We start from the raw sequence: 144,179 nt of genomic DNA on the forward strand, positions 1-144,179 counted from the left end.
TATTTTGAATTGAACAATTAATATTGAGACCACCACCTGCAGGTTCAGAAATTGTAGCCCCGGCCCTGTGAAAGAAGTGCAGGTGCTGAGCACCTGAAAGCACCTGCTCAAATTAAGCACTGCGGCATATACACTGGCAATCGGTAATGTAAATAAATATGCCGCGCAACAGCTAGGCCCCGGTCCCTGCACGCACAATCCTACCAAAACGCATGTATGCTGTACTGTACACACAGCACAACCATCTGGCACTCCACACAAGCAGGAGTACAGATTTCCACATTCAAGCACCTGAAAGCAAGGCAGCTCTGCAATGTACACAAGATAGAAATAATAAACGTTTACGGAACTACGTCAAACTCCTGCACACCATCCCAAAATGAAGCTGCTAAACATTGCTGCAAACTGCTCGCTGTCAATCATCTCTGTAAAACGGACACACACGGCTGTGAACTGTACCAGCAGGGGCAACTCTAAATTCCACTGTTGCTCTCCTGGGGCACCTCAAGCTCATCCACTTCACTGCAACATTGGGTCGTGGCATCAGCCTTCTTTAAAGATGATGTAAGAGAGGGTTGGCATAAGAGGCTGATGTCACAGCCGCGTGCATGACTATTACACAACTGTAGGGCTCGGAGGGCAGCCAAGGACTGCTGCAGCCAGATGTTCCAACTCTAACAAGTTTAAAGTAGGTTTTGGACATTGCTACAGCGCAAAGGAATGTGATGCAGCATTGGCTTGATATGGTGGGCCGGTACTGCAGCGCGCAAACCACGTTAGCTCAGTGGCCCTACGAGGCAGCGTTGTAAAGGAGTGTGATGCAATGACGTAAAGCGTCAACACCTGCGCATCACCCACACTAGCACTGCCGCAATATGAAGCCACTGCGTCACTTCTACAGAACGATTGCAATGGCAGTCTCCTTCCTTTTAGCGCTGCAGTATCAAGCCTCAGTGATAACGCCTTCTTAGCACCCGAAATCCCAGTGCGTTCACTAACAGCTTCCGGTTTGCCTAGTTCAGGTGCAAAAGGGCTTTGTGTGTCCTATAAATGCACACAGCTTGCTAATGAGCGCAATAGTCAGACCTCGTGATTGATACAATTATCAATCCCATGAGGCAGTGGTGGAGTTACGCGGGTCAAGCGAGAGAACTATTAACAAGGGCTAGACGTCCCTTGCCACCTCGACTATAGCAATGCACTTCTCACAACTTGTGACGAGCGGTCTGGCGGCTCTTACGCTTGCATTGGCAACAACCCACATTTCAAACTTCTGCAACTTAAGACCGTATCACACCAGACCTTTCCTCCTTAAAATGGCTCCCAACAGAGAGGTTTATTGAATTAATAAAACTGCCCGCTAAACATACATGTTGTTGCACAAATATCTTTGCAGAGACCGACCACCTCCGCGGGCTTCTGCATGGGGGACCTATATACAACTCAATTTGAGAATATATAATCCTTCTCCAAGAATGTACCCAAGATCAGCAAATCCGGACCACTAGCCATTAGATTGCTCCACCCCTTCGACCTCCGATCCCAATTGCTCCGGCAATGGTGCACCTGCAGACATCTCCCTCTCTCCAATGACCTTTTCTGAGTGACCACCTCGAAGACTAAGGTAGTTGGCCATCAGACAGACAGGTGGCCGAATGCATTCACCCAATCGACCGCTTGCTTCTAGGACTCCTCCATCTGCAGCACTGACCGCAGACAAGCAGGTTTGAAAAACATTTCCAACACACTGGCAGACTTTTCATTGTGGACGATGGTATTAAAATATGTAGTCAGATTAAAACGCGGCCTTAAAATGAGCCAAGGCCAACCAGACACGTGCGGGGCCTAACTATGAAACAAAACGCCATGAACCTGTTAAAGAATACATGGATTTTAAATAACCATGGAATCGTATTTTGTTCTAGACCAAGGTGCTCCCCTACAATGTAAACCAAATGTTACGGAAGTAGATGGGAATTTAGAAGGATACAAGCTCCTTGGCCATTTTGTTTCCCGATCAATCCATTAAAAACGAGACGCTCTGAACCAGCCGTGATCGCGCTTACTAAAAGCTCCCCAACCTGAAAAAGAAACGTTCCTATAAGGGCACGGGGGTAAATATTTCACCCCATGCAATTACTTCCGGTTTCTCAGCACCCCCACCAAATTATGGCCAATCGCAGAGGTAGGAGTACGGGCTGGCAGCTGTGCCAAAGGTCAGAACCGCATCAAGCCTGCTCTCTAATTAACGCCCAGTTTCAGAGGGAGGGCAGGTGTGGGGGCCGAGGTTGGCACCAAAGGTTGCTCTGGTGACGCGGACTGGCTCTGCTCGGGGCACCAGAGACAGCACTTGACCCTAACAAGATAAGGGTGCCTAGCAGTGGGGCTGGCTGAAGCCAAACAAGCTCCCCTGACCTCCAGCTCACACGAAAAGACGTCAAGATTTGTATACAAATGCAAGATGTATGCGACGGTCCAAGGGCGTGTCTGTAAAGACAGTACCCTCCTCCACCCGCGCCCGAGTCTCTTCTGGCAAGGGGGCACCTCGGGGTTACGATTCCTGGTCTATCTCACCACCCCAAGTAGCCATCACACCACAGGCAGCTTGCGGTCCTAGAGACAGGACCATATCCGCAAGTAAGGAAAACAAAACATTTTATCTTGGCGCAGGAGTAATCCATCGGCGACTGCAACCTTTAAACTCTATGGGTCTACGGCAGTGTTACTCAGCGGCCTCTCCCTAACCCTGCCAGAACCCCAATAAAAGCTACAAAGCAGACTTCCACCGGTCTGCCGATCCGACCCACAACTCTGAAAACGGTTGTACAATGAACGAATCCTAAAGTCGTCCACAGTTCCCCCACTGGGAAACGATTACATTAAAAATACTAAAGCCAAGCATAAGAATTACGGCAACAAAACTCCTGGCTAGCCCTTAAACTTGGCAGCGCACAGAGTCACATCTGCAAAGTCACAAACTCGTTCCAAAGGAATGTAAAACTGCTGCTTTAGTAGCACAAGGGGAACCTTTGGATGCACAAGAGCAAATTCAGAGACCAGACTTCTCTATCTCAGGAAACAGCTGGAAAGCAGAGATGCTTTTAACTAACCTAAACCAGCTCTCAATAACCAATATACCACCGATCCACAAACTACAGCACAGACGGAGAAAACAACTGGATTGTTTCCTATTGTGTCCAATGGCTAATTAATCAGAAATTAGCATAAAGCAGACTGTTTTCCACCATGGAACGAGAGAATGCTTCCTTAGCCATAACAGAGCCACATAAAAGATCCTAGTGCTTACCGGGCACACCTCAATGCAATCACATTTAGCCAACTTTTATTTCTGGCTCAGTTCAATGCATACGTGACAGATGATCATATGCCTTTCTGATAGCCACCTGAAATTTGCCCTAAAAAGGATAACTCAATTTAGTGACAAGTATATCAGCTCAAGATTTAAATAATTGGTAAATGAAATAGTTTGGCCCTGGAGAAGTGGCAACACTACAGTTATAGTCTTAAAACACGTGTTGGCTTCGTAGGTCTTGTTTTTAGATTGAAATAAAGCGATGTAATAACGAAAATTCTTATTTGAACTTCATTATTTGTCTTGTAAGTTTTTTTTGGGGGGGCATAAAGAAAAAACAGAATACTGAATCAATTTGATTTTGAACCTCCTTACCTTCTTTGGAAATTGATAAAAACCCGTTGATAGCCTTAATCACTGCTGGGGCCGGGGCAATATGCAAGTGTCCAAGCATCAAGAATGACCCCATTCCTTCCTATATCACACTGTATAGAGCTCAGGTGAAGTCTGGTGCTGGCTCAATGAGACTACAGCTGTCTCATCTATACAGGTTTCCCAAAAGAGGTACTCACGAGTCAAGAGACACCGGAAGCAAGCTGCCAATGAGCGTCTTCACATTAAGGAACAGGATCACATCAAGACGGTCCCTGGAGCCCTCCACTGGTTCAAAGTGTAGTTGTGCACAAGGCATATCAGAAAAAACAAGAGCAAAGGTACCAGTACCACACGGAGCAGCACCATTGACACACGAACCAAGAATCTCCATTCAGCATCTTCTCACCTGTTCCGGGAACAACCTTTCCATCAGCTAAGCGTGGTGGTCCTTATGGAGAACTACACGGCCTCAAACTCTATACCCACATAGGAGTAAAACCTTGCTGAATAAATGTCAAGAAGCTCCTAAATTCAGATCTCTTCAGAGAATCATTCTACTGAAGGACTGACTCTGAACAGCTTATGAAGAATGTCAGATGGGAGAAATCCCAGCATTTATGTTGATCCAACTAAATTTGCAAATGTACCACCATGCTACTGCCCTGAGTGCTAAGAGGTTTATAGTGGCGTACGTTTCTGTTGTAAGACTCCTACTTACCAAAAAGACCAAAACACGATTTAAATGCAGAAATACAGCTTTATATGTATATACAAAGACACACACACATAACGCTTTATTCTAGTCGAAAATATACAATATGCTAGAATATTTATATATACATGCCCATGTGAAATTTGCAGTATATAAATTAGACCAGGCCTTAAGTGGAGTTACCTCTAGCCAAATAGCATCTAGCAGGGGTTAAATATTGCCACCTGGTTGTGCTTTACTTTCCCTGACTGCGGTGCCTATTAAGCTGTTGGGAGTTACAGATAACATGTACCTATTGGGTGGTGCCGAGGTGGGTACCCTAACACTGAGCAATGGGGTGGGGGTTTTGATGCTGCATTGGATGTTTGCAGTGTTGGCTTTTTTTCGTTCTTTGTTTTTGGGTTCTCGGTTCGCATAATGCACCCTGGCATTAATCCAGTGAGCTCAAGACTTGTGTTTCCATGGGGGAATTGTACTGTCGTCTGTATTGTTTTATTGCCAATGTTGTATTGTTTTATGTGCTGAAAATGCAAGTAAAAATAAGGTGCGGTGGAAGAGAAGGGGCAAAAAAGTAGCGAGTCACCCTTCGACCTGTTAACTGAGGGCACTGATGGGAAAAATATGCACTTGCAGAGTTTGGGCCTTCAGAAAACATCTGCACGTCCCAAAGTTGCCTCGAAGGCCTTGTCACCCGATTCCAGAAGCATCACCAAAAGACAGGCGATAAAAACAGTAAGCAATGTCAAAACACAGAGAACGTAACGTCCCTTGTTACAAAGAGCATATTTCCACAGTCCACTACAAAGACCAGGAGCATATTTCCACAGTCCACTACAAAGACCAGGAGTATATTTCCACAGTCCCGCGCTCCTTCCACCAGCTGCGCTCGGAATAATCGTCTCCTCCTGCCGACAGGTGTCGGGGCTGCTGATTGGCCCACGGATTGCAGGTGCGACTAGGCTCCCAAACCGGACCGGGGACTTTGAAGCCGTGAAATGTCCCAGGCCCCCTCCAGAAGCGTTGTGCGTATGCCGTTTCACTGTACACTGGACAGCCAATAGGATTGGGGGATCGTTACCTTGTACTGCTAGAAAAATGCTGAGCTCCAGAAGCGCGCCCTCGCCTGGAGCACTGTGGGTCATTGCAACGGAGGAAGGACTAGCGCCAGCCTCAATTGCGAGAACTCGCTTTTTTTTTTTTTTTTTTAGATCAGTGCACCTAAACACTTACCAACATCACCGAACTATTCATCCGCTTCCTAAAATCGATTTTTACCACTGCGACTAAAGTAGGCCAAGGTGGTTCCTACAGGGTCTCCCTGGGTCTGTAGGGGCAGAAATGGTGTCCAGGGAAATTTCCACAAGACAGGAGCTCAGGGTAGGAAAGTTCTGTTCGGCAACTTCAGGCAACAGCCGAGCAGAGGCCTCTCCCCCACCCACAAAAAGCAAAAAAAGCCAAAGTTTCCACAAAACATATTTTTACATAATCTGTATATATTTCAAATGTATTTACCCACTGTATATTAACAATAATCATAGTTTGAGTGCATGGCATGCATACCAGCAGGGATCACCTTGTGTGCTCCCCAAAATATGTAAGAAAATAAAAGGAAAAAAACCTCTCGTTATTAACATAGTTATAAAAATATATAAAATATCTGGTGCATTCCACAGTCATTTTAGCTGATGTGACCAGGCTTCATATTCCATTTGGAAACACTGTCCATTCTCGAAAGAAGCAGCAACACATTTCTAGGTGCTCACTGGCTCATGTTGGTCATGGGGGGGGGGGGGGGGTGATTTTGGGAGGCACCATTTAAATCTTCAATATGGTGGAATATTCACAAGGCCTATTCAGGCTTTGCCCGAAAGTCCCAGGGCTCACATCACCCGCAAAAATAATCTCCTCCCCTGCGGAAATTAACTACCGTTCTCCCTCTAGGCCTTAACATGCTCTGAAGTTCAAATACCTCCTTTAGATTGGGGTGCATCCAATGGTGGGTGGAGGGGGGGCGGGGAGGGAAGATCTCTGAAGAGGACTCATGGAGGGCTAACTTTCTGGTGCTTTTCAAACTAGTTCTGCTGAGTTCAATTACAGCCCACCTCCCTTTACTACCCAGAACTGGTAATCGAAGGTGCAGTCTAGAACATCTTCTCGCATGCCATCCAAACAGAATCCAAACTTTCTTTATCCCCACAAAATAGTTATTTTAAATGTACATCTGTTTAAAGGAGTTCTTCGCACACACAGTTCAGCAGGTTTCGGACCCTTGCCTCCCTCCTGCTGACTGCCTCCCTCTCTCCATTATGATCCGACTGGGACGATGTGAGAGTGTGCTAAATGAGTAAAAAATAAAATTCACAGGAAGATGGCAGCATGGGAAGATGGCGATCTTCACAACCCTACAAGCCGATTTCATCATCAGAGTCATCATCAAATGTATAGCCTTGCCCAATCTCTTCATCATCATCTTCTCCATGGCCACTGCCACTCCCGACAACATGATCCCGCCCAGGGTCGTCTGTGATGCCCTCATACACAGAACGCTTCTCTTCCTCACTGTCCCCCTCGTAGAAGGAGGGGTTTTTCTCCAGAGTCCCAGATGTCGAGCTGGTTGGAGAATCCATGACTCTGTCAATAATCAGAGGGGGTGTCAGGCCATTCTGGACAGCTGGAGGTTCTGTGGTAGCACAAGGGGCAGGTGACAGCGTAGTGCCTTTTGAAAAATCAACCTCTTCATTGGTTAACTTGAAGCCAAAGTCATACTGGTTGTCAATGGCGCTCCAGCCTCCTACGGGGACACCCTTGTCCATCACTCCAAGTACATCGTCCATGATAGATGGGCCCAGATCCAGATGAAAGGACAAGATGGACTCTGCGTGCTTCATGCCAGAGTCACTGCTTGCTGACAGCCAGTCGATGTGCTCCACCTCTCCCCTACTCGTATTCATGCTCCAGGCCTCAGAGGTGTCCCCTTTGGGTGACCCACAGTTGACTGGGCTAGAGGTCCAGCTACCTGTCCCAGACTCAATCCCAGAGGACTGTGAGAGTTGGCTGAGAGAGCCTGCAGAGCCCACCTTAATGTTCTGGAAACTCCGATCCTCTGCAACCGGTCTTGGTGCCCCATTTTCCTTGGGTGAAGATGGAACCTCAGAATGTTGAGCAGGCCCGTGGTTGCTAAGGAAGGAGGTGTCACCAAACGCATCACCTCCCCTGCCAACATGCATGGTGTGTCTAAAGTCATTGAGAGGGGCACTGATCGTCGGGCGCTCAATGCGGGAACCCTTCTTTCCAGACTGCTTGAGGATCGGCATCTTGGCCCACAACCTGGAAGAGAAACATTCACATTAAGTACAATGAACTGGAACAATACTATCACATTCTGGTGCAGGGGAGCAATACGAATAAAAGCTAAGCAGTTCTGGCATGTCAGCTACTGGAGGCTTTATCTTGAAAGCCTTTACAGTCACATTCACAGATTCTTACCATAGTCTGTGCTAAATACCATTTATAGCTTTAAGGATTTTAGGCATACTTCTAATACCAAAGCTCTGACGTGCTTCAAGGCACATGAGTAATGCAATGATGGGGTACGAGTTGGGCAGACCGGGATAAAAGTGATGCAGATGTAAGACCACCACTTAAAATGACAAGCACAAGTTCACCATAACCTGCTCTCTAGTTGAGGTGGCACCTAGATAGAACAATCATGATCACCTCGCAGTGTGCCCCTGTACCTTCTCCCACACACTAAACACCCTGCCATCAATACTTTAAAAATCCTTCTTTTAATATAAAAGACTGGATGAGGGTAATTTGACAATCTCTTGCTCACAACTTCTTCCCGCCTGTGAACCGAAGTCTTCACCCACTCACCACACTAAGGACATTAAAAATGTCTTTAATTCAGGTTAGTAATAATTGGCTTGCTCAAGCGTCTTTCGAGGTGAACGTCTTCAGCAGTGAACATAAATGAAGAACTATTTAGAAAGGGGAAGGAAGCTGGGGGAATAAGGAAGAAACACGCAGCTACAGAAAATTGAAAGTCCACTTTGCCCGGAGTCCCAAATACGAGAGGTAAATGACTTTGTGTGTGCATCGAGGATCATTGACGGAAATGTGTGGTAAACAGATTACCTACAGTACTGTGGGCAAGCTGGTGGAGATAGATTTTTCACATTTAAGCCAAATAAGTTAGGCTACTTCATACTGCAATGACAATTACAACAGTGTGTCCGGAGCCAGATAAGTGAATGGTATTCGAGCTTGACATCGGTTCCTTCTGGTGGGTGATAGCTGCGTGGGAAACGTGGATGAGAGACTGAGGCACCATGAAAGGCATATAACCCACCCAAACAGAAAGAGCAAGTTAAGATCTTATAGGGAGAGCTCAGAGGTGAACAATGGAAGGCGGCAAGTCAACGAGTTCTCCTGATGCTATTAACCAGTAGTCTTCAAACTGTGGGTCGTGAAGGGGTGTCAGCGGGTGCAAGGCTCCGGCAAAGAAGAGCATTTAGTCTATCCCGGAAGAATGCACACAATCATCACACTGAAAGAAACAGCGAGGCTCTGCAATGGGCTCTCAGTAATATATTTGATCATTCATGTCCTGGCTGGGAGTAGATCAATGGAGGACCTTCAGATTACCACTGACGCTTCATTCCTTCAATTCCAAACAATCATTGGCATAGACAGCCAATGCAAGAGCTATTGGCTTAGCCTATGTATTAGCCATGTTGTACACCAACGTGGCTGTTATTCAGCACAGCTAAAAGTTAGTGGGGTAAAAGATAAAAGGTGTGGACTGTTATGGAGTGGGGTAGAGAGACATGGAGTGGTGTAGAGTTGAGTAGCCGTAGTGTGGAATGATGTATACTAAAGTGCAGTGGCATAGAGTGCGGTGGTGTAGAGTGGTACAGAGAGCAGTTGTGCAGAGTAGAATTGAGTGGTGTAGAGTGCAGTGGCATAGAGCGAAGAGGCATAGAGCGCAGTAGAGTGTCATAGTGTGCAATGACGGAATGTTGCGGAGTAGAGTTCAGTGGAGTAGAATGCATTGGTTTTGAGTAAAGTGGTGTTGAGTACCTTGTGGCAGAGTGTAGTGGTTTAGAGGAGAGTGGCGTAGAGAGTAGAGTTTAGAGGGAAGTCACAAAGAGCAGAATGGTGTACACTGGAGTGGTGTAGAGAGGATTGGATTTTAGTGAAGTGGTGCAGAGGGCATTGGCATAGAGTACAGTGATGCACAGTAAAATACAGTGGCGCGGAGTACAGAGGCAGAGTACATGGTTGTGGAGTTGTGCACAGTAGAGTACAGTGGTAAAGAGTGCAGAGTACATTAGAGTAGTGTAGAGTGGATTGGCATAGAGCACAGGCGTGGAGTGGTACAGAGTACAGTGCACTGGCACAGAGTGCAGTGTTGCAGAGTAGAGTGGCACAGAGTGGAGTGGTGCATAGTAAGGTAGTGTGGTGTAGAGTGCACTGGCAGAGTATAGAGGGATAGGGTAACAGTAGAGTGAAGTGGTGCAGTGCAGGGTAGTCCAGAGGGAGTGGGATAAAGTAAAGTATGCATGGTGTGGTAGACTACAGCCATTACAGACAAAACATATTTAATTGAAATGAAAATTACATTTGCCCAGCCATACAGTTTACTGATAAAAGTATACAGCGCACACACAATGTGCGGAAATGCCATCACTTAGAGTATCGATTTGTTTTCATCGCATTAAAATATTTGTTTCTACCACACTTCAGAATTACCAAAACATGTTTTATTGGTTTGAAAAACCTGCACAGTTCACTTCCAGACATTTAAAATGTGTTGTGTGCTAGAAAATAGTTAACAATGTACAGCCTTCCTCAAGCATACCAGCATTACCCTCGTGTAAAACCTTTCACTTTAAAGTCAGCGAAAGAAAAGCAAAAACCAACCCCCCTCCCTTACAAGACACAGCCTGATATTTGACCTCTGTCTTTTAATGCACAGCAAATATGACACAATTAGAACTAGATTTAAAGGCCAATTTACAGAAATCGAGCACTGGTGGAATACAGTAAAAAGGGTCCAACTCAAGCTGGATAGCCTAAAAAAAAGCATTTGCAATGCAACAGGCATTTTCGAAATTTGTACCTATTGGTATTGCAAAATGACAATGATTTTATGTATGTGCACTTTGTACTTATAGTGGTTGCTTGCAGGTTTTCAAAACACAGAAATACAAGCATTTGCAATGCAATAGGTCTCGCATTTGTTAAAGTTAGAGCAGTTGACTTTGAAAATTACAGTGTTTTTTACTTTTGTTTTTTATTTGCAGTGTCATAAATATATTTGCATAGCACAATTGCTATTGGTATGAAAAAGCAAAAGTAAAAAACATTGTCATTTTTAACGCCAACAGCTCTAACTTTAAGAAATGCGAGAACTATTGCATTGCAAATGCTTGTAGAAAGCTACTGATAGGAAGAAGAGAAACAGGAGTAGGCTTAATGTGTAAGGCAAAAACCGGGAGATGAGAGGGTTATAAGAGAATGAGAGAAAGGCGGCTAGGGAAAAGAACGACGGGTAAAGAAGATAGTGAGGAGTAGAGACAAGGGAAAAGAGGAGGGCTACAACCATAGGAGAGGCAGCGCAGTGTGTGATGTAGAGGCGGGGATGGAGTAAGGGAGGGTGGGAGTTGTCCCAATATAGAACCAGACCTAGAAAGAAACAAAATATGACCTACAGAAAGACAGAAGAACCACAACGTTCACTGAAGGAGCAGTGTGAGGCACTCTGGGACAGATCAAAGTACTGAAAGTTCCGATTGTACCACCCAAAGAGAAATCCAAAAAGACACACAAAAAGAGACAGATGAGGAACCACAAATAGAGAGAGTCACCACAACGTCCACTAAGGGAGCAGCAGGGGACATCTTGAGACTGACATTGTAAGACTAAGAGACCAACAAGAGACACTATGTGAGAGACACAGAGATAAACACAAAAAGAGACAGACTGTGATGTAAAGACAAAGCCACCGCAACATCCACTAAAGGAGTGGCACGCTCCCGCAAGTTAGTTCCCCACTGAAAGTAGGCTGCTTTCACGAGAGCACCCTGCAGGCCACCCCGGGGGTCCTAGCAGTGAGGGCCCGGGGCCCTGCTCCGTGATGTCAGACTCAGAGCCGTGCATTTAGTGCACTGCCTGTGTGCGGCCTGTGTCCACCATATGTCCACCTGGGAAAGCCGTGCGCACCACACACACTCTGAGGTGTGCTTTAGCATTGTCACACTGCAGCGCAAGCAGCGCCGGCCAGTGTCCCGACCTTCATATTGAATTGTGCTTTTGGTAGGCATGGCAACTTATAATTTGTAGAGGATGGGGTCGTGGCTGGCGGGATTTTTTTCAGTAAAAAAAGCTGACAACTTCGGCATTTGAGGCGAAAAACACGCACTTCTCTTATGGGTTAACTTGTGGGCGTGGGGATCCTGTATTTTGACAACTGCGTATTTTATATATCATTGTCTACAACTTGTGTTTGTAAAGTGCCCAACCAGCCATTCTTTGGCAACGTTGGCGCTACATCTAATGTCTACAAATAAAGTAGACACAAGGGCAATAAGGGCGGACTCTGTTCTGTAGAAACCGCCAGCTAATCGTGCCCTGCAAGAAACACCTCAGTGCCAACGAGGGTGTTATTGGTGTCCTCGTACAAGAGCTTGCTTTACTAGGCACGTCGGCCCCTCGCCTTGGGCGAAGAACAATCACTCAGAAAGGTGGGGTGAATACCCACGCTGTCCAAAGACCCCCCTACATTTACCCTTACATTCTGAAAGGCAATACCCTCCGATGTGTGCCCACACCTGACCCGTAAAGAACATATCCTGTCTCTCGGATGCACTTTGTGCACGTGGGCACTTTAAGGCCCCTCGCTGTCTATCTGCTTTGCCTGCATCTGAGGGCGAGTCGGCTCGCAAGCTCCGAGCCATGGACTTGACCGGCGAGCACGTGAGACCTTCACACGCGTACGCACGGTCACCCATAAATCAGGCTTGCCGCGTGCTCGGCTGTTTACCTAGCATTGCACTTGCACGGCGGACCGACCTGTGTTCATCATTATGCTTTGAATCTGTAGTACAGCATCTCAGCACGTGGTCAAGCATGCATCCGTGCCCACCTAGAAACGGCGTTAGAGATGCTGTAGAGAAACTACGCATAAACTTGTCTACTGGCAGTCTCATTAAACGGAAGTTTAAACCGCTCAATTTGGGAATAAAGTAAACCTCAAAGGTAGATCAAAGACTCCACATTTCATCTTCCATCGATGCCAAGCGTGCGTCCGTGCTGAGCGGTGCACGCAGCGCCCCTCGGTCAGTGATCAGAGGACACGTGTGAGGCGCTGAGGTGGTCCGTCTGTCCGCAGGCATCCTCCGGTGAACGCTCCCAAGTTTCAAAGCCCCTGCGGGCACGGCTCGGCGTGAAGTCTCTTCTGCCCGCTGCCAGCCTGGTGAACTCACCCCCGTCCACAAGCGAAGGTCACAAGACCGCTGACACTACAAACAGGCAGAGTCCACCCAGCCCGCACGGGACAGGAAAGACCCGCAGGAACTGGGGGCAAAGACACGTCCCGGCAGAAAAGAACTGAAAGGGAATAAAAGTAGCGGATCGAGAAAATGGCCATCCGGCTGCAGCAGCCCGGGAGGATGTGGAGTTATTCAGAGGCGAGAGTTGCAAAGTGTGCAGCGGCCAGAGTTAGGGAGTGAGGGGCAGCGGTACCTGCAGGGGGCTCCTTGGAGGGACCAGACTGTCACAAGCCCCCCGATCAATAACCCCCCATGTACTTACAAGAATCCTGGGCCGGGCAGCCCGTCCAGGAGCCCCCTCCTCTGCCTGGAAGAAGCGCTGGTCTCTCCTCGCAGCCTGCGGTGAGGCTCACCTGGCCCAAGCCTGCGCCCCCAGGAACAGCGCCCACAACAATCCCCGGCTCCAGAGAGGATGCGCTGAGCGGCCGCCGGTGCACAGGAGGGGAGCCGCGCCGTCTCTCTCCGCCGCCGCCAGTGCCCGAGTCAAAGTCAGCCCAGCGGTCCTGGAAGCATCCAGGAAGGAAGTGACAGAAGACGGATGGGAAGGGGGCGCTCAGAGCCCGGACAGCATGGCGTGCAGGGACGCTAGCTGGCTGCCTGCTGCTGCTGCTGAGAGATGCTGCTGGCTGGTGCTGCCTCCGCTTCCCCCTGCCTGCCTCCTCTCGTCTCCTCCTCGCTCCTGTCTCCCACACTCCCGGACTGCACAGCCTCGCCTCCTCTTCTTCCTCCTCCTCCACTGCCGGAGCAATCCTCGGCTCCACTCTTGAGAGGAAAGGGGGCGGGCCCGGCAGCCCCGAGGAGTTTAATAAAACAAACATATACCGCGCCTTCCTTACCTCCGCGGCCCCGGCGAGATTGATAAATTGCTCCACTCCACTCCTTTAATTATGGATATGGTATGCAGAATAAATCATGAGCATCAGCACCTCAATCAAGCCTTCTTAAATTATAATTGCGTCTGGGCGAATCAATCTTTTCATTTCTGACATTTGGCTAATTTTAGTTCTTTTTCGCTGGTAATGGCATGCCAGGCGCAGCCCTAATGACAATTCTCTTTCGGGCGGCTTGTGAATAACAGTTGAAAAGCGGTGCTCTGCAGGGCAGCACCTACTTCCGGTTTGGCCGGCAATGCTTCCGGGTCGCCGCAGGCAGCGCGGCGGCCCGCCCTGCACGGGGAAGGGAGGCAGCTTTCGAGGAGGACAGCACCTGGCTGCGAGCGCGTTCTCGTGCGCGTGGCCTTAACAAATCGGCGCGCGCGGCCAGTGCTGTCCTCCTGGGAAGCTGAGCCGTTAACAATAAGGTCTCTGGCGAGAGCGAGCTTCGCTCGCTTCTAGCCGAGACCTAAAAAAGCAGTCATTTACAATGCCAATAGCTCAAAATCTCTTAAATGACCTATTGCATTGCAAATGGTTATGTCTGCACGGTGTCTTGTGAAGCAAGACAGGAAGCAGGAATCGAGTGGAGGGAGGGGGTGGGGAGCAGGGAGGGCACGCTGTTCCTCTACACTGGCCTCTGCTTTCAAGACATGTGAGGAGAAGAGAACACCACAATGTTTTTTAGGCAGAGCCATGGCAGCGCATGCGCTGCTCTGCCAGGCATGCTGTATTGTATGGACTTGGAAGCCCCACCCACTCTCCAGCTATATTTGTCATTGGCTTGTGTCATTGTCCTTCGTAAAAGCTGGCTTCTGATTCATTAATAGGCTTATTAATCCCTCCTTAGTACCGCCTTGTCTTCATTTGCAACCTTCCACGAGGACAAGTCCTTGTACTTCGGTTGTTACACGGTACGTGTAAGCACTATTTTCTTTAATGAGTTTCTCCTACTGCAGGCAGAGCATGCTTTTCCTGCAACATTCAGTGCACCATGAGCCCTCAAATGCTTTTTTTGGTAAAAGCGCCCCATACCGCGCTGTCACTTTAATAGCAACCGTGGACCTTTCTTTAGAAACGCTTGTCTAAAGGAAGGGGTGTGGCCTCAACGTCAAATCGCAGCATAGGGCGTTTGGAAACAGCAAGCATTTGCAATGCAATAGGTCTTGCATTTTAGAAACTTTGACCTATTAGTATTGTAAATGATAATGCTTTTTAATATTGCAGGTTTTTTAAACACATAAATAAAAGGCATTGTCATTTACAATGTCATTTCGGTCAAAATCTCGCAATTGCTAGACCTATTGCACTGCAAATGCTTGTACTCTGAGAACAGAATCCGAGCACAGACAGCACTGGGGAGGGGCAAATGGAGCAAAGAGGCGTGGGAGGGATATACCTGTAGAAACAGAGGAGCAAGCATTGGCAAAGTCAGCAGGTCAAGCAGGCACATTCTAAAATGTTTATGCATGGCGCCCAACTTGCTGTTAATGCTCAAAGTTTAGTGTGGCACCAGGTGGAGGAGGCGATGAGGACCAGTCAGCAGAGTGGAAAAGCGGGTGCTGTGCTACAACCTAAAGCCCGTGTTGATAAAAAAAAAAAAAAAAAACACAACCAGACAAGCAGCTCTGTTTAAATAAAAGATGGGTCATTGTTTATTTAGTTTCCCGGTCAGCCATGATTACATGAGGCGTTGCAAACTGTAAATTTAAAAAACACCAATAGTAATGGACAACAGTACAAGTATAAAAGCGGGTGCCTGCTAAAATATTGAGCTTTGCACCACTGTTGTTGTCAATGATAAAAGTTTAGTGGGACGGCAATGAGGAGCAAGCGTGTTGCGCTGCCCCCAAAAAAAAAATACACAAAAGCAGCGCAGACGCAATAGGCATTTAACAAAATTATGTAGATGAAAAAGGTGCAAAGTGGCAGCTATTGGTAATAAAAATGTAAAAGCAGCGCCGTGCTGAAACCATGGCAGGAACCCTTGCTGGAAAGCAAGTTGCGACTACAAAGTGGAAAATCATTAAAGAAAATAGTGCTCACAGACTGTAGATAAAACAGACCGTGTACCACCAAAAGTAAAACGTCCAGTTCTCATGGGAGGTTAAAAATGTAGACAAGGCGGTACTAAGGAGAGACTTCTAAGCCTATTCATGAATCAAAAGCAACCATATACAATGGCCAGTAACAGGAGCCAATTGAAAAAATGGGCGGAGCTTCAAGTCCATACCTGAATGCAGAATGCCTCACAGAGCAGCGCATGCGCTGCCCAGGCTTGACTGAAAAATAGAGCCAGCAAATAGGAGTTACACACCACAAAACCAATGGTAAGCAATGGGTGGAATGCATCAACTGTGAAGCTTTCCGAATGTCCCCAAAATGTTGTTAGGCTTCGGCATAAAAAAAGGACTATTCTTTTAAAAAAGCACTTCTTCCAACTCGCAGCTTAAAGAGGCACTCTGGTGAAAAGAAAGACATTTAGCTCACTTCACCCAATCCTACATCACCAAACTATCATCACTAAAAGGGATTCAAGAAATACTCTTTGATAAAGTCGGATTGGATTTCAGGGCATATTCTGGAATCATTTACAGGAAGGCCCTTTCAAAGGCAGCCCCGCCATACATCAAAGAGGGACCATGAGGCAAAGAGAATGTATTGCTTAAACGAGCATCCAGTTTTACTCATTATTGCACCCCTTAGAAGAAAGTCCCTTCTCAGTAAAGGCGTCATTAGGGTTATCACGTTGGCATGCAGGCTGCTTCAGTGTGGCCAATTTCTAAGAGCTGCAGAATTAAAATTAGACAAGAAAAGATGGGATATACCCAAGGAAAGGGGCAGCATGTTACTTCCGCCGTTATCCAAGCAGCATCAATTTATGTTATCGGTATACTGTTACTCTTGTGGCACGGGATATGGGCTTGGTTTGATAGGCCTACCAAAGAACAAACTCCAACATAGGTTTCGGCAAATCCACAATAACTATGCTTGACAAAAAAAAAAATCTTTAAAATAATTTGAAGTAGATTTGCATTTAATGAACATTGTAAAAAAAAAAAAAAAAAAAAAAAAAAATTGACAAACCCAGCCCTTCCTGGAATGGTTTTCGTGCAAAGTACTGCCTTAAAGACCCTGCTTTCTCATGAATACAGCCTTCGATGGGCCTGTTTTCTGTTTGAGAGCCATGAGGACCTGTCTGGGATGCGCAACAATGGAAGCCAACATGTGCAGAACATAAATTGAGCACAGGCATGTGGTAAAAGGCTAGGTAGGGCTCTCACACACTGTGTCCCCTACAGGTAGCTTTTTCTCAAAGGCTAGGTAGCACTTACGTAGGACCAGTCATGCGTAAAGCTCAACGCTGGACGTGGAGTCGACCCTGACGGAAATACCAGTAACAAACAGATATTTTGGGAGATTAAGATTGAAAAAGCACAGCGGACACAGACTGGAAGTAGAACGTTCAGGTTTGATTTACCTTTCATGGAAAAAAATGTTAATTAAAACAATGGGGAATGACGAGGGCCACTTGCATTATGCAAGTTTTGGGCGGCACTGATTATCGAATAATTATGGAGTCACTGCATTTGCCACAAAATTTGACAGACAGGTGTCATATTTGTCAAAAAATGTGATTTGAGCCATGGATGAAAATACTTCCGCTTCAGAATTTCGATCGCTTTAATGCATAACTTAACCATTGCTGCTTAATCTTAGTAGCCATGGTAATCGCCGACAATGAAGTTTCTGAAGAGTTATTCGCGGGTTGTAGTCATGATGATGAAACCCAGGTTTGAGAGGGAACTATGGAATATTGACCATATTTCATAATTCCATGTGAAGTATCCGTTTTTTATGTCCGTATAATAAAAGCATCCAAACATGTCCAGTGTTCAAAAGAACGGCACGTTAGCAGGTTAATTAAAAATACCATTTTACATCCGAGTTGTTCGAAAGGACACCCACGATAACCATTTGTTACTGGTATTCTCGTTAGGGGTCATGGCTGGTCCATCCCGAGTGCTAACTAGCCTTTCTGAGAGGTTGGCTGTAGGGGGCACAGAGCGTGAAAGCTCTACCCGTCGAAAGGACCCCCAAGTGAACATATTGGCATCTCTGGGTTCAGGTGACATTCACAAACTAGAGAGCCTCTGGCCTCGTGGTTTATGACATCAGCACCCCTGAATGTCAAACTGGACCATATAATGCAGTTACCCATTGTGCATAGTCCAGCTCACATACAGTATTTACCAATACACGGTCGGCAAAGGCGGAGGTCTCACCTACATGGACACGCACAGCTGCGCCAGATAAAGATCACAACAACCATTACACCTACAACCAGCCAAGACTATTGGCTTTGTCAATGGTAGTAAATTTCCTAAGATAAATAGCAACAACTATGACTGTTTATAATATTGAAAATGGTTCCGTTCTTGTGGGGGAGGTTGTGGCTAAGGCTGCTTTGGAGCTGAGAAAGAAGGTTGGAGCCTCCCGTCGGCTCAATCAACATCCTGTGATTCAAATTCAAAACATTGTATAATGTAACTGTGCGGATGTTTGCATTATATAAAACTGAAAAAAATGCCCTTTGAAGTTACACCGAAAGCAGTGATGGGTAGTACTATTTTCCCACCCGAAGGTAAAAACAGAGAGCCCGGTAGGGACCCGTCTCGGCATCTGCACCTGCTTTTAGAAACTGCCGGTGCCAAGCAGTTAAAGCCCTGGTAGTACCGTTGCTCTTCCCTCAATCCTGCGGTCTGTCAGAAGCGGTCAAGCTTTGAATGTGACTACCTTCAGCAATTATTCGGTCTTTCAAGAAACCGCCTTATCCAGTCATCATGGGCCACGCGAATTGTGCGGCCTGATGCAAGCCGAACCAGGTCAGAACTATGTTCCCAGAGTTTGGAGACTGCTGAGCGCAGAGCGGAAAGTGGGAGGTAAAATTTTTTTCGGGATAATATATTTCTCCCATTGACTTATTGAAGACGAGGCAATTTCAGGATGGAGATTGCCGATGTTTGAAGCCAAAATGGTTAAATTGTGGCTGTCTCCAGTCTGAATAGTCTATTGGCATACACGAGTCGAGGAAATGCAAATCTGAGACACTGTGGCCCGGGCCCAGGCATATGCTGCACCTCCTTCAAGTGTTAGACCGCAACCTCCAACCCAAAATGAGGCAAGGCAGTGCGTGGGCTCGAAGGCTGCCTGTCCTGTCACGTCTTATCAACTGCTGAATACAGCCCGGGTGCATACCAAAGTCCGACTCCACAACCAGACCATCCCCGCCCCCCTCTCGGAACACGCCACTCGAGCTACAGTAGAGAAAGCAGCGGCCCTGTCTCAACATGCCAGTCGCAAAATCACGCTGCACGAATAAGGATACAGAATGTGCAAAACACAAGAGTATCTGAGAACGGGCAGGTGCCTATTACCCAAAGGCAGCCATACTGTTGACGAGTGGCCTGGCATTTATCCAGCATCCAGAAAGCCTCAGAGCGTTGTCTATGTAGCAAAGAACCAAAGTCCAGAACTGCGGCTCACCTGTTGTCGCAGTGCCAGATTCCCACTGAGGTGAATTAATGCACCTCAATCTTATTCGGACCAGTGCCCTGGTGAGGCCAAAATAAGCTTTATCGGCAAACGTAGGTCCTGACGCCTAGAACACAAAGATATTCTAGTACTGCTCTCTCATGTTAGCTCAATCCACTCCTGCAGCCCCTACTATTGCTGTATTATTATACACTGGGCTACCAATTTTATGGCATGTATATGGTTAATATTTCCGTCTGTATTTAAACATTTATTTTTTGGACATCTTATTGGTATTTAGCCATATTTATTTTGTGTTTTCTGAATCGAAAAATGGGTAATTTGTATATGTCCACATTTTACTAAAAAAAATGCACACAGCAACTCAACACACCTGGAGCAGAACCAGATACTTAGCACCTCCCAATCTTGTTTCCACAGCACCAAGACTGCCCTAATCATAGCCACCGACAACATCCGAACACTCTTCCGAGGAGAAACAGCAACTCTTATCCTCCTGGGCCTCTCAGCAGCCTTCAACACCACAGCCCACAACACGCAGATTGAAAGACTCCACCACATCGGTATCCAAGGGGGGGGGCGTGCTCAGATGAATCAACTCCTCCTTCATCGGAAGGGCATAGAGGGTCCGCCTACCGCCTTTCACCTCCGAACCCAAGGATGTCCTCTGCACAGTTGCCCAGTGCTCATCCCTCCTCTCTTCAATGCATACATGATCCCACTGGCCTGCATTGTCAGAGCACACAGACTCAACATAATATTGTATGCAGATGACACCCAATTCATCCTCTCCCTCACCAATGACCCTACCACCACAAGGACCAGCTTCCACAGATGTCTGACTAGCATTGCCAACTGGATGAAGAACAACTGACTGTAGTACTGATCTTCGACAACAGAAAGCAACCCCTGAAACGACTCCTGGTGGCCATCAGACCTGGGACCCGCACCCATACCCGCCGACCACCCCTGAAACCTCAGAATCATCACAAATAACAAGCTCACCATTAAATCACAGATAAACACAGTCTCCTTCCTCCACGCATTTCTTCACTCTACGCATGCTACGGGAGATCTTCAAGTGGCTACCCCTCTTCACGAGTAGCACTGTGACACAGGCCGACTGGATTATGGTAACACTCAATTGAGGAATCCCCGCACGCCTCCTACAGAGACTTTAAACCATACAGAACACAACAGCCACATTCATCCTCTACCTTCCTAGAACCCACATCACATCCCACACTAGGAAACTCTATTGGCTCCCTGTACAAAAGAGATGCCAATTCAAGATGCAGACCCAGGTAACCTGCATTAACCACTGTCTGAACTTCCACCAACCGTCGAAAATACTACGCTCCACCTCCTTATCACTTGCCCACATTCCCTACATCCACTAAAGCAGAAGAGGGCAACGCTCCTACAGCACAGAAAAGGCCTGGAACAGCCACCCACCTTCCTGAGCAGCTCCGGACCATGACCTCACTTCCAGAGTACCGAAGGACCCTCAAGACCTAGCTGTTAGAATGAACCATCTGGGACCTGCAGGCACCTGGGTACCCTACTGGGTGGTTAGCAGAGTTATAAAAATCCTGATTGATTGGTTTATACTTTGATGCGTGTCTGGTTTCCCATTAAATAGCCAGGTTTCTCATTAAATAGCCAAATATAATAAAACACACCTCTTTAAAATACTAGCATTATACAACAAATATAGCAAGATATGCATAGATTTAAGGAAATCTCAACCAGTTTTTTTTCTGTATAACTCCCTACGCTGGCAATCTGCGTAGAGGTTAGAGGGAATTCTTGAATGACAGCACCGAGAGATGCTCAAAAGACGACACTAAGAAATAATCACTAGGATCCCCGGGTATTCTTCAACCTAGCCTCTTTCCTTCAACAGGAATAGTACCTTCTTGATTTAGTGAATACATTTTAGGAACTTAGGGACTGGACCTTCATTAGCCCCCCCGCCCCCCTCACCTCCCCCAAACTCCCACCCCTTGTGAATATGAATAAATGATGCACCAACAAAAAGCAGATTATGCGACACAATGCAGTACATTCTGGGAACACATTTCTTTCATTTGTCGTTTTTATTTATTTAGTTATAAAGCGCATCAATTATCCCAAAGGATGTCACGGCGCTAAGGACTCTTTACGTGTTAAGACTACCTGGACAAAGATTTAAACTGATTAGTACCAGTTTAAAACCCTAACAGAGCAATAAGTAACTGAAAGGTGACCAGTCATCTTTTGCAAAGGGCCTTCCACTCACCCCATGTCAACATGTGTATGAGCGTTAGTTGCAGTTGACTCATTTGAGCCAGCAACATTTTTGGTCGTAAAATATACTAATTATACAGGAAACTGGTTGTGTGGAAAGTGAATAGTTATGTGGAAAACACCGCAGCATCTCACTATTCCACCGTCCCTGCTCTTAGTATTCTACTACTAAGACCCATGCACTACTATGCCAAGAAAGCTCAGTCTTGAATAGAGTGTCCAGTGTTATTGTACCTTGTTCCTTTGCTTTGTAAAGCTTTTCAACAGAACCCCCAGCAAACCATTATAGTATAAACTCGAATCAGAAGATTAGCAAGGGTGCCACAGGCATTAATGCAATATATGGGCCCAATCGCCCAGTTTGGAAGTGTTAAATAAAACGGCTATCGCTGTAGTGCAGAGATCCCCTGGCTCCCCAGCGTAGCTGCGTCTGCCGTGCCATTGACAGCGAAGCCCCTGGTGGCAAGTTTTTCCAGGAAAACCTTCGCAGCCCCTCACAGTAGGGTGTACGAGTACCAGGAATGGAGCTATGTCATCCCTTGCAGCGCTTCTATTGGTTCCCATCTAGGCTAACGACCTCCCCAGATCACTCCGGCTGGGAAGCTTCACGGACAAGGCAAGGAGGCACATTCCATGGGGTTCCTAACGCGCAGGTGACTGGTGCGTCCGGGCAGATACCTGATCCCTCACTATAGTCACGGACTGGGTTATTTTGAGGCGTGGTAATGGAAGTGTCTGCCACACGTCTCTAAAGGGCCAGTGGAATATGTCTGACGGTCATATGTAGACTCAACTAGCTTGGAAAAGCTGGTAGTACTGGGGAACAGTCAATTTCACTGGGACTGGCCCGTTTCTTTAAGAGTCTGGCAGGACTAGAGAAGTCAGTCACGTCGGGGTGACGGACATGCGACTGACCCATTCCAGTCTCAGAAGCATATTCAGGCGCGAGGACTGTCTGGAAATGTCTCCGTGTGGGGGCGCACTGGTGCCATCCACCTCTGCTACAAGAGGCGGGGCCTCCCGGGCCGACGTACCCCAAAGCTATAGGTGACTCAGCCAGTCAGCCTTTCGCTGCTGGAATGCTCTCCACATCGCGGTTTTTGTTCTCGTGCATGACTATCTCCGCGTGGAATCCGCCGGGGAGAAAACAGGCCAGGGCAGGCCACGTGGAACTCTGCGCAAGTCCAGAAAGTTCCAGCAGCATTAGGCTGAGTAGAGGCGGGTGTTTGCACCTTTCTTGCATTCAAGTGCTAAATACCGTGCCATCTTGAGCAAATCTCCACATCATAGCTACACATGGGGTGGTAAAAAGTTCTATTGGTGGGATTGTTTTCCCGTTACCCTCCACTTGTCTAGCGCCAAGCGACCCGTTTAATGCGTGTGCTGCACTTAAAATGCAATTTAAAATACACTGCCTAATTAAAGGCCACCTACACATGGCAAATCAGATGCAAATTCAGAATGCAAAAACAAACGCGAAGCAAGAACTTCCAGCTAGACACCACGCAAATAACCTGAAGAACGTGGTCCTTTGAAATACTCAATGTGCCTAGTAAACAACGTGACGCAGCAACAGACTAAACCTGTGCATTGTTTAGAACTAAGGAGCAGAAGTAAATCTGGAAACCCGCCCCTCCTCACCTGTCGTAACGAAAGTGATATTATGCGGCAAACTGAAGCATTCTTTATTTATAAAAATGACATGGCTCCTGTTTGTTGACGCACAGGCCAGGCCGTATCTAGTCAACAGTGTGGCCGGTACACTTGGAGTAACTAGCACATAAATTAAGTGGAAATCATTTCTTGCTGGCGACGTCAGCAGTGAAATAGCTCGGAATCTTGCCAGTCTCGGCTGAAGTGCCGCAGGGTGCTCCGTGGTGCCTGAGAGACTATCCTTAACACAGGCTGTGAAGCCAGGCATCCGTTTTACATTCGCAACAGGGTTTACGAACTAGTGTTTCCTGTATAGCGACTGCTCTCATAAGGGGGGGTGAGGGGAGTGGGTGCTACTGAATAGGAGTCCTAGTGTCCGATGGGAACTTCAGCAATAAGTGGCTTGAATCCATTCCCCCTTTTTGTTCTAAAGGACCGGGGAATGCACACAAATGATAAAGTGACTTACCGGTCTGTAGCCACTGATCATAGGATTACAGGTGCCCTGTGTGGGGGCGGGGGCAGGTATGTAACCCGCACTCGATGGGCCCGAGACCCACCAAAGTTATGCAAACCAATACCACACCAAGAGAACTCTGCTGTAGTGCAACACCATAATGTCCGTTTACCACCCCCTTCTCCTGCTCATACCTTGCATTAAATGCAATGAACACGGACTGCGGCGGATCCCCGTTAGGGCTTCAAGCTGCTAGGCCTGGGAACTAAGACCTAAGGTCAGGGGCCACCGGATTTATGCAGCAGGTTAGTACCCAAAAATACAGCTGGCTGACTAAATTCTGAGACAAGAAAAGACAAATTATACGTCATTTTTGATTATTTAAAAAAAAATCTTAAATTTTTATTGTAAATTATTCATAGTCAGTACACAATTCGGCATACACAGTAAAACAGAGTGCCAAACATGCAAACAATACCACATTAGTATATAATTGACCTGCTTTTCGCATAACCTTGCAAGTATATAATAGGGGTATCAATCAATCAATCATGCCATTTGTATAGCGCACTACTCACCCGGGAGGGTCTCAAGGCGCTTGGGGGGAGGGGTATGCTACTGCTCGAACAGCCAGGTCTTGAGTTGTTTCCTGAAGGCGAGATGGTCCTGGGTCAGCCGAAGGTGGATGGGGAGGGAGTTCCAAGTCTTGGCAGCCAGGTAAGAGAAGGATCTTCCTCCGGCGGTGGCTCTTCGGATGCGTGGTACGGCTGCGAGGGCGAGGCTGGTGGACCGTAGCTGGCGGGTGGGCGAGTAGAAGGTCAGGCGGTCGTTGAGGTACTTGAGGCCCAGGTCGTGGAGAGACTTGTGTGCGTGGGTGAGGAGCCGGAACGTTATCCTCTTGTCGACGGGGAGCCAGTGCAGGTTCCTCAGGTGGCTGGAGATGTGGCTGCGTCGGGGGACATCCAGGATGAGTCGGGCGGAGGCGTTCTGGATGCGCTGGAGTCTTTTCTGTAGCTTGGCTGTGGTTCCGGCGTAGAGGGCGTTTCCGTAGTCCAGTCGGCTGGTGAGGAGTGCCTGGGTGACAGTCTTCCTGGTCTCGGTCGGGATCCAGCGGAAGATCTTGCGAAGCATACGCAGGGTGTTGAAGCACGATGAGGAGACGGCGTTGACTTGTCTGGTCATCGAGAGGGAGGAGTCCAGAATGAAGCCCAGGTTGCGTGCGTGGTCGGTTGGCTTGGGTGCAGTGCCCAGGGCTGGGGGCCACCAGGAGTCGTCCCAGGCGGAGGGCGAAGATCCCAGGATGAGGACTTCCGCCTTCTCCGAGTTCAGTTTCAGGCGGCTGTCCTTCATCCACTCGGCGACGTCTTTCATCCCTTCGTGTAGGCAGGTTCTGGCGGTGTCGGGGTCTCTGGTGAGGGAGAGGATCAGCTGGGTGTCGTCGGCGTAAGAGATGATGTTGAGGTTGTGCTGGCGTGCGATGGCTGCGAGAGGTTTCATGTAGATGTTGAAGAGGGTGGGGCTGAGTGAAGATCCTTGCGGGACGCCGCAGATGACTTGGTGGCCTCGGAGCGAAACGGGGGGAGGCGGACTCTGTGTTCTTCCGGCGAGGAACGAGATGATCCACTCCAGTGCCTTCTCTTGGATACCGATGTTGCTGAGGCGCTGGACATGGGTGCGGTGGCAGACCGTGTCGAACGCAGCGGAGAGGTCCAGGAGGATGAGGGCCACTGTTTCCCCCTTGTCGAGCAGGGTCCGGATGTCGTCGGTGGCTGCGATGAGGGCGGTCTCGGTGCTGTGGTTGGCTCTGAAGCCAGACTGCGAGGGGTCGAGGGATCCGTTCGTCTCGAGGAAGGCGGTCAGCTGTCTGTTGACGATCTTCTCGATGACTTTAGCAGGAAAAGGGAGGAGCGAGATGGGGCGGAAGTTTTTGAGATCGGTGGGGTCCGCTGTAGGTTTCTTCAGGAGGGCGCTGATCTCGGCGTGCTTCCAGCTCTCCGGGAAGGTGGCGGTGTTGAAGGAGGCGTTGATGAGGTTCCGGAGTTGGGGTGCGATGGTGGAGTCGGCCTTGTTGAAGACGTGGTGTGGGCAGGGGTCGGTCGGAGATCCGGAGTGGATGGTGTTCATCGTGCGGGCTGTGTCTTCGGTGGTCACCGTGGTCCAGGTGCGAAGGGTGGCGGTGGGGGGCATTGGTTCGACGGTTGGGTGCATGGGTGGGGCGCCGAAGCCGTTGTGGATGTCGGCGATCTTGCGGTGGAAGAACGAGGCGAGGGAGTCGCAGAGGTCTTGTGACGGAGTGATGTCGTTGGTGCCGGTGCTGGGGTTGGAGAACTCCTTGACGATAGTGAAGAGCTCTTTGCTGTCGTGGGCGTTGTTGTCCAGTCGTTCCTTCAGGGATTTCTTCTTGGTGGTGCGGATGAGCTGGTGGTGCTTGCGGGTAGCGTGTTTGAGGGCGGTCATGTTGTCGGTGGTCCGGTCGAGGAGCCAGGCTTTCTCTAGGGTGCGGCAGGTCTTCTTGGAGTCCTTGAGGTCGTCGGTGAACCAGGATGCCTTCTTGCTTCTGGGTCTGCTGGGAGGGTTCTTTATTGGCGCGAGGTCGTCGGCGCAGGCGGTCAGCCACTGTGTGAAGTTGCGGGCTGCTTCGTTGGGGTCCGTTGTGTTGGCGGGTGGGCTCTGGCTGAGGGAGGTGGTGAGCTGGTCTGCGGTGATCTTGCTCCAATTCCTGTGAGGTACCTGTTGCGGGTGGTGGTGGGTCGTGGATGTTTTGAAGCTGAAGTGGACGCAGCTGTGGTCGGTCCAGTGGAGTCCGGTGGCATGGCTGAAGGTGATGTACTTGCTGGAAGAGAAGACGGGATCAAGCGTGTGGCCGGCGTAGTGGGTGGGGGTGTTGACCAGTTGCTTGAGTCCGAGGTTGGCGAGGTTTTCCAGCAGGGTGGTGGTGTTGCGGTCCTTGTTGTTCTCCAGGTGGAAGTTGAGGTCCCCGAGGAGGATGTAGTCAGTGGAGGGGAGGGCGTGCGGGCTGATGAAGTCTGTGATGTCTTCGCTGAATTGTGTGCGTGGTCCCGGGGGTCTGTAGACGAGGGTGCCTCTGAGGGTCGTCTTAGGGTCGGTGTAAATCTGGAAGTGGAGATGTTCGGCTGCGGCGAAGGAGTCGTTGGCGTCAGTCGTGATGCGGATGGTGTTCCTGTGGACGATGGCGATGCCACCTCCGGTCTGGTTGATGCGGTCCCTCCTGATGATCTTGTACCCGTCCGGGATGGCGATGTCGGGTGCAGAGGAGGCGTTCATCCAGGTTTCCGCGAGGAAGGCGGCGTCCGGTGATGTAGCGTCGAGGAGGTTCCAGAGTTCCACGGCGTGTCTGTGGACGGAGCGGGTGTTGATCAGGATGCACTTGAGGTGGTTGCTGCTAGTGTTTGTCTTGGCGGGTGCGAGGCAGGTTCGGAGGCAGGTGAACTTGCAGGTGCAGCAGGTGAAGGGTCCGTGAGTGCGTCTCGGGGTGGCTCGGCAGCAGGCGTGGGTCCGGCCGGCATTGAGTGCGTTGAGAGTGGCGGCGTCGTAGGTCAGTCGGGTCGTCTTGCCTCGGCGGGGAGGGCCAGGGGTCCTGGCGCTGGGCGCGGGCCAGGCGCAGACGGGCTTACCTTTGGCGCACCTTCGGCGCTCAATCAGTGCTCCCGCGGCGCGCGTCCGCTGAGCGGTCGCTCTGGGGGCGTCATAAGTATGGAGCAGGGAGGGAGGAGCAGCTGGGTGGCGGGAGCGGGGCGGCGAATGGAATCACAGGGGGGCGGGGCCGCAGGGAGGCAGCGGCGGGAAATTCCAAGAAGCAGCGGGCAGCGAGAAATTCCCAGGAGCAGCGAGCGAAGGAATCTGCAGGCAGGAGGCGGCAAAGGCAGGCAGGAGCGGCAGCAGTGAGTGGGGCGACCAAGCCCTGTGGAGGGCTGAGCGGTCACCTATCTGGTCCAGTTCCACTTCTGCGCTTCAGCGTGACTTCTCCAGACATGCCCCGGTTACTTACCGGTAATCTTCATTACTCCAAGTATAGTCTTCCTCGCCACATGACTAACAAAGTGAGCTTCAGCTCCACACCAGAACCCTCAAAAGTAAAAGTCAGCCTCCCATCCCTTCCCAATATGGCCGACCCATTACACCCCGGCCCAACCCATCAGCCTGAAACCACCAAGCAAAAAACATGAAGCCGATAGCCAGACAGGGAGGGAGGGATGGGAACTTATGTGGCGAGGAATACTATACTTGGAGTAATGAAGATTACCGGTAAGTAACCGGGGCATTACCTCCTTGTCAGTCTTCCTCGCCACATGACTAACAAAGTGATCACATACCAAAAAAGCCAAGCGGCTTCATGGAAACTCACAAGGAACCACCGGACGCCCACAAAAGAGGGCAAACCCAACAGACCAGACGAGCGGAAGGACCACCCAAGAGAGTCCACCATGAGAAGGAAGAACCAGCCCGGGACAGAAAGACACCGGGAGGGATGAAAACCCGGACCCCCGAGACACGAAGTGCAGCCAGAAAAATCTGCCCAAACCAAAGGCCGAAGAAGAACAGAGAAGGCCCCGGACCAGACCGCACTGAGCCAAAAGCAACCGCCAACAGGCCCCGGAACAAAAAGCGGTAAGTCGGTCCAAACACACCAAGACACCCCAACGGACAGCCCAAACGCACCAAGACACCCCAACGGACAGCCCAAAACGGAAGGGGAGCAGACGCCCAGAGGAACTGAGGAACAGAGGGCAACCCCACCACAGTGACCCAACAAAAAAGCCACAGCAGAAAGGAGACGCAGTCCGACAGAAACACAGCAACACCCCACGGGGGACCACCAACTGCGAGAGCCGAAACCACCAGAACGGGGAACGGGGCAGCGGAACCAGACGCCACCAGACAGACAGGCAGGAGCCGCAAGAACGGATAGGAGTGCAAAAAAGCAACTCAGCACGCCAACCGAACAAAACAACGAAGGCCACCACAACCCCACCCACAAGAAAAGAAAACAGGTGGGACATGGACCACAGTAATACAAAGAACCCCCGGAAGGGAGAACGACACCAAGGGGAGAAAGAGACCCAGGAAGGCGGCGGAAACTGTAGTGTGTTTATATAGGGACCTGTATCGATACTCCAATTTCTGACCCTTGTCCGGTTATAAATCACTAATATCCATACAACGGCACAGAAACCCGTTTCATAAATCAGTCATAGCGCATGCTGTCACATTAAGCAAGCACTATTCCTCCAGCCCCCTAGAAAGCACACCGAGTTCTCCAAACAAACCAAGCCTCCAGCACACCTGGGAAATCCCCGCTGCTATTGTTTGGATTTCGTTCGAGAACTCCTGCAAAGAATGTAAGAACGACCAGTTCTTAATTGACGTCTTATGTCCATCCTTACGTCAAACCCGGCACCTCTCAGGTATAAATATACCGACACTGCCCCAAGTAAGGACGCGGTGGTGATGAGCTTGGAGCAGCGACTACTTGCCGGAGAGCCCAGCTGATGCGAGAGCCCACGGACGCTGCCCCTCCCTTTTTGACGCGCTGAGGAAGACGCTGCCTTTCCTCTTGCCGAGAAATCCAGCCTCCAGCGTTTCCAGCCCACCTTCGCGGGTGACTGGGATACCGAGTCCTGAGAAAGAGATACCAGCCCTCTTGCCTTCTAAATCCCAGGTACTGAACTGACTAACCCCTTACAGAGAATTCTTGAGTCAGACTCTTGGCAAACCAAACTTAACTTAAACTGCTACTTACTCCTTCCCATGTATTAGGCTTAGGTCAGGTACACCGGGGTAGGCGTAGTTAGAAGCACCAGTTGAGTACGATTAGTCAATGTATATATGTATGTATATCTTTTATCCATTTTAAGTAACATATGGCTAAGAAACCATATCTATGCTTTTACAGTATTATTTTATACTCCTGCTTTTACTGTATGCATTTTACTTAACTATAAGTATTACAATTGTAGCGACTCATTTCTCTTGTATGAGAAAGGAGACTGATCAATAAATAACACCTTTCATTGAAAACGCCTGTCTCTCCTTTTCTCTGCAATCTGGTGAAACTAAGTATGCACGCATTGACTGAGTAAAATAGCTGTCTTGTTTTCACACGACTCGAGATATACTCTTGATCAGGGAGAGCAAAGTTGTCATGTTCTATGGTTGTCAGAAACTAAATCCCTTCTCGTCTATCCAGGGAGGTTAAACTCCTCCTCGCTTATTCGAGAAAGTTTCTAGTGAACTCTGAGCTAGCTGGCACACAAAACTTAAGTCTAATATCGTCAGTAAAAGACCTAGTTAACCTCAGTCCTACGTCTACACTACTGAAGATATTATTCCAATGAGCAGAGTCTATTGGGAATATAGGAACTACACTACAAAACGACACAGACGAAACCCGGCCACCAAGGGAAACCAACCGGCCAACAGGCAAAAACCGAAACTGACAACGTCTCCCATGGAACCCGAAGAGACAAGGACAAAGGCTAAGCCACCCGAAAGAAGCGAACGGCCACCAGAGGCCCCCCAAACAGGAGAAAGCACAGAGCGCCCAGCAGAGTGGGGGGACGCAGCACGGAGGAGCGAGACCGCCCCGCACAGGGTCCAAGCAAACCATCCCAGGAACATTCCACAAGAAGGAAGCGAGCCGCCGAAGCGAGAGGCAAAATCCACACCGGAGGAGCAAGGTCCTGTCTAGGAGAGGAAATCCGGGAAAACCAGCACCCCCGGACACCCAAAAGCACCGCTGGAAACAAAAACCAACAACGGTAAACCAGAAAGCAGGGACCGGACACAACCCGCGCCCATAGAGGCACACCACGGATCCCTGAGCAACAGCTCCAAAGTCCACCGAACGCAGCAGCAGATGCCAACGGAGAAGCCCCCTGGCGAGCACCACCCACAGGACAAATGCCCTGGCCAGGCCCAACCAAGATGGACCACACCCATCCAGGCACTAAAGAGGCCCGACCCGGAGGAACGGCCCAGATCAGACGAGACCACGTGCAGCCAGGGTGGTAGAGCAAAGACAGCACAAAGATGCAAAAAAAGACAACAGGGGCGAACCCCGCAAACCCCCCGGAGCACAAAGCAGGGGAGAATCCGACCAGGAGAGCAACGAGAAGCCCCCACAGGGGCGATGCAAAACCCAGAAAAGCCAAGGAAGGTTGACAGAAGGCAGATCAAGGGACTCAGCACTGAACGGGAACCCACGCACGCCCCAAAGAACGGCAAAGGCCGCCACCATCCTGGAAGGGGAACCCAGAACAGAAAGGCCACTGGCCCAATAAGGAAGAATCCGAAGTCAGGGAGACAAAACACACACAAAACATGGGCCCCACAGGAGAGCGAGCCCACCGCACCAGGGAGACCCAGGCAGGCACCCATTAAGGCTCGAATACTCAGAGTAAACAAGATCAGAAGCATACAGGGCAGTAAGGCCACAGCGCCCTGGCAGCCCAAGCACGGGAAGCAGGAGGCGACGCCCAAAGTCAAGGCATAGCACCCCAGCACATGTTGCAGCAAGCCACACAGAGGACAAAGAGACCCGAGAGGGCGTCACAGAGGAAGGAAGGGGACACCCAACAACCTCACCAGACCATCCGAGTGCAACCCAGCCAACAATGGGCGAACGACCCCCCCATCACAACCAAAATCCCCCACAATATCGAGAGGGGGACACTAGAAAAGGACGAGACCACAACGGGCCCCACAAGAGAACCAGAGGAAAAGGAATCCCAACGCTGAGGCCACAGTAACCCACGGATAGGAGAAGGCACAACCAGCGACCCGCATGAAAACGAGCTCAGCCAGGGTAGCACAAACAGATACAGGGAACTGGGTAGCACAACAGATACAGGGAACAAACACAGAGGCAGCACGCAAGAAGCCACCGCAACCGAGGCCCCAGAAACAGACCCATCAAATGCCGAAAAACATACTCGGCCATACCGTCAGACGGAAGCATCCTCCAGGACGAAGGAGACCCCCCCTGCCACGGGGCCAAGAAGGTCAAAAACAAGCTGCACAGTGGAGAGCCACACTCCTGCGACAACATGAGCAGAAGACGAGGAGGGCAGAAAAGAAATCACACTGTGCTTCCGCAGCGTCCCAAGCCCCAGTAGAGACTCGGAAAAAAGAAAGAAACAGACGAGGAAAGAAGGCAACAACACAGTCCATCCGCGTACCCACAAAAGCAGCCATGGGAAAGGACAGGCACCAAAAGCAGCCCGCCCCCATCAGAAACGCAGAAGCCAACAGCCCTTGCAAACGTTTCAAAGCAGAGTTTGAAAACATCGCCACCACAGGACACTGTGACAGCAACAGCAGGAGACGAACCCCCGCCCATTGAGATCCCGCTCCCACACAGGCACATGACTCACCAATGAGCTAAAGCTCCTGTTGCGCCAAAGACCTGAAAAATCTGCTCCCAACAGGACGAAAAATAACATCAAAATAACAGGCGCAAAACAGACGTTCATAGTTACCCAACTAAAAGGAACTCATCCTATCGACCTCAGGTGGATGAAAGGCCGAGTAGACCCATCGGGATAAGAAACCATGAGGACGAACACAGGCCCCTTCAGAGGCTGCCGTAGCCGACCGAGCCACCAGGCCCCGCAACTCAATGTCCACCCAATTTCTAATTTCTAATTTAAAACATTTGTAGAGCGCAGCGTATACCGTATGGTTTCTTGGCGCTAGTAGTTCGTTTGACTCCTGAAGAAAATAAGACCGGTCTTGAGTAGGGAGGGGCATTATACAGGGAAGGCTTGTTTGAAGAGAAAGGTTTTTAAATCCTTGCGGAACGAAGGATAATGGGTAGAATAACGGAGGTGATCAGGGAGGGAATTCCAAAAGGTGGGGGCAAGAGTGGCAAAGTTGGTTCCGCCCCATTTTTTACGTTTAAAACGTGGGGTTAGGAGGAGGGATTTGGAGGAAGAACGAAGCTCTCTAGAGGGAACGTATTCCTTTAGTAATGAGGCCATAAAGGCAGGGGCAGTGCCTTGTCGGGCCTGAAAGACCATACACCCGGTCTTAAACAGGGAACGTTCTTTAACCGGGAGCCAGTGAAGCTCTTTGAGGAGGGGTGTGGAGTGGTGGTACCGTGGGAGACCATAGACCAGACGGGCCGCCTGGTTCTGGACCAACTGGAGTCTCCGCAGGCTATATAATGGGATGCCGTTGTAGATGGCATTAGCGTAATCTAGCCTCGAGATGACCAGTGCAGCCATGATCACCTTAAGTGCCTGTGGGGAAAAAAAACGGGAAACAGAGCGGATAGTGCGAAGGGTGAGAAAGCAGGAAGATACAACGGTGCTGATTTGTGAGTGGAGGGTGAGCTGGTTGTTGATTTTAACCCCCAATGTTTTAACTGTGGGTGACGGAGAGGGGGGGGGGACCTAGAGAGAGTGGCCAGAAATGAGAATTCCACGGACTGGACGAACCACCGGTGAGAACCAGCTCGGTTTTGTCCGGGTTCAATTTCAGCTGGTTGTGGTTCATCCAGTCCCTGATGAAGGTCATAGTCGACTGAAAATTAGAGACAGAAGAAGGGGAAGTAGACAGATCGAAGATGAGCTGGAGGTCATCCGCGTAGTTGTACACGGTGATCTCCAGCTGCTGAAGAGCAAAGATAAGAGGAGAAATGTAAAGGTTAAACAACAAGGGGGAAAGAGAAGATCCCTGGGGGACACCACAAGTGACAGGGATAGGAGTGGACATGAAGTCACCCGACCGAACCGCCTGGGTGCGGTCCCTCAGGAATGAGGACAGCCAGAGCAGGGCTGAGCCCTCGATTCCCGCCGCCCTGACACGGGACAATAAGATGGTATGGTCAACCGTGTCAAAGGCGGCGGAGAGATCGAGAAGCACCAGCGCCTGGTGTTTATTGTTGTCCATGCCCGTCCTGAGGGTGTCCAGTACTGATACCACGACTGATTCGGTCGAGTGTCTGGGGCGGAAGCCGGCCTGGCGGGAAGCCAACCCACCGTTGGCCTCTACGTGGGCGCTGAGGACCGCGGTGGCATGGCGTTCCAGCACCTTGCCCAGGTAGGGCAGCAGGGAGATAGGGCGGTAGTTGGCTGAGATGGTAGGGTCAGTGCCGGGCTTTTTCAAATTGGGCACTATGAAGGCTGTTTTGAGTGCCGGGGTCACTACTCCCTGAGCGAGTGAGTTGTTGAGGAAAGTGATGGGGGCTTCAGGGCAAGAGGAGTAAATGTGTTGCAAGATACGAGCTGGACAAGTGTCTGCCGGGGAACCCGACTTGACTTTGGGAAGTATCTCGCGGAATGAGGCCTCAGTGAGGGGAAGAATAGAGGTGAGGCGATTGAGGACGGTGGGGGAAGAGGGGTCCACAAAAGTAGGTGAAAGGGAGGGGATCACCCAAGAAGAATCACAAAAAACGACCAGCAGATAATAAAACCGGAAGAATTCACGTACACAAAGCCGTAATGTGGATCACTGGCAGAACACGAACCCAGGACCCCGGGACAGCCGGGGTCACCAGTGGTGCAAGACCGACCACAGTGCCACAGCGCACTAGTCCATAGACATAATGCGACATGAAGCAGGAAAGCAACTAAAATCAACCAACAAAAAACAGCTAGGTAAACACATACCTACCGCCGCAACAGTGCGTCCGAAACCCCACAAGACCAAAAAAAAAAATAAATACACACACACACACACACACACACACCAGAGGCACAACAGAGCCACATTTTGGGGGTGTAAAGAAAAATCAAGGGGTTGGGGGAGCGAAACTGTAAGCGATAGGCAGAGTGGAGCTGTAGGGGCTCTCGAAGGGGTAAAACAACATCAAAGCCTCATCAACATGCACAAGGTCAATCAAAGACCCGTGAAGTGCTCGGGTGCGGCTGTGTGTGTGCCTGGGAGCCATCAGAACCTGAGCCGCCACACACGACGGGTGGGCTGAAGCCCCGTCAGCCCTACGGGCGTTGTGTGACCGGTCTGCTGAGTCAATCTCGGGTTGAATGCAGATTAGTGATTGCAGTTGGACGGTATCTACACACTGTTGGGACCGCCAAGCTGGACATACATGATTGAGGATGCACGCCTGACACACACACACCTAGAGCCCGTAGAACCATCACTACAGCACTAGGCAACCACGTCTCAAAAACATACCAGCGATACCGCGTAAGTGGGAAAAGCGAAAGATGCAGAAGCGAGAGCCCCCAACAGAATACTTACACAGACACTGTGCTAGTTTGAAACCAGGGAAACAGACTCGCTGCGTAGAACGCATGCCTGAGTGCAAGACACCCGACAAAAAATATAGCAAAGAAAGCTACACCATCAAGCAAACAAAACAAGGTGCGGCCAACAGAATAGATCACAACACTATCATAAGCATTAAAAAGGACCGGGGACACCCCAAAGGATACAATACCAGCCGCACATCGATCGGCCCGAGGAATGGGAGAGACTGCGGCTCCCAACGGGACAGGGAGTGAAACGGCCGTGCTGAAGCCGAACGAGCCCAGCCCCGCCCCACGTATGCCAGACCAGAAGAGCGGCCCCCTAAGGCAGCTCGCCCACTAGCGAGACTCCGGGAGAAGCCAACGCCAGGCCAGGGAACGGCATCCGTCCCGGCGGCAAACAGGTAAGCCCTTAGAGCGCCTTGGAGCTCGGACGCAACAAAAGACCCGGGGCCTCCGCCTGCAGCCCGCGTGGAACACCAACGCGGGACAGCGTCGCAGTGAGCAGGAGAACATTAGGAAAACGGGAGGCGCGGCCGGGGACCACAGGACGGCCCACCGGAATCACCCCCACCAAGATCAGTATGTGTCTGAGTTCCATAGCGCTTACTTGACCCGAATGAACCAGAGCGCATACATCAGGCACGGGGAGAACCCGAGGCTCGAACGCGGGTCTCACACAGACGGGAGGTAGAAGGAGCCGCATGGCATAGCCCCAGACCGCCCCCCTGTAAACCCTTGGCTCACTAAGGCAGAGCCTAACCGGCCCTGTAGGATACCGGGGGAAGGAAGAGAGGAGGGTCCCAGATCCCACAGGTCCGCTATGGCAGGACCATCAACCAGGGACCCACGTACCTGCTATAGCAGGAACCACTTTCCTGAACGCGCATCTGGAGAGTAATCTTGCGTAGAACAAAAAAAACAGGCTGATGGGTTGGGCCGGCCCGCCTCTTATAGAGGTCAGGGGTGTAATGGGTCGGCCATATTGAGAAGGGATGGGAGGCTGACTTTTGCTTTGGAGGGTTCTGGTGTGGAGCTGAAGCTCACTTTGTTAGTCATGTGGCGAGGAAGACTGACGAGGAGGTAATACCTCGTTTACGTAGCAAGAATCTAAACATCCGACTCTTCCGATCCGTCAATCAACCCACCCATCTGCTCTCGCCTAACATGCCCGGAGAAGGCCCCATCCATCCCTAGGCCTGGAGGTGAAGGCTTGCAGTTCCGCATATATCTCCGCCCGCTCTTTACAAGCGATCAGATTTCTGATCCAGTCGCCTTTCATGGGTATTTTTCACGTTAGTACCATGTGGGTGAGGGTTTTACCTCAAGTACCCCTTTACCTGGTCACAGTTGCTGAGGGTGTCAACTTTTGCAGGTGGCCTTCCACTGTGCAGCAACATGTCACCGCCCTTTTAATAACGTTTGATCCATTTGAACAAGAAACTTTTTTTGATGTTGAAATCGCCAGATTATGCATCAGATTTATTTATTTATTTTGAAAGTTTTATATAGCGCGAACAAGATCTTTGCAGATATCAGAGCGCTTTACAAAGCAGGGAATACCAAACAGGAGAATGAAAAACGTGAGGGAGCATAATAGTACAGGTACATCAATAATGCAAGTAAATAGTCAGGTAAGTGAAACAATAGAGGTACAGCACATATTCGAAGGATCTAGCAGAATAATACAGGAAAAACACATAGTAGTCGTGATCGAGCTGGGTAATATAGATCGGTGCAGATACTTTACAGATCCAAGTTGAAAGCTCAATTGTATTTGGCCATGAGAAGAGCTTTTACTTCTTTCTTAAAAAGTATGACTGAGGAGATGAGCCTTGTTTCAGGAGGGAGTGAGTTCCAGATCCTGGGTGCCATCCCTGAGAAAGAGCGCTTATACGTTTTTTCCTTCCTGAATCTTCGAGGTTTTAGCAGTAGATTGTTTGTGCCTCTAGTGTATCTAGAGCCGCCAGAGATTGACAGCTTCTGAGTGAGGTATCCGGGAGAGCTCAGGTGTACAGCCTTGTGTGTCATGCAGGCGATTTTCAAATGTATTCTGGCTTCAAAAGGCAGCCAGTTCAGGGCTTTCAAGTCAGGGGAGATATGCGAGTGTTGTTTTGACCCAGTGATGAGTCTCGCTGCAGCGTTTAGAGAGGCTCTTAGGGGTGCAGTAGTGGTTAACGGGAGACCGCAGAGGGCGATGCTCCTGTATTCAATTTGCGGGATTACTAGTGCTTGTACTGCAGTTTGGAAGTCTTTGGGTGGTAGGAAGGGTTTAAGTTTCCTCAGGGTATTGATTTGGAAGTTCGCACCCTTAGTAGCCTTGCTGATATGATGCTGCATGTTGAGATTGGAGTCGAGAGTTATGCCTAGAGATTTTGCTGAGTCCACGATGGTGGGTAGGACATTGAGTGCAGTTAGCTGTTTAAGCCACGTTTGAGTGGTAGAGATCTTCGCGGGAGGTGAGATCAAAAGGAACTCTGTTTTTTGAGCTTGTGGATTATGTCCAAATAAGGCACGTTCATAATTATATAGAGAGGGCTGAGGCCGCCTAAACGAATACAATTCCATTGACAGCATTCCTTATAAAAAAAAAAACTAAGCCTCGTCAGAGGTAGTAAGGGCTAGATTAGTACAATTGCTGCAGTTAGTCACACTAGGCACTGTAATTCTAATTGGCCCCAATGTTTTCATATAAAGTCGAGTTGTGTAACGCTCTGTTAATTATTTCACTAGCAGTCGCCTTTAGCCGTGAGAGGTGCAGCAGTCGCAGTGTGCTGGGCGGCGGCTCAGCGTAGCGCAGGCAGGCCAGGCCTGCGACGCTTGCATGGTCTGGAGGCCAGATGGGACAGGGGACTCTTGCCAGCTCAACAGGCGCTCTATGGTCACAAGCCACGAGCGGCTGTGGGGTCAGGTCTTCTCTAGGAGTGTCTGCTGTTCTAGAGGTTTATGTCAGAACAGGCGTAACAGGATTGACCAAAATCACCAACATTCTATTCTGACTGTGCCAGAAGATTACACCAGCAGGTCGGGCTGGACTCTTCCCATGAGGAACAGGGTCATGACTGATTTGCAAATGGCTAGGTCGAAACTGGGGTGGTGTGGAAAATAAAGATTGATTAAACCCCGATCCTTGTGACTGGGGGTGAATATTTCCATTGTTCAGCATTCTGTTCATTATTTGCTCCTTGCACAGAAGATTACACCAGACATCAGCTAATGAAGAGGGTCTGCTGTAACTGGTTGCTTTAAACAAGCATTTGCAATGCAATAGATCGCGCCTTTGGGACCTTATTAGTATTTAGCCAAGCAGCACATTATTCTGGGTGCTGCAATATCTGCTGTTCTTTAAAATTTAGGTTTTGGCACGTGAATAGGCACATTATTGCATTATATGATGTTTTTGATATTTACAAAACAGTTGCAGCGGCTCTGCTAGTAATGACAGCGACCCGTGTACACGGGGAAAGAAACAGCGCCTCGTTTACAAATCACTGTTTTGCCGGAGTTGACGGACAAATGTGGTGCCTTGGTAGCGATTGGGGTAATTGTGGAAGAAGACTAGCAGAGACACATCTAGCATGGGAGAGGGCAAGGGGGAAGGGTGAAAGCAGAGCAGCTACATGGAAGCCAGGATTTAAAGTAGGCCTGGGCTGCAAATTCAGTTCCGCTTGTGGAATTTGTAGAATTTGGGTAATTTCGCATTCTGCGGGGAACACGAAATTGCCCAAAATTCTGCGTTCCCCAACTCCGCAATTATTTTTGCATGTTAGCGTTCTCAAAATGCGTGTTCGCAAGATATTTCTCCCAGAGCACGCAAACAGCGATCGCGAACAGTAAAATAGCAACGCAAATAAGCAATTCCGCGTGTTTCCAGAGATTTATTAGTTTCGCGGAGATTTGCGTAACGTGATTACGCAAATTCCACCCCTATTTTAAAGGTGCAGGCACTTCCAAGAAGTGCTCAATGGCAATAATAATTAAAAGAACATAACACGAAGCGCAGCGTTTCATGTGCAACTGAAGACTGGTGGCAGCGCCAACGGAACAACGGTTTGAGGGGGGAAGGAGGGTGGAGGAGGATGAGAGGGGGGGGGGAATGGAAGAACATGATTGCACGGCAGAAGAGAGGCCGGGGAGGGCTTGGAACAACCGGAGCAGGAGGTGTATGGGTACGGATAGTGTAACATAAGCAGTGTGCACATACACTCAAACATAAAAAAACAAGCATTTGCAATGCAATAGGTCTCACAGAGTTTAACCTATTGGCATTGTAAATGATAATGCCTTTTATTTATCCGTTTTGCCAACTAACACATAAATAAAAGTCATTGTCATTTAGAATGTCAATAGCTCAAACTCTTGTAAATGCGAGACCTATTTAAAGAAGCAGCCGCCACTAACCCGAGCTGCACGGAAAATGTAAGCGCGCATGGAGCACTGACTCTTGCAGGAAAGCATGTTGTTAAAGAAAATAAAGAAAATAGTGCTTTCAGCCTTAAAAAGACATACCTTGTAACAACCGAAGTAAAAGGTCCAATCCTCATGGGAGGCTTACAAATGAAGAAAAGGCATTACTACGGGTGGACTAACAAGCCTATTAAGAAATCAGAAACCAGCATTTACGAAGGACAATGACACAAGCCAATGGCAAATATGGGCGGAGAGTGGGCGGGGCTTCTATTCCATACTCCAATACAGCATCCCGCAGATCAACTCATGCCCTGCCAAGGCTCGACCTAAAAAGAGTGTGTAAACCCAAAATGAAAAAAAACTCCAAGAAAGAATATCCGTAAAAGGGCAATACTCCAGGGGAGGAGTAAGACAGGAGAAGGTGGGACAGATAAGACCAATAAACCATACAGAAGAATGCTTTTCAGAACGACCCATTTCAACCAAATCGGTAGTAAGGGCGTGGTCAGCCAAAGCCCATAGAATAGATTACAGCATGCCTCGTAGAGCAGCGCCTGTGCGCTGCTAGGCTCGACCTAAAAACAGCTCTATAATTCGAAGAGCTGTGATAATCCTGCCTTGTATCCCTTATTAAAACTACAAGTAAATGTGTAAAATCACTTTATAACTCTCAGGGGTATAGGGTCTCTTGGAAAAGCAAAAGTTAAATGGTGCAAATATGTTTATTTCATTGCACACTTGCCAATATAAAGCCTGAAAGCACACAAGGCCATTACTTCTGCACAGCTGGAAATATATATTTGCGCCCCAATAAATGTGAATAGGAAGCGGTGATGGAAGCAGAACAGGTTTGTTTAAATGCAGTCTCGGGAGATCTGGTGGCCCCCACCATTCCTCCGTTGCGGAATACTTCCAGTGTAGGAAAATGGAAGATCAACATTTAATTATTCCAATGCCAAGGCGCTGCCAGTATTAATCACGGTGCAAATTAATACACCACAGTGCACCTGCTATGCAAGAGACTGTTGCACAAATAACACCGTGTCCTGGTAATAAAACCACAGAACTGCCAGAAAAGCCAGCGTGATGCTGGCAGGAGGGTACAGCATGGCAAGCCATGGTAATGTACCATGGGTGTTGCTAATGTGCCAGATTGCTAGCTAAGGAGCCAGCCTGCTGCCATAATTTAAACAAGGTGGTCGTCAACGTTGCACTAGGGGAATACTCCATATGCCTAACCCAAGTGATGTCAGAATGCCACGGTCACGCATAATAAGCCAGGGCAGCAGCTCAATGTGACACAGAGCTAAATAAACGCACGATATGCCAAATACAAGGGCAGATGTTCAATGTGAGGAGTAGATCGAAAAAAGATGGGGGAGCAGTGCAAAAAGGCAAGGTGGCAATCAATAGCCCGATGATGCGTGCCAATGATATCTAGGCACTGCTCAACATGACAGGGCTGCATATTGCTGTGCCACAGTGTCAGCAGTTATCCACTATGGCAACCTTCCTCGTAGCCCTAGCCCACTACTCCCACAGTAGGCAGTGTGAGGAAGGACTCGCACTTCTCTCCGCCGCGTTCTGCTCCACACACCAGGGGAGGAAGCGGCAGACCTAAAGCATCAAATACCTGTGCGTTCTGTTAGTCGTACTATATCTTATTGACATCTCGTTTCTCATTTCTCTTCACATAACTTCTATTGATGCGCTTTGTTCTCATATCAACTATTTTTCTATATTCTATTTAATACTCTTTTCTTGATATATTTCACAATTTTAGATTTTACAGATGAATTACTCAAGGACTGAGATTTGTCATGTTACTATTTCCTATATTTGTAGTTATATAAGGTTTAATTTATATACTTAATTGATATATCTATTGAGTTAACATATGATTCATTCTTTAAGATTTTTATATTTCTTATATATGCTGCTTGCATTATTTAAATATTTAATGTCTTTTACACCATATTTATTCAACTGTACACCTTACTATTTATCTTTATAGTTGTAAGTGTAAATTATTGGTGCATAGTAATGATCATATATGCATTTTTTATTTTCCATGTATTCAGTATATTTATTCATATCATTCAAATAGTAAGTTATTATTAACTTTATTGTACTTATGATGCAATTTTCTCAAAATGTCAATAAAAAATTATAACACAAACACTTTCCCCTGTGCGGGGAGCCCATGTTTACATTACACTGTGTGCCAAGGAGACTGTTGAAACGTACGCAATACAGTCAGTTTAAAATCTATGTAAAGGGCTGCACGTCCCATGAATTACGAATGGCTGAAGCCTACTGCATGTGCTTCCTGTGTACCTTTACCAGCTGAGGGGTACCCACACTGAAGGAAATATACTGTCTAGGGCCACAAACCCCCATCAACGTCAAGACCGACTGTTTCACCTACAAGACCTTAGTAACTTGCTCCTCTCAAAGATGCCAGAGAAAATAACACATTCAGATTACGAAATGAAAGGAAACGGCCCGTTGGCAGGCTGTCCCATCATGGCTCCGACATTTCTGCAACCCAGAAAGGGTTAGCTCCCTCTCTTGTAAAGGATATTGCATTGTACCTCTGGACTTGCACCCTCGATAACTCACCACACAGGACTTGGCAAAACCGACAGGACACACACACACCAGAGTAATACGGAACAATTATACACCATACTCCACAAATTCAATTATCCTTTGCCAATTAAATGATGGAAGGTATCTGGTTAATGGTGCTCGTTTTATCGGCCAATAAAGAATGAAAGGCTGAGTCAACACTGCTGAGATCAGAGCCCGTGGCCTTCACCTCACATCCATCTCTGCAGAGCACAACGATCTCACCTCTCCAGGACATATTTCAGTCCTTAGCATTAAAATATTCCTTTTCTATTACCCGGACGTCACATTCTGCGCGAGCTAGGCGTGAAGACGCCCTCCAGGCTCTCGTGCAAAATGCTCTATAACTCCATCCTTCTAATTGGCTGCCCGCTCTCAGCGTCTTTGGCGACCCATTTATGGACTACGTGCTTCCAGAGGTTCGCCCACCCCCGGCCCCACCAGTTTCCTTCCTCCTCGTGTACAATGGGACAGGGTCCGTGAATACTTCCGGCGCCGGGGATGTGGGTGACGTAAGGCACGTTAGCAACTTGGGTCTGCACTGCTGGCTTTTCAATTAGTCCTGCGCGTATCGTATGCCCACCGTCCTCTGAGCACCAAATCTGCTGCGATTTTATTTAAAAAGACAACGGAGGAGAGTTTATTATGTAGCCAAAGCACGACATCTGACACGGGGACGCGCAGAGGAAGCTGGATCGCAGAAAGTTCGAAAGTTTTGCGAAAGGCACTGTGTCCACTCTAACCCTAGTTCTGAAGAGCAGGCGCTACTACCATGTCTCCATACAGAAACCGAGGTCTTGTTCAAAATACACGAGAGGAATGAACAGGGAGAAAACTACTCAAAGAAGGGCACAAGAGCTTTAAAAGGTTGCAGGAGAACCAAGTCTTTATGAGGCCCTTTAGAAGCAGAAACAAGCACTGGTAATGCAAATAGGTCTGGCATTAAAAGGACTGTTGTAAAGTTTCACATGACCATACAAGTAAACATAAGAATAGATATGCGTTTGCTCAGAAGACTTGTAGAATAATGTGTTGCAGATAAATAACTAGATAATGTATGTTGTTTTTCTCGAAGACATGTGGGCGGAGCCAAAAACCCTCTTTAGTGCTGCTCGCATATTTGTCTGGCGACAGCTGTACGATCATGCCAGACCATAAAGACTACTTCCATCTGTGATGGAATGCTTAAAACCAGGTTATGACTGTACTTGAACTCCGACAGTGCTGTGAAGTCATAGTAATACAAACAGTGCTATATCGATCATCAGGTGTTTGTTAAAGCGCAACTACTCACTCGTGAGGGTCTCAAGGCGCTGGGGGTGGGGAGTAGGTTCCAGTCCATCAAGGAGGGGGTCTGCTATTCGAATCTATACAACAAAGTGAGAGGGGGTGCCCATTATATGTGGTGTTGCAGAAACTAAAGCAGCCATCAGCTGGTTCTGGCCTCTCATGGCAGCTACTCCGAAATAGGGGGCATAGAGTACTAAATAGGAAGGGGCAGTGATGGTGCCACATACGCACCATTGGTAAACCTATATTGTTACTACATACCTGGAAGATACTCAAATATATTTTAGAGTCGCAGCGTGCCCCACAGAATTTGGAATTCTAAGCAATGGCTTCAAACCCATTGTAGTATGGATGAATGGATAGGCGACAACACCACCAAATTAAACAAAAGTCTGACAGTCAGAAGTCCTGGGCAATGCAGCACACTTCAAAAAACAAACACCACCCACCCCCTGCACCTAAAAAAACAATCAACACCTCTGCCCATCAAAACTAAATCGGAGAATTTGGAAATGCCAAGGGATACTAGAACTCACAGCTGGGAGCAGTAGTAAAACAAGTATTTGCAATGCAATAGGTCTCGCAATTGCGAGATTTTGAGCTATTGGCGTTGTAAATGACAATACCTTTTATTTATGTGTTTAACACGTGCAATAATAAAAGGCCTTACCATTTACAATACAAATAGGTCAAAGTTTCTAAAATGCGAGATCTATTGCATTGCAAATGCTGGTTTAGGATTATAAATGTGATGGGTGGTCCGCCCTGTGGGAGGGGCTGATCGGTGTAAAAAAAAAAAAAAGTGTATATATACACACATATATACACACACACACACATATGCAGATACATGCTGGACTCAGTTCATCTATCTTATAGTTTGTCTTTTTATCTATGCAACGTTCTGTAAAATTAGTTTTGACTAACCGCACGTCAGGCAGCCGTATGGATGTGAAATCATTTGATATATCTGTATGTGAACTCCCACGAGCTCAAACGCCTGAGCTAAAAATATAGTCACCCCACAGCCAGACCCCAACATTGCAAGTCACCAGCCATTAAACAAACATGGGCTGTAGTGCCTGGGTGAAACGCATGGCCCTCAGTGGTGCGGAGTCATGCTTGCTGGCCCTGGACATAGCAAGCCATACGCAATTATACTGTGCCATTTAGAGAATCTTAGGATGAGTGGTCACGGCAACCCATGGCAGGCATCATTCAGCATCTGGCTGCGGTCTCTGTTCTCCCCCTGGACAGCCAACTGTGGAATGCCTGGAAAAGATAACCTTTGGAGGCATTGGGGCTTTTTAAAAAATATTTTAATTAATTTATTTCCAGGGAAACTTAAGCAACCTGACGAAGATCACAGTAGAAGCTGGGACTCGAACATTTTTATCCGGTTTCAGAGCAGACTGTTTTACCACTTCTGCCCTGGAACTGAAGGAGGTGCTCTGTGCCACATCAACCCTTGGCAATTATATAGCTCCAGGCATAAATAATCATTGGAATGCCCGGTTATACGATACATGGATCTGTGTAGTAATTGCAGTGGTAAATCTAAATGTGCTCTTTATCAGCAATGAAATAATTTTATATTCCTCATAGCACGGGAAACTTTTTAATTGATACAACATTGGAGCAACCAACGTGCATATCTTCCCCCCCCAAACAAACCCAGCCCCACCACTCACAAACCTCACCAGTCGCCACTGCATCTCCGCCCCCCAAATGTCGCCTGCCCCTCCCCAGTCTTTCTTCTAATCCACCCCCTTCTGCCACACTGTTATAGTGAACCCGGGAGAACGTTTATCGAAACATTGAAACCATTAATTAAAACTGTAAAAAGTCGGCAGCACGCGCGATGCTGTGCAATACACACCGTGCCAGGACTGACTGGAACCTTCTCAGAGGAAGACCAGAGAAGAAGTCATGAGGACCAGTTTCCTCCTGAATAGAAATATTTATTTATATAAATAGGTTTACAATAATAAAAAATAAAAAAAGCTCAAAAGCGGAATTCATGTTCTTAAATCGGAGTAGCAGGCAGAACTTTAGGAGGTTTTGACTGTTCTTCTTGACAAGAGAAATAAATAAACAAAACAGAAAAAAAAAAAACCAGTAAAATATAAGTTTCAAATGAGAGTGTTTCTCTGGAAAGACGAGACCTCTGGAAACCTGCCGCCTTTTGATAGCGCTGTAACTTTCACCCTAATCTTTCCATTTACAGTTTACGAACGAAAGCGATTAAAAATATAAAATTGGGTCTGAGTCTGGTTTTATGAAATGTCCTTTTTGAAGCACGATTTGTTGTGCGAATGAGCAGATGTGTTTAGAAAATTAAAAGGTAACCCATTGGTTTTTTATTTTTTGCAGAGTTCCAGCCGGAATGCTGCAGTAGTTAGAGACCCGCCGACACTCATGTAAGGGAGTAATCGCTCGTGAAAGGGTGGAACAGATTTCTGTTTTAGTTTTTCTTGCTTAAAGAACGTGTTTTTCCCACAACTAGAGTGGAATTTATTTTCAGCGGCGCTGCCTGAGTTACTGGCACCAATTTAATACGAGATGCAAGTCACAGAGACCTCAGTCGGTTGTGTGCCTGCTGCAAACATCTGCAAGTCCTCTGCAGCCCATAAGTCCAGACAGGATTGACTATGCTTCTCATCCATCTGCAGGAAATAAAATGAGTTCCATCGAGTGTGGTAATAGTAGCATGTTATTCAAGCGCCTAGAAGTAAATCAGTTTGTGATGTGTGCTAAAAAGCAACACAGTTGCTAAATATTTACATACCTACTTCTTTTGCCTGGCTTTCAAAGTGACCATCTCCTTACAAGTGAAAACGGTGCCAATATTTTAAATCGCATTACAGATATAATGATATTTTAGCATTTGTATAGCGCTTCGTACACTGTTCTGGGAAGCCGAAGAGAATTTTTGGGCAGGCAGCGTGCTGTACGCAGGGGGTTTGTGCGATTGCCAGAACGCTGTATTTGTTGTGATCATGTGTGCGATATTTTGGTGTGCTGCATGGCTGACCAGAAAGGCAATGTGCTGTTGTCTTTGGGTGATGGGAGGGAGAAGACACCAACAACGAGAGGGAGGGGGTGTAAACAAGGCACAACGGGAGGGAAGGGGGTGGTAAAGAAGGCACCAAAGCAGTCGTGCCTGCAATAAGAGAAACTGAAGAAAATAGTGCTCACAGACTAAAAACAATGAGGTACTGCATAACAACCGAAGTAAAAAGGTCCTGTCGCCATGGGAGTGTATAAATGGAGACAATGTGGTACGAAGGAGGGACTAACCAGCCTGTTTACAAATCAGACACCAGCATTTATGAAGGACATGGACACAAGCCAATGGCAAATATGGCCAGAGACTGGGCGGTGCTTCCATTACATACTCCACTACAAGTCTCCCCCAGAGCAGCGCATGCGCGCTGACTCTAGGCTAGACCTAAAAAGCCTCCTTCCACGCAATGGGGTGGTCAGGGCGCACGTTAATACAGAGGCCAATAAGGAGCTTGCACTGTCCCAGTTTCTTATAGGACTGCACTTCCAGTCCTATCAAGAACCTGGGAGTGAGCTTGGGGCAGGTCTTCCTCTTAATCCTGGCCCTACTGCTCTGTCTGGCTCCTTGTTGGGAATCATGGCTTGCTGGCTCCAACGTCTAGCGCCTGATTGATTCCTACTCTGCTAGCAACTCAAACACTCCTTGGCAGCCACAAAGGAAGAAGGCGATGCCAGTTTGCTGATCAAAAATCGGTTAAAAAAAATTATATATATATCCCAACTACAGGCATTGCTTTCCATTTGCAAATTATTCCTGTAAGACTAATAAAGCAGAACCAGAACCGCAATGGTTAAGAGAAATGCAGTTTACACAAACCAACGTTTTGGCCTTGCAGAGCACCCGGACAAATGGCCGGTATTTTTCCCCGAGAAAGGTGGCAACCCTAGCTAGTGGGCGGTGTAGAGTTTAGGGCGGTGTAGAGTTTAGGGTGGCGAGCAGAGGTGAGCAGCGCGCGAAGACCTACTACTGGAGCACTGCATCTCCAAAGCTCAAGCTAGCATCTTCCGCAAGCACCAAATCCACATTACAAATGATCCTCGAGCATACAATCTCGCTTGCAGCGTACATAGGAAAATACGGTGCTTTCCGCTCAGTCTCAGAGTCTGGTCGTCGCGGACAGACTACCACCGCCCCTCCCCCAGGCCCACCTGTGAATGAGTCCAGTGTGAACAGTTCAAACATTACAAAAGACTTCCTGTTGTCGGGAAGTGGATTCATCGTCACCCGATGGCAGTATCGCCAGCTCACCCCTTTGCTTTATGGAGGTTTTATCTAAGCTGCCTTGGCCCAGTTCTGGGGGAGGCGTTTCCGCGAGCCCAGGCGCCTCTCTCTCGCCGAAAACTATCAGGAGGCGTCAAATAGATCCGGAAGTACCTCTCCTGCATAAGCATCAGCTGCAGTCTCGTTCATCAAATTCAACACCATCCCCAGCCACATACTCTTAGACGTGACTTGGTTTTGACTCGTAACAATGAGTTCCATTCTTGTGGAACCGGACCGTATTGTTCCCTGCTTTGCCCTGCTGCAGTCAGGCCTCCTCTCAACAAAGTTAGACGTGGACGGGACGAGCCGAGCCAAAGGTCTGGCTCGGATGTCAAGAGTCTGGCCCTGAAAATGTTTGCTATGTAGATCATCAAAAGATGAAGTCTCTTCAAATTTTTGAAAAGTTTATTACTTTGGCACGTGGAAGCGTTGACATTAGTATCTCACAATATAGCACTGCATGGAGAAGTACTTAAAAAAAAACAACACACTTTTAATTTTAATTAACATGTACTTTAAGTGTACTAAAATGCAAGACAATGGTTATGTAAACCATGCAGTGGCCCAGATTATTACAGAGCAATATTGCTTTGTTTTTAATCTCTTTGTGCAACTTTCGGCAGTTTTTATATAGCGCGTTCTCGATCCGAAAGGTTTTAAAGCGCTTCCCACAGAAACCCATTACATTATACAAGATTGTCTGTCATTGTTTATAGGAATGGTGAGATGAATTGATTTGCCCAGAGTCCGAATATTGAGCCGGCGCGGAGACCCGAAACTGCTTCCCCAGGTCCAAAGGTGACAGTGCCGGTCCTAACGCCACATTCAAGGTGAGGCGGGGGTTGGGGGGGGGACAGGCAGATGCCACACGAAAGCTCGGCATGGGCTCGAGGTGAGTACAGAACCTAGCGGTGAGCCAGCGCAGGCTCAAAGTGGCTCGCCCACCTCTATTCAAAACATACCAAAGAACATCTATCTCCTCCCTCAGCCACATCTACGTCCTACCTCCTTCCTCCCTGCAACCCCACTAACAATCGCCTCCACCTCACTTTACCTCATTTCCCATATATCAAATTAAACAAGTTCGAGGTCTACTAAAAGATTGCAAATGTATTGCGTTTATACCCAGGTTTCTTGGACAACCAGTCCAACTTAACGAATCTGTTTCCATAGCCAACCCCACTTGTGAAACAATACCATTTTTTGGGTCTTGCCTATAGACGGTTTCAAACTCCTTGTTTACTAACGATGGCTTGTGGACCATACCACAAACTTACACTGGGCTTTGCACCAGCACACTGTAGTGGTCACTCGGCTAATTTTACCTTCAATGTGTATCCTTTTCCTACTCCCATCTGTCCCTCCCCCGGAGCATTGCTTCTGGACCATCCCATTCTCTTCACTGCGAGCAGTAGAAGATGCAAGTCATCTAGCCAAGGGACTACTTTTAAGGTCGACCTGCGCGAGCCAGGCGCTCTTGCTTGAGATACACTATTGTTTAAAATAATTTAAAAAAAGGGGGGGCTGGAGCCCGCACATCACTGACCATTTGTTTGCATCACTATCACTCTTAACTGCCAGTGTGTTGCAGATATGAGTTGAAGCATCACTTCCGTTCTTTGTGTGGCAAATAGACAAAGTACAAATTGATTTCTCTTAATGAGTGTCCTTTGGCTGCTGGTGCTGTGATTGAGGTACTATTTTTCTTTTTTCCAATTTTTTTTATAGCACCAACTCGACCAGACAGTATTGGAGCGCTTAGCATGCGCACAAGTTACATTACGCAAGTTCATATTCATTGATTTTAGTATGTCTTTTTGGGGGCAGAGTCCCGGGAGCTTTGTACTCGACAGCAATTGTGCAAGTAGCATTTATTTTGTCCTTCACTCCATGACACTCTGCTCTATACCACAACCCTCTGTGCCACAAAGCTACTCTTACTAGTCATGCTGAACATTAGCCACCCTGGTGTACCACATGGTTAAAACACATCGACAAAGCCAATGGGTCTTACTTGCATAGTGATACCAATTGGTTTTGCCGGACGCATCCACTAACCCAGGCAACAGTCCTACAATCACCCTGGCGAACCCACTGCACTGTATCCTAACACAGGCAACAGTCCTCAATCCCCCTGACACATTCAGTAACCCAGGCAACAGTCCTACAATCACCCCGACGCATCCACTGCACTGTATCCCAACCCAGGCAACAGTCCTACAATCACCCCAACGCATCCACTAACCTAGGCAACAGCCCTACAATCACCCTGTCGAACCCACTGCACAGTATCCCAATCCAGGCAACAGTCCTACAATCACCCCAACGCATCCACTAACCTAGGCAACAGCCCTACAATCACCCTGTCGAACCCACTGCACAGTATCCCAATCCAGGCAACAGTCCTACAATCACCCCAACGCATCCACTAACCTAGGCAACAGCCCTACAATCACCCTGTCGAACCCACTGCACAGTATCCCAATCCAGGCAACAGTCCTACAATCACCCCAACGCATCCACTGCACAGTATTCCAACCCAGGCAACAGTCCTACATTCACCCTAACGCATCAACTAACCTAGGCAACAGTCCTACAATCACCCTGGCGAACCCACTGCACTGTATCCCAACCCAGGCAACAGTCCTCCAATCACCCCAACGCATCCACTAACCTAGGCAACAGCCCTACAATCACCCTGTCGAACCCACTGCACAGTATCCCAATCCAGGCAACAGTCCTACAATCACCCCAACGCATCCACTGCACAGTATTCCAACCCAGGCAACAGTCCTACATTCACCCTAACGCATCCACTAACCTAGGCAACAGCCCTACAATCACCCTGTCGAACCCACTGCACAGTATCCCAATCCAGGCAACAGTCCTACAATCACCCCAACGCATCCACTAACCTAGGCAACAGCCCTACAATCACCCTGTCGAACCCACTGCACAGTATCCCAATCCAGGCAACAGTCCTACAATCACCCCAACGCATCCACTAACCTAGGCAACAGCCCTACAATCACCCTGTCGAACCCACTGCACAGTATCCCAATCCAGGCAACAGTCCTACAATCACCCCAACGCATCCACTGCACAGTATTCCAACCCAGGCAACAGTCCTACATTCACCCTAACGCATCCACTAACCTAGGCAACAGTCCTACAATCACCCTGGCGAACCCACTGCACTGTATCCCAACCCAGGCAACAGTCCTCAATCACCCCTGACGCATTCAGTAACCCAGGCAACAGTCCTACAATCGCCCTAACGCATCCATTAACCTAGGCAACAGTCCTACAATCACCCTGGCGAACCCACTGCACTGTATCCCAACCCAGGCAACAGTCCTCAATCACCCTGACACATTCAGTAACCCAGGCAACAGTCCTACAATCACCCTGGCGAACCCACTGCACTGTATCCCAACCCAGGCAACAGTCCTACAATCACCCTAACGCATCCACTAACCCAGGCAAGAGTCCTACAATCACCCCGACGCATCCACTGCACTGTATCCCAACCCAGGCAACAGTCCTACAATCACCCCAATGCATCCACTAACCTAGGCAACAGCCCTACAATCACCCCAACGCACCCACTGCACTGTATCCTAACACAGGCAACAGTCCTACAATCACTCTAACGCATCCACTAACCTAGGCAACAGTCCTACAATCACCCTGGCGAACCCACTGCACTGTATCCCAACCCAGGCAACAGTCCTACAATCACCCCGACGCATCCACTGCACAGTATCCCAACCCAGGCAACAGTCCTCAATCACCCTGACGCATTCAGTAACCCAGGCAACAGTCCTACAATCGCCCTAACGCATCCATTAACCTAGGCAACAGTCCTACAATCACCCTGGCGAACCCACTGCACTGTATCCTAACACAGGCAACAGTCCTACAATCGCCCTAATGCATCCACTAACCTAGGCAACAGCCCTACAATCACCCTGGCGAACCCACTGCACAGTATCCCAATCCAGGCAACAGTCCTACAATTACCCCAACGCATCCACTGCACAGTATTCCAACCCAGGCAACATTCCTACAATGACCCTGACGCATCCACTAACCTAGCAACAGTCCTACAATCACCCCGACACACCCACTGCACTGTATTCCAACCTAGGCACCCACAAACATGGGGTGAAATGGATCACTGTCTCAGAACAGGCCTCAAACAAGCATGCGTGCTAGGCCAGCCAGGTATCGCGCGTCTCACAACAGTAATGTGCACAAAGACATCACACCATTCTACAACATCATACATTAAGGCAGAACTCTAAACATCCACAACAGCACAGAATTAACATGCAATTTATTGTCTGTTAAAGCATTCAAAAATAAAACTTGCTACAGGCAAATACTTTCAACACAACTTCATTTGTCAGACAAATGCACTCCTACCAACTGAGGAAACGTAAGGAATTTGGCACAGCACTCTCGTCTGATGCACCAAAAACTGACACTCATCCTTCTGGCTTCCTGCTTCCACAAAACTGAATCCGACTCCGGCCTGTGATGAAAGTGTTAGCACAATTATACACCCTGAATAACTGAAAATCAGCTTTACAGCATGGGAAAGTGGTAGAAGGCGTACACACACATGCTTATGAGCACACACGGAGTTCTGCAGCACTCCTGAAAGGGAGTGTTGTTACACGTTATGTTCCATTGATGATAAGAACATCATGCTAATTTAGGTGGTAACAGCACATGCCCAAAATCATAACAGCATGATATTCCCATGATTTACAATGCCAGCCTCAAATGTGTGCTGATGATCATAGGGGGGGAAAGGGTGGAACTAGCTTAACCCACAACATTGTGCAGGACAGGATCTGCCAGCGTCCGACTCGGAGAAAGTGTCTCAATCCCTACTTCACCCTAGGCTGCCTCACGAACTAACGGTTTCCAGAAACGTATTCCAAACCCCTACATTAATTATGCAAAGCATAAGTCCTTGTGAAGAGTATATATCGCACCCACGCTAGGAGCCCCCTTGATGGAAACGGAGGGTCGCGCATCAAAATAAATTTAAGGTTATGCCCAAAAGAGGCATTGGGGCATTAACAGGATAGACGTATATTAGCCCGGAAACGGAAACGACCAGTGCTCAAGAGACAAAAATACTTGACATACTCACGTATGCAATTAGGCAGCGCTGTCCCTCTGCTCGCGGACCGTGCACTGCACGCTACAATACTGAGCCCTGGGGAGCAGAAGGGATGCAGGCTTTTGGAAGGGATGGCGGTGTACTTCCTGCCCTCCCCCAGCACCTCTAGAACCCGCACAGCTGGATGTGCTCTGCACATGGACCCAGCCCCTCTACACTCCCATTTCCTGCCAGAGAGCTAAAAACAACCCGGTTAGATTCCCCTCTGGAGTCTCGCAGGGCCAGATCTGCAAAGGCCCGGCCTGTACAGCGTGAACATGAAAGGCGCCGGCCACAGCCCCAACAAGCAGAGCGAATGCATTACCCGTCATGTGGCCTCTCCTCTGTACAGGGAAAGTGCCAGCTGCGAACTGGCAATCTGTTGATCGCCAGGGTTGTATACAGCAATTCAAATATATAGATTAACTGATCGCAGTTACCCAGCCTAGCATTCAAGTCCCACCAGTATGGGATCTCATAATTATTTAGTAACGTTCAACTCAGGCCTGAAATTGATAAAAAAAAAAAATGTGCTAGAGCCTCGCAAGAACGAATGTATTCCTCAACAACGTTAGATCTCAATTTTCAAAAGTACGTGTTGCACCAAAACTGTGTGCGGGTGTCAAAGTGAGTGAAGACAGCTTCGGTGCTCGTAGAGAGAGATGGGCTCCACGGTCCCAGCTTCACCCCGTTTTATCTGTGGGATTGGTGCACTGTATGTACCTTAAATCATGAAGCCCTTTTGCATGGTCTCCGCCCTGGTTCTCCCCATTGGACTGGACCATTGAGAGGCTCTCCCTCCCATGAGAGTGTACACAAACGTAAGCTTTACTTCGGCTTCCAGTCAGGCTAGGCATGTATGCCAGCTAGGGATACCATCTACAAAGTCTCTTGTGCAGCTCCCTCGCATGCCAAGGTGGGATTGTCCGGGTTACAGGAGACACGTCCAGCACGAGCCTGCGCAATCTGTCTGATCAGAGGGGGAGACTTAAAGGCAGCAGCAGCGGATTAACCCTGCACCCTGATTTTGCAAGATTTGATTCAAGTTAAAAAATATATAACTAAAGTAAGCAAAATGTTAAAAGTAAACGTGTTGGAACAAAACGGAAATGGGGAAGAAAGCAAGATGTTGTTTCCTTCGAAATACAATTTTATTTTCTGTCCAAATGGCAACAAGTGTGTAAAAATAAACACAAAGTTCAATGTGCCAAACTTTTAATCAATGTATTCATTATTACAATACAAAATGTTCATGCAATTTAAAAATTAAATCGTCACCTCATCCAGCGCGAACCCATACTTTAAGGTCTACTGTAAAATAATAATCTATTTGTATTTAAAAAGGACAAATGGTTCTTTGGCAGGACATTACAAGTAAAAAATGAGGGTGAACCTCACCGTAAAGTGTGGTTCTATTACGGGGTGCAAAACAAGCGTAAGCCCCATGGTGTAGCAATTCTGTTTTGAAATAACTGGTGCCATGTTAGACAAAAGAACTGTTTGTTCCATGCAATAGATGAAGCAATGCCCCAATTTTAGTCACTTTTCTATGACATTGGCTCTTTAAGAACCCTGGTATATTAACTTAATTACTATTCGGAGACTATAACTAACTAATAGTTTCTTACCGGTCAGTGTAGTTTTGCAGCTTGAAGATCTTTCTGGATTCACTATGCTGTGCATATTCCGCAATCTGGTGGTTGGGTCCGGAATCGTAGTTTTTTTTTTGTTTTTGTCGTAGCCCAGGTGGGCGCCGACGTCCCACCATTTGGTGTACCTTCGGTGACGTCGGCGTGCTTCCGGCAGAAGCTACCACCCTTGGGCGCCATCTTCGGATTCTTTTTTCTGTCTCTTTTTCCTTTTTTGTCTTTGTAGTGAATCCATGGCTATGTTTGTTAATCGTTATTTCAACGTTTTTCTTTTCACGTATCTTGTGAGCTTCAACTTGCTTTTTTTTCTATGTGTTTCCACCTTCTTCTCCAGCCTCATCTTTCTGGCGGAGGCGGGTGGGTTCGCTAGTGAATCCAGAAAGATCTTCAATCTGCAAAACTACACCGACAGTTAAATTATTCGTTTTGCAGCGTAAATCTTTCTGGATTCACTATGCTGTGCATAGATTTTGTAGCGGTTTTCGTTACTTTTGTGGCAGTTGGGTGGAAGAGGAGCGTTGGTTGTTTAATATATGTTGAAGCACCTTTTGTCCTACTTGTGCTTCTTTGTTCATTTGTACATCCACGCAATAGTGCTTAGTGAACGTGTGCACTGAAGCCCATGTTGCCGCCAGGCATATGTCCTGAATTGGTGTGTTGGCCAGAAAGGCAATTGTTGCTCCTTTCTTCCTGGTGGAGTGGGCCTGTGCCCCTCCAGTTAGCTCCTGGCCGGCTTGTTTGTGGCAGAATTGTTTTGTCTGTGCGATCCATCGAGCTATGGTGTTTTTAGTCACTGGTTTGCCCATGTAACTGTTTGCGAAGGATACGAAGAACTGTTTTGTTTTCCTGTGTTTCTTCGTCCTTTCAATGTAGTGCATCACAGCCCTACTTGCGTCCAGGGTGTGGAGCGACCTCTCAGCACTTGTAGTGGGGTTTTGGAAGAAGCTAGGGATCTGAATACTCTGATTCATGTGGAACCTTGACACCACCTTTGGCATGAAGTGTGAGTCTGTTCTCATCATGACCCTGTCACTGTGTATCTGGATGTAGGGTTCCCGCAGTTTGAGTGCCTGCAGTTCGCTCACCCTTCGTAGCGAGGTGATTGCTACCAGAAAGGCCGTCTTCATTGTTAGCATTTGCAGTGATGCTTTGTGGATGGGTTCGAAAGGTGCTTTCATGAGCTCCGTTAGTACCACATTTAGGTTCCAGGCTGGTGGCGGCATTCTCTTTGGTGGTGCTATTCTTTTAGCCCCCTCCAAGAATCTTTTTATGGACTTGGGATGTAAAGAAGCTTCTCCCTGTTTCTCCTCTTGTGTATGCCACAATCGCTGCCAGGTGCACCCTCAGCGAGGATGAGCTTCGCTTAGCATTAATTAGGTGCGTGAGGTACCTTAGCACCGTGGATTCCCTGGTCAGTTTTCTATTGAGTTTTTCCTGCAACACCATTGAGTGAATCTTTTCCATTTCTCCCCATAGCACTTGCGTGTGCTGGGCCTTCTTGCCTCTCGCAGCACCCGCAGGGTGCTCTCTGGTAGTTTTAGGTGTGCGAACTCTAAGTCCTCAGGAGCCAGGCTGAGAGGTTGAGGCTCTCCGGCTCTGGGTGTAGAACTTCTCCTTTTTCCATGGAGAGTAGGTCTCTTCTTTTTGAGAATTTGTGGGGGGGGGGGCCCTGTGCCATCTCCATTATCTGAGAGTACCAGGTCTGTCTGGCCCATTGTGGTACCACCAGGATGAGCGTCATGTTGCTCGTCATGCATTTGTTGAGAACCCTGGGGGATCAGTGGTATTGGGGGAAAAGCGTAGGCAAATGTTTTTGACCAGCTTATCCATAGGGCATTCCCCTGTGATAGTGCCTCTGGTTGCCTGGATGCAAAGTATTGGCATTTTGCATTCCGGCGTGTTGCAAACAGGTCTATTGTTGGTGTGCCCCATCTCCTGAATAGTCTCTCTGTTTCCTGACTGTTGAGTTCCCACTCGTGGGACGCTGAAGTCTGCCTGCTGAGCCAATCCGCTTCTACATTGTCCTTCCCTGGCAGGTGTATGGCTAGCAGGTCTATTTTTAGTGGTATAGCCCATTTCCAGATTTCCTGTGCCAAGCTTGACAGAGGGAATGATTGCGTTCCCCCGTTTGTTTATGTAAAACATCGTTGTGGTGTTGTCTGTTTGTATTAGCACCTTCTGGTAGTACAGGTGTTTCTGAAAAGCCTTGAGGGCTAGCAACACTGTTTTCAATTCCAGGTAATTGATGTGTCTGATTGCATCTGTAGGGCTCCACAGACACCTCACTTTGAGCCTGTTCATGTGTGCGCCCCATCCCTTCTGGGATGCATCTGTGGTGATGGTCACTGTTGGGTCCGGTGGTGTTAGAGGTTTCCCTACTGTTATTCTTTCCTTGGTCCACCACCTTATTTCTTCCTGCACCCTGTGCGTTACAACCACTAGATCCTCCCAACTTCCTGTAGCTTGTGACCATTGCTGTTGCAGCCACTCTTGGAGTGGTCTCATTTGTAGGCGTACATTGGGGACCAGGTGTATGCATGACGCCATCATCCCCAAGATCTTGCTCACAGTCCTCACTGTCAGAGCTCGCCCCTTCTGGTAGTGACGTTTCTCCCTCAGTAGGCTGAGTGTTCTCTTTTCGCTGGGTAACACCCTGCATTGGACGGTGTCGATCTGAGCTCTCAGGAAGATTTTCACTTGCTCTGGTTCCATCGAGCATTTTCCCCAGTGTATGGAGAATCCCAGGCTTGCTAGCATTCTGGTCACCTGTTCTGCATGATCTTTGCATGTCCTGTAAGAGCTTGCCTTTACGAGCCAGTCATCGAGGTAGGGGTATACGTGTATCCCCTTTCTTCTTAGATGTGCGGCCACTGCCGCGAGGCATTTGGTGAACACCCTTGGTGCGGACTTTAGGCCGAATGCCAGGGTCGTGAATTGGTAGTGATCCTTGTTTACTGTGAATCTTAGCATGTGCTTGTGCTGCCTGTTCATGGGGATGTGCAGGTACGCCTCTTCGAGGTCTATGGTGGACAAGAAGTCCCCGGCCTTTATCAGTGGGATGACCTCTTGTAGGGACGTCATTTTGAATTTCCGAGTTTTTACGTATTTGTTCAGGAACCATAGGTCCAGGATGGGTCTTAAACTTTCGTACACTTTTGGCACCAGGAAGTAGTTTGAGTACACTCCCTTGAATGGAACCCGTTCGATGGCCCCTTTGAGGAGGAGTTCTTGAGCTTCCTCTTGCAGTAATCGCAGCTCTTTTCCCAGAGTGCTCTCTTTTCTTTGTCTTTCTGTTTGGTGGTCTCTTTTCTAACTCTATGCAGTATCCGAACTGCATAATGTTGAGTATTCACTTGTCTGTTATTTTTCTCCACTCCTGGAGAAAAAATCTCAATCTTCCTCCTACTGGTGTCACATGTTCCTTTGTGTCTTGTCCGTGTAGCCCTCTCCTCTTTGTTTTCTCGTGCTCCTCCCCCGGAGGGTTCGAGTGGGAGAGCACCTTTTCCCGTGTGAAGTCACTTAGAGGGGGGTTGTTCACCGCCTCTCCTTCTCTGGCCCCGTCCATTTCCTCTTGATAGAAAGAACTGGCCCCTGCTCTGGTAGTTCCAGCTTTGCCTCTGCTGGCCCTGGTGACCTTGGTTGTCACTCTGTTGCCCCTGGTGGAAACTCTGGTGTGAATCTCCTCGCTGACTTCCACCTCTGCCGTTCGGCCTCCGTGTAGGAGTGCCCCTCCTCATCCCCCTGAATTGCGGGGCCCCCATGGACCTTGCCGTCTCGTTGTCCTTCTTCAGTTGGATGAGCTTCTCATCAACTGGGGCTCCGAACAGTGTTTCACCGTTGAAGGGTGTGTTCAGGATGTTGTTCTGAACCTCAGCCTTGAAGCCTGAGATCCTGAGCCAGGCTTGCCTTCTCTCTGTGATGCCTATAGCCATCAGACTGCTGGATGTTTCTGCCCCATCCAAGGCTGACTTCAGGCACGAGTTAGCGATGCTTTTCCCCTCTTCCACAAGGTGTGATGCCCTCTCACGGTATTGTTCCGGGAGGTGCTTGAGCAATTGGCCCATCTCATCCCAATGCTGGTATTGATGTCTATTCAGGAGGGCGTTGGAGTTCGCCATCCGCCAGTGCGTTGCGGCGTTCCTTTCTATTTTCCTGCCAGTTAGATCCATCCTCCTGCTTTCCTTGTCAGGTGGAGGTCCAGATGTTGTTGGGACGTTTGCCCTTTTCCTGGCCGTTACAGCGATTATTGAATCTGCTGTGACGGATCCCTTGATGTAAGCTGGGTCCTGGGAGGAGAATTTGTATTTCTTCTCAGTCCTCGGCGTTACTGATCTGCACGTAGCCGGGTCCTTGAAGGCTTCCTTCCCCTGGTCTGTGATACTCTTTAGCATGGGCAAGAACTGGCTTCTTGTCTGTATGGGGAGCAATGTCTCCAGCAGGAAATCTGCTTTTGGCTTCTCCAGCTTGACTCCATAAGCTGCTGCCGCCTTCCTGACCACCTCATTGTATGCCCCAATGTCATCCGGTGGCGAAGGCCTCGAGGGGTATGTTTCCACAGCCTCCTCTGGGTTTTCGGCCTCGATGTCCTGCCATTCCTGGTCTTGGGCCGTTGAGGAACCTGAGCCGTAGCTTGACTGCTGCTCCCCGTAATCCCCTTCTGTGTAGTAGAGGTCTTCTTCCTCTTCGTTCTCCGAGGGATCCGGAGTTTTCGGCGTCTCTTCGACGTCGAACTCCTCGAGCTCCTGTACCTCAGCGACGGCCGGTGCCGGCTTCGAGGGGATCCTGTAACTTCTCATCTTTTCATCGAAGTCCTTCTTTCTCTGAAGGATGTTCTCCATTTCGGCCTCGAGCCTTCTTTTCTTTCTCTGCATCTCTGCGACCTGCTCGTCGTCGAGCGTTTCGGCTGCTCTTTTCGGCGGCATCGTCGACATCGAAACTTTCTTCGGCTCCTTTTCCTTCGAAGTCGAAGTCCCTTTTTCGGGGGCTTGCTTCGATGACCTTTGCTTTTCGCTGGTCTTCGGCCTCCGGGAGTCCTTCTCGAAGGATCCGCTGGGCTCTTTTTCAGAGGATGCAGCTTCGGTCGTCCAAGTTTTCGGCGCCGGTGCTCCTTTCGAGGCTCTGGGCTCTGGCTTTCGAGACCCTGTGGGGGTTTTCGGGGTCGTAGAATCTCCTACCTTGTCAGGCGTTTTCTTATCAGTCTCTGCGACCGTGAAGTCATCTGGACCTTCGGTGATGTTGTCCTCGTCGTCGGAGAGGCCCAGTTCATAAAGCGTCGGGGCCTGGCCCTTGCCCTGCATCGTGTGGTGAGCTGTCCTCTGTCTCTCTCGAACTCGGAGTGTCTTCGGCTTGAAGACGGAGCAGGCGTTGCAGTCTCTGCTCTCGTGGTCGATTGGCAGGCAGAGGTTGCAGACCGGGTGCTGGTCCTTCTGCGCGAACTTGTGGTGGCAGTTTTTGCAGAATTTAAAGGGTGTCTTGTACATTCCTGCGCTCAGGGGGCCCCCTGTGTGCGTATTCCTCCAAGGACGTCGAAGATCTCGAAGTTCTCTCCTTTCTTCGTCGCCTCTCCTCTGATGGTCCTCTTCTCAGGTCTTCACCGTTGAAGAGTTGCTGTATTTCTTCCTTTTCTCCTCCAAAACTTCTGGAGCTTCACGCGACGATCCAGACTCAACGGCGGAAAAAAGAATCTGAAGATGGCGCCCAAGAGTGGTAGCTTCCGCCGGAAGCACGCCGACGTCACCGAAGGTACACCAAATGGTGGGACGTCGACGCCCACCTGGACTACGACAAAAAAAAACAAAAAAAAGGACTACGATTCCGGACCCAACCACCAGATTGCGGAATATGCACAGCATAGTGAATCCAGAAAGATTCACGCTGCAAAACTACCTACATTCAGGAATAATCACAACCCATGTCAGGGTGAAGGCTCAAAGTGACCAAATTAACTGGAGCTCAACCCCCAGGTAGCTATGGCACAAGGAAGATAGGCTTTACTTGGGGCAAAGTGTGAAGTATTTATGCAGTGCCAAAAAGTAACATTTGAAATGCAAACCAATAAAAAGCCCAAACTGAATCAGACAAGTTTAGTAAAATTTAACAACAACAAAAATACACCAACATAATAAAATGAATCAAGGGAAAAACATCCCATCCCCACACTTAGACCCTGGGAGCAGTTTTCAAATCATGTAAAATTACTTTTCCTTAGTATTTATTCAAATAAGACTTCACCATTCACTTGGATTCTTAAGCACTATTACAATTATTTATTCAATTATTTTCCTTGCTAATCCCATTCCCGAAATACAGTATTAGAAATCCTAATCTGTACTCTGATTTTCCTACATCGGACTACTAGACCTCCCACAGTGAAAAATAGCTTTTGAGTGATAGCCACTGCAAGGACATGTTAACATAACATTTCTATAGGTCCTACTTTCAAATATCAGGCACCCTGCCTCGTGGCCAACAAGGTTCATAAAACAACCCTGACAGTTCATTGTTCCACTTTTTTGCAGGCATAAATCATTTATTGCTGGTTTTGGGGTCATAAAAGGGTTTAGTTGGTTTTCATACTACTTGCGTGAGGGTGGTAGCCTCTCACCGAAGTTCGGCCCCAATTCACTACCATTTTTGTCCCTTTTTGTGCCATGCCGGCCAGCGGTTCTAGGCTGCCGAGTGCCATCTGTTTGCGACCCCCTTTTCCAGCCTACTTACTCTGCCATAAGGCATCCCCAAGTGAGTTGCCGTCCTCCTACACATCGCCCTGCTGGTGTGCCTCAAGCCTTACATAGGAGTGATTTATTAATATTTAAAATGGGGGTTTGACTTATCCAAAGGGTTTATTTTGACGGACCGAATTTCAGTTTTTTCAAAGCGAGAGCCAGGCTACTTTGCTAGGCCTAAAGATAAGTTTGCACTGCCTCTGAACTAGATGCCACAATAGGTGCTCTGGTCGACTGGTGGTATTTAACTTCCAGGCACTGGGTACATCTTGTATCACACACTGGGGACTTCTAGGTAAGTTAAATATAGCAATCAGGTGTGTATCAATATCATCACATGTTGAAAGGGGGTGGGGGTCACAGGGACCTCATCACTGATTAGCAGTGGTAAAGTGCAGTGTTCTACAGCCAGCAAAAACAGTAAAGGCAGAAATCTAGGGGGATACACTATGCAAAATGTGGCAATTTCCTACAGCGAATTAATTTTTTTTATTTAATTATTTAATTTATTGATTTCATTTCTAGAGCGCTCTATCACCTAACAGGCATCCTGGCGCTGGCAAACTCAAAGTACATGGTAGAGAAACGTGCAGAAGAGCGACAAGGGTGGAAAACCACCCAAAATACAGCCCTTACATTTTTGGAAACAGCAATTTTTTTTGTCTTCTTCTGAAGAGAAAGAGATCACTAACTTGTATCAGTTCCAGAGGAAGCCCATTCCACAATCTGGCCACAGCAACCGTAAAGGTTTTGCCACCCGTTCTGACTTTCCTAAACCTCGAGATTTTGACTAATCTTGCCGAGGCGGAACAGAGGTTTCTAGCTGGAACATACCACTCAAATTTCCTCTGCAACGAGACAGGGCCCAACCCATGCAGGGCTTTAAACACTAGGCAGAGGGATTTAAACTGAATTCTCTGCCCCACCGGGAGCCAGTGCAGTTCTGTCAGGGCCCGGGAGGGAGAGGACCCCCTAGGCCAGCCCAAGGCAAGTTTGGCTGCGGTGGACTGAATTCTAAGAAGTCTGTCCAAAAGAAACGTTGGAGATTCTAGCAGAAGGGCATTGCAATAATCCAATCCAATGTGAAGTAGTGTGGCTCACTGGTTAGAGGCGGCAGACCCGAGAGCAGAGGACGGCCCGGGACCAGGGTTCGATTCCCGGCGCGTCAGGTAACTGGACCAGGGTCAGCGGACTCGATAATTCTCTCGCCTCGGTGCCCACTCTGATCAGCGATCACACTCGGCAACTCTGGGCATTAGCTTGCCTCATCTTCACTAACGGCTCCACCAGACCGCCGGGGATGCCTGGTCTCACCCTGGAGATACCCATTAAGGGACCATCTCTCAGGGAAGCCAGGAAGGGTTTCGCAGCGGTCGAAGCACCTTGGGACCCTACGGGTAAGTAGTGCGCTATATAAATGCCTATACATTTACATTTACATACATACAATCTACTCAGGACTGTGCTCTGTACAACTAATGCCCGTGCCTGAGGGGGTAATAAAAGAAAGATTTTCCGTAAAGATCTGATAATCGCAAGGCAGCTACCCACCGTTCTAGTAACCTGAGCCTCCATAGTCAGCTTGTTATTAAACATGATGCCCAGGTTATGAACCGTATACACTGGTCTCACTGCGGTTGACATATCGCTAGGCCAGAAGTTACTGGGCAACACAGAGGGAACCCTGTCCGCAGAGCAGAAGAGCACCTCCGTCTTGCCAGCATTAAATTGCAGTATATCACCTTTCAGCCACAGATCCGTATCATGCAAGCAACAATGGAACTCCTCCAAATAGTTAGACTGCTTTCCCTCCAATGAGAGAATAAGCTGCATGTCGTCGGCATAATTTATGATGTTAATCTTATGCTCTTTAATGGCTGCAATCAGAGGTTTCATGTATATGTTAAATAAAATTGGATTGATTGCCGAGCCCTGTGGCACACCATGTGTGATGTTAATCAGATTAGATCGGTGAGGAGGGAGGGACACTGCCTGCGTTCGACCTGTGAGGAAAGATTGGAACCACTGAAGAGCACAGCCCTTCATCCCCACCTCCCACAGCCTGCTCAGAGTCCCATGGTTGACCGTGTCGAACGCGGCAGACAGGTCAAGCAGAATAAGAATAGCTGCCTGACCCCTGTCTGCCTGCATCTGAAGTTCGTTCATCACGGTCACCAGGGACGACTCTGTACGATGAGCAGGCTGAAAGCCAAACTGAGCCTCCTCCAGCAATTTATGCTGCTCCAGATGGTTGGAGAGAGTCCTACTGTCCACTTTTTCAGTAATTTTGGCCGGAAAGGGCAGAAGAGAGATCGACCTATAGTTCTTATGACATTCCGGGTCCAGGGAGGCCTTTTGAGCAAAAGAGTCACTAAAGCTCGTTTCCACTGCAAAGGCAATACCCCACTGTTGAGGGACTGGTTACAAATTAACCACAGAGTAGGAAACAATTCTGCCTCAAATTCTTTACAGATTTTATGAGGTTGCAAAGGCAATACCCCACTGTTGAGGGACTGGTTACAAATTAACCACAGAGTAGGAAACAATTCTGCCTCAATTCTTTACAGATTTTATGAGGTACAGGGTCTAAGGGGGAGCCTGATGAAATGCCCTGTGCTACTTTACAAAAATCTTCAGAGGTCAAAGGCGCAAACTTGGTTAAATAATTACCATTCATGCTATCTGAGAAAGTGATAAAAACATCATTACCCCTCTTCCCTGTATCACTGAAACCCACGGTGTCAGTGGTTTCAAGAACCACTTGCTGATTCCCCTCTCCCAACTCATCGATAATAGTTTTAATTTTGAGATGGAAAAACTTAGCCAAGTTATTACACAGTTCCTGGGAAGGGGGTATCTGCTTTTTTGTGCACTCAGGGTTAGTGAGACTATTCAGAATGTTAAAAATACTTTGAGGTATTAGGAGCGTTAAGAATCATGCTAGAAAAATATTCTGCCTTAACCCTATTTATCTTCTTTTTATAACACATGATCTTAGATCTCCACGTGTGTTTGTCCAAATCCGAGTAAACCCGTCTCCACGTCTTCTCTGCACATTTACAATCCAGTTTCATGTTTAAGTTATCAGTGAACCACAGAGCCGATGGTCTGCCCCTGGTTCTATGGTTTTTTTTAGCGGTGCAAATGCGTCTAAAACAGCCGTAATCTTCGCGCAGAGTGAGGTATAATTTTCGCCTACCAGTTTAGTTGCCGAAAAGCAGTCATCTACCTAAACAAAGGGGCTAAACCCCGCTTGCGCAAAAGCACCTTCCAGTCTCTACCAACATAATCTTTCCTAACACCAGTTACTCGGCGGTTATGATTAGCCATGTCCACTGCGAATTTAATCAAAAAATGGTCTGACCAGACCAAAGCCAGGATTTCCGTAATATTAAGATGATGCTCTTCAGAAAAGATCAAATCAAGTATATGGCCTCCCTTATGGGTTGCTTCTGCCACCCGCTGGAAAAGGCCAAGATCCTTTGTACAGCTTGGATTGCATCATTGTCTCTAAACATATAAAAGTGTATAAGAAAACTGCATACTACACACAATTAGTGTAATTAGACTAGTCGAGCACCTTTGATCTTCATACACTCAAAGTTGCAAGCACCAGCAAAGATCCCTCAAAGGAGATTTCCTTGGTGTTACCCAACCCAACCCAACCCAACCACTCCTGACCTCAGCCAGGGTGCTACACAGAGATCACTTTATGTTTAAAGCATTTTATTGCAGAAGTATAAAACAATACATACAACAGAAATACGTCGTCAAAAAGATGCTGTTCAGAGTCTCCACATCATGAGCGCCACCAGATTTGCAGACTTTAAACTCAGAACATGTTGTAGAGCCACATGCTAGGCGAGAAGCGATGACGACTGACCCCAAAAACAACCCGCCCCTCAACATAACTGCCCCCCTCCGCCCTCCCTCCGAACCCCCCCACTCCCCCCCCCCTCCCCACAGTGGTGTGCCGAGCCAGTGTCATGTGCCCTTGTCAACCTTTCAGTGGGTCCGCCTCCTATCTCACAGGTATCCCCCAGGGCGACTAAGCTTGCGGAGTGGTTAGAGATGTTAATCGCATGAGCCTGAGGTATCGGGGACAGGTAATTTCCTTGAATTCCGACTGCAAGAGAGTGAGAAAGGGGTGCCACAATTCCTCAAACTTATCCACCTCTCCCGCCACTGTGAGGGACAGTTTCTCCATACCTAGAACGTGCCATAACCTGTGTAGCCAACCTGTAGTGTCGGGGATGGTGGTGGTGCGCCAATATACGAGTATGTTCTGTATCGCTGAGCCTAATGCAATTGCTATCTGCCTACCCTTCTTGGACCTCAGGGGATACATCAACCTGTTGGGTAGCCCTAGTAAGACATAGGCCGGTAAGCGAGGCAGTTCAATGTCAAAACATTGGTCAACTTCATCCAGGACCTCTTTCCAGTAGGGGCCCAGCGACGGACAGTCCCATAAGATGTGTGTGAGCGTACCAGTCTGTCCGCACTCGCGCCAACAGGTATCCAGGAGGCCATGGTTCATGTCGTGCAGTCGTTGAGGCGTGTAGTACCAGTATGTAGTTATTTTAGTGAAGGTCTCAGTGAGCCCGGTGTGATAAGCTGAATGACGTGCTCGGTAAGATATATCGTCCCACTCCTTGTGGCTCAAGACCCTCCCCAACTCCCGCTCCCAGCGCTCCCTCCCCGGGTTATGGATCTGGAAGGTGGGGGGCTGCAAGAGCTTGTAAAGATCCGAGACGAGCTTGGCATCCGAGGAGCGAGTCGCCAACCACATCTCGTAGGGTGTAAGTTTCCGGTCTGCCAGCTCCCTCACCTGCGGCTGCAGCGCCCAGTGGCGAACCTGGAAATATCGCATAGTTCAGTCTCAGGCAGGTGGTAATCCCGCCTGAGGTCCTGGAACGACACAATCCCATCTGAACCATACATGTGAAACAAAGCGCAGCACCTGGCAGCTCGCCAGTGTGCGAATGCGCCAGGCTCCATCCCAGGCTGAAAGTCAGGGTTCCCGATCAACGGTGTAAGTGGCGACGGGAAGGTGGTAAGTTCCCGCGTGACGTTCACTGCATCCCACACTCTGAGCGGGACCTGGGTGACCAAAGACGCGTAAAGGTTAGGAGGCCTGTGAGCCCTGCGCATGAAGGGGATCTCTTGTAAAGTCCTGCCCGCCACCGCCTGGTCCTGAAACAGCCAGTGTCTGTCAGACTCCCATTTGCTCCACTCTACGAAGAACCGTAGCTGCGCTGCGTGAAAGTACTTTTGGAGATCCGGAATGCCAAGGCCGCCGGATTCCGGAGCCAGAGTAGACAAGGCTCTCTTAAGCCTCGGCTTGCGGCCCAGCCAGACAAAGCGGGCAATGTCCGCCTGTGCCTGACGGATCCAACCTTTTGGTGGCTGAAGCGGTAGCGCCCGGAACAGGTACAGGACCTGCGGTAGGAGAGTCATCTTCACTGCGGCAACCCGTCCCAGCAACGACAACGTACCCTTGCTCCAGCGGGACAACTCCTCCCTCATCTTACTGCCCAGTGCCGCGTAGTTCGCCGTCACCATAGCGGGCAGGGAGGGCGCCAACAAGACACCCAAGTACGGGATCAGATCTTTAGAGCAACTCATGGGGAAGCGCCCCTGTAATTCAAGTCGCGTCGCAACAGACAGCGAGAGGTCTAGGGCCGACGATTACCTCATATTCATTTTAAAGCCCGCTACCTTGGTGAAGGCGTCCATCTCGGCGATGCAGGCCGGGAGTGCCTCTCTCGGGTCTTCAAGCATGAGGATCACGTCATCCGCGTATAGGCTGATGGTGTGAACATGGCCTCCCATCCGGACGCCAGTCACCCTCGGGTTCTGTCTGACCCTCTGGGCAAACGGCTCCATGTAAAGAGCAAAAAGAAGCGGGGACAGTGGGCATCCCTGCCTGGTCCCCCGTTCAATCGCAAAGCGGTCGGAGCTGCACCCGTTGACCCGCACCACCGCGGTCGGGTGTTCGTAACAGTTAAAGACAAGCGTGCGGAATTTCTCCCCTATACCCGCTTTGCGAAGCACTCCTTCAAGGTATGACCAGCGCACTCAGTCGAACGCCTTTTCCGCGTCGACTGACAATAGCATGCGCTCCCCTGGGACGCGGGAGGCCTTCTCCAGGACATGCACCACCCTCTTAGTGTTGTCCACCGTTTGCCGACCGGGGACAAACCCCGCCTGATCCGGGTCCACAAGTCCCGGCAGGTATTGCGCCAGGCGAGTTGCCAGGATCCCAGTGTAGAGCTTGAGATCCACGTTCAGCAACGAGATCGGCCGGTAAGAGCCGCATTCGGACTGATCCTTCCCTGGTTTGGGAATAACCGAAACCGTCGCCCAGAGCAAATCCGGAGGAATGGCTCCCGGTTAAAGAGTCTCGTCAACAGAGGGACCAGTTCTTGACAGAACGTCTTGTAGAAAAGCGGGGAGTAACCGTCAGGGCCCGGGGCTTTCCCATGTTTAAGCCGGGAGATAGCCGCAATCACCTCTTCCGGGCGAATGTCCCGCTCCAGGTACTCCGCTTCCTCTGGGGTGAGAGCGGGGAGGTCGACCGAATCTAGATATTCTGTCTCTGCGGACACCGATGAGGGCTCGCCTGTGTATAAGTCGGCGTAGTATCGGCAGAATCCTTCCGCAATCTGAGGGTCCTCCGTAGCCGTCGCCCCGCTCGGAGTTGATAGCTCCGCAACCTGCATACGTTGATGTTTCACACGGAGTCTGTTTGCTAGGAGGCGGCCGCATCGATCACCGCCAGTGTAATAAGCGTGCTTCAGGCGAAGCGCCGCGTATTCCGCCCTGTCCATATCTAGCGCGGAGAGCAATTTCCGTGTCGCTTTAAGCTGCCTCCAAACCCTGGGGGCCCCCGTTCTCTGATGCATCTGTTCCAGCTCCCTCACCTGGGTCGTAAGCTCATCCCGTTTCTGCTGTCGGTCTCTATTCTCCGCAGACGAGATGGAAACAAATTCCCCGCGGAGCACCGCCTTCAAGGCAGCCCACTGTGTCGCCCGGGACGTGTCCCCATTATCATTATGGGACCGGTATTCTGAGATCGCGTCGCGTATCTGTTTCACCACCGTTGGCTTATGCAACAGGGTGTCTCTGAGGCGACAAACTTCCCGAGAGGGCGACACCAGTGGCAGCTGAAAGGAACCAGATACCGGGGCGTGATCCGACAACGAGAGAACCCCTATGTCGGAAGCCGTCGCTAGCGCAACCATCGGCCCCGTAGCTAGGATGTGATCCAGTCTCGCGTACGTCTTGTGCGCATGGGAGTAATAAGAGTAGGCCCGTGTAGTGGGGTGTAGGCGTCTCCATAAGTCATGCAGATCGAGATCACCTAGGCGGGAGTGACTCAGTCGTGAGAACTCCCCGGTGTGTGGGCGTCGCTGCGCAGATCTGTCCAGGAGCGAATCAAAGACCATATTCAAGTCCCCCCCGATGAGAATGTGTCTGTCCGGTGTAGTCGCTATGTGTTCGAGGGCTGAGTGTAGAAATGTGTCCTGGCGGTCATTCGGGCTATAAACGGAACCCACAGTGAACAAAAAAAACCCAACTTGACCCTATACGCTAGGAGCCTCCCCTTCTGTTCCGCCACTTTGTGCAGGACCTCTCCCTTAAATTGTCTGGAGACTAGGATAGCAACTCCTGCAGTCTTAGTGGACCCTGAGGAGAAAAACTGTACTGGGAATTTCGGTGATCGCATCCTAAGGCAGTCTCGGGCCAAAAGGTGAGTCTCCTGTAGCAGACAGCTATGAAGATGAGGCCATCAGGATCTCCCCCCGGAGTGTGCTCAGGCCGTTAGGGCCACCTCACCAGACGATGTGTCTCTGGAAACTGCCAGTATTGCGTCATCTCTTTCAGCTCTGATCGTCGGAGAGGCTGGTCGCGCAGGCAAAGCAGAGGGACGGCGTCGGCGGACAGTATGCCACCCATCCCTGGTGACGCGTCGTTGGGAGGGTGCAGGAGTGTCAGCGTCCGTCGCTGTGATCCCTAGTACCTCGCAAGTGTCCTGAATTGACCGGAGTTGATGCAGGGCGCCGTTCCAGCGGAAGATGAGCCGAAAGGGATGGCCCCAAGAGTACTGTGTGCCGTGTTCTCTTAAGAAGTCCGTGGCTATCTTGAAGGACTTGTGCTTTTGAAGGGTGATAGTCGACAAGTCCTGAAACAGCGCCACCGGATGATCCCGGAAACTGAGCGGTTGCCGACGTCGAGCCTCGCGCAGGATTCGTTCCTTCAAGGGGAAGCCCGGTAGGAAAGCCAAGATGTCCGGGGCTGGTGCAGAGGCTCGTCGTCGCGGCCCCACCCTGTGTGCTCTGTCAATTCTCACCGGGAAGTCTCCAGGCTCCCCCAAAATGTCGCGAAACATATCGCCCAGGTACGCAGCCACGTCCTCCCCCTCTTCTCCAGAAGGAACGCCTCCGATTCTGATGTTGTTGCGCCTGGACCTGTTCTCAAGATCCTCTGCGTGGGCCTGGAGGTCAATCTGCTGGTCTCTGAGTCGTAGCACTTCCTGCTGCAGGTGCGTTCTCATCATCACGGGCTTGGCCAGAGTCCTCCACGACGGTCACTCGCTCCCCAAGGGAATCGACCTCTCGCCGCACCTCTCGGATCTCCCCCGCCACCTCCTGCTTCAGCGCCTGGAAGTCCTCCCTTAGGGTGCCGAACAGCGACTCCAGAAACGATCGGGTCACCGGAGGTTCCCCTCCCTCGGCCCCTCGAGAGCTGGACGGAGGGCTCGGGGCGGGTTGGCTCCTATCCTGTCTGTGGGCGGCTCTGCTCAGCATATCAGGCAAGGTGCGTTCACCCTTCTTACCCCCTCGGTTGCCCGACATCGCGACATCGCGACAACAGGCGCGGAACCGCGACACAGAGGGCACCGAGAAGGTCCTGGGCAGCGTGGGTCGAGATGTGCGCGTCAGCTCCCCTCACTGCGGCACCCCACGGACCGAGCACAGCCGCGGGCCCACTTCCGCGTTGCCACCCCAAGGCGGGCGTTAGCGACCCTCCCGAACGCGGGATATCACCTTCGGTCCACCATGAGGAAGAGTGCGATTAGGGAGAAAGGCAGGTAGGCCACGCCGCTATGCCAGCCCCGTAGCGCCTACAGGAGTGGAGTCCGCCTGGAAGGGCCTGGATGGCTTCCCTCCGCCCCGCGACAGAGGTGGCGCCGGTCTATATCCCTCGTGGCAGGTGCCCCTTGCCGCAGTCCATGGGCTGCACCACGTTTCCCCCAGGCCTATAGCCCTGTACCTTGAGTGTCTACGCCCGGGGGGGGTCACAGCTCGGCTCCGGCGTGAGGCGTGATGAAGGAGGGAGGGAGGGCCCTGTCGCAATCAAGGCCCCTGGGCTGGGCGTCGCTGTAGCTCCTTAGGCCCACCGATGTCCACCGGGGGGGGGGTGGCGGTGTGGTCCCCACAGCCCGCCCGGGCAGCTCAGGGCGTCCTGGCGCGGTGCCTGTCCGTCGCGCCGACCCTTCCGATAGATTGAGGCGCTTTGGTGGGCTCCAGAAGTCCAGGCGCCGGGGTAGGCCTCACTGGCCCCTGGATCCCCGGGGTCGCGTAGCTGGGCTCCCCGGGTCCGGCACGTTGTAGGTCGGCCGGTGGGCTGCCGGCCTGTCGCGACGTGCTCCTCCGTCACCCCCCTGGCAGCTCGTTGTGGGGAGCGCTACCCCCTCGGTTGTCTCGGCAGCCGCGCCAGGGCACCCGGTTGCACTGCTGGTGGGCTCCGCAGGGCGGCCCGCCGGGGCTCCCGGCTCGTCGACAGGCCTCTCCGCCGGGGATCGCCCGGCACGTCTCCGCTGCTCTCTGGAGGGCACCGGGACCTCACAGGTCGCGTCGCTGCTCTCCCGTGCGCGCTGGGCGCCGTTATCCGCTTGATCCGGGGGAGATCAGCGGTAGTAGGCGGTGAGCGGGCTCCGGGGCTTCGGGAGCTCGAGAGGGATGCGTCCTCTTAGCTCGCCATCTTGGCCACGCCCCACAGAGATCACTTTAAACAGTTCCAAACCTCTCAGACTGCCTACCAGCATTCTTTGATTATTCTGCATGGTACTAGGTCAAAGCACCAACTTAAATTAATAAATAACTGTTTAAATTGACACAGTTTCGGTGCTATTGGTATTTGTAATTGAAGGTCATTTTCATACCATAAGAAGCATTCTACATTAATCTTTTGATTATATAAAAGCATAGGGCATATTTTCCGCATTTTACTTTCAACAGCAGAAAAGTTGATGTAATGGATCTTTGAGGTTTATAACATTGTAGGTGGAAAGAGCAAGGAAAACACTTTTGAGTTTGGGAGTAGATGGATTTGCAATATGTAAAGAATCATAAACCATACTGCATTCATTGCCCATTCCTCACAATGAGCATCAGTGCTTTAAATGAGTCGGTACCGAGTCCGTGCACATCTTTAAACTGGAAAGGAGAGCACACAAGCTTCTCTGTACCAGAGACGTACTCTGGTATAGTAAGCACCCGCACTCCTAGATTTCCACTTCAAGCATTGCGTCTCACCAAGGCAGCTTTTCATTCAGCCCACTGGTCTACTGAGTGTCAACTCCTCACACAGACCACCACCAGCTCTGTGTGGCCTACCAATGTTAGTTCTTCACTGCCACCAGGGCCGCACCTTATCATGCCTTCAGTGGAAGCTCTCCGCACTATAATTCAGTGCTTGCATCTTATGCCAATCGTCAATCTGCCCAGATCAATGAGCTGGACCAGTACTTTATATAGGGCCCTCACCACTAGAAATGGTTCAGGGATAATGGTCTGAATGATCCTGAGCCAAAGGTAAGATGTAGCTCAGCTTCACCAGAAGTGTTTAATATACAAAAGTCATAACTACCTGCTCACTGGCGTAACGAAAATGGAGGGGGCCTCACTGCAAGGTATGTAGAGGGGCCCCCTCCGGGCACAATTAGTAGCTCTCCGGACAGAGAGCAGTGCCGAGGGGGCCCCCTGGAGCTTTGGGCCCCCCCGCACTTCGTGGGCTGCGGGGGCCTGTGTAACGCCCCTGTATCTGCTTTGTCAAATGCTCTGAAGTGACCTATATATTAGGAAAGCTCAGGCTGCTGCATATGCTGTACATTATTCTGGGTGTGAGGGAAACTTGCACTACTGGCAGCTGTGCTTTATCTATTGTGCTTGCACATCAGCAACGCTTGCACTGGTTCTGCTCTTTTCACAGAGCTCAGGATCAGGAAACCTGCATGGCTGATGTCCTTGGAGCTCGAGTGAACCTTGCACTGAACCATTGTGTGGGCGCGAGGGAATTTTAAATACCTGCGGTTTGCATGTTAAAAAAAAAACAAATAAAAAAAGCATTTGCAATGCAATAGGTCTCGCATTTACAAGAGTTTAAGCTATTGGCATTGTAAATGACAATGCCTTTTATTTATGTCTTATAAACGAAAATATAAATAAAAGGCAATGTCATTTACAATGCCAATAGCTAAAACTCGCGTAAATGTGAGACAGATTGCATTGAAAATGCTGGTTGTGTCTTATGCTTGAGTTTCAATAAACCCCCTGTGAGATGCGCCCTCCCGCCTGTGTGCCTGGGGCCCTGTGTGCTTCGCGGGCCCCGTTTCCGTACCTTTCTCCTACTGTGAGTTGCTGTGAGTAGTCCGGCTGTGCACCGCTGCGCTGGGGTAGCTTCTCTTACGCACAGTTTCTTTCCAGCCTTGAGTGATCCGGTCAAACCGCTGAGATGTGTCAGCTGGGTGCGGGCGCATAGCCTTCGGAGTGCCTCTCATTGCTGCATGGCGCAGCGCTGCTAAAACCCACTCTGCTACCTGAGCACTTCCGGCCGAGGCGTCGCCCCACAGACGCCCTCCCTGTGAGCAGGAGCTATTGACTCACACCTTGCAAGCTGAAATATCTCCTTGTCATAAGTAACACAACAGTTTACAAATGGGAGACCGATTGTATTACAATTGCTTTTTTTCAGGCCAGCTCTTTAGTTGTATTTCTAAGCAAATTGATTAAAAGATGAAAAATACGCACAGAGTTTGGTTTCTGAGACTGACCTCCCCACAGAACGCGTACCCTTGAGGTGTGCATGCTGGGAGCAGGAATGCTTTAGGTCATCTCTGGGGTGCAGAAAAACCTGGACTCATTTTCGGTCTGGGATGCTGCTGAGACCAGTCATGGGGGCAGGGCTTGTTCAGGACTGCTGTTGAGTCAGACTTCTCCCGTCTGTCCGCCCAGATCTCACGGGGTTTAAAGTTCCCTGGGGTTTGCTGCGTGAGTACACATCACAGAGAGAGAAGCATCGTCTGACCGCAGTAGTTGACTGGAGCCTTGCGGATCAGACTGGTACGGAGAGGGAAGGGTATGCGCAGGATAATGACTGGTGATGAAGCGGGGTTATGTAGCAGTGCTTCCTCGCCGTGTGCTGTCCACACGGACCTCGCATAGTCCACACTGGAGGCCGCGCACCTCCAGCTGCTGAACATAGCTGTTAGTTTACCGAGCGACGTAGAGCACGCCGTTTCCATTTTACTGCCCAAGCCGAGTCTGCAGCTGCTTCTATCAGCTGCTGGTGGGGCGAGGGAAATAGAGTTGGAAATATTTTCCGGAGCATTGCTTTTCATTCACTTCGGTGCGCGGTTGACGGGCCGTGGAGCCGACGGTGGAGATGAGAGGGAAAGTGAAAGTAACTGTATTAGGCTTGCAAGGGAGACAGGAGATTAACAGCGCGTGACTGTACGCGATTTCCAGTCCGGCCAGCCTGCGCGTCCCAATCTCCTGTCTCCCTTGAAAGCATAGTCGACGACAATAGGTCTCTCTGGCGACAGCACTTCGCGCTGCATCGCCAGGTGCGAGACCTAATAAAGGTCAAAGCTCAGATCTTGCATGTCCCCTCTCCCCCATTGAAAAAAACAACCGTTCAATCACCCCTAGGGGATGTGATGTGTAAAAGCTAAGGGGGTTCAGGGGCCAGGGTAAACATGAAAATTATAACAGCACAAATGCAGAAATGTTGCACTATAGGAGCAAAATAAATAAACACACCACAATTGTGTTTGTACCATTGTTGCTGTTTTTGTGCCAGTGTAAGAGGCTACTAGTGGATGCACCTGGGCAACACGCGCACCTTAAAGATTCACACTTTTTGCTATAATTATAAAATAAGAAATACACATTTACCCACAGCAAACCTCCCCCGTAATACGACCGTGAGCAAACCTTTTTTGCATCAGTAGGCCAGCATCACAAAACCAGAAAAATAGAACAAATGCATTTGCCTCAATTCTAACACTGGGTAAAGTTTCTGAAAAAACAATAGATAAAAAAAAAAAAAAAAAAAAAAAAGGCGACGTCACTTGTCAGTCCTTATTTTCACATAAGAAAGGAGCACACAAGTTTTTATCCGAACAGACAGGTGTACTATTGTGCTATACCCAACAACTACTGGATTTTAAAAACAAAAAAAAGTGACATAGATTTTTCTGTTGGTAACAACGGTGGGTGCAGAGACGCAACGTGTATCACCTTTATGTTCCACATTTAAAGAGACCTAGTTCGAGCAAAGACAGATAGCATGTTGTTTTCAAAGCTGGGGCATTTCAAAGTGTGTGGTCAGGAAGGAGTGGTCAATATAGATTTACACAAAGGTAACAGGGCCGAGATCATGGGACGCTCTCTAACCAGGTTACAACTTCCTGGACTCTTCCTTGTAACAGTATTACTTAGAAGCAGTGGTACCTCTGCTGTCAGACGGATATTAGTCAAGGCCTAGCCCATCCGGATCTGCTGGGTCATGGAATGGGGCAGGCTGGGATCGTCACGTGGCAGTTACTAAATGTTCTGCGTCAATTACTTGAAACTCAATTATCTGTTCACATGAATCACGGTGCCAGTCTCCCAGACTATTAAATGCTAGAATTCCCACAGATGCTTGGCAGGGAAGCACTTACAAGCTCTATCTGGAAATTCCCTTTCTCACCAACTTTCTACGTTTGTTTGCCAACTAATATAATGTATGGGATCTAACTAATTTCAATTAGTTACTGTTAAAATAAATACAGTATAATTAGGGCTCCCAGTTTTATGGTATCAGTCTATATTTAACCATATTTGTATTTGGTAAGTTAATCTGTGTATATCCATATTTATTTTTGGATTTTGTGGCAAAATGAAGCTTAAATTAGTATATGTACACATTTATTTAACAAATAAATACGCACTCATGCTTGAATGTCTGCCAGGTTTCAATGCTGTGAACACCTGCTGAACATAAATCAGTGCACTTATATGAATATATGCACATTTCAGTATCAACCTTGTGCAAATCTACTGCTGTTAAAGCTTTACAAAAAATCCTTTTTATAACCCCCTTACCTATCAATCCACACATCTATTGGCTTGGCAGACAGTATTGAAAATTACTCAAAAAGCAACCCAATTTCGGTTTTTATCCATATTTAAAAATAAATACAGACAAGAAAATGAATATTTTGTCTTTTTTTTTTTTTTACAGATAATACAAAAACAGTAAAAACGGAAAACAGTGAGCCTTAAAAATCATTACGGTGACATTCCAGGATGAACCATGTAGAAGGACGTGCTTGGGAGGATGGGCAGGTACTGTGGTAATGTGATTGATGGTCTACCCTTCAAAACTTGTTTCTTAGTTGTTTTCCAACCTCAATATAGGATCCAAATTGTCAATCTTATTTGGCAAATCCTTGAAACATTATTATTATTATTATTATTTTTTTTTTTAAATACTATGGGCCCCATTAGATGGCGGGCAGATTGCCCCACCAGGCCGGCGCTAGCCACCGCCGGCCTGGCGGGGGCTATCCGCCCTCCATCTGTGCCAAAATGACCCCCTGCCATATTATAATGGCTGAGGGATCCGCGGCGGACGAAAAGATAGTCCACCGCTTTTCCGCCCGGTCGACATGTCGACCGGACGGAAAAGGGTTCTATATAGTGGCGGTGTCTAAAAGACACCGCCAGGCATATTAGTATGTTCATTTTTCAATGCCTTTCCGTGGAGGCATTGCCGCCACGGAAAGGCATGCAGAGTCTGCTTTGGGGGCCCGTTGCGGGGCCCCCATGGACTCCGGTGGGGTGGAAGGTCCTTTCAAAGAACAGCATGGCAGGCACCGTGCGGTGCCTGTCACGTTGTGCTTTGAAATGCACAACATGTATTTTTACCATTGCGGCGGGCGGTGCTGCGCCGCAATGTTAAGAATACGGGACGTGCCCGCCACTGTGGCGGGTGCATCCCAATAGCCCCCACGGGACCCCTGCCCTTATGGCGGACAGTTCCTTCCACCGCGAGGATGGCGGCATCCTAATGATGGCCTATGTGTGCAAATGAAAAATCCTGCGTCTAAACCCATCTACAATAACATCAAATTGCCCCAATGGGTAAAGAGGTCTTAAATACTTTGAAGCTCCCGCTCACTAAGCAATGGATAACTTCAAATCTTACCAGAAGCAAGCAGAACAGCAAAGCCCTTCATAAAACACATCCAATCAGGCAGTGATCCAAGAGTCTATGGCTACCCTTATCAGTATAATCAATAACTAAACAATAGACTAATCTACCCCAACGTCACGGGTACTATCCAGCAAGAGTCTCCAATAAAACATGTAGCACAAGCAAGCACACTTTAATCAGACCAATCGGACTCTGGCCAACAACAGACCCAGAACGAGAAGGGTGCCCAGATTCCAAATGCGCTTTGAGACTATAGAACACTGGTAACATGCTATGCAAATGCACTTAAAATAACATCCCTGCAGTTAAAACCACTATTGGGTGTATATTGTCCTTCCGATTGATTGCAGCTGTACTCTCTAAATTCTTAAATATTTATACAAGTTTTAAAGGTACTTCAACATATCGAAAGAGACGCCAATGCACCAGATCCTACATTTCTGGCTGGTCACGATAATGACCTGTTTGCTAAAATAACACTGGGAGGTAACCCAAGAATACATGGTCTGGGGGTTGCCAAATCAAACACTGGTGGAGAATACAGCTTTTGAAGTTTGGGATAATTTTCTCAAATATATTTATTCCCAGATTGTCGGATAATTTGCTGTTTGCAAAACACTAGACAGCATAACTGAAGCCCGATACATATTAAAGATAAGCGTATATGTGTAGGAAAATAGGGCAAAATTATTTTGACAAAATTAAAATACATAGCAGTGAATGCTAAAAATACTAGTAGAGTTTCAACAAATGAAAAGGGACGAGTTAGAGGTTCTAAAATGGAGTCTGCCAAATGCTTTCGATTACTTGCTGTGAAGGGTTCAGTGAGGAGGAGAAATCCCAGTGAGTGTGGTATTATGGTCAAAGCATGTTGCCCGTATGAAGAATTAAGAGGAAGTTGTTGTAACCTTTCCAGATTACTCAATTTAAAGCGGAGAAGTCTCCTTCTCAGTTTATCGTTGACTTTGAATCCAACATAATGGGCAACTCTTCGAAATCTTCTTTTTATGTATATATTGTTGCTGAGACAGACCCCAGAATCATGGATTGGAAGTCAAATCATGTAATAACGATAATAAATTTAAAACACACACACACACACACAACTAATCTACCAGGATCATATTACCCAACCTGCTAAGTGTGCGTGCAGAGGCAGATTCAGATTTAATTTCTGATAAGCAAGGAGCCCAGGGATTTTTTTTGTTTTGTGTACTTGAAGTCCCGCTTGACTAGGTCAGTAGCTCGACTGTCTGGGGGGATGGACCCAGGGGAGTTTAGAGGTTCAACCTAACTGCTCTGGACAATTCCAATAAAATCATTAATGTACAGACGTGCAGTGGATCAGTATCTCACCTAGTACAAAAGAAAAGCAGGTGCCAAGGATGGGTGACACCACCCTTTTCCTTTTATCTTGACACAAGCATCCTCTCCCTCATAACTCCTTCTCAGAGACTGCTGTTCTACTTTTCATATATGATGAAGACAAGATCATCAAGGGGTGAACTGGCATTTAGTGAAAGTTGTATTATATCACCATCCACTATTCTAATAGCCATTAGCCTAGGAAGAGACTGTCCCTCACAAAACTGAGTGAAGAACAACTATCAAAACACTATTGCTAAACAATCTAAATTGTAGTCTACTAAACTGTCACTCAGCGGTATCCGACTCACCACCCTCTACCTAGCGGAGGCATTGCTTGCAGACTATGTGCACGCCCTTATGGACACGATGATCCCACAAGATCAAAGACCTAGAAAACAGAGCCAGAGATGGGGGTCACTATTTTACCCAAAGAACACATTAGATGCACTCCACTTACAGCTCCACAAATCCTATCCTTTAAATGCATGCACGTTAACATCCAGATCTACAACACCTGCTTAATAAATACCACTGTAATAAATCATGTTCTGGGGTAAAAACTGCTTCCACTGAAAAACTCACTAACTTTGTTACTACTGGCTCTAAAGTTCCACGGGACTACAAAAACAACATAACAGTGAAAGCCTTGCTAACTACTTAGTCAAACTTACCTATCAAACTAACCTACACACTGTACTCATTGTTGCCAAACACATTAAGAAAACTGAGCTAATAACCTACTCTATACCAAAATACAAAATCCTATTGCCCTATGACAACAAATATAGAAAGAAAACCACTTTAAACAAGAACTTAAGTGCAGCAAAAATAATATCCCAAATACTGCAAGTGCCTTCTTTCGAGTTTAAATAAAAACAACAACTAAATAAAAATTCAAACCATGAATCAATGGAACAATAGTTTTACTATTTACTACGGACATATCCACGTTTAGTGCCCAAATACAAGTCAGTTGCTATAATGAGTTGGCAATTTTCTTTGACAAAGTCTACAAAGAAACTGTCATAGCATAGATAATTCCCGTCCGCTAGAATCCTAAATAGGAAGTTACCTATTAATGGCTGAACATCATTTCACCTGTCTTGCCAACTGAGAACTAGGGAAATTCATGGTCTCAAAAAGGCAATCTATTCTGGCAAAATTCCAACAATTCTGACAAAGGAGCCCTCTTCACTCTCCGCCACCTTAAGAAAATCAAGCCCTTCATCCCCATCGATGATTTCAAACTAGCAGTCCAATCCCTTGTTCTTTCTCGCATCGACTATGGCAATGCCATTCTCACCGGAATTCCCAAGATCTACCTCACACCGCTTAAATCTGTGCTGTACCTTGCAGCTAGGCTTACCTCAGACTGCAAGCGATTCGACCACATCTCCCCTACCCTTAAAACCCTTAAATGGCTCCCCATTGAAGGTAGATCCACGTACAAAACAGCCTGCATTACACACAAAATTCTCCATCAGAATACACCGACCTACCTCGCTAACAAACTCACAAAAGCCGGTTGCTCACGTTCCTTGAGAAGCACAAACACCCTCCTTCTTATCCCCCCCCTTCTAAAAAAGAAAACCACCCAGTCTCGGTCCTTTTCCGGCAACGCTCCATGCATTTGGAATGCCCTTCCAACTTCAGAGCGCTTCAGTGCGCATGCGCCAGCCGGGGAACGCGTATTTAATGCGAGTCCCCGTTCTCTCTCCCCTGACACGGAGCGCATTGCAGACAGGAGCGTGACGGCGCTGCTGCTCTGCTTTTTTAACCGTTTAATTTGTGTTTTTTTATTGCTTTTAGGTCGCTTAGACCCTCGCTCTTCCAACCCCTTACCTGCACATTAAACTGTGTCCTGCACCGCCGCTTGGCGGGTTGGTTCCCGGGGTGGCGGACATCTTGCTTTGGGGTGAGTGGGCCATTACATCGGACAGCGCTTCAGTGCGCATGCGCCAGCCGGGGAACGCGTATTTAATGCTCCTCCCCTAGCGCAGCGGGATCGCGCAGCGGGCGTGTCCTCGCGTGGCCGGAGTCGTGCCAGAGTCCTGCCCGTCTGCGCTCGTCCGCGCTAAGGACGCGCTGGACGTGGCGGGCTCTGGCTCGCCTCTGCCTCCTACCACCGCCATGATAACATACTCTAGGGAGCGTTTGTATTCCATCGCTAAGGTGAGCTGTCACTGCACTCTACAGCCCGTCTTACCCTTATGTGGTCCTTACCGTTGCCCTTGCAATGGTTTGGTGCTCGGCCCTCCGCTGCCTCTCTCCCGGCGTAGTCCTTCCGCCGCCCTGCGTAGTAGAGGCATGCCAACATCACTACGGATTTTGCATCTCAATGTCAGGTCGCTCCTGAAACATCAGCAGAATGTGTACGATCTGATTGAGAATGAAGCCCCGGATATTTTTGCCTTGACCGAAACATGGCTTCAGGCAGCCGACACGGCCATCCCCAACCTTGTATGCCCTCCTGGCTATTCGAGGTACGTTGCGAATAGGCTATCTAGAGGGGGGGTATAGCCTTGATAGTGAGATCTAGCTTTGCCTGTGTTTGGACCATTCTTAAGACTGCGGGCTGTGAAAGTGCCTCCTTTAAAGTCTCTGTCAGCCCAGAATTTACACTCTCTGGGATGGTGGTGTATCGTCCGCCGGGCAGTGACGTGGCGTTCAGGAATGCTTTCCCGGACACTGTCGCCACCTTGGTCACTGACTGTGCCAATTTTTCCATTCTCGGCGATCTAAATCTGCATTTCGACGCCCCATCCTGTCTGACAGCACGTAGCATTCTTACGGACTTAGAGGCCTTTCAATTATCTCAGTTGGTCTCCCAGCCTACTCATTCCGGGGGGCATATTCTCGACCCTTTCTTTACTAATCTGACAGAGGCCAAAGTCACGTCGATTGCTCCTGTAGAGTGGTCTGACCATTCTCTGGTGTCTATTTGTTGTCCTATGTCAGCCACGACCTCTACTGCTCCAGCCAAACGGGTACCCAGGAGACCCTGGGGCAAACTTAGGCTGGAAGACTTTCACCATCTTTTGTCATTGGCACCTTTGGGCCCATTAAACAATGTAGAAGAAGGGTACGATCTCTTCTGTTCCTGGCTCACTAGGGCTCTGGACACCTTGATACCAGTTGTAACGACGAAGATCAATCCTCGTGTGTCGAGCCCCTGGTATAATGACGCTTTGCGCGCCCTGAAGGGAGCCTGTAGACTGGCGGAGAGGGCTTGGCGGAAGACATATGGGGCTGAGCTAAAAGCTGCATATGCCATGTCCGTCAAGCTCTACCACCGGGCTATCTGTCGTGCCCGAGCGGCTTTCTACGCCGAGGAATTCCGGAACAGCACTAACCCGTCGAAGGCCATCTTTAGGGCGGTTAAAGATCTTATGTCTAAGCGGTCAACTGTTACGGCTGAGAGCTCTGTCACACACTGTGAATCCCTCGCTTCTTATTTTGTGGGAAAGGTCCAGGCTATATATCGGACATTCCCGAGTACTGGTAATGTGCTGGGTAGCCCTAAGGAGACACTACCCCAGACCACTGCTTTCATTCCCCCCCCTCACTCAGGAAGGGTTTGACAAACTTGCTACGCAAGTTAAAACTGGGTCCCCATCTGATCCAGTGAGGCCGGCCCTCTTCCGAGACCAGACTTTTTTGGGACGTACGGCTATACGCTCCCTGGTCAATCTCTCCCTTGAGACGGGGGTAGTCCCTACTAGCTGGAAGCAGGCGGTGGTGTCCCAGATTATTAAAAAACCTACTCTTGACCCGTCTAAACCGGAAAACTACCGTCCCATATCGCTGCTACCCTGGCCAGCTAAGTTGACAGAGGCCCATGTCAACCTGGCCCTGTCTGAACATCTAGCCCGGTCCAGTGCCCTCGACCCCACACAGAATGGCTTCCGTGCTGGCCACAGCACGGAGACTGCCCTACTGGTGATGGTGGAACATCTCCGTGCGAGGTTGGATGCTGGTCAGACGGCGGCGCTGATTTTGTTAGATCTCAGCGCCGCCTTCGATACTGTATCGCACAGCATCCTCCTCCAGCGGCTCGAGGAGATTGGTATCGGTGGCCAGGCGCTGCAATGGTTCCGCTCCTTCCTAGACAACCGCTCCTTCTGTGTTGCCATCCCTCCCTTCAAGTCCAGGTTCCAGCCGCTGGCCTTGGGGGTTCCGCAGGGTTCCTCGCTGAGTCCCACGTTGTTTAACCTTTACGTGAGACCGCTGGCTGATGTCGCAAGGCAGTGGGGCCTAACTTTGGTCTCATATGCCGATGACACACAGCTGGCGGTTACTCTCAGCGGGGACGCGGAACAGGACGCCCCCAGGTTTCAGTCTGGACTGAAGGCGGTGGCCAGCTGGCTGACAGGCAACTGCCTCCAGCTTAATGCCACAAAAACAGAGGTCATGGTTGTCGGGAAGGGAGTGGAGCTCTGGGGCGATCAGTGGTGGCCTTCGGAGCTGGGCCCCACTCCGACCCCGGTGTCGGAGGTGAAGAATCTAGGGGTCTGGTTAGACGCCGGTCTCACATTCATAGGGCACACCAAAAAAACCGCAGCCTGCTGCTTTGGACTCTTAAGAGGCTTAAGGCCAGTGCTTAGGTTTTTCGATGCCCCCACCAGACAGCTTGTGGTCCAGGCAACTATCATCTCTCGTCTGGACTACGCAAGCTCTCTGCTGGCTGGGGCTAACCAGGCTGAGTTAACCTGCCTGCAGCGGGTGCAAAACGCCGCGGCGAGAGTGTCGGCTTACCTAGGTTCTGCCCGGTGACTAATGTCCTCCGCTCCCTGCACTGGCTTCCGGTCAGGAAGCGTATTCTTTTCAAGGTCCTGTGTTTGACCTTTAAAATTCTAAGAGGCATAGGCCCTGAGATTCTGGCCAACTCTATTTCCTTTTATGTCCCCACCCGCAACCTTCGGTCTCAAGGTCAGGCCCTTGCTGTTGTTCCTAGGTTTAGGCTCAGCAGGATGGGGGGGTCGTTCTTTCAGGGTGAAAGCGGCGGTAGTCTGGAACACCCTTCCAGTCGAAATCCGGCTGCTCGAGGACCTGTTGTCCTTCCGTAGAGCCATCAAGACTTTCTTGTTTTAGCCTTCTCTCCGTGGTACTGTCTCCCTGTTATGTTATGTTGCTCCGTTGTCTCTGCGCCGGGATGCTCCTTCGCTGGGGTCGCTGTGCGCATAATAAATTGTTATAACATAACATAACATAACTTACCTTCGTTGCAACCCTTCCTACTCTAGCTTCAAAAAAGAACTCAAACTACATCTCCTCAATAAATATTGGGGACCATAATCCATATCTGCTCTCTTCCACTGGCCACATCTGTCCGACCTCAGATACATCCGCCCTCCCTTCTTTTTAGCCTTACTTTGCCCTTCCTCCTTGTCACTTCACCTCCCTGTTTACCTCCTTCACTCCTCCCTGCACCCCCCTTTCCCTTGTCCTCCCTCTGCCCTCATTTCTGCCCCTCCTGCTCTCGTCCTTACAAACCCAATCTGACCACCAACCTCCCCATCCTCCTCTGCAATTTTCTGGCTCTCTTTTCAATGTATGCCAGGTTATTTTTGATTATCACATCTCCCACATTTCGGTGTTCTTATTTCCCATATTTATCATTTTGAAATATGTCTGGCGGAGACTTATATGTTGTTTATATTCATTTATGCTATGTATGACCCATGTCTTACTGACCTTCTCGTCTCAAAATATAAAGCGCTCTGATACCCCCGGGTCCAGCCAGCGCTATATAAAACCTCTAAATAAATAAATAATAAACCTAGCTGAATCAGCAAATACCTCCATACTTACCAACGAAAGGAATGGTCTATTCAACAACTCAAAACCCCCGGAATAACCACAACTGCTACAAAAATAATTATCCTGTCACTAGTCTACCTTCACTGGTGAAAATAAAGGACAAGTGTGTCAACAACTATCAAGCTTTTGTTTAGAGTGTAGCACTGGAACAGCTACAGTTAGCATTACAGTTGATGAATACTATATGCGGGATAAAAATAAAACAGGCCTGTTAATGTTTCTGGGCCCATCAACAGCGTTCATCAAGAATGACTATGATATACTGCTTAACACTCATCCTCTCCACAAAGTCTTTACTATTGGTAGCAAAGATTCAGGCGACAGCCAGGTAGCAAAAATAAATGACTTCTTCTCACCTCATTAGCAATATCTTACAGGTTTCCAAAAATATCAATGTCACCCCACCCACCCAATCTTACACCTTAAATCTCTTGGGGGGGGGCTTCCTAATACACATAGCCTTACCTTCAATATGCTGATGGCATGGGGACTTGCATAGCGATTAACATGATCCCAATCATATAAAAGACTGCCTTTCAAAACAAGCATTGGCATAGCCAATAGGTCTCGCTTTTGGGACCTTATAAATATTTAGTTATGCAGCTCAATATCCTTGGTGCAACAACATCAACTGTTGCATGGCTAAACACTTATAAGGTCCCAAAGGCGAGACCTATTGGCTATGCCAATGCTTGTTAAACAAAGTTGCATGTCATTAGCCCATTTGTGCATGCCTAATCCTTGGTAGCGCTGCAGATAGAAATATTTATCAATTTCAAACTGATAATTAGGACTATGCAGCTAAAAGTGAGACACATATAAAGAAGTGTTCACTGTGACTGAAATTAGAGCAAGCGCTAGGGTTTGGCGGTTTATACAGGAGGGGCCCAAGTACTAACATAGTTCCAAGACTACTGTAAGCCATGATTGAAGCCTCCCCATTCCTGCACTGCAAGTGTTAAGCAAAGGGTGTGGACAATGACGCCGCTGTTGGAGAATTGGCGCTCACGCTCCTGTCTTGGTGACACACTGAGCCGAGACACGAGCGATGCTTCAATCATCTGAAAGTTTATATAACTGTGGCATGAAAATACACACCTGCTGCAAAAAAGGAAAATTAGCAACCAGTTTAGGAAAAGAATAAAGTAGTTGTGAGGGAAGGTAATCAGAGAGCGCCCTCCAATCATTCACAGAACGTATTAGTTAATTTGGAATATCTTAACAACTGTGTGTGAATGCAGGCCCCGTTTTAAACCGAGCGTACGTGGAGCCACGCCTGTAACAGCACGAGGAGGTCTGCATGCCCACTGCTGTTAAAATAATAACAATCAATTAAAAAGTATGAAATTACGTCTGCTTGATATAACTCGCCTTTACTGGTTTGCTGCACCAATAGTTAAAATGCTCTGTAGGCAGAAGTTTAACAAGTAACCCAGCAAACACACAACGCTGCCTGCTGTCAAAATCTGGTCATGACGACAACAAATTCATTCGAGCTTCCCTCGCTTCTCATTTCATGGCGTGGAGCTCAGCAGGCTGGCAGGTCTAGCGCGAATAGTGTAAAGCAAACTAATGATTTCAGCTCTCCTACGAGCGGCTTGCTGCTGGGTGCAGCTCTGCTCTCAGGACCTGATCATTATTCTTAGAATGGTCATGAAAACAAGCCGAATACACAAATAGACTGAAATTACTCCACTGCTGTCTGCAAGGATAACACCACAAGTACGGTTGTAACATCAGCAACACTGACGGGCTAACACAATGGGCAAAGCCTCGCAAGATGAAAACATTTTTTTGCTTTTGTGAGGTTCTCCTTAGTGACTGACGCATGGGATGGGGGAGGGAGTGTCAAATAGAGAGTGGATGGAGTGCTGAGAGAAGTGAAAGAAAGAGTAACAAGTACGGGAAATGCAAGCGGCGGGGGGGGTTGGGTTCACAAGGGAGAGAACAACACGAGTGGTGGGGGGAAAACCACGAGGGAGACAGCAACAAGTACACGAAGGAGGCAGCAACGAGAGAAGCACACAAGGGAGACATGGGGGAAGCTGGTAATTAGGGGAGGAGAAGCCTCAGAGCGCACACTGGGCGAAGCCCTTTGATGTGCTGTGCAGCCGGTCTTGAAAACAAGCCGAATACACAAATAATAGACTGAAATTACTCCACTGCTGTCTGCAAGGATAACATAAACACAAGTACGGTTGTAACATCAGCAACACTGACGGGCTAACACAATGGGCAAAGCCTCGCAAGATGAAAACATTTTTTTGCTTTTGGGAGGTTCTCCTTAGTGACTGACGCATGGGATGGGGGAGGGAGTGTCAAATAGAGAGTGGATGGAGTGCTGAGAGAAGTGAAAGAAAGAGTAACAAGTACGGGAAATGCAAGCGGCGGGGGGGTGGGTTGGGTTCACAAGGGAGAGAACAACACGAGTGGTGGGGGAAAACCACGAGGGAGACAGCAACACAGCAAGAAGTACACAAAGGAGGCAGCAACGAGAGAAGCACACAAGGGAGACATGGGGGAAGCTGGTAATTAGGGGAGGAGAAGCCGCAGAGCGCACGCTGGGCGAAGCCCTTTGATGTGCTGTGCGGCCGTTAAAAAAATGCAATTAGGAGGGAGGGAGGGAGGCTGATGCGCGTGCTTGTTTGGTCACGTGATTCACGTGAACTCAAACAAAACCGCAGCAAGAAGCCCTTGGTTTGACGAGGATTTCGAGCACTTGAATTCTCGCTCCGCTCAATGCGCTTGCGCGCATTGATAGGTCGCGAGACCTAAAAAAGGAAACTGGATTACCGAATAGAAACAAACCAAATCAAAATAAAATTGTATTCTAGGTCGACATCTGATCACAAAAACAGTACAGCAAGAAAACGATGCACACAGTTCTATGAAGAAGGTTTGTGTTCTGTGCCAAGACATAAAGCCAAAGTCTATTCATTATCAAAACTCTCTAGGGTTTGTATTACACACGCTAAATCAAGATGCCCAAAACAAAACCTGCAAACACAGAATTTTAAAGGGTGCTCAACACCAGCTATGACTGAGTAAATTGATCAAAAGATATCCTCACAGAAGATCTCAAACTAGTAGTACAGGCGCGAGAAAGGAAAGTTGGGATTAGGTGGTCTCCATTTTCTCTGGTTTTAAACCATCCTGACCATCCCATTCAAGGCTATCCTTCGTGCAGCTGCAAGACTGGTTAAGAGAACGTTCACCCATATCACACCACCTATAAATAAACTGACATGGCTTCCACGCTAACATCATTTTACTGACAGCTCAGATATTATTCAAAAACTTTGAAGCTGAACACTCTCCACTATTTGAGAAACAAGTTAACCGCTTCAGCGCGGCGCGAATGTTCGCGCTGTGCTGAGCGTTCTAAGAAACGGGTGTGGTCGTGACGGAACGGTTCCGTCATGAGCACAGCTCAACCGTCGCTCATGACGGAACCGTTCCGTCATGAGCATCGAAGGGGTTAAAACTCTTTAGTAGGTGAATATAATACCTTTGAAGCAGCCCCAAACAGAAACCACTTCATTGCTACAAAGCCTCCACACATGCCCACTCCTCCTCAGGTTTTGCTGCATAGGAGGAATGGCATCCTTTAATGATCAGACATGACCAACACATAAAACTACTGCCCACCTCTTGAACGGACTTTTTAGCTTCTCTGTTGAAAAGCTGGGCCCATCATACCATAATGCAACTTTTAACTCATTGGAAAATGAACAGTTGCAAGGATCTCTGTAAATAAAAGTTATATAAACTTAAAGCTTGGTTGGGGAAAAACGCCCCTGTGGAAACAAAATATAACTATAAATCTTCAGAATTGCTGCAAGTAAATTTTACCTATAAAAATTGCAATTACAAAGCGTCAGAATCATATTTAATGGCTGGTTCCGTCCAACCAAAGAAACTTCTTTTTTACACAGTTATTAATGTATCCACCATAAGGATGAAAAATTAGGTCCTTCTAAAATTGCTTTTGTGCTTTGTGGGTATTCAGAACTTTACACGCCACACTCTATGTAAATATGAACTTATCGTGAATTTAAGACACTTAAAAAATTAGACACTTAATAAATTAGTACTAATGAAGTTTAAGTTTTGTTCGCGGTTTTATCAATAATCACCCATGAAGTCTAATGTGCTTTGTAGGAAGCTATCCCAATGGCAGAATGTGCGCTATAAACAAAGATACATGGATGTTGTGAATGATGTGGCTTTTAAATCAAAATGTCCAAGACTACATAAATGAATACAACTCAAGTTACTGCCAGCCTTCTGTATGTACACTGTATGACTGACGTTTGCAAGACTTCGCCCGTGCTACACTGTCAAGGGTGTGAAAGGAATCCTGGCACTGCTGCCTGTTTGTATTTGTCTTGTTCTACTACTTGTGCAATGCTTTGAGAGAGGGAAAACACAAAAGGGAAAAGAGAAGAAGAAAGGAAGAAAAAAGTAAAATAATAGGAAAAAGGTAAAGAAAGGAAGCGAGCTGCTTTGCTGTTCTGTACAGATTGGTGTTAGGAAGCTTGGCTGCTGCTTTGGAAACCAGTGTGCAAGGACACTGCTGCCCCTGGTGTGCGTGTTGCACCATGTAGGTGGGCGTGTAATGGATGCTAAAACAGAGTGCAAGATCTTGCCCCGATGCGACCTGTGCTGTACTTGTCAGGGATGTGACGGAAGCTTGCACTGCCGCAAACTATGCTGTACGTCATGTGTGTGTGTGAGATGAATACATAACCGATCCATAAGAGAATCTTCCACGGGTCCTTGCAATAAAGGATAGAAGCCGGCGCTGCCCACAATGAACCCCAAGCATCCTTGAAGACCAATTAAGACGCACAGGAAAATCCCACGCTCACAGGCACGCGCAATAACTTCCTGCCCTTGACATGCCCTCAATGCGCCTAGTGTAACTTCAGCTGAACATGCTGTAAGTGGAGGAGCTCCAGTTACCATGATCCCAGACTCACTGGCTCCCTTCAGATTCTCATTGGAGGCTGAGAGGGGCAGGGAGAGTTATCAACCATAATTGGTAGAGCAAATGAATAAATAAATAACTCATGAGAAGTCAATTTCACAAAGCACTGATGGACCAGACACTTCCAACCCCAAACAGGTCAATGCAATCCACCCAAGCTGTTCAACTCTCCCTTAAACCCAGTGCCCGAGTAGCAAGCAGGCTAAGTAGTACAAAGCTACTGAAGCAATGACCAAACTAGAACCCCCAAACTGAGCCCCAGTAGACTCCTAAATGATGCACCCAGTAGCGCCCTTAGCACTTTTTTAAAATTCATTTATTGGTTGTTCTGTCTACAGCAGAGACTGCCCCAAGCGATGCTCACGTACTTTGACGCTAGGAGAGAATATCCATTTCTTCTAAACCAAGAAACCTAATTTTTATGAGGGATATGAAACCACTTCATAACATTCGAAAAAAGAAATGGGGATCAATATTGGTGGTCATGGGGACAGTGGTGAAAGTTAAACGTTGTGCATTCTACATACGGTGATACAGGAAGGAGGGTAAGATATAAATATAACTTTAGGGTGTGAAAGCAGGGTCAGAAGCAGGTTATTTTTCAGTCTGGCTTTGCAAGAGGTGAAGGAAGGTCTCTCGCCTTACCTCAATGTGTATCTGTTTCCATATTTATGGGGAGTAGCAGGAGAAGGAGCGAAATAAGGCATAAGTCTTGTTGCAGAGTTTAGTTCCTAGGCGAATATTACTGGTAGCTGCAAAGGCCTTTCATGGATATAAGCTTTTTCCGTAGTTAGTGAGATGTACAGTTTCAGTGCACTTTTGATATAAGCTGACCTGAATGTACATGATGCTTGCAGAGGGAGGCATTTAAGCATGATTAATACATATGAGTTCAGTCTAGCTGGAGTATTGATCACTGCTTTTAATAGGGGTGTCTGGAGATCAGGAGGGCGGTCTCGCATGCAAAATCCATATTCCACTCCCCAGATAATGAAAGCTTTGACAGCTTGTTTAACATCAGTCGGGATAGAATTAGAAAAAAAATGTAAGTTTTAGTTTGAGGTGAGACCCCGTTGCCAAGGCGTTTATGTCAGCACCTAACTTGTGCTTGTCTACAGTGACAAACGATTTGGCACGGCAGATCATTTCAAAGCAAAGCTTCCTATAGGTTTACCCTACCAGCTCCTAATCAGGCTGCTGTTTGGGGCAGGGCGACTACATTTAAATGACAGGGTAGGGCCAAATTATGCAGTAACATAAAGCAAATATGCGACATGATGCAACACATTTTGTGATATGACTTCATTACTGTGTCATTATTACCGGTTAACAATGCCTGGGCAAAGGTTTCACTTCATTAGTACTATTCCAACACCCAAATACAACCAGTCAATCTTTGTGAAGGACCTTCCAATGCAGGGTAAAACGTATTGATAGAAAATGTTCTTTTTGTTTAAATCTGCAAATTATGCAAGGGATGGTGACTGCATGGGAACTGCAGCAAATCAATAATTAGTCAGAAAACGCCACAGAACAGCATAATTCCAGTGGCCCTGGTCATGGTTACAGAGTCTTGAGGGATACAAATGGGTTGATTTAAACTATAACCCAATTACCCAACGCAATTGGCCAATAAGAACGCTTATGTAATGAGGCAACATGCCCACACCCCAAGCAATGCCCCAACTACATCCCTCCAACACTCATCTCCCAACAATGACACAACCAAAGAAACAACAGATTCGCCATAAAACTAGAGTCCAGGGTTCAGAATGAAGATAAACCCCCCCCCCCCCCCCATAAATAAAGGAGCAGGACAGACCTCCACAGTAACGGGATGCTGACCAGCAATATCCAGCAGAATCATCCTCAACATGGACCCATAAAGGCACAGACGAGGACAACCCACAGATATCAACAAAGTGTCTATTTACTATCTGACCTCTACACACACTTTCATGCCAGGATAAGTTACTATGCTTCTGGTGGTTAAAGTTTGATGGGCACCTATTAAGAAGTTTCTTAATGCAACAGCACCCCCACGCTTATTGACTTCCTCTCAATAACTTATGGAAAATAACCAAGTCGCAGAACTCCCCTTCCAGCCTCCTCCCCCTACCCCCCCCCCCTTCAGCCCCCATCAAAAAGGGAACATATAAAAAAAATTTAGGACGTGTGGGCGCAACGTCACAAATTCAGAGCGGCGCGTGGCTCGCACTCTTTGGGTCTCCGTGACAACCCCATACCTGCCCCGCAAAATCAAATCGTGGGCTTCCCCGACAGGCCCGCCTCAGGCCTGGGGGTGTGGATCAGGCCTGTCGACTTTCCGCTGGTAACCAACTCGCGGCCTACTTCAAAAGTCCCACGGCTAACCTGCGTCACTCCACCTGGGAAGCGTTTGTTGACACGCCGCCTCTCGGGCCTCTAACCCCGCGGCGGCCGCCTCTCGGGCCTGGGAGTTGCCGGCTCTCCGCGCAGACACGAAAACCATCGACCGCTTCCCATGGAAAGTGATCGGGACCGGTCGGACAGGCTCCCACGGGGGCGAGGCGGGCTCCGAGCGCGTGGCCGGGGCGGGGAGCGCACGCAGACTGCGCCGGGGCGCTGTGCATGGCGTCACCGCGACCCAGGCGGCTGGCCCGGGGCTTCCGCCGCAATGGGAGGAGCGGGTGAGGCTGGCCGGCCCAGGTGTTGTACGAGAGCTGTAAATACGGGCTGCTTTGTTTTGGACATCTTAGGTGGATGTGGCCCATCAAACCAATTGACAACACGAGTCAAGCCAAGGGTCCGGCATGGCTCCAAGCACGAGCCAATAAAGTGTTTGGAATGCAGATAGTACAATCTACATTTAAAACTACGCTGAAGTCTTCAAAATTCAAATGGTTAATTCCAGGGGGCACAAGTCCTAAAAAAAGAAGTTGGAGGGGGGAAACGATGTTACCGATAGTGACGTCAAGAAGGGTGGCTTGCCCCATCGGGCTCATTGCCTCCCCTCGCTCAGTCACCCCTTAGATGCGATTGCAGCCAGCGCGTGTGCAGCGTCCTGTGAGCTCCCATCTCGTCCCAGGGAGGGCAAAGATTGAAGTCCAGCTGTTTGGCAGGGGGGACAGCGTCCACCTGGTAAAAATAAGTGGGGGGGGGGGGGTCGGCGTCCACCCGCGTGGTACCCCGACTCGAGCCCTGGTTAATTCTTTCCAATCAATCAAGATTTGTAAAGTGCAGCTAGTCACCCCAAAGGGTATCCAGGTGCTTGCAGGACCTGGAGGCTTATTCCAAGTTGGCAGGGTATGCTCAGACGTGAGTCCCTTGCTCACTTTGCCACTGGAGTCAAGCAAGCCCGGCTGAAGACGGCTGTAATGCCAGAAACCGGTCCTGGGAAGCTTGATTCCGGTCCAGGGAAGACATGGCTTGGCAGTTCGGGCTGGACTGTTCCCATGAGGCACAGGGTCAGACTGATTTGCATATGGCCATGTCTGAACTGGGGTGGCGGAGTGAGCTAAAGAACGGTGATGGATTAAACCCAGATCAGTTGACTGGGGGTGAGTGTTTGTATTGTCAACGCTCCGTCCATCACCACCTTTGGGGTTTTTTTTTTGGCTTATTCCAACAGCCAGGTCTCCGGAATTTCGGAAGTGAGGTTATGGTCTGGAGGTGTGTGGGGAAGCTGTTCCGGGTCTTTGGGAGAGATGTAGGAGAAGGAGCGTCCTCTTTCACTTCCGTAGATGCAGGGAGGAGTATGGCAAGTGAACGAGAGGCAGACCGTAGTCTTCTCAATGGTTGGTGAAGTTCATGCTGTGGTTAATGTAGGCTGGTCCTTTGTTGTGCAGAGAATTGTGTGCACGGGTCAGTAGCTTGAATTGGCCTCTCTTCTGAACGGGGAGCCATTAGAGTTAACGGAGGAGAGGTGTGATGAAGAGAGGTGATGTGGGTTCATCGAGGCAGGCCGAGGTTATGATTAGCTGCAGCATTCTGTATGGTCAGAAGTCTCTGTAGGAGGTGTGCTGTGATTCCTAAGTAGAGGGTATTGCCTTAGTCCAATTGGCTGGTGAAGAGACTTGTATCACAGTGTGTATCAATTGTATGGGTAGCTACTTGAAGATCTTACATAGCCTGCACAGAGCAAGGAAGCAGATGGAGGAGACTGTTGATCTGCGATTTCATGGTGAGCTTGTTGTCAATGATTATATAGGTTGGAGGGAGTGGGTGCAGGTGCTAGGTCCAATCGCTGCCACGAGTCGTTCCATGTCTTGCTGATGTTGCCAAAGATCAGTACTTCCTTCTTGTCTTTGTTCAGCTGCAGTCATTTGTACTTCATGCAGCCAGCAACATCTGTCTTGCATGCATCTGTGGAAGTTGGTTCTGGTAGTGGTAGAGTCTTTTGCTAGGGACAGGATGAGTTTGGTGTAGTCTGCGTAGGAAATTATGTTGAGGCCGTGGGATCTGACGATGTTGGCCAGCGGGGTCATATATGCGTTGAAGAGCGCGTGGCTGAGGGATGAGCCCTGGGGGGGGGGGGGGGGGGGAGGACACACACACACATACACCGTAGGTGATCTTCTTACGTTCAGCTGTGGATCCTCTGGGTTCTTACAATAAGGAAGGAGATGATCCATCTGAGCTCACCCCCTTGGATGCTGATTTGTTGGAGTCTTTCGGTCAGTGTGGGGTGGGATACGGTGTCTGAGGACTCCAAGAGGTCAAGGAGGGTTCAGATGTAAAATCGATCAGGGCAGTATCCTATGATTGCTTCAGGAGCCGGATTGGAAGGCGTGGAGTAGCTGATTCTGCCCCAGGTGCGCCAAGAGTTGATTGTTGATGATCTTTTCCAGTATTTTCACTGGGAATGGGAGCAGGGAAATTGGACAGTAGTTTTTGAGTTTGCTGGGGACAGCGCAGGGTTTTTACATTTTTATTTTGAGTAGTGACCAGACTTCAGCATGTTTCCAGGCATTAGGAAATGTTGAGGTGGTGACAGAAGAGTTGAGTAGGGTGGAGAGTTCCTGGCCGATCCTTTGGTTTGCGAGGTTGAAGAGGTGGTTCGAGCATTGGTCTGTGAGAGCTCCCAAGTGGATGGATTTCATGGTGGAGGAGGTGTCCTGGGTGAAGAGGATGTTCCAGGAGGTTAGTGTTGGTTATGGTGGTGGCTTATCTGTTGAGTAAGTCCGTAGGTGTGGGTTGGGGTTCAAAGTTTCTATATGGTTGCGATCTTGTCGTGGAAGAAGTGGGCACGTTTTTTGCACAGCTCTTGTGAGGGTGTGATCTTTTGGCTGGCAGCAGGTTTGGAGAATTCCTTAATGATGTTGAAAAGTTCCTTGGTGTTGATGGCACTGGTTTCCATGTGGGCGACAAGGACTGTCTTCTTTGTTGCCCTCGGCAGGCATTGGTAAAGGTTGAGGGAGGTCTTAAAGGCTGCCCTGTCAAGAGGTGTCCTTGCTGGTGGGCCAGCTCCACTCCAACTGTTTGGAGTCTTGTTTCGCTGTTCTGAGTTCTTGGGTGTACCAGCTGGGCTTTTAGGAGAATTTTCTCTGATGTTGCTCTTGATGGGGACGATGCTGCCTGCGCAATTGGTGATCCAGGCATTGAGGTTTTCAGTCCGTGTTCCAGGTTGGAGGTGTTGAGGGCGTTCACCTAGCTGGTCTCAGATTTTTTTCCACCTCCAGTGGGGGGCATTGGACATCATGGGTCTGGCAGTGTGGGGGCTGGAGATGCTGAAGAGGACGATGGAGTGATTGGTCTATACGAGTTCTGTGACATCTCTGTATTTAAAGAGGTTGCTGGGGGTGAAAATTGGGTCCAGCGTATGTCCTGCAGTGTAAGCATGGTCGTGAATGGTCTGGGTCAATCTGAGGCTGCTCATACTGTTGAAGAGGTGTACCCTGTTTTTGTTGTTGGGGTCGATTTGGAATTTTAGGTCACCAAGGAAGATGTAGTCCTAGTAGTCTAAGGCTAGGGGCGCAATGAAGTCTGCAATGGTATTGCAGAAGCTAGAGCACAGGCCTGAGGGCCGGGGGGGGGGGGGGGAAGAGATATGCAAGGGTGCCTGTGATTGTTGTGTTGACGTATGTGTGGAGCTTGAAGTTGAGAGGTTCCATGGGGGTGTTAGTATTGTCAGAGGTGATGGTTCTCTTTGTGTTTGATTGGTGTTCCTCCTCCTGGCTTGTTGGTGCTGTCCTAGTGAGTGGTTTTATATCCATCTGGGCTTGCTGTGGCAATGCCTGAAGCAGATTTGGTCTGAACCAGGTCACAATACGAATGGTCTCGTGTTTTTTTTTCTCCATAAACATTTTAATCAGTTTCTCCCGAACGTGAAGTCCTGTGCTCCACATGGTCAGTTCCTTGGCCAACAGGTGTTCCGTCACTGTTACGTAGGATTACCCCACGACTTCCTCAGGGCTATGATCAATCCTTTGTAGTTTCTTAATTCCAGTGATATTTCCAACCCAGAATGGGTTTTAGTCTGTCGGGTAAAGTTAACCACTGTTGGAAGTTCCTTTATCTTTTATGAATGACTGTTGTCTCTGACTGCCGCCCAAATCCGGCAAGCTGGCCGGAATACAGGTCTCCCTGTTCTTGGCGCCAAGTACAGGGAGACCTGTATTCCGGCCCGCTTGCCGGATTTGGGCGGCGGTCAGAAACAAACAACTGTCATTCATAAAAGCCTGGTGTCCACTGTTGACTACATCTCATCTAGGGAACCGGGTTAATTTAAGATGTCTGTTGGTGAACCAAGATGCAAGATCGTGTCTCAAACCAAGTTTTCTTCTCTCCTGAACCATCTGATCATGTTCCTCCAATGGCACCATTAGCCCAAAAGAACAGGACTCCATGCCCATCCAACCAACATTTTAGATCTTGGGCCTTCATTTTAACTAGCTTATGCATTGTGGGGCTTGTAGCCCTAGTTCTCTTCAATTAAAAACAATTGAATTAAAGTTCTAGATTTTACAGGAAAAATAAATCGAGATATGGGATGCCTGGTGACATCGAGTAGTCCGGCAATGCATTTTGGCCCTAGTGCCTTGGTAAGCAGTTTCTTGTGTGTATCTTGATAAAACTGTTAGTTCACTTTACTAGGAAGTCAACAGCAATAAAGGAATACGACCTTTAAACCCCAGTGTAGCAGTTCAGATTAAGTGCCATTATTTGCATTTCAAACCTAAAGAACCAAAAGTACAATAGTACGAGGACGGGCACTGGAATTACAGGATTCTGCAGCCAGAGTTTTGTGCATTACACTGGATTTGACATGTAATCAATTTTCTGTTACATAATATTCGTGTTTCTCCCAAAAAATGTTTATATTTCAAATGGCCAAAAATTACTAAAAATAGATGTCTAGACTATTGATCTGCACAACCGATGACATCAGTTGCCGATTGTTGTATTTGGGTGGTAGACCTTTGCTAATGAGGTGCAACTTTGCTAATAATAGGCACTTAAATAACAAATTAATACGGTCAAAGTATGCGCATAATTTGCCTTTCCTAGATGCAAAAAGGTGTTAATCATGCTGCATAATCTGGGTGTCCAGTGCCGCATAAGTCAAGTGGCCCAGAATATCATACCCTAGGGTATCAACTATTTTGGGTTGGAGAGGAGGTTACATAGCTTATGTGGAGGATTGGGGCTGCTGGATAGTACAGCGTGTACTTGTTGAACAAAAGTTGGACAGCAGCTGTGTTTTGGGTTAGGGTACAAAGCAGGCATGTTTTGCGTTGGAATTGGTCTTCGAGGTGGTCAGGACAGTGCGTATGTGTTATACAGGGCATAAGGAGAGAGTTTATTGGAACTATGCCCACATCAATACCCAAGAAGTGTGTGAAAAGAAAAGGCAGTTGCCCATGTTGGGCAACATTTAACGGGGAAACACTGGTATAGTTTATTAAAATAGGTGAGTAACTACGGTAGAGCATGCATAGAATTTATAAGAGAAGAAACGAGCCATAATTGCAGGTTAGAAAATATCATGTATGCTTCCAGGACTACACCGTACATATAAGAAAATGCCAGCTTGAATGTATTGTACTACCTGTATACTATGCCTTCATATTAATAAAGTTTAAAAAAAAAAAAAAAAAAAAAGGGCAGTTCTCGCCTCCTCCGGCAGTGCAGCAGGAGCAGTGACACTGGTGCCCACAGCTCTGAGGCGCCCAGTGAACCATGACAATGTATGTATCTAACTACTATAACAGCAATCAAGGTGGGCATTTCCCTCCCTGAACCAGGGCCCATGGCATCCTGGCTTTGTCACTGCTTTGATACTCAAGGTATCATATTCGGGGCCTCTTGAATTATGCGGCATGTGGACGGACACTGCTGGCCCTGGTCCTCTGGGGTGGCAGAGAGGGCCTCTGCGACGACAATGAGAGGTAATCATGGGTCGTGTATAGTAAGTAGCACGAACACTGATCTCACTCCTTTCAAGATGTAATGCCCAGAAATAGATAGCCCTGACGGAGCGCAAAACGGGAGTACACGTGCAACCCTAACATTGAAATCAATCAAAACAAGCCGAACAATTTAAAAATTCGCATCAAGGAGGTAAAATAGACTTGCAGGTCCCTACGCTTCTGTCTAGCCAATAATGCATGCTGGATTTTAGATTCACAATCTCCTCACGACGGTGCCACCCCACTAAATAAAGTGCAGCGCCCCACATTTATTAGTTATCACAGTGATGTCACCAGCAGTGGGCGGGGTGTTCAGGAGAACTGCCCCTCACCACAAGCTGCCCCGGGACACAGTCCCGACACGCAGTGCTTGGAATGGAAAAATAGACGTGCAGGTACTCCGTATCACAATACGTACTTGTTTCTGAGAAGTGCCGGTTCTCTCCCTCTCAAAATAAAAAGAAAGGTGCCGGCACTCCGTACCGGCCCATTTAAAGCACCACCGACAAGTCCTGTACCTCAAACAGGCAGCGCAGTGTCCTGCATCTCCATCACATACCTTTGTTTTCTTTTTTAACTGTCCCCACGCGTGCACAGAAGTGATCTCTGGGTAATCGATCGTGTTAATTAAAACCCCTGAGGACCCAAAGGCGTCCACAGCTGCCAGTGCCATGCAATCAGTAGCCTTCAGTGTTGTCTAGACTTGCTATTCATACCCCGCCATGCTCTCAGTACAATTGAGTACCTATCAGTTCCACCCTATGCCCAGCGAAGAGTGCTCCTCGATACCTAGTAATATGCACCGTACAGTAGTACCCTGTAGGCACCACCCAGAAATGAAATGGTACCCCTTCATAACCCAGCGAGCAGTGCCGCATCAAGTATCCAACAAAGCGTACCAATCAATCAGTACATGCTAATCTAATAAATACAATCTTCGGTATGGACAGCCTGGAATACTCACCCACCAGTACCCCAGTGTCCAACAGCGAGTTCTCCACAGCACCATGCAAACACTGCCCCCGAGTACACCGTTCACCAAGTTCCCTTCAGTACTCTCCAACAAGTACTGCTGGGCAACCAGCATACACTTCCATGCTCATCAGTAAACCTCTAGTACCCTCCACCCAGCGCCACTTGTGTCCAGTGTCAGTGCACAGCCAAAGTGCCCCGAAAACAGCATTCAACACCATCTGAACCCCACAAGCAGGCCTCTCGCGTACCAGCCATCAGCAGCCTTCAATTATCAGCTGGGGGAGTGGGGAGAGGCCTGGGTACCAAAACATAAACACTGAACACGCACCCTGTGTTCACAACCTCGCAGCAGTACAGAACGACGCACGGCAAACTTGCAAAGCCACTAGCAGTGCCGTGCCCTTTACTGCCCACCCGTTGGGTGTGGATTGCCTGGTACCCAGCAATCCACACCCAACAGCTAATCGATACAATTAGATACCCGGCAGGGCCGTCCCTAGGGCGGGGCCGATCGGTTCCACCGCATCGGGCGCTGGACAAGGGGTGTTTGCAAGTATACTTTCGTTTCAAAAGCACCTCCTGCCCCGTTCCTTGCTGCCAATTTCAGCCATCAATAAAAACGTCAAGATCACTCAGTGATTAGTCTACCTGCTCTAGAGAGATGAGGTTTGTCTAGTAGAAGTTTTAACTCATTTTAAGGTAGTGCAGCGGGTTAATATGCCTGTTGCAAAGAATGTATGCCATGCAGATCACAAAGTGCACATCATGTAAATAGGTCAGTGGGTTACCGCTTGTGTCCCATAGATCCTTTTATAACCTGCAGTTTATAAGTTAACATCCTAATATAGCACAGTGAGCTATCAACTGTCATCTAAGCGCTGCATGCAAACTGCAAGATATGCATTAGAGCTATATTTATTTATAAAGTTGTTTGTGCCCCGTCTTTCATTATCCTAAACTTGCAAAAAGGGTTCATTTGGGTAGAAATAAATTCTTATTATTGAAGAGAACCTCTAAGAATAATTGTTTAACATTCTTAACGTGTGCATTTCCAGACCAAGGACTCAAACTATACTGACTACCAGAATATATGACATGTGCTCTTATACCTTGTAGGCCTGTGTCTTATGTAGCATTCCTGTACACTGATTTACACACCTATGATTGTCTCTGTGCCAATGTGTGTGAGATTTAAAGGGCTGTGATACCTTACACTGGTATAAGTGGCGCTATAAAACTAAATCAGTGTAAGAGAGAGTGGTTACAGAGACTCGAGGAGCACCGTTAAATTGTGGGAGTGAGGGAATCGGTGGTAAATGTGGTCATTGGGGGGCGCCAACAAACATTGTCGCACAGGGCGCCATCAGTGCTATAGCAGGCCCTGATACCCGGCATAGGTATCAGGCTGTATTCTGCAGTTTGTATCCTTCTGTACTAATTAACAGTAACAGTAACAGTACTTTTCAGTACCAATTTGTAGCCTTAGACAAATGTAAGCCACACCGAACAATCCTGAGGAGTCCACGATTCTATCCTCAAAACAATCAGTATTCTGAAAACAGCCGAAATCAGTGCCCCTCACCACACAGCTATGTTTAGGGCCTAAACAAGTACCTTTCATTCTGCTGGTTTTCGAGCAACACATGTCCACCCCCAAACGCGCAGCTGAACCTTTTCAACGCTGTTTTTATTGCAATATGTGCATTTAGGTACTTGGGACCGTTAAGGGACGTGAAGGCCGTTCGGGTTATATAAAGCAGGAAGTCGTGGGTTGTGAACATTTAATTGGGGCAATACAGCTACCTTTCCCATTATTAAACGTAAGAGGTGGGAAAAGAGTGATTTGCTGCAAATCACATTTTTGTTTGTTAAGTGTGGACGTTGGGATTGGAACGTAGATTTCCACATCCAGAGTTGAGCAATTTTGGGAGTACCGCCAATCAAGGAGTGCTAGAGTACCCTCCAGGAGGTACTCTAGGAGAGACCCGGCGGCGAGTACTTACGCGCGCTACGTCCAGGGCTCTGCAGTCGTTCCCGCTCGCACTACGGGCGCTGTTCGTAGAGATCTGCACCTACCTCGCTCTCCGAGACTCCAATCCTCAAAGCATCGGTAGAGCCGGTCTGTGTGTCAATAGAAGGCAGGAAGTGGTCCGGCAGGATGAGCCTGGGGGAGCGTAGCTGACGTCAGCGTTTATTATCATTGCACCCCCCCGCCTGCAGAGTTCCCAGCGCTGAGCACAGAGTGCAAGCAACCAAAACCAGAGGGCACCCTGCGCCCGCCGCCTCCTGCTACACAATCAACAAGTCCAAAAGAACAATATTTTTTAACCAGGAAGCTTTTGCGCAACAAATATACGTGGAGTTTCCTAAAAAACCTTTTACAGTATGTGTAACAATATAGGACAGGGGCTCTGCCTCCTCCAATCCCGGGCAGCCCAGCCAGTCCAGTGGGTTGGTTCCCTGGGGACAGGGCGCTGCCAGGACCCGCACACACCATGGGTGCCGGTGGGGCCGGAGTGGGGCTGCCTCCCGTCACGTGGACGCGTTATCTAAGGGCTCACGTTCGGGCTGGGACCGGATCAGCTCACCTGGTGAAAGCCGCTGCTCTCCTGCGCGTTCCCCTTCCAGGACCCTGCCTCCTGCAGCTGCCAGACCTCGGTCTGCTCGGAGCCTGCCCTGCCTGTAGCACTCCCCTGTCCTCCTCCTCTGTCCTGCCCGAATACAGTTTTCCTGCTCTATCTCCTCTCCCCTCCTCCTTTTCTCCTCCCCTTCACCTCCCTCCCCACCCCCTGCCCTTCCCCCCCCTCCCCACCCCCTGCCCTTCCCCCTCCCGCCGGGGGAGCGGGCTGTCGCAGCCTTGGGATACTGCCCTGGGGTCTGCAGCGCTGTCTGCATAGGGCCCGCCCCCGTCTCGGCCCCCTCTGATCCCTCCGGCGGGCACCGCAGGGGTCCTCTCACCCTGGGTGCAGGAGCAGCGAGGGGTCCGCGCCTGTCCTGGGGGTATGCTGCTCGGAATGAGCAGAGGGCGGGGCTAAGGGATCATTTTACCTGAAACAGGAAGAGAGGGCATGGAATAGACGCATGCAGCCAGAGGACAAGCGCAAAGATAGAGGCAGGGAGAAAATGAACTTTTTTTTAGTAAGCCCTCCAAACAATTGGAGAAAAAAATGCCTTATACAAGGACAGCAGAGAATGCAGCCAATGCTGGTCACCAAAAGCGTTACGATGTTACTTTGGTACTAAAACAGCCATTACCATGTAGACTAATATTCAGTATATTTCGCGTTTTAAAATGTCAACTCTTGCCCGACTTGTCATGCTAATAAAGTGCCTTGTGATGCGCTGAGGCAACGGGGTAGTAGGCAGGTAGGAAGGAGGGTGTGCAGTGCAGACCAGGGGCTGGCACACAGCCTGCGTGGCCAGCGCAAGTAACTCGGTATATCCAGTTTTGTCTGAGCAGGCACTTGTGGCTGGTGAATGGCAGCTACATCAGAACTCTCAAGTCTTCCAGGTCCACATGACTGTCACAACAGCATTTTCCCTTTGCATTCTGGTACTTGTAGTCCCTTTTTTTGCGAGAGCAACAGCATTACAAGTAGCGGATTGCAAATACAATCTTGGGTACAGTGAACTACTCACGCTTGGACCTGGGAAAGTTGATATCCTTATCACATAAGGTGCAGATGGAGGCGGAGAGGATACCTGACCCTCGGCAGGCAGTCACAGGCGGGAGGTGGTGGCACATGGCAGCACAGGCATTCTTCCAGTTTCGGCTCGAAAGACAGTGATCCAAGCCCCAGTCATCACACTGTTAGATTACTGCAACATCTTATTTTTTATTTTTATTTATAAAGTTTTATATAGCGCTAGCTAGACCTGCGGGTATCAGAGCGCTTTACATACACAAAGGAAAAGAAAAAGAATTGCATAACATCGCTGTACATGAGGATGCATAAAGACAAAAGCAAAGACATAATACTTATGTATCCAGTGAGGGGAGAAGGACGACACTGTCAGAAAACCACAATCCTTGAAGGTCAAAGGGAGCAGGATGTAGAATCCTAAGTGCTGGGCCCCCTCAGGCCTTGGCAAAGATGGCACGCTTGCGCGGGGGCAGATCGTGCACAGCGAAAGCACTCAGACTGACACCGGTGTCTGTGTCGGAAGTGACGTGCACGTCTGCTGTCTTGTTTTCGTCTGTCAGATTCCTTCTGACAGTGGTGAGTTTTTGGATACCGAGGCAGCAGCCTCATTACTCCACAATCGTTTTGAATTTTTTAGTCGCTGTTTAGATTGTCTTATTGATGTGTGACGCTTTGTCACAGTTGAGGTTGCATCACATGGTCATCTCAGTGATGGGCCGCGGGTAGCGGTCGATTGAGTATGCAGAATTGTCAGCATGTTTCCTCAGGGGGTCTTGTCTTTGTCCATCAAGTTCCTTCTGATAGTGTTGAGTTTTGGTTGCTTGCCGAGGCTATCATGCCATCTGGCAGCGGTGGGTTTTGTGTACCTGCCGGCGTTTGCCTTCAAGCAGTGCTGAGTTTTTGGATGCTGCGTTTCTGTTTCAGTTTCGCAAGGTTAGCGCTTCAATGGGACGCGGGTAGCGGTCAAATGGGTTCGTAGAGATGTCTGCGAGTTTCCTGATCAGTGGGTTTTCTTTTTGATCTAATCCTGTGTAGAATTTCCTGTTGAGTTTGAGGAGATGGTCGTCCAGCATCTCAATCCCTAAGTCTCTGTGGAGGTCTGCTGTTCGTGTGAACATAGGTGCACCTGCTGCAATCCGTAAGGCCTTGTTCTGTACTTTCTGTAGGTCCATCCGAAGCTGTGGGCGGCAGCCACTCCAAACTGGTGAAGCGTATGTCATAGTTGGTCGAATTATTGCAGTGACTACTCGCACCTTGCTCTGCATGGGCATCGACTTGGTCTTCAGGAGTGGGTATAATGCAGCCAGTTTGGATGCTGCTTTCTGGCAGGTCTTCTCTATGTGGTTTTTCCAGCTGAGTTTAGAGTCCAGAGTCACCCCCAGGTAGGAGCTGCTGTTTTCCCATTTGACCTCGTCCCCGTTGAGGAGGATCTGTGGGTGTTTCCTGTTCTGCTTCCTGGTAAATAATGTTGCAGTGGTTTTGCCCGTGTTCAAGGTGATCTGCCAGTCGCTGTACCATTCGGAGAGTCTGCAGAGCGATGTCTCCAGGTTCTTAGCCACTTCCTTGTCGCTGAAGGATTGAGAGATGACCGCGACATCATCTGCGTAAAGGGCAAGATCAGTCTTCTTTAGGTCCGTGGGGATGTCGTTTGTGAATATGTTGAAGAGGAATGGTCCTAGGATTGATCCCTGAGGCACTCCAGCAAGAATTGGGCGTGGCGATGAGCATTCTTCTCGCACTGCCACGTGAAAGGTCCGATTTGTCAGGTAGCTGGACAGTAGCATGACCAGGTAGCTGGGAAACTGGAGCTTGATAAGTTTATAAAGCAGTCCCTCGTGCCATACTCGGTCGAACGCTTTGGCTACATCCAGAAAGACTACTCCGGTAGACTTGTTGATGTTGAAACCATGGCTGATGATGTCCACAACTCTGAGGAGTTGGTGATTGGTTGAGTGATCTTTCCGGAACCCAAACTGTTCTTTGGCAAGGAGGTTGTTGCTTGTCGCAAAGTCCACAAGACGGGCGTGGATAACTTTTTCAAAGAGTTTTGATAGGCCAGATAGTAGACTTATGGGCCGGTAATTTGCAGGATCTCGCAGTGGTTTCCCAGCCTTGGGGAATACGACGACTCTTGCTTCTTTCCAGGTGTTTGGGAAATACTGGTGCTTCATGCATGCGTTAAATATCTCAGCAAGGTGATCCACTGCAGTATCTGGTAGCATCTTGATGGCTTGGTTGACTATTCTGTCCTTCCCTGGTGCCTTGCCGTTTTTTAGTGTTTTTGCCAGGTCCAGTAATTCGCCCATTGAGCATTCCTCAATGTGTGCAGTTTCTGTTTCTGGTGGGTGCTCCCGGTGATGCTTGGCGACCTCTTGCTCTACTTCTGGTGCCAGTTTGCTTGCCTGGTTGGGCCTGAATGATGCCTCCAGCGTGTCAGCGAAGACCTCAGCCTTATCCCTGCTGCTGCATGCCAGGTGAGTCGTCCCTTGTATCGGTGGGTTTGGTTCCTTCTTCCCAGTCAGGCGGCGGGTCATTCTCCAGAGAGAGTTGTCTGAGTCCTTAAGGTTGGCTGTAGCTGCTTCCCATTTTTCGCCTCTATGCTGGCTTATTTGCATCTTCAGCTGTCTTGTCAGTTCATTATACTTCTTCAGCAGGTCGGGGGTGCGGTTCCTTTGCCACTCTCTGCGGGCTCTGTTCTTGGCAGCTATTGACTGCTTGATGCCCTTCGGGAGATCGTAGATAGAGCATCGTTGTAGTTTCTGCTCTGGAATGCTGCGCTCAATAGCTGTGTGGATTGAAGCTGTGAAGTGGTGAATTGCCTGGTCAATGTCTTCAGTGCTTCGCAGGGGACCTGGGACCAGTGTCTCCTCCAGGCATCTCTTGTATAGGCACCAGTCCGCCTTCTTGAAGTTGTGTCTGATGCCCTGCTGCTGGTCTTCAAGTACGTCTCCAACTGTGATCAATACTGGGTTGTGGTCGGATGTCAGCGCTGTTAGGGTTTCAAGCTCCATAGACTGGGAGAGATTCTTCATGACCACAATGTCCAGAACATCTGGTTTATGCAGTGCAGAGCCTGGATAGTGCGTTGGTTGAGTCGGGCCGGCCACTACAAAGTCCTCCTTCTTTGAGTGGGCAAGTAGGGCGTGTCCTTTGCTGTTTCCCGTCCGAGAGTTCCAGCATTTGTGCTTGGCATTAAGGTCGCCTCCAATTAGTGTTGGGATGCTGGGGTCCAGTAAAGCATCCAGGTCCTTTGGGCTTAGCTTGCCTGGGGGTGAGTAGGCGGCGATCAGCCGCAGCGGGCCTGCAGATGTCTGAATCTGTATGCCAGTTGCTTCAATGCTCCCAACTGGTGGTAGAGAGATCTCGTGGTGCTTCACTTTTGTGCTGACGATCACCGCTGTTCCCCCACCCTTGGCTCCAGTGGTGCGATCTGTGCGGTATACCCTGTGGTTTGCTATGTTGAGCTTCTGGCTTCCTTGAAGGTGGGTCTCGGAGATAAGCGCTATATCCACGTCCATGGTTTCCATCAGGTGCAGGAGTTCTGCAGTTTTCTTCTGAATGCCATTAGCATTCCACATCACGAAGAGGGAGTTTCTTTTAGATTTTGCTGCCATTGCTGGTGTTTTCTTCGCCCTGGAAAAGTCCGGCGATAATATTCGCCACCATTGTCACCACCGGGTGGATGTTCATATCTGCAACCGTTTTTGCAATCTTCGCAATGAGTTCCTGCCAGTTGATGGCTGAGCCTATTTCACAGGATGGTCCCGGTGCGGTTGTTGGAGGTGGGCTGGTTGAGCCTGTTCCACCGGATGGTCCCGGTGCTGTTGTGGGAGGCGGGCTGACTTGTTTCGGTACTATGACGTCCGCGTAAGTGACGTGCACGAGCGCCCGTCCTCCTTTTATTTAGCCCCGCAGGCCACGCCTGGCCTGCGGATGTGGGGATGCGTGTACGTGCGGCAACTAGACCACTAGCAGCATTACATCCCTATCCAACCATACAATTTTTCACAGCAACTGAAAAGTAGTTCTATCTTGAAAAATAGTTCAGACAAACAGCCTCAGTACTTGCATGTCCCTTGATGATAGCTTCAGGGTCTCAGCAGGCAGGCATAGTCCTTTAACTTCTGACTCAGTGGTGGATTAGGCCGCAGATTGTATCTCCGGGTGTTGCCCCGGCTACTTTCACTACCTGGGTAGGCATCAGACGGTGTTTGAGACACCAACGCCGGATCAGGTCTTTCTGTCTGGCTTTCTGGGGGTATGTTATCTTCTTCTCCGGGTGTTGCGATTATGTGTGGTTCATTGTCCTCTTCCGCTGTCTCCGAGCATTGCTGGGCTCTGGCGGTACTGCCTTGAACCAGGAGGTATTTCGTGACACTTCCTCTTCACCTTTCCTTGCAGTGACCATGGTGCCTTTTGTGGATGTTACTGTCCAGATACCCGGCTCATAGCGGGTTTGGAATCTCCCCCCGGACGTCTGTTACGTATGATCACCTGGGTCCCCTGGCTTAAGTGTCTTGGAGCGGCTCTCCGGCATCGGCTAGCTCGCTGATTCCTTTGCCGCCTCCGTTCCTGTGCTTCATTGGTGTTGGCCGAGTCCGGTGTCCACTCCGGGACAGTGGGAAGGAGGTCTCTTCGTTGTCCTTGGAACATGAGGGTCCATGGGCTCTGTTGCGTGGTGCAGTGAGGGGTGCCCCGGTATTCTCGTAGGAATTCGTGTAGTCTCTGTTCGGGATCGGCTTGTTCCACCACCGCTATCCGGAATACCTTATTGAGGGTCCGCATAAATCTCTCAGCGTCCCCATTTGCCTGGGGCCATTGAGGTGTGATGCGATGATGTAGAATGCCCCTTGCTTTGAGAAACGTGGCAAACTCAGCCCCGTGGAATGGCGGTCCATTGTCACTCCGTATTTCAGTTGGGTATCCAAACATGGAGAATATTTTTTCCAATGCCGGTCCTACATGCGTGAATGCAGTGGAGACAACCCTCTCCACTAGCGGGTATTTAGAATAGGAGTCAATAGCCACGAGCGTGTGTCCTTCCCCCGGGAAGCTTCCAAAGTCTATGCTGACCTTGGTCCAGGGCGATGTGCAGGCTTCTTCCGTGATTACTGGTGCAGGTCTCTCAGGATCGCTCGTTAGTTGGCAGGACATGCAGTTTCTCACATACTCCTCCACCATGGCTTCTAGCTCCGGGAACCACACCTTTTCCCTCATACGCGCCTTCATTTTCGTCACGCCTTGGTGGCCCCCGTGGGCGAGTTGTGTTGCCCGGTGTCTCAGGTTCTGTGGTATCACCAGTCGTGACCCTCTTAGTAACACCCCTTCTTCCGTGGCACTTAGCTCATGCCGGACACGCCAGATCTTCGTAAGTGCCTCTTTGTCTTCCGCCGCCCAGGAGTTGGGTGGGTGTAGGTAATCGGCCCACGAGCCGTCTTGAACTGCCTGAAGCGACCTCATGTAGATGTTGTCAGCGGCAGCTGCTTCTTTGATGTCTTCTATCGTCATGCACTGTGGGCATGAGGTGAGGGCCACCCACTGGGCGTATTCCTCGCAGTCGTCGTCCACTGGTTCTGGTTCCTGTTGTGAGGGATGGCGCGACAGATAGTCTGCAGGATTCTTGGCCCCCGGGCGGTATACCACCTCCATCTCGTATGACTGTAGTTGAATCACCCATCGTTCGATGCGAGGCGGTGGGTGTGGGGCCGTTCCCTTGAAGAGGGGCACTAGGGGTTGGTGGTCAGTGACCATGACGAAGGAATGACCTTGTAGATATAAGTGGAAATGGCTACAGGCCCATTTGATAGCGAGAGCCTCCCTCTCGATCTGTGCGTACCTTGTTTCAGTTGGAGTTAAGGCCTTACTGGCAAAAGCTAAGGCCGCCCACTGGCCGGGTTCATGTTCTTGGGTCAGGACAGCGCCGAGGCCTACCTGACTGGCATCGACGATCACCTCCGTGCGTTTCGTGGGGTCAAAGTAGGAGAGGGTGGCTTTCTCCAGGAGGGCATTCTTGATTCCCTGGAATGCTTCATCTTCCTTCGGGCCCCACTGCCACGTGGCATTCGTCTTGGTCAGTGCTCGTAGTGGTTCGCTTCGAGTGGCCAGGCCCGGTATGAACCGGCCACAGTAGGTGGCCATCCCGAGAAAACTTCTCACTTCCGTCGGGGACTTCGGCGCTAGGGCCTCCTTTATGGCCTTGGACTTCCTCGGATCAATCTGAATTCCCTCCTGGTTAAAGACATAACCAAAGAACTCGATGGAGGGTTGAAAAAACGGACATTTTTCTCTGTGGAGTGTCGCTCCATAGGTGCTCAGTCTTTTCAGGACATCTCGAAGGTGCTTGTGGTGTTCTGACGCTGTGGCAGAGTGTATCAAAATGTCGTCGCTGACATTTATTACCCCCGGCAATCTAGATAGGAGTTCTCTGATAGTGTTCTGGAACACTTCCGCCGTCGATGAGATACCGAAGTTTAAGCGCTTGTAGCGCCGGAGGCAAAGATGGGTACTAAAAGTGGTGATGAATCGGCTTTCCTCCGCTAGTGGTAGTTGATGGTATCCAGCGATGAGGTCGATTTTCGAAAACCACTTTCATCCGTTCACGTCGGCCACGATGTCATCCATAGTGGGGGTCAGATGTCTCTCCCTCCGGATCGCTGCATTTGGTAGCCGCATGTCGATGCATAGGCGAATTTCGCCTGGTTGCTTAGGCTTTTCCACAATGACCATTGGCGAGACCCACGGGGTGGGCCCGTGACCTTTTCTATGACGCCTAGGCTCTCCAGTTTTTCGAGTTCCTTTTCCACCAGCGGGCGAAGGTGAAACGGTATCCTGCGGTGACGCAAGGCAGTGGGAGCGACATATTTGTCAATATGAAGTTTGATGGGCTCACATTTGATGCATCCCAGGCCTCTGAATAGTTCAGGGAATCGTCCTAACAGTTCCTCTACTTGATGTGCTCTAATGCGATTGGCAAATGCTATTAGTTTCAGGTCCTCAGCTGTGTGGCTACTTATTAGGGTGTCTGCTTCTCGGTTGATGATGTGAACCGTCGCCATTACCTCTGACTCATCGGCCTGAATAGGTATTGTGATTTTTCCCTTGAGAGGCAGCAGTGTGTCCGCTCCGTAGGCGAATATCCTTGTCTTGGATGGCAGTACCTGGGGCCGTGGGCGTAGTTTGTTGAATTGTTGCAGGCCCATCACATTGACGGTGGCGCCAGTGTCAATAATGGCCTTGACCTCGTTTCCTCCCATTTGCACAATACACGTTGGTTGTGGCCGCCGTCGTTGCTTTAGCTCCCGTGCGAATGAGACGATGTAGGCCTCTTCATCCTCCGACTCCGAATCGTCGTACACCGTGGGTAGGTGTCTCTCTGCCTTCGCTAACGGTGGGTCAGCCAGCGACAGCTGACGAACGGCCTTGGTAGGCGTCCGTGACTTCTTGAAGCTCTTGGATGTGTTTTTCCTGCGGCAAACCGATGCGAAGTGGTTTGGGATTCCACAATTTGCACATGTCTTTCCCTGGGCAGTCCTTGGCCGCGTGGGGCTCATGGCCGCAATACCCACACCGGGTTCGGGGCAGGTCTCTCCGATATTCCTCCTGTGGTGGTCCACGTGGTTGAGATCGTACTGCGTCAGCCCGTTCAACCTTGATAGTTTCAGTTTTGATCTGGGGTTTGTGTAGTGCCTGTTCCATGGCGGTGGCTCTGACGTTCGAGAGTTCGTGAGATCTGGCCAATATAAGGATATCTTCCAATGAGATCTCTCTCAATGTCTTGTCTCGACACCCTTGAATAATCTGCCTCCTTATGGCTTTTGGTTGGTCCTCGTCGGTGGAGCTGGCTAGCTCCCTGACGCGAGTATGGAATTGGTCCATCGTCTCGCCCTCCCGCTGACGTGCCTGTCCCAACTTGAACACCTCGAAGTCCACGTTTAGTTGGGGGTCGAAATGGCCGTTGAGAGCAGCAACTGCTGCGTCATAGCTATCTGCTGCTCCCGTATTAGGTAGATGTTTGAACAATCTGAATATGTCATCCGCTGCATAGTGTAGTAAGAGTGACCTTTTCACAGCTTTGTCTGTCTCTCTCGTGACCACAAAGTAATTTTCCAGTCTCTCAAGCCATATTTTCCACCTTGGGGAGGCGGTGGATGGGTCTTCCGCTTCGCTGAACGGCGGTAGCACCCCCGCAGCGGCGTGTTGAAACGGGATGTTAATGGTGGCTGCTGGTGGGTCTTCGTCCCCCATGGTGGCAGTGTAACTGTACTGGTATAGAGTGTTCTGGGCGTTCCTCTGGCCCCCTCTTGTGTTGGGACGGCGTGAGGTCCTGCCGGCTATCCTCCCCTAAGGCGCGGTTATTCAACGCCACGTGGCAGCTGCGCGGCTCACCTCGGTTCCACCGCGGGTTCAGTAGGCCTCCGAGGGCATGAGGGTGACGTGGCCCTTTCCGGCGTCCTCCTCCACCACCAGGTCGCCGTCTGTTTCCCTCCGGGACGCAGCAGGGAGCCCCCTGGTCGCTCCCCACGATACACGCGTAATGCGTGAGCAAGTGTAGGGCGTTTTCCGCTTCTCACGCGCAATGCGTGAGCATTGGCATAGTGTAGCACCGGCCCGCGACTCACGCGAGATGCGTGAGGAATTGCATCCAGTCGCGTCAGCGGGCCGGCCGTGACAGCCGCAACGTCGTGTGTCCCTCCAGCAGCGGCGGGAAGTGCCCCATGGCCCAGGCGAGGAGGACAGGGAAGCAGGAAGAGGTGCGCAGGCCCAGGGCAGGCAAGCGCCGCAGCAGGCGAGCACGCGGCAGGCACCGCAGAAGGGAGCGTACTGCTCCGGGCAGGCTTCCGGTGCACGGGCGAGGGTTGGGCCCCCTCCGCTCGTCGCCAATGTAGAATCCTAAGTGCTGGGCCCCCTCAGGCCTTGGCAAGGATGGCACGCTTGCGCGGGGGCAGATCGCGCACAGCGAAAGCACTCAGACTGACACTGGTGTCTGTGTCGGAAGTGACGTGCACGAGCGCCCGTCCTCCTTTTATTTAGCCCCGCAGGCCACGCCTGGCCTGCGGATGTGGGGATGCGTGTACGTGCGGCAACTAGACCGCTAGCAGCATTACACAGGACTCTACTAGGTTATTGATGCCTGGGGCGGTTGCCTTGGTCGGTAAAGTATTGGTTGAGATATATCTGGGTGTCTCTCAGTCACAGCTGATGAGGCCCCAACGGGTCCAGAATTCGGCAGCTCGGCTGTTAATAAGTATGTCTAAGCGGTCCTCTATGGGCTTAGCACTTCTGAAACTTCATCAGCTTCTGGTAGAGAATTTGAATTTGAATTTGAATTTAAAATATTTATTAAGCGCAACGTTCACCATGCGGTTTCTTGGCGCTGTGGAGGCAAAATTAGCAGTAACACAACAAAAACTAAAGGGGTGAACGGGAAGAAAAGGAAATTACATTGGGAAGGCTTGGGTAAAAAGAAGAGTCTTAAGATCTTTTCGGAAAACAGAGTAGTGTGTAGCCAGACGCAGATGATCAGGGAGGGAATTCCAGAAGGAAGGTGCCAATACAGAAAAATTGGATCCCCCCCATTTCTTGCGTCTGTATCGAGGGACATGGAGAAGTGCTTGGGTGGATGACCGCAGCTCGCGAACAGGGGTGTACTCTTTAAGTAGAGAAGAAATAAAGGCAGGGGCGGTCCCTTGACGTGCCTGGAAGACCATGCATCCAGTCTTAAAAAGAGATCGCTCCTTAACAGGCAGCCAATGTAATGCTTTCAACAGGGGGGTAGAGTGGTGAGAGCGGGGAAGACCATAAATCAATCTGGCCGCCTGGTTTTGAACCAGCTGGAGCTTCTGCAGACTATAGGCCGGAATACCGTTGTAAAGGGCATTAGCATAGTCCAGCCGGGAGACAACCAGAGCGGACATGATTAACCTAAGAGCGGAGGGAGAAAAGAAACGAGAAACAGAGCGGATAGTGCGAAGAACAAAAAAACAGGAAGAAACCACAGAACTAATTTGTGAGTGAAGGTTGAGATGATTATTGAGTTTGATGCCCAGAGTTTTGACTGAAGGAGAAGGTGTAGGGGGGGGGTCCCAAGGAAGAGGGCCAAAAGAGAGAGTTCCAGGGACTGGAGGAACCACCTGTAAGGACCAGTTCTGTTTTATCGGGGTTCAACTTCAGATGGTTGTGGTTCATCCAGTCCCTTATGAAAATCATAATAGACTGAAAGTTAGAGATAGAATAAGAAGAAGAGGACAGATTAAAGATAAGCTGGAGGTCATCTGCGTAGTTGAACACAGTGACCTCCAGCTGTTGGAGGGCAAAGATCAAAGGATAGATATAGAGATTGAACAGAAGAGGAGAGAGAGAAGAACCCTGGGGGACACCACAAGTGACTTTGAGTTGAGTGGCCGAGAAATCCCCCAGCCGAACCGCCTGGGCACGGTCCCTCAGGAAGGACGATAGCCACACCAGGGCTGGGCCCTCGACCCCCGCCGCTCCGACACGGGACAGTAGGATGGTATGATCAACCGTATCGAAGGCGGCGGAAAGATCAAGGAGCACCAAGGCCTGGTTGTTGTTTTGGTCCATGCCCTCCCTGAGATGGTTCAGGACCGATACCACGACGGACTCGGTGGAGTGCCTAGGCCGAAAACCAGCCTGGCTGGACGCGAGACCACCATTGGCTTCCACATGGGCACCGAGGACTGATGTTACATGTCGCTCTAGTACCTTGCCCAGAAAAGGCAGGAGAGAGATGGGGCGGTAGTTGGCTGGAATGGAAGGGTCCAACCCAGGCTTCTTAAGGATGGGGACTATGGTGGCAGATTTAAGGGCTGGAGTTACCACACCCTGAGCCAGCGAGCTATTAAGGAGAAAGATAGGCGGTTTAGGACAGACCGAATAGATCTGTTGTAGAATGTAGGCTGGGCAAATATCCGCCGGGGAACCAGATCTGATTTTGGGGAGTATTGCAAGGAATGCCTCCTCAGTGAGTGGAGGGAAAAAGGAAAGAGGGACGTGGACAATTGGGAGAGTAGGCTCAAAAAAAGCAGGGGAGGGAGGTGGGATATTAGCTCTGATGTTGACAATTTTTTCTAAAAAATAAGTGTTTAAAGAATCACAAAGGGACTGGGAAGGGGAAGGTTTAGGGGTGGCCCTGTCAAAGTAAGCCAAGTCCTGGACAATGGAGAAGATCTCCCTGGATTTGTTCTCCGCTGCCAGTATTTTTGCTGAGAAATAAGTTGTTTTAGCACTCAATATGGCTTTTTTGTAGTCGTTCAGCAAAAATAGATAAGACTTTTTTAGTGAAGGGCAGTAGTCCATTCTCCAGTGCCTTTCGGCCCGCCGAAGAGTCAGCTTCTTTGCCTTTAAGTCGTCACCAAACCAGCGATTTGATTCCTTTGATCTTTGAGTAGATATCCGACGTAGTGGGGCTACCTTATCACAGCCTCCAGCAAGCCAGGTGTCAATAGCGGTGGCTTGGGAGGTGGAGGATAAGCCCTCTAGGTTAGGTGCGGCGATCAGCAGCGAAGATGCCAGGGCGGGGAGGTCCACCCTATTCCAATTTCGTGCCCAGATATTTTTGGCCGGTGGGGTCTTAGTTGCCAACCTAGGGTGGAGAGAAAAGGATACCAGGGCGTGGTCTGACCAGGGACATGGGGACACGGTCATGGAGGAGACCACGGCATTAAGAGACCAGACCTGGTCTAGTACATGGCCGTGGATGTGCATGGGGGTGTGCAGGTGAGAAATAAAATTGAGGGATGTGAGTGAATCAGAGAATTGTTTGGAAGCTGTGCTTTCCTGAGGGTCTGAAGGCCAGTAATTGAAATCCCCTAGTACCAGAATAGAGGCATGGTTTATTGCTAAAGTGGCCAACAGATCCTGAAAAGCCGGCAGAAATAGATGAGATGATTGAGATGGGTGATACATCAATAAACAAGTGAGCGGGGGAGAAAAGGCCAGTGATCGAGCTACCAGATGCTCGGTGAAATGAATAGTGGGGGAGGGAAGGAATTGAAAATTAAGCTCGGCTCTAGCAATAAGGGCTACTCCACCACCTGACTTGCCCCCTGGTCGATCGGCACGAAGGGCCACATAAGAGGTAGGAAGAGTGGCCAGCAGAGAGGGCAATGAGGTGTCACAGAACCATGTTTCTGTTAGGAGTAACATATCAGGCTGGTGGGTATCCAACAGCACAAATAGCTCTTGATGGTGCTTTACGGCCGACCTGGTATTAAGTAAGATGAGAGAAAAGGGAGGGGGAAGGGATACGTGAGTAGAGTCGGGAGGGTGGGACACAGAAGGAGTCAAAATGGGGGATGTAGGATAATGGGGATTTAGGTACAGACCAGAAGCAGTAATGTGTCTGATGGTGGAAGTTGCCAAGGGCCAAGGGCCACGAAGAGCAATGAGGGCCGAAGAGGAATAAGGGGGGACATTCGCTTTGCTTTTAAAGCTCCCTCTGACAGAATCTTTCGGGAAAACTGCATCCTCTCATTTCACCATACTCCCCTCCAAGTCATCGTAGGTCTTCCGAGATGCTGTTGGCTGAGGTCCCTCGGTGAAGGAAGGTTTGTATGGGCGGAAGCTCTTTTTTGGTTTTGTTGCAGCCAAGTTATGGAACTCATATCCCTCTGCAGCAAATGCAATCAAAAACTGAACTACTTTCGATTTTTTTTATAAACGTTCTTTTTTAAAAAAAATAATTCATTTGCTGTTCTGATTCTCTGTGTTTCGCTAGGAGCTAAATCCTTTAGCGTGGGGACACTCCTTTTGAAATAGCTATGCGCTCTATAAGACTCATTATTATTAGAGAGAGGCAGTGCTGGTGGTATTTTCATCCTCAGACTATGACCCAGAGTAAGAGAAAGACAGAAAAGGGAACGAGAGAGGAAAAACTGGTTAAAAAGGGAAATCACGGGGGGCGTGGCTTGGCCGGCGAAGATGGCGGTCACGGTTTGATTGCGCTCCGACCAGCCATCCAATATCCTGTATTTATATCCTGCCTTTGAACATCAGTAGCGGTTTGCCCGGTGCCAGAGAGCCCCAGAACACTTGAGCAGCTCTCCGACATGAGTGCGAGACCCAGGATGGAGCGGCGGCAGAGATCGAGGGCCCGCAAAGTGTGGTGGCCTAGCAGGAGGTGAGCCGGGGAAGCCGGGGCCTCCAGTGATTCGCCAGGCCGGGACGGAGGCCTGGGGGCCGGCGCGTCTGCAGGAGGTGCCGCCAGTACGAACAGTGCCCGGAGCTCTGCGCCAGCGCTGGATTCCCCCCCGCCCCCCCGAGACAGTGACGCTAAGGGGGAATCTGAGTGGAGGTGGCCGGTGGAGTGAGGAGGCGAGCGCTGGTGGCGGCCTCTGGCCGCGGCGTCGGAGTCCCTGGGAGCGGAGGCCATAGCGAGACAGCGGCCATCTTGTGGAGCTCCGGGCAGCCGTGAGTAGTTGGACAGGCTCGAGGGTGTGGGTGCAACGCTGGGGGTACCAGTCTGTTGACCCCCCCCCCCCTCATAATATCCTTGCCCGCCCGCTGGTGTCCCAGTGCTCGGCGGCCGAGTCGGGCTGCGGTGGAGGCGGTGTAAGAGGTGGAGTGGTGCCCCTGGGACCTCCGATTGTCAAGCAGTTCTTTTGACGTACCGAGGCCGCTTAGCAGCAGTGGTGCGGGCCGAGTATTAGCCATTCCTTGACATGCCGCCCAGCTAAGCCCCGGAGGCGGCGGAGGTCACCGCAGCTCAGCCCCTGGGCGCAAGTACGCTTGGACGCAGCTGGCGCGGTGCGCTTGGCGGTGTCCCAGACATTGCCAGGGCCAGTGGCACCCATCGGTGGTCGGATCGGGCCACAGCAAATACGTAGTGAGGCCCTCAGCGATCGAGGTGAGGGTGGACTGATGGCCATTACGGGTCCTCGTGGCAGCAGCAACCAGCAGAGGGGGTTCAGAGGGAGACACTGTTGATCTGGCGCTGCGCCTCCTGCATATTAGATTGTGTCTACGTTTGGCCCCCCGAACGGTCGCCCCTTGGCTCCTGGGGATAACACCTACTGCACGGCGATGACACGCGACAAGGGCGGAGGAGGCAACACCAAGCAGGGCACCATTGACAAGTTCACGGGAGCGGGGGCCGCTGCAGGTACTGCGGGATTGCAGGGCCAGGTTCTGGACAACGCGGCGCTCATGGCGGCCATTACCCAGTCCAGGGACATGCTGGACGCCAAGATCGGGGCCGTGGGCTCTGATGTCATGCTGCTGAGGCAAGACCTACGCAATGCAGTTGAACGCATTATCGGGACCGAGACCCGCATATCGGAGGTGGAGGATGATGTCACGACCTTAAAGAAGAAAGTGGCGGCTATGGAGAAGATCCAGAAAGGTCTGGCGTTGTGGCTTGAGGATGCCGAAGGGCGGGCTCGGCGTAACAACCTTCGCTTCGTGGGATTTCTGGAGGGATGTGAGGGAGATAATGTGGAGCTTTTCCTAACACAGTGGTTGGAGGGCTGGCTCCCCCAAATGCTCTCTCACGCTGCTTTGTGGTGGAGCGGGCACACAGGGCCCTCATGCAGAAACCCACCCCAGGGAGCTCGCCCGCCGCCGATCATAGCTAAATTCCTGTATTATATGGACCGGGATATCATCCTGCAGCAGGTCAGAGCCAAGAAATCCCTCACATATGACAACGCCAATATTCTTATTTTCCCGGACTACACGCGCCTGGTGCAGCAGCAGAGACGGTCCTTCCTGGCGGCCAAAGCTCGCCTCCGTGGCCTAAAGCTCCAGTATGCGCTACCATATCCAGCCCGCCTGAGAGTGATCTACCGATCTCGCACGCTTTTCTTCGATTCTCCTGAGGACATTTTTAAATGGACTGAGGAGACTGTGAGGGTGCGAGTCCACACACCGCCTGGCAGAGATTCAGATTCTTCATCGAGCGAGGCAGCCCGGAGGGGCCCCCGAGGCCAACGGGGAGGCAACAGGAGATCGAGGTCCAGGTCGCGGTCCCGGTCCGGTTCCGCCCTCCGACAGAGGGACTTGTCACTGGAGAAACAGGCTTCGGCGGACTGATAAATGAGTCCAACAGGGACTGGGACTCAAGAGACCGTGTTTTGATGTCCAGTTAGGCACAGTTACGGGGCTGGGAACCCGGTCACGTAGTTGTGCGACGGGAGGGGTAAGGCCCGAGAGTTATGGGTTACCAGTTGGGGATCCATTGGAAGGTACTGTTCCTGTCCCCCAGTTGGGGACATGGCTCCTATCCGACCGTGACAGATACTTCCATGTTGGTGAGGTATGGGGTGGGGGGGGGTTTATTTGGTTGATTGCGCATTCATGCTGGTTGCCTGTACTGATTTGTACACTCTGGGGAACACATGCATGAGCCATGGGGATGTGAGCTTCTTGACATGTCTGGCACGAAGGTGGAAGTTAGGATAACCCCTGGTTCCCTGCGCATTGTTAGTTGGATTGTTCGTGAGGCACTGGATAAGGTAAAGCGAGCGGCCATTCTTCGCTTTGCCAAGAGAGCTGGGGCCGATGTGCTCCTGCTCCAGGAAACACACTTGCTGGGTACTAAGGCCCTTTGCCTACAGCGGTATGGATACTATCACAAATTTCATTCAGGGTTCACGCGGGGCTCGCGAGGTGTAGCGATATTGATCCATCGCAGGGTCCCCTATGCACATGAGAGGCTTTGGTCAGACACACAGGGAAGGTATGTATTCATACAGGGCAGAATTGGGGGAGAAGTCTTGACACTGGGTGGCGTGTACGCCCCACCACCACTACAGTGGTTCTTAGTGGAGCGGCTTCTGTCATTGTGGGGAGATATGCAGGACACATTCTCTGTTATTGGGGGAGACTGGAATGATGTAATGGAGCTGGATCGAGATAGATGGAGGAGCAACGATGCTGTTGGGGTGGGGGATCCCCTACTAAACTACACTCCCTTGTAACCGGGCTAGAATGGACGGATGCCTGGCGACACCTACATGGCCCTCGTCGGGAATACACTTACTTCTCCACGTCCCAAGACTCCTTTTCGAGGCTAGATTCTATATTTGTTCCCAGGGGGCTAGCGCACAGAATATTGTCAGCGACCATTATGCCTAGAGCCCTGTCGGATCACTCACCCGTTGCTCTCACATTTCGGATTGGCCTGGGACAACAGCCACTTAGGTGGTGTATGTCGGGGTGGCAATTGCAGAAGGAGGAATACAGGGAACATTTGGCCAAGGAGATAGATAAATATCTGGCAGTTAATGTAGGTTCGGTCGAGTCTCCAGCGGTACTTTGTTAGGCATTGAGCCCACGTTGCGAGGAGTAGATATTTCCTAGTGTGTGGCAGCACGGAGGGAGTGGCAGAAGGACCTCGTTCGTCGGGAGGCAGATATGGAGGCACTGGAACATAGGGGTTGGGAGGTGGATGGAGGCCCGGCTAGACGGCAGCTAGTGTTAGCTCAGCAACAATATGCAGCAATACTACTCGATGAGGCTCGCCAGGCTTGGCTGGCAACGCGTAGTACAGTCTATCAATGGGGAGATAAGTCGAGCAAGATGCTCCACCACCTGTGCCAGGGTACCTTGCATGCGCAGCTCCTGCCGCAGGTCCTGGACCCGGCAGGTGCGCCGATTCTTGAGCCCCCAGCTATCGCAGATAGCTTTGCAGCATATTATGAGGACCTGTACCCGCCTAAAGAGTGTCTAGCGCCGGAGGTTATAGCAAAGGTAATTGATGACCTTCCTCCCAAGACCATCTCGGATGATGTGCGGGAGCAATTGGATAGGCCTCTGTCGGATGATGAGTTGGGTACGGCCCTTGGGGAGTTGAATCCCGGGAAGGCTCCGGGCCCGAATGGTTTACCCAGCGAGTTTTTTAGGCGTTTTTTTGTGCAACTGGACCCACATTTTCGGCCGGTGGTAGAGGAGGCACGGGAGCGTGACTGGCTTCCCTAGACTGGAGACATGCGGAGGTGGTAGTGTTCCTCAAACCTGGCAGACTCCCGCAGGAACATATGTCATATCGCCCAATTTCCCTTCTCAACGTTGAATCAAATGTGTTGGCCAAGGCTTTGGCTAATCGGCTTAAGCCACACATCACAGCACTGATTTACCCGGATCAGGCCGGGTTTATGCCTCAGAGGGCGACTCGCCACAATATTAGGCGTGCGCATGTTGCCGTGTCGGCCTGTGGGCGGCTTGAGGAGCCGGCAGCATTACTGCTGGCTGACATGGATAGGGCCTTTCGATTCTTTGAACTGGGTGTACTTGTTTGCTCTGTTGCAGAGACTTAACCTTGGCCCGCGCTTTTTGGCCTATCTGCACCTGCTCTATACTAACCTCACAGCATCGGTTTGGGTAGGTCGGGCGAACTCTCGCTCATTCTTGATTCAGCGGGGCATGTGCCAGGGTTGTCCCCTCTCCCCTTACCTTTTTGCACTTGCCATGGAGCCGCTGCCGGCCGGGGTGCGTATAGATGCCCAGCTTCGGGGATTTATATGGGCGCCGGGTCTAACAGATACAATAGCACTCTACGCGGACGATGTCCTGTTCTTCCTTACTGATTTGGATAGGTCGGGCCACGGTTGATGTGCATCCTTCAGATTTTCGGTGAGACCTCTGGGCTATATATGAACCAGTGCAAATCCACGTTATGGGTCTTGGGGTGGGAGACTGGGCCTCAGCCCTTCAATTGGCGTTGGGTGGGATGAAGTCCTTGGGGATCTTTTTGTCTGATGTTCCGGCAGTTTCCAGAGACCGTAATCTGGTCCCGGTGTGGGATCGAACCCGGGAAGACCTAAAGATATGGTCCCGCATGCCCTTAATGATATACGGTAGGTCGGCCACCTTCAAGATGGTAGCGCTTCCCCGTCTCCTTTATCAATTACAAAATCATCCCTACCAGATTTCACCCCGTTGGTTCCAGCAGGTGAATTCGGCATTGGGCAGGTTTTTGTGGGGAAGGGGTGCGGTGAGGGTGGCCCTACGCACCTGTTTTCTAGCCACGTGCACCGGTGGTCTTGCTACGTCAGATGTCCTCTCTTATTACCAGGCCGCGCACCTGCTGGTCCTTAATGAATGATGGTACAGGATAGGGGGGACCCGGCCTATGCGGTTGAGCGGCAGCTAATGGGCAACAAACCTCTGCACACACTACTATACTCCGCACCACTTCGGAAGCTCCTGCCCTCGGTCACACAGGTGGTGTTTCATGTCTGGAGGCGGGCCCAGAGCAGGATGGGGTGGTGGACTATCCTGACCCGGGAGACTCCTCTCTGGGGTAACAGACGTTTGCCTCAGTTGGCAGCCTTGCAGGGCTTTCAGCTTTGGGACTCCATAGGAATCTCTGCTCTAGGGGACGTGATGACATGTATGACCCTTAAATCATTCCAAGACTTACGGGACGAATATGGGATGCCACGATCCCAGTTTTTTAGATACTTGTAGTTTCAGCATGCGCTGGCACCTAGCCTGGAAGGCCTGGAGTCTCTCCCCGACTTCAGCCCCATTGAAGCAAAGGTCTTTATGGGGGAACTACCCGACCGTAAGATCTCTCGCATATACCAGACATTGGTCATTCATTGTTCCACAAAACTGCAGCGGCTCAAGACAATATGGGAGGAAGACGTGGGAGGTCTGGAGGAAGAGAACTGGGCAGAGGCACTAGCGAGCCCGCGGGGGCAGCAATAGCCACGAGCCTGCGACTGATACAATTCAAATACTTACATCGATTGTACTTCACTAGAGTGCGCTTGTGGAGGGCAGGAATGATTGTCTCCCCTGAGTGTCTCCGCTGTAGGTCAGAGGAGGGCGCTTTTCTGCACACAGTCTGGAGTTGCCTTGCGTTACATCGATTTTGGAGGGGGTGTTCTCCTGCCTCTCAGAGGTATTGGGATGGGAGCTTCCATACACGCCGCGCTTGGCCCTGTTACATGTCACGGGGGAGTTGGGGGCAATAGATATAAGCGACACCTCTTGTTAGGTCTCACATTGGCAAAGAGGGACATTGCCAGGGCTTGGAAGGCGCCCGGGCTCCGCCACTAGCTGCATGGAGGAATGGGATGGATTTTTGCATGGGGCTTGAACAGCCAGTCTTCATTGCCAGGGGGTGCCCCCGCAAACATTATAGGATATGGAAGAGATGGGCAGACTACCGGGGACTGGACTTCGATCCGCCTTCTGAGAGAGATGCTCGCTTGCCAGATTGATGGGTGTGTGGAGGCCGGGCTTTGCGGGTTGGCTGATGGGCTTAGTGGATGGTCCCAGAGATGTAATCCCCTTTTTTACCGTTTTTTTCTTTGAGGCATGGGCGCAATCGGGGGGAGGGGTTTGTTATATTATGTTTTTGTCATTTTATAAAAGTCAACGTCATTCTTGTTGTATACTTGATGTGTGCAGCACTCTCCGGGTTACGGAGCTATGCAGCTTATATAAGCCGTGACAAATATAACTTGTTTTAAAAAAAAAAGGGGGGAAATCACGACTGAAAAAGAATCTACAACAGTAAGATAAAGAGGCATGGAGGGTGGGGTGGTGGAAGAAATAGGCAAGAGGTTTCATCAAGCCTGGGAAGACTTGATAGCCAGCAATCCCTGGCTGTGGGTCGTGCCAGCTTTGGGCTCCTAAGAAAAAGGTTTGGTACCTTGACTCACATTTTATGGCAAGACAAAAGGCTCATAATATTCACCTGCATCTCTTTAATAAACTTGTGACTTTCCTTCAATATCCTAGCTCAGATAATCTGCAGGGCAGGCAGAAGATGGAATCCTACGTGCAACAGGAATAGACAGACTCCCAGAAATTAAGGGACTGGAAACTAGAGAAGCAGGCAGAGGGCCCAAAGCCCCCAGGGCGGGGCCAGTTTTAATATTACTATTTAATAGCCATTCACAGCACAGTATGTAGCAGCAGCTGTAGAGAGATTAGTGGCAAACTGGACTCATGTCATGTTTTTCCCACTGTAATAGATTATTGTTTAGTCTTTCCAAGAACAAATCACAAGTCCCCAAGCATATTATTTGTTTTATTTGAGTTTTTTATAGTGTGAACTAGACCCAAGGGCCTTAGAGCGATTTACAAGACTTACATAAAGATTGATTACAAGAACGATAACCATGGGATTCATCTTCACAAGAATTGCATGTGCATCGTTTACACCGTTTGCAGTAGACACAGCAAAGTGTTATACAGTGTAGAGAGAGAAAAGTCATACAATATAGGGCAGGAGGCATTAAAACAGGGTTTGTGTACAGAATGAGGATAAAGGAGGGGAGCAAATGGCAGTGGTGGTGTGTCCGAGGAGGGGTTGAGATCGAGTTTCGAGTGATCAGTGAGTTTGTTAAACAGGGTACTTGGTAGGCCAGGCAGGGTAGGTTAAGTGGATTAGTTCAGGAATTTATTGAGGAGAGAGTTTTACATTTTTCTTGAAGTGAACGTAGGATTGGTTATCACGTAGTTCTTTAGGAAGGGCATTGCAATTGTTTTGGGGTGTTACCAGAACAGGATCGAGTGAGGATTTTGGTGTTCTTGAATTTGGGAGGGATGAGGAGAAGGGTGTTGGAGCTTCTTAGGGGCCTTTTTTTAGTCAGCTTTAGTGAGTTTGTTAGCGAGGTATGTGGGATTACCAGAGTACAGAGCTTTGTGTGTAACACAGGCTGTTTTGAATATACTTTTTGCTTCGATTAGTAGCCAGTTGAGTTTCTTGAGGGTGAGAGTGATGTGATTGAATAGTCCCTCTCCGGAGATCAGTCTGGTCGCTGCCTTGAGTGTGGACTTCATTGGCAGAAGGTGGGTTTTTGGAATGCCCATGATCTTAGCGTTGCCGTACTCCAGCTTGAATAGGACAAGGGATTCGATTACAGTCTTCAAGTTCTCAGAGGGGATAAAAGGTTTGAATTTTTTCATGTGTTTTAGGGTGTAGAAGGCACTTTTAGAAGCAGCATTGATATGTTCTTTAATATTCAGGCTTTTGTCCAGTGTAATCCCAAGTGATTTGACGGAGTTCGATGAAGAAAGTTTGCAGATAGACTGTCATGCCAGTGGTTGATGGAGTGGGGATTGTTTTAGGCTGTAAGAGGAGGAGTTTAGTTTGGTTGGACTTTTAGGTGGTTGTTGTTGAGCCAGGTGAATGTCAGGGAGAGAGTGTTGTTGAGATGTTGGATGTCTTTGAGTGAAGCGATTTTGAAATAGATTTGAGTGTTATCTGCATAGAGATGGTAGGCAATTGTGGCTGTTTCATGATCTGTTGTAAAAAAAAAAATGAGAGGACCCCTAGATTAACCAGGGGAATTGAGGTACAAATACCAGATAAAAGAAAAGTTCCCTTGATCGCGATATTGTCTAATACATCCAATAACTATGCAACACACTAATTCTAAACTACAATCAGCAAGTATCAAATACTGTAACACAGAAAATTATATTTTCTAAAAAAACATTTATCTTTATTTAAATATTTTTTTATTAGAAGTGGGAAGATTACCATACATAGTACATTATATATCATAGTGCAAAATTCTATCTCTCCTGTCCCGTCAGGTGTCTGCATAAGGAAGGTGATAGGATGTCAGCTACAGTGTAGGAAATATTATCAGCATAAAAACCATATAGGAATGTGTATTAAGCAGGGTCCAAAGGTTTCTGATGCCAATATTAAGCAGTGTGTGAAATGTATGACAAGATCTGTAAAGGCTTTTTGATGCAATAGTAAAGCAATGTGCCAAGTATATGACGAGATGAACAGAGGTCAACTGAAATGTAGAGCACTTGAGTACTTTATTGAGGAAGTTATTTGAACCAATATGGTGCTCATGTTATTTTATAAATGAAATTTTACAATGAATATTAAATTGATTGATTTTATTTGTATGTGTTTTTAGGCAGAAAAATTATAAGATTGTATCGGGACAGCTAAAAGTTTTATGTCTTGAAAGAGGTGGTATTGAGTTAAGATAAACCATCGAAACGCGTCGACGGCGACGCTAAAGGAGAGTACAATCGAAAAAGACAGCCACAGAAGGGTGCAAATACAAATCAAGAGTATTGGCCTTTGGTCTCTCAAAATCGATGTACAAGAGAATTAGATAACTTTTATGTCTTTTGTCGTTTTTGTCTCGATTATGCAGGTCATAATTGATGTATATTGAATGTGTACATGTTGATTTATGATTTAGGAATGTTTTGATTTTAATACTTGTGATAATTTCTGATGTAATTGTGCCCTGCACATACTTGCACAATATGTGTTGTTTTTAAAGACAGTCTATTGAAATTGCTAAAGACATATAAATTATGTTTTTTTAGAAAATATAATTTTCTGTGTTACAGTATTTGATACTTGCTGATTGTAGTTCAGAATTAGTGTGTTGCATAGTCATTGGACGTATTAGACAATATCGCGATCAAGGGAAATTTTCTTTTATCTGTTTCAGGATCTGTGCAAGAGGTTCCATGTAGAGGTTGAAGAGAATAGGGAAAAGGATTGATCCTTAGGCAACTCCTTGGGTGACTGACATTATTGTTAATGTGAATTTGTTTATTTTGATTAGGTACGATCTTTCGTTCAGGTAAGATGCCATTGTAGGATGGTGTTGTTGTTGTTCCCTGCCCCGTTGTGCGAGGGTGTTGAGAAGAGTGTTGTGGATGACAGTGTAAAAAAAGGCTGAGAGGTCCAGGAGGATGAGGATAAAAGGATCACCCTTGTCAAGGGATTTGTGAAGGTCATCCATGATGCTCAGGATTGCAGGCTCTGTGTTGCAGCCTTTCCTAAATCCAGATTTAAATGTGTCGTGGAAGTTGCATTTCTCAATGTGATTGTTAAATTGAGATGGTTTTTAGACGGTTTGAGCAAGTAGATGGAGTTTGGTGATGAATCAGTAATTATTGAGGTTGTCTGGGTCGGCATCAGGCTTCTCGACGAGGGGAGTGATTTGGCAGAGTTTAAGGGAGGCCGGCATGGAGCCTTTGGATAAGGAGCAGTTGTTGATGTTCGTCCAGGCTGGAGCAATGATGTGACTGAGTTTTTTGACAAGGGAATAGGGGACAAGGTCATGTATCTGGGATGATCACAATAAAGACTATAACATAGAAAGTCAGGGGGCGTGGCTAAGGCGCCGATGTAGGTGGAAGCGGGACTCCGGAGCTCCTCCGCGCCCGCCTCGCACCACACCACATCCTGTACCCCGGCCCGGGCCCCGAACCCCTAGATACACGGGGGAGGATCCAGGGAGCACGAGGGGGTGTTTCTGGGGACTCGAGAGCCCCGGTAACTAACTGCAGGGAGCGTTCCCCGTGAAGCGAGGAATCCGACGCGAGGAGCGGGCAAAATGGCGGCCGTTGTCCCAGCCTGAGGTGCCTGGCGGAGAGAGGCTGTCGGCAACTGAGGGCTCACACTGACGGAGCATCTACCTAACTCGACGGCGGAAGGCCCCCGGGGGCCGTGGGAGGTGAGCGGCGCCACCTGACAGGGAATCACGGCTGGGACCCGAGAGCGGAGGCCGGACAGACTGCCTGACCCCAAGATGGCGCCAAGGATCTCGACGGAGCTGCACTGACTGTCGGCAGCAAGGACCCTGAGGCCGCGCGGCGTGCTGCGCTCACCCTGCCGCTGCGGGCATTCCCCTGGTGCCCCTCCGCCCTGAACAGCGGGGCGCCTGCATTACAGGTGGCCATTAGGTGAGCGGACTCCGGCGGAGTGACCGGTTGAGCGCCCCAGGGGGGGACACCCGAGAGGCTGAGAGACGGAGGCACAGCTCCCTGGCCGGGGGCCCTCACGCACCGGCCGCTGCCCTGGGCCTGACACCGGTAGGCGTGCAGACGATCCGTGGCGCCCCGGTGCAGGAGGACAGATCGGGCGACTGGAGAGGGGGTCCCGTTGCCCCACAGTCCTAGCGGAGAGAGTCTTGCTCCCTACGGCGGCTGAAGTACTGGGGCCTGGCCTGGCAGAGGCCCGGAGGCGCAGCGTGGCCGAGTGGCGGAGGAGGTGATCGGAGGGGAATCGACGAGCGCCTTACCTGGCTGGGGCCTCTGTGGCGACGCCTGGACTGTGGGTGTTGAGGCTCTGACTCTTGGTCAGGTACGCCTCCGCGCCGGAAACCGACCGGGACCTGGCGCTTGGGGGCGCAAAACAAACCAACCTGCGGCACCCTGGAAGACTGTTACCACCTGTCCTGAAGTACCTGGAGCGAGAGCCCTGGTGTCCTGCAGACTTGGTGGAGGGGGACTTGCTCCCTGTAATGGGCCCCATCTGACGAGGACGAAGAAAGGCAGTAGTGCTGAGTGCTTGGAACGAGTCCGGAGAAACGCCCGGGGGTGGCCTGAATCACTGGTGGCCACAGCGGGGACGCGTGCGCCTTGCAGCCCGGCAGCATGACGCGGGGCAGCAGACAGAGGGCTTCGACGCCTTGAAGCTGGACGACCCGGGCCATTTCATAGAGTAGGATGCGTCGACGTCTGGAGCGGGAAGCTCAGCCTGCCCACGAGATCCATCACTGGGCGACATCATGCAGGCGATAATGGCGTCTGGGGAGGCTCTTGAAAAGCGGATGGACACCATCGGATCGGACCTGACCCTACTGAAGGACGACCACAGGAAGCTGAAGGAGCGGGTGGCGACCTCGGAGGTAACCCTGAAAGATCTGCCCGGGGACGTGGAGACTCTGAGAGCATCACTGGCGGAGGTGGCGCAGAAGGTCCGGGTGCTGGAACTCAGGGCCGAAGACAGTGAAGGGCGCTCCAGACGCAACAACCTCCGCCTCGTGGGGGTCCCTGAAAAAGTGGAGGGCCGGGATGCGGTCACTTACCTGGAAGATTGGCTGCGGACTGCGGTGGCCCCTGAGGGACTCTCCCCATTCTTTGCTCTGGAGCGGGCCCACAGAGTCCCGGCGCGTCCCCCCAAGCCGGGAGAACCGTCACGGCCGATAGTGCTGCGCCTCTTGCACTTCCGAGATAGAGATCACATCCTCCGAAGAGTCAGAGACCTGCCGGACCTAAGAATTGATAATAGCAGGGTCATGGTTCACCAGAGGCGTGCAAAAACAACGAGCATCTTTCCTGGCGGTCAAGCGAAAGTTGAGGACACTGCAGCTGCCCTACGCTATGTTGTTCCCGGCTCGGCTGAGGATTATCGCTGACGGACGCTCGCACTTCTTCCTCACGCCGCAGGAGGCCTGGAGTTGGTTGGATGCCAGGGGGAAGTCGGGTGCAGGCGCCCCTCCGGAGACCTCGCCGAGGGGGCATTCTACTCAGACGACGCCGAAGCGGGGGACTGGTTCCCCGACGAGATGGCAGCAGGAGAGAGCTGAGGCAGTCCTGGCGGTGGTGGCCATCAGCCAGGGAGACGCCAGCCCATCCGGGAGCGCGTCGGAGCAATCGAGGGCCAGTGCTCCCAGTCCTGGCTCCAGTAGTGAGCACGATCTCTCAGAGACGGACCTGCCGGTGGTGACTCCCCAAACAGCAGACGGAGTCCTTGGCTGAGGCGGACAGCGAGACACTGGACTTATTTGTAAGGTACTGGGTGCGGCCTGAGGCTGCTTTCGGACGCTGTGCGGAGAGTCATGGGGGCCTCCCAACCATTGTTCCTGGGCTGTGGGGGGGGAGAAGGGCTGAGGGGCTTCTCCTGAAGGTTCTGAGGGGGGATGGGGCGGGCGCGGGGGGCTGCGGACCTGTTTGGGTCGGCGTACTGGTCACCCTAGCCCTATTCTATTGAAGCACACTTCCTACTTGAGTTTGGATGGGGTTTCCATGTTGGTTGTCTGTCCCGGGGTGTGTGAGTTGGGGAAGTTTAATTGTTCGGGTTGGGGGGGGGATGGGGGAGGGACCCGGGCGTGCCAGGGGAATTGCTGAGAGAATGGATGAAGCGCGTTGGGCTCTGCAATGGGAACCGACCTAGGCTACAAATGTCTCACGTGGAATGTAAGGGGGATGCACACGATGCAGAGGCGCCACAAGATCCACTCCTATTTAGTCAGGCGGGGTATTCACTTCGCCTTCCTCCAGGAAACACATCTACTAGCTAAGGAGGGTAAGGCACTACAAAGGAGGTGGAGGGGGCAGGTCTACCAAACTGGATACTCCGCATATGCCAGGGGGTTGGCCATCTGGATACGGCCGGGGGTTCCTTTCCAATGCACACAACACCTAATTGACCCAGAGGGGAGGTATGTCGTGGTGAGGGGCAAGCTAGATGGGAGGGACCTTACTCTGGGCTGTCTGTACGCCCCGAACGTGGACCAACCTGCATTTCTCTCCTTGCTGTCCAGCAAACTGGCCCCGTTCCTGGTGGAGCCCCTGCTCCTTGGAGGGGACTTTAATAGCGTCACTGACACCATCCTGGACAGGTCGCACCCCCCCTACCCAATGCACCAGCTGGCAAACTAGCACTTGCGCGCACTGCTTGGCAGCGCCAATGGGGCCTGGTCGACTCATGGAGGGCTAACCACCCACTGGACAGGGACTATTCGTTTTTTTCCGCTCTCCATGAGCTACATGTTCGCATCGATGCCTTCCTGTGCTCTCAGAGCGTGCATGCAGAGGTGTGCCACAGTGAGTACCTCACGCGCACGATCTCGGATCGCAACCCGTTGCTTTTGCAATTGAACTGGTCCCAGTACCGCCCGCGAATCCCTGCCTGGGACGCCTTCAAGACGGTGGTGAGGGGTCAGTGCATTGGGGCGGCGTCGGGAGTTAGGAGGACGTTGTTAGCAGACATCGCGAAGGCGGACGAGATATTGCGAGAGCTAGAAAGAGCGAGACCTGAGTGGCCGGACACACATGAGGCGCTACTTGAGGCGCGGGAAGCAGTGGCGGCGACAGTGGAGCGCCTCAGGTGCTTCGACTACAAGGCCTACCTCACACGCGCGCACTCGGAGCGCGACAAGTCGGGAGCGCTTCTGGCCTGGCTGGCCAATCCGGCTCGCCGGAGCTCGGTCATTCTTGAGCTCAGGGACCACTCGGGAGTGGCACGGTTTGACCAGGGGGGGATTAATGAGGTATTCTACGATTACTACACGGAGCTCTACCGCAGTAGGATCCTGCCGTCGGCGGATGCATTCCAGGGTTTCGTAGAAGGCCTGGACTTACCCGAATTGGGCAGGGAGGGCGCGAAGCTGCTCGGGGGCAAAATTAAGGAGAGAGAGGTGAAGGTCGCCATCAAGGGTATGGCGAGGAACAAGACGCCGGGCTCAGACGGGCTCCCAACCGAATTTTATCTCACGTATATCGACCTCCTGGCGCCTAAACTGACGCGGGTCTACAATGAGGCGAAGCGGCTGGGCAGCCTACCGACGTCCGCTGGTGAGGCGCTCATAGTCCCCCTACTGAAGCCGGGCAAACAGCCGTGGGACAGGACAGCATATCGCCCGTTGTCCATGCTCAACCTAGACTACAAGATCTTGAGTAAGATCTTAGCGACGCGACTACTCCCCCACATGGCCACGCTGATCCACGCGGACCAGTCCGGCTTCATCCCGGCCCGCAATACGGCACTTAATGTGCGACGACTCCTGCACGTGTTGAAGGCTGACACCTATGACGGAGATGAAGCGGCGGTGTTTGCAGTCGACATGGAAAAGGCCTTTGACAGCCTGGAATGGCCTTATCTCTTCCATGTTATGCGCACGATGGGGCTGGGTGATGACTTTGTGGATTGGACGGCACTGCTATACCGAAATGCGACGGCGAGGGTCAGAACTGGGAGAATCATCTCTGAGATGTGTGCAGTAAGCAGGGGCACCCGTCAGGGATGCCCTCTCTCTCCCCTGTTGTTCGCCATAGCTGTCAAACCACTCGCGGCGAGAGCCCGACTGGGTTGGACATATCAGGGGCTAGATGTTTATGGACAGGTACACCACATAGCTTTGTATGCGGACGACCTGCTGATGTTTCTGGCGGACTCGGCTGACTCTCTGCGTGGCGCTAAGGCCCTCCTGCATTCACTGAGTAGGGTATCAGGTCTCCGGGTGAACTGGGCGAAGTCATACCTGTTCCCAGCCCGCCCGCGTAGAATGTGCCCACAGCCCTCGGAGGGGGTGACGTGGGAGGAGAGGAGCCTGCGTTACCTAGGGACCTCGATCTTTCATGACAAAGCGGATATTCTTGAGGGGAACATAGATTCGGCAATTAGACACGCCAAAGAGAACTTCGAGTTTTGGGGCACGCTCCCGTTGTCACTCATGGGGAGAGTGGCACTTCTTAAGATGGTGACCCTACCACGGATGCTTTATTTCTTTAGGACCCTCCCGATCTGGATCCCGGCGAGCTTCTTCCGGCGCTTAAGATCGTTAGCAATCGGCTTCCTATGGGGGACGGGCAGACGCAGGGTGGCGCACAGCACACTTCTTCGCCCTAGAGAGGAGGGTGGGCTAGCGGTACCGGACTACGAGCTGTACTACCTGGCGGCTCAGCTGCAATGGCTGACGCAATGGGTCGCGCGAGCCAGGAGAGAAGACGATGGAACCGGGGAACCGACGGGCCCGGTTCAGGTGTTATCCAGGATTGTTCTGGGGCTCCCGATGGGAGATTTCCATCTCACACAAGAATTTGCGACAGCCCGGAAGTGCTGGAATAGATACCGCCGAAGGGGCCGCATTGGGGTGCCGTACGCCCCTGAGATCCCGCTCCAGCTGTGCGGGGCACTACCGCATGGGGGCTCGTGGCACGGGCTAGGGGATTGGGAACAGCAGGGACTCAAGTCCATGGGGGACCTCTATGAGGACGGGGTGATGCTGCCTTTCGACATACTGAGGGACCGCTTTGAGCTGTCGGGGGGGGGGGGGACTTCCTCCTTCACGCGGCGCTAACGTCGGCAATCCGCAAGCACTGGAAGATGGGTATGACGGAGCCGCCACTGTCTCTGGGATGCCAGTACGTGGTGATGATGGCGGGGACGGTCAAGGCAGTCATGTGCCTATACAGAAGCATGGTCTTGGAGACTGTTGCTCCTCTGCTGGCCCTGAAGACGAAATGGGAGGCGGATCTGGCGATGGAGATCCCTGACGAAGCGTGGCCTGGCATTGTGGCACGGGCCCGAAGCGGAACGCGCAACGCTAGATTTCAGCTGATGCACTTCTATGTCCTACACAGGGCCTACCTGACACCTGACAAATTACATAAATACTTCCCAACCCATCTGGCGGCCTGTCCGCGATGCCCGGCAACCTTAGCTGATTTCCAGCACACGTTCTGGTCCTGCCCGGAGCTGGGTTCCTTTTGGCGGGAGGTAGTAGACACCCTGAGGGAGGTTACGGAGAGGGACTTGCACCTATCCATGGCACACTGCATCCTACACTGGTTCCCAGACATATCAAAGAACATGATTACTAGTAAGTTCTTGGACCTGGGTCTGCTCCTGGCGAAACGAGCCATATCATCCCAATGGAAGGCGAATAGGGGCCCTGGGGTGGAGAGGTGGAAGGCTGAGCTGCTCAAATGGGCCCGGTGTGAAGGAGAACTCCGTATGCAGGCTGCGCTTAGAGCAGATAATGACACGGCGCTGGAGAGGGCCAGGGCATGGGAGGGGCTGATCTTGGACCTCACACTTTCGGGCCTGGAGGAGGAGGACACCCCGGCACATAGCCCTGCCCCGGCGGACCACTTGCCCGGAGAGGTGGCGACCTAGGCTCCCTCCCTTGTTCCCCTACTTCCTGAGTGAGGACTACGAGTTGTTTGTTGGTTGCTCCTGATGACCTACTTCGGGACTGCATTGGTCGGGATGAATGTGATCTCACACTGGTGATGAGCTGGCACGCCTGGGGGGGGGTGGGAGGTGGAGTTGGGGTGAAGGAGGGATAGTTCTGGAGAGGGGGAAGGGGATGAGGGGGGCGGGCGGATTGGGGAGGGGGGGAGTTCTTGCTCAGACGGGTAGAAGAGGTCTTCCAGATTTTACTGGACAACGCGCTTAGGAGGGGGAGCGAGAGGACCGAAATGCAGCACTGTCTTTCCCTGAAAGCTGGTAACAACTGATCGATATTATTCCACCCTACACACGTATTTATCTACTATTGCGCTGCTCGACCTCCGGGGTGTGAGCTAAAGAGCTGTGTAGCACGACTATTGAAAACTATCAGGGGAATGATCACCAGTGGAAATGGCACAAATGATGTGAATGTACCATTAACTATGCTGCAATAAAAAGATATTTACAACAAAAAAAAAAAATAACATAGAAAGTTAGCCAATACACAGTTTGTACTTGCAAAGATGCTAGTGGGTGCTCCGGAGCAAAAATGGAACACAATTTGAAATATCCTCTCTTTGAAATGTACTTGTGACATGTATGTTGCTTTTACTAATGCCAGATTATGCCATGCAGAAACATTAGGTGAGGCCTGGTGAACGCTGTCCATTTTGTGACCTTGAGCCCTGGCATGTATCACACCTACAGCTACTGCTAGGGTTAAAGCCACTATCACTTTGCTTTTTGGGTCTTGGAGTTTTCATCTTACCATTATAAGCACAGGCTTAAAAATCCAAGCCTGCAAAATGCTGTTTGCTAACCCTCTGCTGGCTAAAGATGTTATGCAGGGCACAGGGCCACTACAGCGTTTTCTAACACAAGGCCATGCTTGGAGGTTATGAAGCCACTGAACTAAGTGGACAGATTTCAAGGACAGCAGGAGACATCACAGACCCCAGGGGAAAGCCCAAAGGAAGAGAGAGGATGCTTCTCTTACATGCAATCACATGAAGGGCAGGCTTAGGAACTAAGGCAAACCACCAGAACAACCACATGCTGGCACTAGGCAGGACAAGTTCAGATTCAGTGTTGGTGAGTGGGGACGGAACCCTGTCTATAGCAGGGATTCTACTAGGATTATTAGATCACTTCAGGCACTTTCAGCTCCGGCCTTCATTCAAGAAACCAGTTCATGTTGGGATCTGTAGTCTTAATTGTTTTCTTATAAAAGTAAACTCTGTTTCTGGATATATATATCGTTTTTTGTTGTACATAAAGGGAGCTGTTAACCCTATGTTATGTTAACTTTATTTCTATAGCGCGCAACTCACCCGGGGGCATCTCGGCGCTTGACTAGAAATTTTAACCTGAGACTAGGGCCCGAGAGTGTAGTTAGAATAGAAACGCTTTTAGATGTTTCCTGAATGTGCTGTAAATAGAGATTTTTTGAAGGAGAACAGGTAGCTCATTCCAATATCTTGGAACCAGGTATGAGAATGATTTTCCTCCAGTGTGACTCAGCCGTATACGCGGTACTCGTAGAAGACCAAGAGCCCCGGACTTGAGGTTTCTGTTCGGCACATGTTTGACAAGTCTTTTTTGGAGGTATTGAGGGCCTCTTCCATTGAGCGCATTATATGTAAGACAGAAGATCTTAAAAAACGATCTCTTTCTCACTGAAAGCCAATGGAGCTCTCGCAATAAGGGACCCGAAGGAGAGCCCACTGGGCGTTTCAGTACCATTCTGGCCGCCGTATTCTCAATCACCTGCAGTTTGCCTGGAGGGGCTCTCCCACCCCGGCCAACAAGGCATTGCCGTAGTCCAAGCGACTGATGACCATGGCCTGGACCAGGGTTCTGCGATGGTTTGTAGGCATAAAGGGGAGGATTCTGCAAAGAAACACAGGCTGTAATAGCAAGAGCTAGTCGTGGCGGCAATGTAATCTTTCAAAGATAGAGACTGGTCTAGTTTTAGCCCTAAGTTTTTAACACACTGGGTTGGCACAGTAGCTACTCCCAATTGTGAGGGCCACCAGTCATCCAACCAACTAGCTATGGCTTTTCCCATTAGCCTTACCTCGATTTTGCCGGGATTCAGCTGGAGACAGCTCTGCGTCATCAAGCTGGAGATCTCAAGATTCCTCTGGCAAAACGTGCTTTCTCTGCTTCTATATATATATATATATATATATATATATATATATCAGTCAACATATGTGATATTTTCCACATGTGATGATTTGCACCTTTAGCCAGTACTGCTATTAAGCCAACAGCACTACGTGTTCTGCAATGTGCATACTTCAATAAAATAAACTACAAATCCCAGAATGCAAAGTGCCATTTGCTAAGAAACCAGGTTTGGCTGAAGAATACCCTCATCAAGTAGGCCAAGTTGACAGCTATGCATCAGACCCTGAAGGGACTAGTCCCCTTACATTTACAGGAGGAGAAGGGAAAGATATAAGCTGCAAGAGGTCAGAGCAGAAAGGATTTCATGGGGAAGAACGCAAAGGCCTAGGGGGCAGAACCCAGGTTTTGTTTATAAGCCAAGTTCAGATAAGAGACCAGGGGCAGTGTCAGGGTTCCTGGGAGATCCTAAAGCAGCTACAGTCTGTGGGTAGATTGCTGGGATGAGCGCCTGAGAGAGGTGGAGGAGGTGGTTGGATTAGAACCCACAGGCTAGCAAAGCTGGCAATCTCCTGATCAAACTATGTTCAGGACTATCAACTGAAGGTTCTGCAATAGAAACCTATGTAGTCACCCACGAACTGCCTGGACCACAGGCCCACGTACTGTACAGCCTGTAGTCCCATGGAATTCACGGACTGCAGACCCAGGGTCTGCTGATAGCGTTATAAGGCCATGGCCATGGCAGCTGTGCCATTCTTATGGCACAGCCTCTGCTTACATGGAGGAGCTTAGCATCCTCAATAACTCCAATTTGATTCAACACTATTGGGTGATGATACACCGGGTTATTCTGGGGCTTCCTAGATACGGGTGTGAGTACACTTATATCCATCTACACAGTAGTGCTCCAAGGGAAGGGGGAATCACCCAACCCCCTCGATTGAGGCCACAGGTGATCTCTCTGTAACAATAATGCACTGCCCGAGCACATACTCGGTCCCATCAAGCAAATCAAATTTTATGACATGTTTCTTGTATTCCTCTTGATCTTTAATTTTCTTTCTCTTTTGCCCAGTCAGCCAACAGATGTCTCATCATTTAGGGCGTTCCCACAACGTCATCAGTGCTGTATTCATGGAATATCACTTATTTATATCTCCCAGCCAGTTCTACTTCCGTCCTGGCAAAAACTGCAAGGATATTTTACTCTGTATGCACCAAAATTCCTGTGTAACCGTTATGGTCTTTAAGTCAACTTGTAAATAACCTCTTATAGGAGTGTCTTTAATATTAGTTCTGGTCCCAATTTAATTATAAATCCATATTTATGTATTCCGTTCCATTCATGGCTCCTGCCGAGTACGGCTCCAGAGTATCCTGGATACTCTGGAGCCGTACTTGGCAGGAGACTTGAATGGAACGGGACGATTTGTGGCATCTTCCTATTAAATGGCAGGCACTTGTGCTACATAAATACGGATTTATGATTAAATTGAGACCAGAACTAATATTCTTTATTATTACTTGATCAGTTGTAAAAGTAATAATAATAAAAAAATAATGTTTACCAAAATAAGTAAAGCCCATGTTGTAGGGCATGAACAAAAAAGTAATGGCAGAGCCAATAGTCACAAAGGTGCGACTTACTGAATATGCCAATGCTTGTTAGGCCTCCGCACAACACCCTGGTGATGCTGAATAAATCAGTTAAAGTGTGAAAAGAAAAAAATATGACATTTGGCAGAAAATCATATCACTTAAAGCAATAGGTAACCTTTCGATGTCTTAGTGAAAATATATTTTGAAGTAGTTAACATCTGTTGCCACAATAAACGCAGATAGCATCTGTTGTCATAATAAACATCTATTCCAAAAGGAAAACAGGGCTTATTTGAAGTGTATGTGGAATAGTAAAACATAGCTACAAATGGCAAGAGGTACAACAAGGATGACCGGAAAAATGAAAAAATAAAGTAGTACCTCAATCACAGCATGATCAGCGGATGGACAGCAATCAAGCTGAAGCAATCAGCACTTTGTCCATGCGCCAGCTGAAAGAAGAGGAAGTGAAGTCAGTGCACGCTGGGCAATTCGAGGGCAGTAAATAGGAGTGACAATCAAACCAACAAATGTTAAGCAGTGGGCGGGCTGTAAGCCTTTTGTTGTTCACAATATCTCGGGCAAACAAGAGCACATGAAGTGCATGCGCTGCCACTAGCGAGACCTAAAAATGATTACAGTTAAAACCATTTTCTTGGTTCACAAAGCCCTGGACAGACCAACTTATTAAAATGTTTACTCTGCTCTGCCTAACTAGAAGCCTAAGTATGACCTGCCAACATCGTCTGTCAACCACCATGTCAAAGATGAAATGGATCACAGCACAATCCCTGCACCAACCAGGCTGCGCCTTCAAATACTCTCTTCCATTGCATCTCCACTAGGAAGCCACATTTCTTTCATTCCGCAACCACCTATAAACCCCCCTAATGTCTGTGCCCTAATTATTTTATTGATTGCATTTCCTACTCGGAGCTCTGTAGTTGCCTTCGATCCTATGAGCACTTTACAAAAAACAATAACATATAAAAAATACAAAGATATGCATGGCAACATCCTGACATTAAATTATAAAGGTTCTATTCATTTTAATCTTTTTCTCACATGGTGTTCATGTATTGTTTTCATGACCTTGGAGGAGTTAATTTGTTGCAGTGCGCCCATAGGGCGTGTTAACTCAATTTCTGAACTATTTTATGCTTAGGCTTTTGCAACGTCCATAATACAGCATATTTTGTACATTTTTATCTTGAAATAATAACTCAGTTAATATAAATGTATACAATAAGAACACTGAATCGCCCATCAAGTCTTCAGATTTACATTAATTTGGTGACTATATGCTCACAAAGAGAACCTGTGTGAGCATCACTGCATACTAGATTGCTGTTGAATTACTGACTGAACCATCTCAGCTCTGAAAAAAGGCTAATGGAGCAATGAAAGGATGTGAAATCACTTTTGAGTAGAGCTCTGGAACCGAGGCACTTATGAGAAAAGAAAGAAAGTTAAGGTTTTTGTTTATCCTAGCACAGGCATGTCAGCAATAGATTGTAGAAGAAAAAAGATGTCTGCAAATTATTATTATGTGGATCAGAGGGCTTAAAATATTCATTTTCAGGCGAAAGACTACTTGCGGACATTCTGAAAGCTTCCCCGGGTATGTTTTTTGTCCATTGCTTATCATTGCCTTTGTGGTTTGCAAATCACATTTATTTGATTTCTATTTGCTGGCTTTATTTGTTTTAGGCTATCCAGCATGTCTGCGTCCCTTCCATGGAGCAAAGCCTGATTACTGTATTCTTCCACAAATGCTCACTTTCTGTAACCAGGCCTTTAAATGTTGTTCTACTCTTGTCACATTTGCTGTGTTTTCAAAGACAGAGGTCCGATATCAGGCACTGTCTTCCAAGAAAGCTTGGTGTTTACTTTTCTTTACCTGACTTCAAAGTGAGAGGATTTACGTGACACTGTTGCTGGTTACCAAGTGTATGCTGGATGAAAGGCTGTAGGATGTTATCCTTTTATAGCACACAGCAAAATTTAAATGTCTGTAAATAAACAGTGCAAATATTTCAGAATATATCAGAATCAGGAAAGCCCAAATGAAGCACATTTTTCTGTAACACTGATGCGTGGTGGAAACAAATATTTGAATACGATGAAAAAAAATCTGTACACTAGGTGAAGCCATTTCCATACATTATCATTTGTGTGCTGCACAATTTTATCAGTAAAATTGTTCCTACAAATGTAACACTCATTTCAATATAAAATGTGTTGTCTGTAATGGCAGTGAGCTACCGCACCATACATACTACACTCTATGCAACTCCACTCTACAACACTCTACTCCACAACACTGTACAACACTCTACTCCCCTCTACGCTATGCCACTCTACTCTACACCACTCTACGCCACTCTATTCCATTCTACGCCACTCTATGCCACTCCACTCTACAACCATCTCCTCCACTCAACTCCGTACCACTCCACTCTATGCCACTTCACTCTAGGCTACTCAACTCCACTCTACGCCCCTCTAGTCCACTCAACATCAATCCACTCTAAGCCATTTTATGCCACTTCACTCTAGGCCACTCTACTCCACTCTATGCCACTCAGTCACTTTACTCCCCTCTATGCCACTTCATTCCAGTCTACGCCACTCAACTCTATGCCCTTCTAGAATGCGACCCTCTACTCTGCTCTACTCTGCTCTACTCAACTCTATGCCACCCTACACCACTCCACTCTACAACTCTACAGCACTCTACTCCACACTACTCAAATGTACTCTATGCCACAACACTTTACAACACTCCACTATACGGCAATCTACTCTAAAACACTCTACTCCACTGCTCTATTCTATGCCACAAAACTCTACAACACTCTCTGACCTTCCACTCAATGCCACTCTAGAACACTCTGCTCTACTCCACTCCACTCTATTTCACTCTTTCTCACCCCACTCACCTCCACCGCTGGCATAACGAAACTTGAGGGGCCCCCCTGCAAGGCAAGTGGAGAACTCAATAAGGAGTACTATGCCGAGGGGGCACCCTGCAGCTTGGCCCCATCCACCGCGGGGGCTGCCGGGGCCTGTGTTACGCCCCTGTCCTCCACGACTCTCCACTGTACTCCATGACTCTCTACACTACTCCACAACACTCTATTGCACTCTACGACACTCCAGGACACTCTCCCCAAACCACTAACATTTAGCCATGCTGAATAGCAGCCAAGATTGTGTACAACACTTATAAAACACATTGGCAAAGTCAATAGCTCTTGCAGAAGCGTGACTTATTGGCTTTGCCAATGTTTTGTTTTCTTATTTTATATTGTTCTTCTGTAAAAACAATTAAAACAGTGGTTCAAGGTACGTTTGTGTGTGTATAAATGTATGTATTTTTTATTTCTTACGGTTTTTATAACACATGGTTGGTGATAAGGCTGAAGCAGTTTGTTGTCAAACCAAAAAAGTGGGAAACAAATCAGCCTTTGTGTGAAGGTAGGTTAGGTGTGGTATGTGGGTAGGGCATCTGCATGGGGAATGACTTTTCATGACAGCCTTGAGCTGCACTAATTACTGACATTTATACTGCATAATATTAAAATAATGTCCCTAATAAAATATATATTGATTACCCCCTTCTGTAAATGGGTGACCAGAAGTTCAGTGAAGTCTTCAAAAAAAGTGATAGAAGGAATGCTTGAATTAATCTCGGCCACAGGTAGTAACTCTGGGCCTCATCCCGTCCAATGTCATTTTCCACACCAGCCATCTCAGTGGGAGGGGTAAGCCAAGATTGATTTGCATATGTCTGGGTCCACAATGAAGTTGCATGGTGTGCAAAATAAGGATGGACTGGGATGCAGCACGCATAATAGCCAGCTGAGATTAATTCAACCATTCCATTCGTTTTTGTGAAGACATTGGAAGCTAGATCTGTCTCAACATTTAGCCGAAAGTAACTTGCAGGACTATCATTAGTTCTTTTGTTGAATATTGGGAATATAATGTCACTATTCCAGGCTGGAATATTTCTATAAAGTCAAGTTTCCCAAAGCCACTACTTTACTTGCCTGAATGTTTCAAAGGTCTTTGCCTATTTGTTTTTCTGAAGCTGCAGCTTTCTTAAAGGTGCAATAATAAAAAAAAAATAACCTTCGTGATTGCAACACTGTCTCCCTCTTTTGCTACGGTGTCAATCTACTTTGCTTTTTAGGTTTTGCCTGCAAGTGCGCACGTAGTGCGCATGCGCTAAAAAACCTCTTGAGTTCTATATCGGATCGATGACCCGCCTCTGTCTCTCATTGGCTAGCTCCATAAATGGAGGCTAGCCATTGGGAGACAGAGGCTGTCAATCGCGCTTTCTCGGGGAAAACGCGATTCGGGGGCGTTTCTCGGGCTTTTTTTAAGCCCCGCCCCTTTGTCCCGGGCCGCGCTGTGATTGGCTGCCGGCCCGGGACACCCCAGTGACGTCATTTCCCGGGCCGCGCTGTGATTGGCTGCCGGCCCGGGACCTGACTTGTTTTATTAGTAGTTTAGTTGTTGGTCAATTAGTGTTATTTATAATGTAATTACGAAGTGGAGACGTGGTGTCTTGGTAACCATGGTCAGCGTATCCTGGTGGCAAGTTACCACATGTCCTAGAATGGAATGCGAGGGGGCAGTTGGAGCAGGACTGGGGGAGAGAGGACGCCTTCTTGCAGCTTGCTCCAATAGGATCTACACATTTACCTGTGAGTTGTCTTTCTTCACTACCCAGACGTCATGGGCTGGGTGAGTAGTCTAAGACTGTAGGCCAGGGCTCACAAACATGCATGCTGGCAGAGGACTTGCCAGGACTCAGACCTGCTGCCCAGAATTGGCGAATATAGTGGACTCGTCAGCTCGCTAGAATCAATGGCGTCTTCAGCCAGGACTAGGAGGCGCGTGCGCGGCGAAACTCGTGGAAAAGCGGCGCGAGAACACAGGGCCAACACTCCAGAGACAGACGACTCTGAAAGACAATGGGACAGCCGGGCGGGCCAGGTGCGGCCGCGGCGCGGCGCGGCTAGTGGTATTTAGGACGAGACCTGCAGGCCGAGGTCAGCCCAGTCTGCGGTATATTTAGCCCCCGAGGCCTCGCTCCCACCTGCTGCGCCTCGGGGTCTCTGAGTGCGGGTCACGAGGCTCCGGTTACATGCGGAGGGGCTGCGGGCCCACAGGTGTCCTGTGGGTGCACTGCCAGTCTGTCTCCCCCCAGAAGAAGGAGGAGGGTCTTAGCACAGGAGCACCAGGTTAAGGAGGGTCTTAGCACAGGAGCACCAGGAGAAGGAGGGTCTTGGCACAGGAGCACCAGGTAGGGCAGTTTTTGGTGGCACCGATGTGAAAGAGGCCCGGGCTGCATTGGTGGGCTGCATCCGATGCTACACGGTCGGTCATTGGCTCTGCGTGCAGCGTTTGCTTGGGCACGTCACTTCCCCTCATCTGAGCAGGGTGCAAGGAAAGGCTGTGTGGGGCACATCCAGAGACTGTCAGCAGCCTCGGAGTACAGGCATATTGTGAAGCGATTGGAGGAGGTTCGGGGACAGACGGACAGACTGCGAGAGGAGGAACACGGGACACTTGGACAGTGTCTGAAGCTTTGGGTTTTATACACACGACGCGCAAAGCGATTGGGTTCACACGAACATAGTGTGGGGCGGGACATGGGTCAAGGATGTCACACGGGCATATTGTGAGGCTGGAGCACATACGCAGTGAGGCGAGCTTGTTGGGTCTGATGGCTCATGCGTGGCTGCAGGAATCGGTGTCACGTTCACATGGAAACTGCAAGACCTTCTAGTGCATGGCTACTCGCAAACATTGTTCCAAGGGCCACAAAGTATAGTCTGTGGGGTGCCTGAGGGTCGCATTGATGCCAGCAGGGTGGGAGATAGTCTGTACAGGGTATAAAGTTGGGCATGGGGGACATCTGCTGAAAGCCCGTCTGCCCCATCTGAAGTCCTTGCACCCGTCCACCGCCCTGGTGAGAAGCTGAGTCCGGCAGTCCTTGCACCCGTCCCCCGCCGTGGTGAGATGCGGAGACCGGCAGTCCTTGCACCCGTCCACCGCCCTGGTGAGAAGCTGAGTCCGGCAGTCCTTGCACCCGTCCCCCGCCGTGGTGAGATGCGGAGACCGGCAGTCCTTGCACCCGTCCACCGCCCTGGTGAGAAGCCGAGTCCGGCAGTCCTTGCACCCGTCCCCCGCTCTGGTGAGATGCGGAGTTCGGCAGTCCTTGCACCCGTCCTACGTCCTGGTGAGATGCGGAGTCCGGCAGTCCTTCCTCCCGTCTGCGTCAGAGGTTCCAGGGAGCAGCTTTCACTTAAGAGCATGGCCGAAAACAGGGAACCAATGGGCACACATGCCAACATTTCAGAGGAGGTAAAGGGTAGATAAAAAACAAAAAACAGAATCGTGAGAATGCATCTGTGTGTGTGCGCCTGTGTGTGTTTGCCTGTGTGTTTGTGTGTGTGTGTGTGTGTGTGTGCGCATCCGTGTGTGTGTGTTTGCCTGTGTATTGGAAAGCATTTGTGTGTGTCTTGTTGTAGGTGTAATGTTACTTATTGCATTCTATAGCTGGAGGCAATGACGGAAGCAGCAAAATACCAGCGGGGGGTGGGGGGGTTCTATGCGCGTATATTTTTAAGCCACGCCCCTATTTGCATCTGTCCCAGTTGTTTCATTCCATGTAAAGCTCTGCTGGCTCCCCCAGATGCGCCTCAAATTCAGATATTTCCGCTGAAGTACACTGCTCTCCTCATTCAGGCAGCGCTGTAGTGTCACATGCAAGAGCATGAGGGGGGTTTGGAAGGAATCTGAAATAGTAGGGACTGCTGTCATTAGTAACTGAAAATGAATGTTTTTTTTGGTGTCCCTTTTGCGGTAGTCAGACTACAACAAACACTGGGCCTCTCTTTCCGTTAAGTCTTTGCTGCTGCTGTGAAATGCTGTTTTCGGCCCCTTGGAGCTCTGACACTACTTCCTGCCAGAGCCTCTGATTGGCCAGTTTTGTTGTAGAACATTATGCTCTTGTCTTAAATGTGAACACTCCGGGAGTTTGAAATTAACTCTTTCTCCCAGCCTCGCAGACGGAAACATGTATGTGTCTGTGTCTGCATATGTTTCTCTGTGTGTGCGTGCCTCTGTGTGTGCACATCTGTGTATGTGTGTGTGCCTGTGTATGTGTGTGCATCTGTGTATGTGTGTGTGCCTGTGTATGTGTGTGCATCTGTGTATGTGTGTGCCTGTGTATGTGCATGACTGGGCGTGTGTGTGCATCTGCATGCGTGCGTACCTGGGCGTATGTGCACATCTGTGAGTGTGGGGGTGCGTGCGTGGTTGTGTGTGGGGGTGCGTGCGTGGTTGTGTGTGTGCGCATCTGCGTGTGTGTGCATTCCTGGGCGTATGTGAGAATCTGTGTGTGTGCATCTGTGTGGGTGTGTGCACATCTGTGTAAGTGTGTGCGCCTGTGTATGTGTGCGCCTGTGTATGCCTGGGCGTGTGTGCGCCTGTGTGTGTTTGCCTGTGTGTTTGTGTAGGTGGGTGTGTGTGCGCATCCGTGTGTGTGTGTGTGTTTGCCTGTGTATTGGAAAGCATTTGTGTGTGTACGTGCCTGTGTGCATGGGTGTGTGCGTGTCCAGGGCAATGCAATCTGTCCCTTCTGTCAAGATTAACATACACATGAATGTTATGTTGTACCACATGTGCCGTTGTCAGAATGAAGTGACTGCTGATGTGACACGGGGTTCTGATCAGGTCTTTCCCGCCAGCCTGAAGTCTGCTTTCAGTCAGGCGAAGCTCAGTGTCCTGGTCCCTGCAAGGGGCGAGCCTGAGCGCTGACATTTTTGTTATTTGTTATTTCAAATGTGGCTGTCTTTGTCAAAGTATTCAGAGGGGTCACAAAGAATAAGGCCTCGGCGTACAAACGTACAGCCGTAACGTACCCAAGCTCGAAGATTCCTTTTCTGCTCCCGTCCCTTACACTACGACTGCCTACCCCTTCACTGTCTCCCCGCCTAGCCTCTTCGCTCTTCCTTTCTATCCTATCCTTCCCACTCTCTCCTCTCCCTTCCCTCTTGAAACCCCATAAAATGCTGCAGTTTACTTTGGTTGGGTTACTGCAGTGCAATGTATTTTCTTTACTTATTATGATGATGTGTGTCTGTGATATGGTCATGGTGGTGACTTATTCATGTGGTAGTTACGTGCCAGTGTGACGTGTTTGTGATGACATTTGTGGCAATATTTTGTATGGGTTATGCTATGTTCTGCCGTGACTTGTGCATGTAATGATGTACATCTTGGTCAAGTGCATTTTAAAGTATGCGTTTATTTGTATGTAATTGAGTATGTGGCTCCTCACTGTGAATTATGTATTTGGTGATGTATGTGGTACTAGTGTGTGTATATGATGACGTACATTGAAGGAGGCAAGAGTCAACATAGCATTTCTGCTCAGCACTTATTATTCTAAGCACAAGCCTTTAATGGCATACAATACTTTATTTGTTAACAAGGGTTTTCCATTTCCGGACTCAATATTTGGTGTATATTTATGGTTTCAGTACATTGAAATCTAGCCCACTACTAACCACATACTTCCAATACCACAGCTGTCCGGCTGGTTTGCACTGCTCACCAGATATTGGCCTTGATCATAATATTATAATGTGGCCTGTGTATTAACTAATTAAACATTTTACTTAAACACTTCTGCATTTAGACTGCGTTTACATAAACAATGTCAGCCTGTCATTTATTTTATGGGTTCTGATGTTTTCCTTACTTAGCAAATTTGGTTGCAATGCTTCTTACTCTCCTGTTTGTGGATTGGGTATTCCCTCCATGATCACGCCCATCGTTGCCAGATCTCTGATTTATTCTTATCAAGTAGA

The 144,179-nt window shown here is 49.4% G+C and overlaps 1 protein-coding gene across 3 annotated transcripts; it reads right to left on the reverse strand.

The window, feature by feature from the left end:
- Window positions 1-4,425: 4,425 nt before the first annotated feature.
- CDC42EP5 (CDC42 effector protein 5) lies at window positions 4,426-101,003 on the reverse strand. 3 transcript variants are annotated; one of them, XM_078655071.1, is made up of 2 exons: window positions 100,848-101,003; window positions 4,426-7,727 (listed from the first exon to the last, which is right to left on the reverse strand). In XM_078655071.1, the coding sequence occupies exon 2, from the start codon at window positions 7,712-7,714 to the stop codon at window positions 6,803-6,805; it is 912 nt and encodes a 303-aa protein (XP_078511197.1). In that variant the 5' UTR covers window positions 7,715-7,727; window positions 100,848-101,003; the 3' UTR covers window positions 4,426-6,802. The 3 variants fall into 3 exon arrangements, with proteins under 3 accessions (XP_078511197.1, XP_078511198.1, XP_078511199.1); XM_078655072.1 differs by lacking the exon at window positions 100,848-101,003 and adding an exon at window positions 91,268-91,424; XM_078655073.1 differs by lacking the exon at window positions 100,848-101,003 and adding an exon at window positions 52,845-52,863.
- Window positions 101,004-144,179: the final 43,176 nt, after the last annotated feature.

The sequence above is a fragment of the Lissotriton helveticus genome, chromosome 7 (genome assembly GCF_964261635.1).
Source record: "Lissotriton helveticus chromosome 7, aLisHel1.1, whole genome shotgun sequence".
Classification (NCBI taxonomy): Eukaryota; Metazoa; Chordata; class Amphibia; order Caudata; family Salamandridae; genus Lissotriton; species Lissotriton helveticus.

Bases quoted from the DNA above. Each gene is read 5' to 3' on its own strand.
- CDC42EP5 (XM_078655071.1), bottom strand. From the start codon at position 7,714: ATGCCGATCCTCAAGCAGTCTGGAAAGAAGGGTTCCCGCATTGAGCGC.